Source organism: Schistocerca nitens, chromosome 12 (genome assembly GCF_023898315.1).
Source record: "Schistocerca nitens isolate TAMUIC-IGC-003100 chromosome 12, iqSchNite1.1, whole genome shotgun sequence".
NCBI classification, from domain to species: domain Eukaryota; kingdom Metazoa; phylum Arthropoda; class Insecta; order Orthoptera; family Acrididae; genus Schistocerca; species Schistocerca nitens.
In genome coordinates this window covers 135915354-136059532 of record NC_064625.1, presented here as the reverse complement: position 1 = coordinate 136059532, position 144179 = coordinate 135915354, and the positions used below count along the sequence as shown (strand labels likewise).

The 144179-nt window shown below is 45.2% G+C and overlaps 1 protein-coding gene across 1 annotated transcript; it reads right to left on the bottom strand.

The window, feature by feature from the left end:
• Nucleotides 1-24945: 24945 nt before the first annotated feature.
• LOC126214962 (uncharacterized) lies at nucleotides 24946-143422 on the bottom strand. The gene is made up of 7 exons (XM_049941597.1): nucleotides 136030-143422; nucleotides 126762-126896; nucleotides 103495-104874; nucleotides 94232-94441; nucleotides 87794-87962; nucleotides 77802-77977; nucleotides 24946-25990 (listed from the first exon to the last, which is right to left on the bottom strand). Exons 1-7 carry the CDS (start codon nucleotides 143420-143422, stop codon nucleotides 25641-25643), a joined length of 9813 nt encoding a protein of 3270 aa, XP_049797554.1. The 3' UTR covers nucleotides 24946-25640.
• Nucleotides 143423-144179: the final 757 nt, after the last annotated feature.

The following is a 144179-nucleotide window of genomic DNA, read 5'->3' as shown; positions in this document are numbered from 1 at the left end:
AGTGGTAGGCAAGTTCAGTTCCATATCTCCTTAAGCTGGCTTCTCCAACCCCAGGGCCGGTCGGTGTGGCCGAGCGGTTCTAGGTGCTACAGTCTGGAACCGCGCGACCGCTACGGTCGCAGGTTCGAATCCTGCCTCGCGCATGGATGTGTGTAATATCCTTAGGCTAGTTAGGTTTAAGTAGTTCTAAGTTCTAGGGGACTGATGACCTCAGATGTCCCATAGTGATCAGAGCCATTTGAACCATTTGAACCAACCCCAGGTATACCGAGCAAGGTGGCGCAGTGGCTAGCACACTGGACTCGCATTCGGGAGGACGATGGTTCAATCCCGCGTCCGGCCATCTGGTTTTCCATGATTTCCATAAATCGCTCCAGGCAAATGCCGGGATGGTTCCATTCAAAGCGCACGGCCGACTTCCTTCCCTGTCCTTCCCTAATCCGACGAGACCGATGAGCTCGCTGTCTGGTCTCCTCCCCCAAACAACCGAACTCCCCCTCCCCCTCACCCCCATCCCTAGGGTCCGCATCTCGCGGTCTAGTGGAACCGGCACGGTAGCTCAGCGTGTTCGGTCAGAGAGCTGCCCGCTGTAATAAAGAAAAAAAAACTGAGTGAAAAGATCAACAACGAGCTTCGATGGATGTCATGTGACGTCCGCTACGACGAAATACAACGGACCATAACGAACAAAATGAAAAAAAAGTGGCTAGCGTTGCCTCTGGATCACGGGGTCCCGTGTTCGATTCCCGCCCAGGTTGGAGATTTTCTCTGCCCAGAGACTGGGTTTTTGTGTAGTCCTCATCATTTCATCATCATCATTCGTAGCAGTGGCTCGATTGGACTGTGAAAAAATCGGACTGTGTAAATATTGGGACTTCGTACGGGCACTGATGACCACGCTGTTGAGCGCCCCACAAACCAAACATCATCATCATCATCATCATCATCATCATCATCCGACCCCAGTTGCCCAACCTCAAATTGTCCAGTGGCGCATTCTCTATGTCCTGTTACATTTTTACACGCTCTTATGGAAACACCCTGTATACAACGTTTAAAAACGCTTGTAACGTTTAAAAATCCCCGAAGCGACGTAGATGACACCCTGAGACAAGTGCTCGTAATTTAATATGAGACAAATGGGGCTGCAACTGTCGGGAAATGCTCCAAAAGAGGTTGACAGGTATTCAACATGTGACGTCACCAGAAGTAACCAAACAAAAGTCGTTCCTTATTAGATTTTTCTGCTTTTGCTCTTTTTTTTGTTTAGAGACTTTATTTAGTAAAGAAGACGTAGGTTATTTACTGGCAACGGTGCAATTCGGAAGAGTATACTCATTTGCTTTTGAAACAATACGGTAGGTTTCTATTGTGGGGCACTTTGTAATAAACCAGCGGAGACCGCGAAACCGGTAAATAAACAAAAAAAATTTATCTCAATCTAAACGCATACCTGTCTAACGAAATGCAAAAGAGTACTGCCTACTAGACGCAAGACTCGAATCCTGAACACCACGCTCGAAAGTCGTACCTTTAGTCCAGAGCCAACCGACCAGAGTACACGAATTGAGTTAGGTAGGTTACGTGCTACAGACCGATAAGTTCCACCGCTGCACGGGGCACAGCGAGGTACGACATCTGGTGACGTCACATGTTCAACATTTGTCACCCACTTTTGGCGAGACCCACGAAATTTGCGGCCCCACGCGTCTTACATTAAATAATTCGTTTCAGCGTCCGCCCCTGGTAGCTGAGTGGTCAGCACGACGGAATGTCATACCTAACCGCCTGGGTTCGATTCCCGGCTGGGTCGGAGATTTACTCCGCTCAGAGACTGAGTTTTGTGTTGTCCTTATCATCGTCATTTCATCCCCATCGACACGCAAGTCGCCGAAGTGGTGTCAGCTCGAAAGACTTGCACCAGGCGAACGGTCTACCCGACGGGAGGCCCTAGCCACACGGCATTTCCATTTCCACTTGTTTCACGTCGTCTACATCGCTTCGGGGGTTTTAAACATGAAGAAATTTCACCGTATATGCACACTGACGGAAAGAAAATCGCAACAAGAAGAAGGATATGTGCGACGTAAACGAAAATTGATAGGCGTTTTCCTCTGACGTCGATCTGTTGTAGAATTTTAGAACATGTTTTTTGCTCGAGTATCATGTCGTTTTTGGAAACCCAGAATCTACTATGTAGGAATCAACATGGATTCCGGAAACAGCGATCGTGTGAGACCCAACTCGCGTTATTTGTTCATGAGACCCAGAAAATATTAGATACAGGCTCCCAGGTAGATGCTATTTTTCTTGACTTCCGGAAGGCGTTCGATACAGTTCCGCACTGTCGCCTGATAAACAAAGTAAGAGCCTACAGAATATCAGACCAGCTGTGTGGCTGGATTAAAGAGTTTTTAGCAAACAGAACACAGCATGTTGTTATCAATGGAGAGACATCTACAGACGTTAAAATAACCTCTGGCGTGCCACAGGGGAGTGTCATGGGACCATTGCTTTTCACAATATATATAAATGACCTAGTAGATAGTGTCGGAAGTTCCATGCGGCTTTTCGCGGATGATGCTGTAGTATACAGAGAAGTTGCAGCATTAGAAAATTGTAGCGAAATGCAGGAAGATCTGCAGCGGATAGGCACTTGGTGCAGGGAGTGGCAACTGTCCCTTAACATAGACAAAAGTAATGTATTGCGAATACATAGAAAGAAGGATCCTTTATTGTATGATTATATGATAGCGGAACAAACACTGGTAGCAGTTACTTCTGTAAAATATCTGGGAGTATGCGTGCGGAACGATTTGAAGTGGAATGGTCATATAAAATTAATTGTTGGTAAGGCGGGTGCCAGGTTGAGATTCATTGGGAGAGTGCTTAGAAAATGTTGTCCATCAACAAAGGAGGTGGCTTACAAAACACTCGTTCGACCTATACTTGAGTATTGCTCATCAGTGTGGGATCCGTACCAGATCGGGTTGACGGAGGAGATAGAGAAGATCCAAAGAAGAGCGGCGCGTTTCGTCACAGCGTTATTTGGTAACCGTGATAGCGTTACGGAGATGTTTAATAAACTCAAGTGGCAGACTCTGCAAGAGAGGCGCTCTGCATCGCGGTGTAGCTTGCTCGCCAGGTTTCGAGAGGGTGCGTTTCTGGATGAGGTATCGAATATATTGCTTCCCCCTACTTATACCTCCCGAGGAGATCATGAATGTAAAATTAGAGAGATTCGAGCGCGCACGGAGGCTTTCAGACAGTCGTTCTTCCCGCGAACCATACGCGACTGGAACAGGAAAGGGAGGTAATGACAGTGGCATGTAAAGTGCCCTCCGCCACACACCGTTGGGTGGCTTGCGGAGTATGAATGTAGATGTAGATGTAGATTAAAAAAAACGATGTCTATTCAAATTTCGTGCCTGTCTCGTAAGAAGTCACCTGTTGTTAAGTCAGATTAGAATACAATTGAAGGAGAAACATGCTGCAAGATGGAAAGACGAAAATAAGCTGGTTGCTTTAAATTTATTATATTACAGCACTCAGGCATACAGGTTTTGTCAGAATGTTTGATGCCTTCATCAATGCGTACATTACAGGGGGATGTGGAAGGCATGGAAATAAAGTGCGGGATAAGTGACAATATATTCCACCTTTTAAAGGATAAGGTAGAGAGCATTTCTCTCATACTGATAAACTATTGAATGTGTCACTGCATAAAATTTCTGTAATAGCAAATTTGGCATATGACAACAATTCTGACTGTGTTTTTGGCTTTGAGGATGGTTCAAATAGTTATGAGCTCTATGAGCACTGAGGTCATCAGTCCCCTAGAACTTAGAACTACTTAAACCTAACTAACCTAAGGATAACACACTCATCCATGCCCGAGGCAGGATTCGAACCTGCGACCGTAGCTGTACGCGGTTCCAGTCTGAAGCGCCCAGAACCGCTCGGCTGGCGGCTGTGAGGACTTGAGGTTTACACGCACAGGATATTCCTCTCACTACTTGGCAGTTCCTTGTCCCACTTAGAATAATATAAAGATGAATGTTGAACTTTTGGCAACAGCCGACAATGACTAAAACACAGTAGGCCTACGGAACGACAAATACGGAGTCGATCTCTTTTGTACATAGGGTACATGTCTGTGCTCCTTGATTCTGTGTGTTAATATTCTTTTGATATCAGTGTGGTAGCTAAAGTTCTATCCAACGTCACAAGTATTTCTTCACGAATGTGTTGTAGCTTGCCACTCGATTCATGATTTTTATTTCTACTTGCGTTTACTGTAAAATCATTTTTAGAAACATCTGTGTCTTCTGTTATTACACAACCTCTTGGAGCCAAAAAACATAATTCAGATATTTCGTAAATTACGTAGGAAATGAATGCAAAACAGACATTATGCTTACGTCGCATCTGACGTTTTCCTTTCTCGTCGCTTGGAGCGCTATTGTCGCTCCAGGTGTCAAAAAGTAACAACTTCTAAAGCAGGGAGTGTCGCGACTGTTATGTTAGACTGTGACCGTGTATGAAACTTTCTGGCACATTAAAACTCGGGACCTTTGCCTTTCGCTGCAAGTGCTCTACCGACTTTTTTTTTAATCTCATTTTGTTCTATATTTTTCGTTGACTTTGTTTGTAGCGGACGTCCGATGACACTCGTTCAGGTTGTTCGTTGTTCCGTTTACTCAGTTTTTTTATTACAGAGGGTAGCTAAACCCTCTGACCGAACACACTGATCTACCCAAGCACGACTAACGACCCCTCCTCACAGCTTCAATTCTGCCAGTACCTCGTCTCCTACCTTCCAAACTTCACAGAAGTGAGGAGCGGTGATAAAAGCTCTCTGGAAATCCAGAAATATGGAATAAATGTGAGACTCGCTGTCGATAGCAGTCATTACTTCGATCGAGTAAATAGTTGTATTTCACAAGACCAATATTTTCTGATCCTATGCTGGTTATTAGCCATTAGAATGTTTTCTTCGAGGTATTTCATAATGGTGGAACGCTGTATGCTGTCAAAAATCCTGCTGCAAATTGACGTCACTAATATGGGTCTGTAATTCACCATATTATTTCTGTTTACTTTGTTGAGTATTAATGTGACCTGTGCAACTTTCTGGTTAAAATGTACACATCAATGGTTGTATACGATTGTTAAGTATGGAACAGTTGTATCAGAATTCTCTTAAATGATTTAACTTGCTTTGGCAGGTGTTCTTGACTCGAATTCTGGAATATTTACTGCTTCTTCTTTGGCGAAAGAAGTTCGTAATATCGTGTTGAATAGCTCCGCTTTTGTGTCGTAGGTAATATAGCTACTTGTATCGCACAGTGAACGTATGAGTTGTGTCTTGCCACTGGCATACTTTATGTATGAGTGGAATCTCTTTGATTTTCCAGCCAGATTTCGATACTGAGCTTCGTTGCGGAAACTAGGAAAACTGTAACGTGTAATAATGGCATCTAGATCCCTCGAAGCATCTTCGTGGTCTTATCTTGGAAGATAACTGACGTAGAAAGATAAGTCAGAAAGACGGAAATCTTGGCAGACTCAACTATCCACACATCAGACACAATAAACGACAAAGAAGGGAAACATGTATTCCAGGAAGCAGGAAACCGCTGAAGAACATTATACCATTAAGTAGCCTTAGGAAATCGTCCAGCAATCTGTAACCTGTAGTATGTCATTTATAACACATGAATGAAGTTTTTCCTTTCCAATGTGATGTCAAAACATGGCATATGCGTGACGGAGCTGTACAGCCATTAAATAGGGACGGTTCTCCTTCAGCCATGCGTCATTTTTCGGCCGGTAGACGAAAGTAATTAGCAAGCAATTAGTGTGTGTGGCGTCTCTCTCTCTCCATCTGATCACACATGATGCTATACACTGAGTGAAAAGAATATGAACATCTCATTAGCAGCGTAACAATATTATGGAAAGGGTAATTACTTCTCACCATATAGCGGAGATACTGAGTCGCAGATAGACACAACAAAAAGGCTGTCACAAAATAAGCTTTCGGCCATAAAGGTCTTTGTCAAATATAGACGACAGACAGACAGACACATACACACACACACACACACACACACACACACACACACACGCAAGCGCAACTCACATTATACATTCAAGGGCATCGATGACATCACGCGCTCAGTCGATGGAAAACAGTGTGATCTTGATAATCACGTGATCGTTTTGAGGGCCAAATGAAAGTGAAAGGGGAAAGTACCCATACTACTTACACCATCAATTATTCGATAGTGTAATGTATATTACAGCAACTTCTAAACTTGTGTGCAGACAAGATGTTTGCCTTCGAATGCCTACTCATGGTTGTTGGTTCCTGGCGTTGCTCGCTGAACAACTAACTGGATAGTACCGCTTAAACTAATTTACGAAGAAGGCATTTCACACACACACGCACATACACACAAACACTACTGGCCATTAAAATTGCTACGCCAAGAAGAAATGCAGATGATAAACGGGTATTCATTGGACTAATATATTATACTAGAACTGTTATGTGATTACATTTTCATGCAATTTGGGTGCATAGATCCTGAGAAATCAGTACCCAGAACAACCACCTCTGGCCGTTATAACGGCCTTGATACGCCTGGGCATTGAGTCAATCAGACCTTGGATGGCGTGTACAGGTACAGCTGCCTATGCAGCTTCAACACGATACCACAGTTCATCAAGAGTAGTGACTTGCGTATTCTGACGAGCCAGTTGCTCGGCCACCATTGACCAGACGTTTTCAATTGGTGAGAGATCTGGATAACGTGCTGGCCAGGGCAGCAGTCGAACATTTTCTGTATCCAGAAAGGCCCGTACAGGACCTGAAACATGCGGTCGTGCATTACCCTTCTAAAATGTAGGGATCGAATGAAGGGTAGAGCCACGGGTCGTAACACATCTGAAATGTAACGTCCACTGTTCAAAGTGCCGTCAATGCGAGCAAGAGGTGACTGAAACGTGTAACCAATGGCACCCCATACCATCACGCTGGGTGATACGCCAGTATGACGATGACGGATACACGCTTCCAATGTGCGTTCACCGCGATGTCGCCAAACACGGATGCGACCATCATGATGCTGTAAACAGAACCTGGATACATCCGAAAAAATGACGTTTTGCCATTCGTGCACACAGGTTCGTCGTCGAGTACACCATCGCAGCTGCTCCTGTCTGTGATGCAGCGTCAAGGGTAACCGCAGCCGTGGTCTCCGAGCTGATAGTCCATGCTGCTGCAAACGTCGTCGAACTGTTCGTGCAGATGGTTGTTGTCTTGCAAACGTCCCCATCTGTTGACTCAGGGATCGAGACGTGGCTGCACGATCCGTTACAGCCATGCGGATAAGATGCCTGTCATTTCGACTGTTAGTGATACGAAGCTGTTGGAATCCAGCACGGCGTTCCGTATTACCCTCATGAACTCACCGATTCCATATTCTACCAACAGTCATTGGATCTCGGCCAACGCGAGCAGCAGTGTCGCGATACGATAAACCGCAATCGCGATAGGCTACAATCCGACCTTTATCAAAGTCGGAAACGTGATGGTACGCATTTCTCCTCCTTACACATCACAACAACGTTCCAGCAGGCAACGCCGGTCGACTGCTGTTTGCGTATGAGAAATCGGTTGGAAACTTTCCTCATGTCAGCACGTTGTAGGTGTCGCCACCGGCGCCAACCTTGTGTGAATGCTCTGAAAAGCTAATCATTTGCATATCACAGCATCTTCTTCCTGTCAGTTAAATTTCGCGTCTGTAGCACGTCATCTTCGTGGTGTAGCATATTTAATGGCCAGTAGTATATATATATATATATATATATATATATATATATATATATATATATATATATATGCCTTCAACTTTGCTTCCACCGTTTTTTCTTGAAGTTCGGTGCTTTATTGTGAAAAACGTACAAAAAAATTATGATTCAGAGTATTGCCCATCGCTTGCCACTACATTCTCCCATCTTTCGGATAGCATACAAATCCCGTGGCTGAAGAACTGGGCGTCTTCTCTGGGGATCCATGAGTCGATTCAATTTTGCACTTGTTCATGTGATCGGCAGTTCTGGTCAGCCAGACTGTATGACACTGATCGAAAAAGGTGGAAGTCAGAGTGAGCAACGTATGGAGAATACGGCGGGAGGGATAGGACTTCTCATTTCGACGTTTCCATGTACATTTTGACGGGTTTTGCGACATGGAGTCGAGCACTGACCTGCTGCAAAATTACCTTTACGTGTCTATCGCTGTATTGTGGGCGTTTGTGTTTCAGTGCTAGCCTCTAACGCATCAGTTGCTTTCGATAATGATGTCCTGTGACTGTCTTCGTGTGTTTCAGTAGCTACGGAAACCTTCTGTATTCCCCCGCGAGCCGGCCGTTGTGGCCGTGCGGTTCTAGGCGCTTCAGTCTGGAACCGCGCGACCGCTACCGTCGCAGGTTCGAATCCTGCCTCGGGCATGGATGTGTGTGATGTCCTTAGGTTACTTAGGTTTAAGTAGTTCTAAGTTCTAGCGGACTGATGACCATAGATGTTAAGTCCCATTGTGCTCAGAGCCCTTTGAACCATTTTTATTCCCCCGCCATGCCGGTCTTCGACATCAAAATCTCCGTTCTTAAGGCGCTGAAAACATTCTCTGCACGTTCTTCCACTAATAGTTCCCTCACCATTGGTCTTACCCGGCATTTTAAGAGCCACAGACGCAGATTTCTTCATGTTTAAGCAGAAAATTAAAACTCCCCGCAAATGGCGAGAAATCGGTACGTAAGTTGAAGTACTTCATCAAGAATAACATTAGGATGCAATCACAAATCAACAAATATTTTTATGGCATTATGTTTACAAATGCCTAAGCTTATTGTATGACACATAGACCAACCACCTGAACCCCACATGCCGCTACTACCGTCTATTGCGAAACGGCGGAAGCAAAGTTGTAGACCTAATATATATATATATATATATATATATATATATATATATATATATATATATATATATATATATATATATATATACTCCTGGAAATGAAAAAAAGAACACATTGACACCGGTGTGTCAGACCCACCATACTTGCTCCGGACACTGCGAGAGGGCTGTACAAGCAATGATCACACGCACGGCACAGCGGACACACCAGGAACCGCGGTGTTAGCCGTCGAATGGCGCTAGCTGCGCAGCATTTGTGCACCGCCGCCGTCAGTGTCAGCCAGTTTGCCGTGGCATACGGAGTTCCATCGCAGTCTTTAACACTGGTAGCATGCCGCGACAGCGTGGACGTGAACCGTATGTGCAGTTGACGGACTTTGAGCGAGGGCGTATAGTGGGCATGCGGGAGGCCGGGTGGACGTACCGCCGAATTTCTCAACACGTGGGGCGTGAGGTCTCCACAGTACATCGATGTTGTCGCCAGCGGTCGGCGGAAGGTGCACGTGCCCGTCGACCTGGGACCGGACCGCAGCGACGCACGGATGCACGCCAAGACCGTAGGATCCTACGCAGTGCCGTAGGGGACCGCACCGCCACTTCCCAGCAAATTAGGGACACTGTTGCTCCTGGGGTATCGGCGAGGACCATTCGCAACCGTCTCCATGAAGCTGGGCTACGGTCCCGCACACCGTTAGGCCGTCTTCCGCTCACGCCCCAACATCGTGCAGCCCGCCTACAGTGGTGTCGCGACAGGCGTGAATGGAGGGACGAATGGAGACGTGTCGTCTTCAGCGATGAGAGTCGCTTCTGCCTTGGTGCCAATGATGGTCGTATGCGTGTTTGGCGCCGTGCAGGTGAGCGCCACAATCAGGACTGCATACGACCGAGGCACACAGGGCCAACACCCGGCATCATGGTGTGGGGAGCGATCTCCTACACTGGCCGTACACCACTGGTGATCGTCGAGGGGACACTGAATAGTGCACGGTACATCCAAACCGTCATCGAACCCATCGTTCTACCATTCCTAGACCGGCAAGGGAACTCGCTGTTCCAACAGGACAATGCACGTCCGCATGTATCCCGTGCCACCCAACGTGCTCTAGAAGGTGTAAGTCAACTACCCTGGCCAGCAAGATCTCCGGATCTGTCCCCCATTGAGCATGTTTGGGACTGGATGAAGCGTCGTCTCACGCGGTCTGCACGTCCAGCACGAACGCTGGTCCAACTGAGGCGCCAGGTGGAAATGGCATAGCAAGCCGTTCCACAGGACTACATCCAGCATCTCTACGATCGTCTCCATGGGAGAATAGCAGCCTGCATTGCTACGAAAGGTGGATATACACTGTACTAGTGCCGACATTGTGCATGCTCTGTTGCCTGTGTCTATGTGCCTGTGGTTCTGTCAATGTGATCATGTGATGTATCTGACCCCAGGAATGTGTCAATAAAGTTTCCCCTTCCTGGGACAATGAATTCACGGTGTTCTTATTTCAATTTCCAGGAGTATATATATATATATATATATATATATATATATATATATATATATATATATATATATATATAACTGAATGTTGAGGGACGCTCTGGAAATAAATGTGAAGTAATTCCATATATCTTACATCAGTATAAGGTAGCTGCCATAGCCCTGCAAGACACTTGCCGACGATGAAAGCGAGATCGTATACCTGGTTACCAAATGGTATTAATATGGGATTCTTCGCAACGACGTGAAGGAGTTCTCGAAGAGAAAGTGGATGAAGTAAACGTGTTGGCGGCGATGATTCAGACTGGCAAGATAAAGACACCAAACCTCTACAAACCGCCAAGCTACTCTCGGTCCAAACGACTTACAGTACCAAAACATACCGAAATATATGTAAGCGACTCTAATGGGCAACATTATGAATGTGGCAATGCTGAAGAGAATGACAGTAGTAGCAATCTCGCAGAAGCGGCGGAAGCAGAAAACTTAAAGCTCCATTATGAACTCTAAACGAAAGAGCTCATTTTTGTCTGGAAGGTGGGTACAGAGCGCATTTCTGACCTCTGCCTTTTAGCTGTGGACGCTTATGAACGAAACGGACCTTCACGCCTTCTCGAAAGTGAACATCGCTCCATTCTCATCTCCTACGACCTACATATTCCTCCAGTATCCCGTTGGAACTTTCAAAACGACTGTTGGAATAAATTCTCAAAACGGATGGATGAGTCGAAGTAATTCCTATCTGACCAAAGTCACACTCAAAGTCTCTGAGAGGTGTCATATCTACTGGCTAAAAGAGCATACTCAGAAGGTGTCTTAAAAACACATAACTGAATGGAACCAAGAGATCAACTACCTACTTAATAAATTCGAGGAAAGTGGAGACCAAAAAATAGCTACGAATTTGAATTCCTCGGATGAACAAAGGAGAGAAAACTGGCACAAGATACCAAGGAGCTTGGCTTGACAGAATCCAGCATAAAAACTTGGACTCTGATTCGCAAGCTGTCAGAAGACCCCACCCCCAATCCAAAGAAGCCAAAAGTCTCATGTGGCGCAATCGACAGTCACTTAGTATGAGTTTCCAAGGCTCTAGCATAGAAAGAGCTTACTGAAATCGAGAAATGTCTACAATTTAACCCAGAACTCTCTTCTCCATTTACGATCACTGAACTGGAGACAGCTCATAAACAAACAAGACGTGTAGCTGCGCTCTGCTCTGAATTTTTGGTGTGCTGTAGACCTACAACGCGAATCTGGCTAGCTAGACCTTTTAACGAAATTCTTTTCACGGGAACATTATCAGAAGAATTTAAAAGAGCAAAATTGTTGTCACAAAGAAACCAGGGACCGAAGGAATAGTTGCAGTCGCCCAATGTCTCTACTTAGCCTGGAATACTCTCTTCCAGATTCTAAAGGCGGCAGGGGTAAAAAACAGGGAGCGAAAGGCTGTTTACAATTTGTACAAAAACCAGACTGCAGTTATAAGAGTCGAAGGGCATGAAAGGGAAACAGTGGTTGAGAAGGGAGTAAGACAGGGTTGTAGCCTATCCCTGATGTTATTCAGTCTGCATAATGATCAAGCAGTAAAGTAAACAAAAAAATATTTGAAGTATGAATTTAAATCCATGCAGAAGAAATAAAAACTTGTAATTCAGTCAGAGACAGCAAAGGACTAGGATGACCAATTGAGCGGAATGGACAGTGTCTTGAAAGGAGGATATAAGATGAACAACAACAAAAGCAAAACAAGAACAATGTAGTCAGATTAAATCAGGTGATGCTGAGGGAATTAGATTAGTAAATAAGAGACTTAAAGTGGTAGATGAGTTTTGATATTTGGGCAGCATAATAACTGATGATGGTCGAAGTAGAGGATATAAAAAGGGGACTGGCCATGGTAAGAATAGCGTTTCTGAAGAAGAGACATTTGTTAACATCGAGTATAGATTTAAGTGTCAGGAAATCCTTTCTGAAATTATTAATAAGGAGTGTAGCCATATACGAAAGTGAAACATGGACAATAAATGGTTTAGATAAGAAGAGAATACAAGCTTTCGAAATGTGGTGCTACAGAAGAATGCTGAAGATTAGATGGATAGATCACGTAACTAACGAGAAGGTACTGAATAGAATTGGAGAGAAGAGGAATTTGTGGCACAACCTGACTAAAAGAAAGGATCGGTTGGTAGGACACGTTCTGAGGCATCAAGGGATCACCAGTTTAGTGTTGGAGGGTAAAAATCATAGAGGGAGACCAAGAGATGAATACACTAAGCTGATTCAGCAGGATGTAGGTTGCAGTAGTTACTCAGACATGAAGAGACTTGAATAGGATAGAGTAGCATGGAGCGCTGTGTGAAACCAGTCTCTGGAATGAAGACCATAACAACAACTATATAAAGAATGATCATAAACCGAACTCACGGCCAAATCAATTCTGTGGCGTCATCTCAACAAAACTGGACTTAGATCTCGTAGAAGCTGCTGTGAGCAATTGTTCTCCTTCATTACACACGTAGGAAATGGCTGCCAGAAGAAACACCAGACCACAGTAGCTTTTGTGTCACAAGGCTCTGTTCTTGCTTCGGTGTTATTCGGTCTCTATACAGCAGGCCTGCTGAATTTGAACTGCTGTAAATTCCAATATACAAATGACATTGCAATTTCATGTCGAGTTAAAGTCTCTCTGAAACGAAGAAAACCTCACAAACAACTTCACTAAAAACTATGAATATTTTAAGACCTAGAGAGTCCGGATGTAGCATCCAACAAGACGCTCCACTGACTTGTGTCTTCTGACATCCGTGTCTAGTGAGGGTGTGCTGGCGTATGCCTTCGTCAGCCCACCGGCCGGCACTAGGAAACATTGCATAGCAGGCGCTGAAGTAAGCATGCCTATGGCAAGAGAAGACCAAGACACGTCCCCAAGCTAGGCGTCGATAACGACCCCTGGGCAGCATGCATATAGGCCGCCGCTGCCAATCGAACTCTCAACCTCTCAATCTCAGTACCTCAGTACCTCGAATCGGGACTCAGTTTGCATAGCACCTCAATACACTGCCCTGCGCTCTAGTCTTCCACAGCACCAGTCATTGCCTCGCACCTTAGCCAGTTGTGAGGGAACGTTAGTCATTGTATATAGTTGTTATATTAATATGGACAAGATTCAAGAATTAGCACATGTTATTTGATTGCTGTTAAGCACAAATTGGACATCATTGAACTTAAATACTCATTTGGTTCCTGTAATAAAGTGTATTTTAACCATGTTCAAACAAATTTCGGTCTTGCAGCCAGTCATCGTCCAATATCTCGCACGATATTTGAACTGGGCACCTGCCAGTCATCTGCAAGTCAGCCGTCGCAGACTGGCGAAAACATTTTTTTTTCTTTATTGTTAATTTCACACCCGATACAGGTAGGCCAGCAGCGGCACATTATGCCGCTCTTCGGCCACAGATAAAACTAATGACACAATAGAAGACAATCGCAGAACAGACAGGGTGGATATACAAACGTAGACATACAAAATGAAAACATTCGGAGCCATTCGTGGGTGCAGAGTCCAAAATAAAAATGTTGAGACACGTGGACACGCACAGAGATGACAGATGGCACACATGAACATTGGACGCACAAACAAGTAACACTGGAACACTTGAACACAAACATGACGGCACACACAAACACTAGGCGATGATCTCTGGAGCGCGAAAGTTCACAATACGTGTACGAGACTGGGGACCTACCAAGAGGGGAAGAAAGGGTGGGAGGAGGGAGAGAGGAGTGTGTAGATGCCAGTAGCAGAGGAGATGGGAGGGAGAGGAAAGGAAGTAGGGGGGTTAAAGGAAGCCTGGGGGAGGAGGGAGGGAGGAAGGGAGGAGGGAGAGAAGGGAGAGAGGGTGCCGTTGGGAGAAAACACAGGGTGCAGTAGAGGAGGATCAAAGTTGGTAGGAGGGTTAGATGGAGGGGATGAGGGCATCAGGGAGGGGGAGTTGGTGGAAGCCACCTTGGGTGAGGGTGTGGAGAGTGGAGAGATGGAGAGCAGGTGGGATGTGGGAATGCAGGTGCGGGGTGGGAGAGGATGGGAGAAACAAGCGGGTGAGGGGGTTGGCGAAAACATCCTTTTTTTTTCCTTTATTGATTTTCAATTCCCCCTGAACGGGGTGGCCTGGCAGCAGCTTAGTACGCTGCTCTACAGCCTACAGACTTTTATTTTAAAAAATGGAAGAAGAAAAGAAACAAGACAAACAGGCGATAAAACGGTGACATAAAGTGTAAAATGGCGGAAAAATGCGGAAAGTTAAAACAGAAAGCAAAAGGGGTTGGCAATGTTAATAAAAGACACAGGAATCAGACAAGTAACATAGTACACACACACAATTAAAAAACACGGCGAAAGTCTGGTTTCTGCTCGCAAGAGATAAAAAGCACACCCAGCGACAGTATGATGGCCGTTCGCAACACTTCCCCAAAAAAAAAAAAACACAACACGGAACACTCACCGTAAAACACTCACTGTAAAACACTGCACGAAAAGGGCGGCACAAAGATGACACTCCCGAGCCAAAGGCAGGTGGGGGGGGGGGACCTGGAGGAGGGGGAAGAACAAGGAGGGAGGAAGGGAAAAAAACGAAAAGGGGGGGGAACCAAGGAGGGAGAGGACTGATAAAGGGGTGGAGGGGCAGGGCAGACGCGAGAGGGGATGAGAGGAGGCAGAGGAGGGAAATGCAGAAGGACTCGGGGAAGAGAAGGGGGCAGAGAGAGGGGAGGTGGGGAAAAAATAGGATGGAAGGGGGGGAGAGGGAGCCCGGGAAACGAAAACTTCATCCGTTACTCAATATATAGCTCGCTGTAACTATTCTGCGCATGCGTCGAAAACTTGATAGATGGACCACACTGCCCGCCGGCAGCGCCCTCGTTGGTGGAATAGCGGAACTCTGTCGCCCTCTGCGTTGCTGTTTGTCGCTGCCGTCGGCGCACTCTGTCGTCTTCGATTAGAGCATCATCTCCACGATGGCGCTGCCGGCGGGCAGTGTGGTCCATCTACCAAGTTTTCGACGCATGCGCAGAATAGTTACAGCGCGCTATATATTCCGGAACGGAGGACGTTTCCGCCAGTCTGCGACGGTTCACCTGAAGACGACTGGCAGGTGCCCAGTTGTACTATCGTGCGAGGTATTGAGTGATAACCGTCTGCAAGCCCGAAAATTCTTTGAATAGTCAATTCCCCGGCAAAATTTTATAATTCACGTGCATTTTAACCATGTTTGCATTCTGTGTTGTAGTGAGAGGAAACCGGCCACGCACCTATCATAACATCTTCTCCTCATCCAGCCAGGAACCATAAAATAATACAAGAGGGCAGAGCCACAACAGTGGGCCACTGAATGTTTGTATCGTGTAAACAGTTGCACTCGTTTTATTTTCTTTGTTTGTGTGCGTACCGGTATTGAATTTGTTGTTATAATTGATGTGTATGATGATAATAATAATAATATAACAATAACTAAAAACACAGATTACCTCTGTTTCTCACAGTCATGCTATCAGATGCGGCCACCTACAGAGAAATGATAATAAATGATGTGCAGGAAACACATGGTGTGAAACATATGGTACTGTCAATCATAGCGAGCTTAGTTTATCCCTGAGCTAAAGAGAAGTGAGAATTGGAAGTTTATAGATGGTGTTAATTGGAAGTTTATAGAGGGTGTTTCAAAATTACACCGACAATCTTCGAGGGGATGTGGAAAGTGTTTTGAGGAACAAAATGAGAATAGAAACCAGTGTTGGGAAATGCCATCCAATTAGGGTACGCAGCGTCGAAGGTACAGCACCAGAGTGTATAGACGTGGTGTACTGAAGTTCCAGTGCAGCACTCGTGGATGCCGCATCGCAGTCGCGAAGTGGGGCTGAGGCAGTTCCAGATACGTTTTATAGTCTGACGATAATTTATGGATTTGTAGCTTTAGCTTGACGATGTCCACTATGGACAAACGGTAGACACTGTTATTCTGAAGAAGGTTGGGCTATCTCGAGTGAAACCTAGGTAATTTCTAGGTAAACGGTGCAACTGAGGCTGTTAATTATTAAAATTAAAACAAACAGGATACATTAATGAGAGTTGCTGCCTACCATCATTGTCAGTACTGCAGATCTTGTCCTCTGTAGATACAGAGACTAAGCTGAGCAAGTTGCATCCCATAAAAAAAAACACACACAATCACAGGTTCAAGTTAACAGAGTAGCAGCATCCGCTGAAGAAGATCCCACGACCGACGAGCTGTCTTCTGCGCTGGAGACACAACTTTAGAAGATGACAGGTCGGTGGAAAGAACGGTCAGAGACACTTATTCAATCTCTCCAGATCTCTCCACTTTCCAGATCTCACTTCCAAAGGGACACATAATTTATGCAGTTCAACAGTCAGGGACTTCGACATTGAACCACCGTCATACAAAGAGATGCCGTTGGGAAGGAGCTTCAACTTGTTGTCAAAGAAATTTCTCAGGTTCGCCTTCTGCTTGGGGAAAGAGCCATTCTTGCAATGTATTCAGATTAGCCATCGCTGTAACGGTAGCTTCGGCGAAAAACATTGGCCCATTGACATTGGGACACAGTGCAGAAAACTTTTAATTTTGGGGAATCTGATTGATATTGTACAGGTTAATCAGGAAATTCTGACAGCCAGAGATGAACATCACGTATATTTACCTTCCCATACAGATGAAAAGTTGCTCCATCCCTGGATACCACTCTATCTAGAAAGTTATTCCCACTGCAAGAACTCACTTGCAGAATTATAACGTACACCATTGTCATCTGGCTTGAAAGCACGTACCAACTATAGCCTTTATGGATGCATATGTCAACGTTTTCTTAAAACCTTCCACATTGTCGGCTTTAGCAACTGGAGTTCTAGACTTACCTTCCGAACAGACTTCTTACAAGGGAACCTCCCCATCGCACCCCCCTACAGATTTAATTATACGTTGGCACAGTGGATAGGCCTTGAAAAACTGAACACAGATCAATCGAGAAAACAGGAAGAAGTTGTGTGGAACTATGAAAAAAATTAGTAAAATATACAAACTGAGTAGTCCATGCGAAGATAAGCAACATCAAGGACACTCGCAGTCAAGCAGCGCCGTGGTCTCGTGGTTAGCGAGAGCAGCTGCGGAACGAAAGGTCCTAGGTTCGAGTCTTCCTTCGAGTAAAGAGTTTAATTTTTTATTTTCAGTTAATGTGACAAACTCTTAAGTTTTCATCACTTTTTTGGGAGTGATTATCACATCCACAAGAAAACCTAAATCGGGCAAGGTAGAAGAATCTTTTTACCCATTCGCCAAATGTACAAGTTAGGTGGGTCGACAACATATTCCTGTCATGTGACGCACATGCCGTCACCAGTCTCGTATAGAATATATCAGACGTGTTTTCCCGTGGAGGAATCGGTTGACCTATGACCTTGCGATCAAATGTTTTCGGTTCCCATTGGAGAGGCACGTCCTTTCGTCTACTAAACGCACGGTTTTGCGGTGCGGTCGCAAAACACAGACACTAAACTTATTACACTGAACAGAGACGTCAATGAACGAACGGACAGATCATAACTTTGCGAAAATAAAGGAAGTAAAATTTTCAGTTGAGGGAATACTTGAACCCAAGACCTCTCAGTCCACAGCTACTCACGCTAACCACGGGACCACGGCGCTCCTGACTTCGCATTCACCTTGATATTGCTTATCTTCCACATGGACTACTCAGTTTGTATTTTTACTAATTTTTTTCACGGTTCCACACAACTTCTTCTTGTTTTCTCGATTGATCTGTGTTCAGTTTTTCAAGGCATATCCACTGTGCGAACTTATAACTAAATCTGAGGGGGGTGCGATGGGGAGGTTCCCTTGTTAGGACTACGGCCACAAGATGCTCTGACAGTGTCAACATCTTCTTCAGGCACTTTTGGTCGTCCTGTGCTTTTTCCCTTTGCACACAAATACGGTCGTTTGTAATTAACTCTACCATTGGCGGATGTTTTTGCCACATGGGGGTCACAATTAGACTTTAAAGGAAACGACTGTTGAATTGAAATTGCAGATTGACTCTTACCAAACGGCAGAACACAAAATGTTTTACACTCGGGAGGCGCCATTTTGCGATTGTGGCGCTGCAAGCGAGGAAACAGCAAACCAGTACTGACGCATGCGCTTATCTAAAACTGTTCGAGTTACTCTTTCATTATGGCCTTGAACCTACACTCTACAACGCTTACAGCTGATACTACTGAAATCACAAATGGGACATTCTTTTATGGACATCTTGTAGAGTGAAATAACAAAAGACCTTATATGTAAAATTATTATCCTGCTTTTGGATCGTGTTCTTGATACTAAACACAGCTTCCTTGGCTGTTGCTGTGAAACTGTTCAAAAAGTTCTAGTTCTGCAGAACCAATTTCTTCCCGATGACGGCGATATCATGCAGATAATAAACTTACGTGAGATTACAAAATGCTGGGTTTTGTATCAAAATAAACACAGGCAACATTTAGTGATTTCTACAAACACGGCAAAAGTGGCGGTAACCGTTGGTTCAAAAATGGTTCAAATGGCTCTGAGCACTATGGGACTTAACACCTGAGGTCATCAGTCCCCTAGAACTTAGAACTACTTAAGCCTAACTAACCTAAGGACATCACACACATCTGTGCCTGAGGCATGATTCGAACCGGCGACCGTAGCAGTCGCGCGATTCCAGACTGAAGCGCCTAGAACCGCTCGGCCATACTGGCCGGCGTAACCATTGGTAAAAATAATATCTGATCCATCACACAACTGGACTTCAGAACATGAAACTTGGAAATGCCGATTTAAGATGTGTACATTCATTCACTTTAACTTCCAGTGAGGGGATGGTAGGTGAAAACTAAATTTACAGTCTCTCTGAACAGACAGTATTGAGTACAAAACACAGCCAGGAACTCACACATGGTGTTGTGTACATAGTTCCGCGTAGTCAGCGCGTACACAACTTTCCCACTAGAGCGCGCCCCACTAAGCACAACAGCGCAGGCGCAGCGCTCGTCTGTCTCCGCACTACGAGATGGCGCTGTCTTAGACACGGAGCAAATTCTGCTTCCGCCGATCCGCGTATGAATATGTCACGCAGTCAATGAGATTGCTGGTAACATAGAACCTTTTCTCCTCGTATATCACACTCGCGCAGTGATACCTGAAGGTATTATAACGAGTGTACAGACCTCCGATTAGTCAGTATACATTTGCCTGCATTAGTCCGTACCAGTCTACATTAGTCTGTACCAGTCTATAGTCAAGTTTCAGTCTGCACCTAATAAGATTACCATATTCCTGTACATAGTCATGAAGATAAATGTATAGACACTTTGTCAAGCATCAGAGATATGTGACAATAAGATTAACGTACCAAGACCAAAGGAACTTCAGATTGTCAATTGTGAATAGCATCTAGAATCAAGTTAAGAAAAGTTTATGATTGTTATTTTTTTAATAAATGTGTGTGAAAATTAATCAAGTTCTGTTTGAAAGTTGGTCACCGTCAATCCGCTACTCTAAGCGTGCAAGTGGCATTTCTATCGTCTGACCTAACGGCAGAAGATACACACGCCACGATAAGACCACGAGACATATTGCTGACACTCGCCTACTTTGTTAGAGCGACAAGTCAAATAATCTGATGGTGTGTGTAGCGAAGGTCTTACAGTGCGCACACCACACATTTGCAGAGCTGCTAATGTTTTGACTGGTACAACTCTTGTGCTCTGGAATAAGGAGAGGTTCTGAGATTCGGTTCTGGTGTGGACACAGGAGGACGGCAAATGTAACGCAACTTACAAAGCAACCACTCGCGGAAATTGTGTCTTCGAGAAAAAACACACACACATTTTTTACAAAGTTTAGCCACTGCACTTACCTGCCAGTCCGTCGTAGCTGCTGTCAACTGAGGTAACTCTGAACCACTTTCCTCTATTTTTTGAGAAAACTGGATACAAATTACATGTCAGGACAGACATTGTAGCATTTATCACCTATAGGTATTGCGTGCTTTGTAAAGTGATAATAGATACTAATTATGTCCTTTTAGAGTAAAATTTTAATTTTTCTGATGGTAAAAAGTTACACTGTCATTCAGGTTAACTTTGGACCTGTGCAAAAAAAAAAAAACAAAAAAAAAAAAGAAACAGTATTTTTCCTATACCTAACGCTCTGAGTAGCTTGAGACATTGCCAAAAGACGGTCAAGTCTCAAGACGAAGTAAAAACAAAGAGGATTAATTCAGTATTGCAGGTGTACATTGAAATATTTGTATAGGCCTGGATTTCTTCAGTTTAAATCATTATCTTTAGAAGCTCTACTCACACCCAGCGCAGTCAAAGAATAATCACCAGCCTGAGTGATTGTAGACAAATGAAATACGAACTAGAAATCACACAGCAAACAAAAATAATACTTTTAGTACTAAATAATGCAAGTAGGTTGAACATTGGCCACTTGCAACAAATGTAGTAAGTAGTACAAAGATATCCTGGCTGCTAAAAAGCTACCCTTATTGAATGTCGTTACTCAAATTTGATTTGTGGTTCTGTGACCTCATCTTCGAATAAGAATGTCAACGTATGACAGAGGAAAAACTGTAGTAGTTGAAACTTTCCTGGCAGATTAAACCTGTGTGCCGGGCCGAGACTCGAACTCGGGACTTCTGCCTTTCGCGGGCAAGTGCTCTACCAACTGCCGGGAAAGTTTCATATCAGCGCACACTCCGCTGCAGAGTGAAAATCTCATTCTGGAAACATCCCCCAGGCTGTGGCTAAGCCATGTCTCCGCAATATCCTTTCTTCCAGGAGTGCTAGTTCTGAAAGTTTCGAAGGAGACGGGCTGGCTGTTGTGTGTTCTTCATCATCATTTCTAGCCGGCACAGTAACTCAGCGTGTTCGGTCAAGAGGGTTAGCTGCCCTCTGTAATAAAAAAACTTCGTTAATGGACCAACAACGAACTGAAAGGGGCGTCCGAACGAAAACGAACAAAATGAGACTAAAAAAAAAATGTTGGTAGAGCACTTGCCCGCGAAAGGCAAAGGCCCTGAGTTGGAGTCTCGGCACGACACACAGTTTTAATCTGGCAGAAAAAGTTTCATATAAGCGCACACTTCGCTGCAGAGCGGAAATTTCTTTCTGGAGACTCTAGTAGTTCTTCGTAACCGTTTGTGTGTTTTTTTATCATCAAGTGACAAACTGAAAGTCAAGTCCGTAGGATTGGTCACCTGGGCGTTAGCTACTAGAGAGACATCATGGTGTGGAATGTACGCGAGGGAAAGCACAGAGTGGGTTGTGGACGACGAATGGAAGTCGGTTGTACTGTTTGACTAAATTAGACGAATGGAGAAATTGAACTGTAGATTCCGTGAAACTCATACTCCATTGAAGTGACTGCACAGAAAAAAAGGGTATTAGTTTGCCACAAATGGTTCAAATGGCTCTGAGCACTATGGGACTTAACATCTGAGGTCATCAGTCCCCTAGACTTAGAACTACTTAAACCTAACTGACCTAAGGACAGCACACACATTCATACCCGAGGCAGGATTCGAACCTGTGACCGTACCAGCCGCGTGGTTCCGGACTGAAGCGCCTAGAACCGCTCGGCCACAGTGGCCGGCAGTTTGCCACACAATTGAAGGTTAAATAGATATTTTTGATTACAGACATATAAAATTCAATTATGTAATAAAGTCAAATAAACAAATTGTTTGAAAAGTGTCAAGAAGTCTAACATTATGGTAAGGAAGACCAGTAGCGCTGTTACGTTTTTGAAGTTCCTCACAGCTGCGTCAACATTTAATGGACCGTCGAATAATATTAGCTTCAAGAGCAAGAAGCTGTACGTAAAAATCTATATACTCGAGTATTGCCCTAGATGGCCTAGAGAAAGAGAAACAGATGTGTTGCAGTGTGGAGTCAGAGAAAACTCCTAAATACTCGTATTTCATGGGGAGATTGAAATACGCATGTAGAAGTCGTCAGTGAGAAATTAAGGAAGTCGGAGTTGTGGAGGAGTATCAAGGGACAAATGGTTCAAATGGCTCTGAGCACTATGGGACTCAACTGCTGAGGTCATTAGTCCCCTAGAACTTAGAACTAGTTAAACCTAACTAACCTAAGGACATCACAAACATCCATGCCCGAGGCAGGATTCGAACCTGCGACCGTAGCGGTCTTGTGGTTCCAGACTGCAGCGCCTTTAACCGCACGGCCACTTCGGCCGGCTATCAAGGGACACAGTGTAATTGCTCTTTCATATCGGAAAGAAAAATTCCTGTAAAATGTGCGAGGAAGGCCGAATAGAACTACATGATTAATAACTGTAACGAAAATGAAAAGATGTTTCGGTGAAAGAGACAATTGAAGACAGTGAATTAATGCTGCTCAACTACAGGCTGAGAATTCAAGAAAGCGAAGTACATGTAATCTGGTATGAGCACCGTATTTGGTGTTTGAGTCATATAATGGAGACAGCTCACTTTGTTTCTGATAGGCTCAAAATGGAAGTGTAACATGGTTTGAGTTGAACAAAGACCGTACAGCCCATTTTCTTTGCAAAAAGAAGGAGAGTCATTAGACTAGGTGCAGTAGTTTGCTTCCGCCAGAAAATATTTTTCATATCACTGCATTTCAGCTGGAACTCTCCATTTGCTTAACGAACAGTTTCCCGATAGCGGGTTGGCAAATGTGTGTATATCTTAAAAATCTCTTGTTTTTATTTCTCGCCCATATAAAAGATTGTCTATTTCGAGAAAGATCATTATTTTAAGCTATTTCTGTTAAATAAAAGTAGATCTGTTTTTGTGATAATGACAAACATAATCCACCAAAAACGAACTATAGATTTGTGTAACATTGGGAAAAACGGTAATAAACAAATTTATTAAATTATAAACAATGGTAATATCCAAGTTTATTAAAAAAAAAGCTTCCAACAGTTACATAAAGGCTTCTGGTTGTCCTTAGATACAACAACAAGCTGAAGCTACACCATACAAGATCATTCTTCTTCGTGAACCCTGCTGTCCTGCCAAGTTTCTCTTCCATGAGCAGTTCACTATTGAAGTGTCATTTCATCTGAAGCATTTACCAGTTCTCTTCCAGGGAATCACTCCACCCTGAGCATTTCTTCAGTCCTCGCAGATCTCAGTTTCACAGTCACTATGTCTTGAGCGGTGGTCTAACGGACTATCACTCTATCTTAAGGAGTTCTACATGCCTTAACAGTCCACCTTGAGCACTTCTGGGAAGTCACTTGGTATCAAGCAGTTCCGTTTTGCACACCCACACTGTCTTCAACAGTTCTCTATTGGACAGTCGTCTTACCTTGAGGAGCTCACTGACACACAATCATTCCACCTTGAGAAGTTCATTCAATAACAGTTGTCTCTCTAGCCACTCACTAATGGAAAGTTACACTATTTTGAATAGTTCACCATTGGAAAGTCACAGTGTGTTGGGGAGTTATCTCTCGGAGAATCACTCCATTTTCAACAGTTCTTTGCTGAGCTGTCACTTTTTCTTGAGCAGTTCCCTGTTGGACAATTATTCTATTTTCTGCAATCACTTCATCATTTCCAAATTCTTAACAGACTGCCGCTCCATCTTGGTCAGTTTTCTAACTCCAGGCTAGTATGTCTTTGGCTGTTTTCTGTATAACATGAATATGGTACGTGCTATGGCTGGTCTGCTCCATTATTGGTGTACCGACATTTCTAAAAGTTGCCCAGTGGTGGCTAACTATGTGCTGAGTTTGCTAGGATAGGTTTCCCTTGTCTTGAAAAAAAATCGCTGTTGGACAGAGACTCCACCTCGAGCATTTTTCCATTGGTCAGATACTCCACCTTGCACTGCTGCCAATGGTCAATCGTACTGCCTCTACCAGTTTCCCAGTGGATAATCGTCCCATATGGAGGAGATCCACAGGAGAGGGCTGTTCTATGTTGAGGGATTTCTCTAGAGGAAGGCAGTCCAGTGTTGAAAGAGTTCCTCAGTGGACAGTCACTCAGTCTTCAACAGATCTCTAGTGGACAATCTCTCTGCCTCAAGCAGATTCCTGGTGGAACACTATCCAGAATTGAGCAGTTCTCCTAGTGGAAGACTGTTTCCTGTTGCAGACTGTTCTATGTTGAGGGGATCCTGTAGTGCATGGCTGTCACATGTTGAGGAGTTCCCCAGTGGAAGACAGCTCTATAGAATTAGAAGGAAAATCAGCATTGGCCGTACTTTTGTTGTTTTATTGTCAGAAAAATCGATTTTCGGTCACTTAGTGACCATCCTCAGTGCTGTAATATACAATAAAAATTGGTAGGCACTGGTATTAAGCTATAACCAAAAACTGAGCACTTTATGTGATCGCTCTAAGCTTGTGGTTATATCCTGATACCAGTGCCTACCAATCTTAATTGTATATTACAGCACTGAGGATGGTCACTAAGTGACCAAAAATCGATTTTGCTGACAATAAAACAACAAAAGTACGGCCAATGCTGATTTTCCTTCCAATTCTATCCACTATTTGGTCGTGGTGCACACAACACGCCATGGAGTAGCCAGCTCTATGTTGAAGAGGTCCTCTGAGGGATAGTTGTACCATGTTAAGGAGAACCTCTAGTGGATCCCTGTTGAGTACCCCAGTAGAGGGCTGCTATATGTTGAGGAGATCCTCTAGTGGACAGTTGTCCCATGTGGAGGAGATCCCTAGTGGAAAGTTGTCCATGTTGAGGGGTTCTCCACTGGAGGACTGCTTTATGTTGAGTAGATCCTCCAGTGGATGGCTGTCCCACGTTCAGGAGTTCCCCAGTGAAGGACTGCTCCATGTTGAGGAGAGATCCTCTAGTGGATAATTGTCTAATGTTGGTCCTCTAGTGGACAGTTGTCCCATGTGGAGGAGATGCTCTGGTGGATAGTTGTCCCATGTTGAGGGGTGTCCCAGTGGAGGACTGCCCTATGTTGAGGAGATCTCATACTGGATTGCTGTCCCGAGTCGAGGAGCCCCCATTGGGTGGATGTTCCATGTTGAGGAGTTCCCATAGTGAACAACTGTCCAATGCTGAGGAGTCCCGTGCCGGTGGAGAGTCACTCCGTCTTGAGCAGCTCCCTGCGTGGTATGAGCGTGGGCTGGAGCAGGGCTGGTCTCGGTCGGAACTGACGGGTCGGCGTCTTGGGCAGGTACGGGTACTCGGATAGGTACGCCTGCGGCTCCGGAGAGCTGCAGCCCCGCCGGCAGTCCAACTCCGGCACTGGCTCTGGATCTGGATCTGGATCTGAGTCTGCATCTGGGTATGGGTCCGGATCGGGGCTGCTGATGCCCCCACTGGCTGCCAGCTCCTCGTAGGGGGAGACGGGTCGGCTGCCGTCGCTCTCGACACTGCGCAGGGCTGCCAACACTGCCTGCTGGTGCGGGATGCCGCGCACGCCGCCCTCACCTGCACAACGCCCGAGAATGAGGTGGCACCCCTGAGGGGACACTGAACATTAATGTTAATAAGGTTAGGTACTCCTGACGTCAATCCTGCAGGGATCGATAGATGGTAAGATGAATGCATTTTATGACAGGTGGGAATGTTGTTCACATTAACGTGGAAGAACGAGGGTCACTCCAAAAGAAATGCACACTGTTTTTGTAAAAATACAGTTTTCATTCTGCATGCGTGAAAGTTTTACAGTGTGTAGATACATCCTTCCCACTTGTTTTCAAACATAGTTCAACCTGTTCCCGTGAGTGGCGCCGTCACAGCACATCTTCAAGATGGCTGCTACACTTGACGATCGTCAGAAGCAACGTGTTGTCATAGAATCCTGTGCTGTGAAAACGAGACAGTGAGCAACATCCACAAGAGGTTGAAAAGGGTGTACGGAGATGCTGCTGTCGATCGCAGTACAGTTAGTCGGTGGGCAAGCGGGTTACGTGATGAAAGCGGGCACGGCAATATTGAGGATTGTCCTCGGAGCGGCAGGCCTCGTACTGCACACACTCCAGACAATGTGCAGAGAGTTAACGAATTGGTGACTGCTGACAGACGCATCTCAGTGAACGAATTGTCACGCTACGTTGGGATAGGGGAAGGAAGAGTTTGCAGAATACTGAAAGTGTTGGCGTTAAAAAAAGGTTTGTGCCAGGTAGGTTCCCAGGATGTTGACAGTGGCTCACAAAGAAACAAGAAAAATGGCATGCAGCGAACTTTTGGAACAGTACGAGAATGGTGGAGATGAATTTCTTGGAAGAATTGTGACAGGTGATGAATTATGGCTCCATCATTTTTCACCAGAGACGAAGAGGCAATCAATGGAGTGGCACCTGTAAATTCACCTAAGAAAAAAAATTCAAAAACACACCTTCTGCTGGAAAAGTTATGGTTACGGAGTTTTTCGATTCCGAAGTACTCTTGCTTGTGGACATCATGCCTCGTGGAACCAGCATAAATTCTGATGCATATGTGTCGACACTGAAGAAACTTCAAGCTCGACTGAGTCGTGTTCGACCACATCGGCAAAAGCAGGATGTTTTGCTGTTGCACGACAATGCACGGCCACATGTCAGTCAAAAAACCATGGAAGAGATCACAAAACTTGGATGTACAACACTGAAACACCCGCCTTTCAGTCCTGACTTGGCTCCGTGTGACTATCATCTCTTTGGGAAACTGAAAGACTCTCTTCGTGGAACAAGGTTTGAAGATGATGACTCCCTTGTGCACGCTGCCAAACAGTGGCTCCAACAGGTTGGTCCACAATTTTACCGTGCGGGTATACAGGTGCTGGTTCCAAGATGGCGTAAGGCAGTTGAGAGGGATGGAGATTATGTGGAGAAATGAAAATATTGTTCCTAAAGGATGTATCTATGTAAAACTTTCAAACATGTAGAATAAAAGATGGATTTAAAAAAAAACAGTGTGCATTTCTTTTGGAGTGATCCTCGTGTGTGCTGCATGTGATGCTCTGTTCACCTGTTTGTGGAATGGAAACTATATTTGAATACAATATTCTCAGTGTGATTGTCATCTTAAAATTTCAGTAGAAACTCGACATTTCAAGAGGTTCATCTTTCTTTGTACTGGGCTGCAGTTTACTATTTTCCTGCTAATTTGGTGGCTCGAATAAGTTATTGACAGACAGGAAATGGAGACACATGAGAAGGGAATTGTATGTCAGCGAGAAAAAATAAAAGCAACTTTGATGTTTGCTGATGATACTGTACTGTTAGAGATAACAGGCAACTATAAACATGGAACATAAATTTAAGGGAATGGATAGTCTCTTAGAAAGAGGTTATTAAGTGAATATTGGCAAAAGTAAAGCAAAGGCAATGTTGTTGTTGTTGTGGTCTTCAGTCCTGAGACTGGTTTGATGCAGCTCTCCATGCTACTCTATCCTGTGCAAGCTCCTTCATCTCCCAGTACCTACTGCAGCCTACATCCTTCCGAATCTGCTTAGTGTATTCATCTCTTGGCCTCCCTCTACGATTTGTACCCTCCATGCTGCCCTCCAGTACTAAATTGGTGATCCCTTGATGCCTCAGAACATGTCCTACCAACCGATCCCTTCTTCTAGTCAAATTGTGCCTCAAATTCCTCTTCTCCCCAATTCTATTCAATACCTCCTCATTAGTTATGTGATCTACCCATCTATTCTTCAGCATTCTTCTGTTGCACCACATTTCAAAAGCTTCTATTCTCTTCTTGTCTAAGCTATTTATCATCCACGTTTCACTTTCATACATGGCTACACTCCATACAAATACTTCCAGAAACGACTTCCTAACACTTAAATCAATACTCGATGTTAGCAAATTTCTCTTCTTCAGAAACGATTTCCTTGCCATTGCCAGTCTACGTTTTATATCCTCTCTACTTCGACCATCATCAGTTATTTTTCTCCCCAAATAGCAAAACTCCTTCACTACGTTAAGTATCTCATTTCCTAATCTAGTTCCCTCAGCATCACCCGACTTAATTCCACTACATTCCATTATCTTTGTTTTACGTTTGTTGATGTTCATCTTATACCCACCTTTCAAGACACTGTCCATTCCGTTCAACTGCTCTTCCAAGTCCTTTACTGTCTCTGACAGAATTACAATGTCATCGGCAAACCTCAAAGTTTTTATTTCTTCTCCATGGATTTTAATACCTACTCCGAACTTTTCTTTTGTTTCCTTTACTGCTTGCTCAATATACAGATTGAATAGCATCGGGGAGAGGCTACAACCCTGTCTCACTCCCTTCCCAACCACTGCTTCCCTTTCATGTCCCTCGACTCTTATAACTGCCCTCTGGTTTCTGTACAAATTGTAAATAGCCTTTCGCTCCCTGTATTTTACCCCTGCCACCTTCAGAATTTGAAAGAGAGTATTCCAGTCAACATTGTCAAAAGCTTTCTCTAAGTTTACAAAAGCTAGAAACGTAGGTTTGCCTTTCCTTAATCTTTCTTCTAAGATAAGTCGTAGAGTCAGTATTGCCTCACGTGTTACAACATTTCTACGGAATACAAACTGATCTTTCCCGACGTCGGCTTCTACCAGTTTTTCCATTCGTCTGTAAAGAATTCGCGTTAGTATTTTGCAGCTGTGACTTATTAAACTGATAGTTCGGTAATTTTCACATCTGTCAACACCTGCTTTCTTTGGGATTGGAATTATTATATTCTTCTTGAAGTCTGATGGTATTTCGCCTGTCTCATACATCTTGCTCACTAGATGGTAGAGTTTTGTCAGGACCGGTTCTCCCAAGGCTGTCAGTAGTTCTAATGGAATGTTGTCAACTCCCGAAGCCTTGTTTCGACTCAGGTCTTTCAGTGCTCTGTCAAACTCTTCACGCAGTATCATATCTCCCATTTCATCTTCATCTACATCCTCTTCCATTTCCATAGTATTGTCCTCAAGTACATCGCCCTTGTATAGACACTCTATATACTCCTTCCACCTTTCTGCTTTCCCTTCTTTGCTTAGAACTGGGTTTCCTTCTGAGCTCTTGATATTCATGGAAGTGGTTCTCTTTTCTCCAAATGTCTCTTTAATTTTCCTGTAGGCAGTATCTATCTTTGCCATCCCATGTAAACAACCTTATTGCATATTTCATTGTTTATACAGTATCAGTGTATACTCGTGAGATAAGACTCTACATCCTTACATTTGTCCTCTAGCCATCCCTGGTTAGCCATTTTGCACTTCCTGTCGATCTCATTTTTGAGACGTTTGTATTCCTTTTTGCCTGCTTCACTTACTGCATTTTTGTATTTTCTGCTTTCATAAATTAAATTCCGTATCTCTTCTGTTACCCAAGGATTTCTACTAGCCCTCGTCTTTTTACCTACTTGATCCTCTGCTGCCCTCACTATTTCATTCCTCAAAGCTACCCATTCTTCTTCTACTGTATTTCTTTCCCCCATTCCTGTCAATTGTTCCCTTATGCTCTCCCTGAAACTCTCTACAACCTCTGGTTCTTTCAGTTTATCCAGGTCCCATCTCCTTAAATTCTCATCTTTGTGAGATGCAACGTAATATCAGAAAACTTTTCCGTAGCTTGGGGCCTGGGGCCACAGTCATATAATACACAACAGGCCATTAAAATTGCTACACAACGAAGATGACGTGCTACAGACGCGATATATAACCGACAGGAAGAAGATGCTGTGATATGCAAATGATTAGCTTTTCACAGCATTCCCACAAGGTTGGCGCCGGTGGCGACACCTACAACGTGCTGACATGACGAAAGTTTCCAAGCGATTTGTCATACACAAACAGCAGCTGACCGGCGTTGCCTGGCGAAACTATGTTGTGATGCCTCGAGTAAGGAGGAAAAATGTGTACCATTACGTTTCCGACTTTGATAAGGTCGGAGTGTAGCATATCGCGATTGCGGTTTATTGTATCGCGACATTGCTGCTCGTGTTGGTCGAGATCCAATGACTGTTAGCAGAATATGGAGTCGGTGGGTTCAGGAGGGTAATACGGAACGCCGTGCTGGATCCCAACGGCCTCGTATCACTAGCGGTCGAGATGACAGGCATCTTATCGGCATGGCTGTAATGGATCGAGCAGCCACGTCTCAATCCCTGAGTCAACAGATGGGGACGTTTGCAAGACAACAACCATCTGCTCGAACAGTTCGACGACGTTTGCAGCAGCACGGACTATCAGCTCGAAGACCACGGCTGCAGTTACCCTTGACGCTGCATCACAGACAGGAACGCCTGCGATGGTGTACTCAATGACGACCTGGATGCACGAATGGCGAAACGTCATTATTTCGGATGAATCCAGGTTCTGTTTACCGCATCATGATGGTCGCATCCGAGTTTGGCGACATCGCGGAGAACGCACATTGGAAGCGTGTATTCGTCATCGCCGTACTGGCGTACCACCCGGCGTGATGGTATGGGGTGCCATCGGTTACACGTCCCGGTCACCTCTTGTTCGCTTTGCGTCACTTTGAACAGTGGACGTCACATTTCAGATGTGTTACGACCCGTGGCTCTACCCTTCATTCGATCCCTGCGGAAACCTACATTTCAGCCGGATGATGCACGACCGCATGTTGCAGGTTTTTGGATACAGAAAATGTTCGACTGCTGCCCTGGCCAACACATTCTCCAGATTCTCACCAACTGAAAACGTCTGGTCAATGGTGGCCGAGCAACTGGCTCATCACAATACGCCAGTCACTACTCTTGATGAACTGTGGTATCATGTTGAAGCTGCATAGGCAGCTGTACCTGTACACGCCATCCAAGCTCTGTTTGACTCAATGCCCAGGTGTATCAAGGCCGTTTTACTGCCAGAGGTGGTTGTTCTGGGTACTGATTTCTCAGGATCTATGCACCCAAATTGCGTGAAAATGTAATCACATGTCAGTTCTAGTATAATATATTTGTCCAACCAATACTCGTTTATCATCTGCATTTCTTCTAGGTGTAGCAGTTTTAATGGCTAGTAGTGTACTTTTTAAATGGAAGTTACGCATTTTGTGTAGATCGTTATGTGTTACTGTCACAATTTCGGTCTTTGGTCATTTCCAAGTACCACAGTGTTAAGCATGATCAGACATCGGTAAAGAAAGTTATCGTCGAAATGTATTAATTACGTTTTCCTAGAGGCTGTACTTATCGAAGAATGTTAATACCCATAAGGTGTCTGGTGGAAGTAAACACGTCACATTTAGTAAAAAAATGGTTCAAATGGCTCTGAGCGCTATGCGACTTAACTTCTGAGGTCATCAGTCGCCTAGAACTTAGAACTAATTAAACCTAACTAACCTAAGGATATCATACACATCCATGCCCGAGGCAGGATTCGAACCTGCGACCGTGGCGGTCGCTCGGCTCCAGACTGTAGCGCCTAGAACCGCACGTCACATTTAGTAACTGTGCTATAAAAAAACACATGCAGCTATACATGTAATGACTGTTTTTGGCGACCGTTTTATGGCACAGTTATTGAATGTAGATTACACATGTTTGTTTTACTTCTGCCAGAGACTTTGTGAACATGTTCTCATTTATATGCTGTGACACTGTATTATACAGGGTGTTTCTCAATTCATGTTACACACTTCTAGAGGTTGTATGAGGGACGTATTAGAGTAAGTTTTACACAGGAACGTGCGTCCGGAAACGTCATCTAACGACGCTGCAGATCGTGAAAGTTATAGACGCTGACTCTGATAAATGTATGTGTATACAGGGTGCCCCATTTCTCTTGACCACCCTGAATAACTGTTTGTCCAGATACAAGTTACAAAATGTTTCAAGCTAATGTTCTTTAGCCGTCAGGGGGTCATCAAACAGCATGATTGCCTTCGTTGTAGCTTTGTTTTTTACAAAGATATGAACAGCGCTATGACTTATTTTTTATTCGGTAATTCATTTCCTCTCCTAAAGACCTATTCACAAGTATATCACAGTGTACCACTCACTGAAACACAACATTATTAACTACATAACACACCACTGACGTTGACGCTCCCAGCGCTTAGTGCAGGTACTCGGTGTAATGGAACACATCCACGTGCTGTCGTTGACAGAGGACAAATGTAAACATAAGGTGAATGCACACCCGTCATTCCGTCAACCATCGTCAGTTGAAGAGCTGTGTCAGTAGATCGTACACCAACCAAGAAAAGGTAGAAATGCTACTCATCTATGGGGAATGTAAGTTAGCAGAATTGCAATATTGTTTTCTTATGTACGGGTACGTTTAGTACAGTAGTTTAGTCCTTTTAAATACTGTTGTATAGAGCAGGCAAACAGTAAAGGCTGTCTTTCCTACGAACTGTATGACATAACATTTTTTTATTGTTGCTGTTGTTGAAGGTAGGCGAAATGTTACGCAGGCAGCGGAACTGTAGAGAGAGCGATATCCTGACAAGAACCCACCTTCCCGACGGATGTTTTCTCACCTTACTGCGACGTTTCAGGAAACGGGAAGTTGCAACCCACGACAACGCAATCGTCGTACCACTCGCACAGACGAAGTTTCCGAAGTTACTTTTCTCGCTTCCGTTGCTAGGAATCCACATGTGACCTCACGACAGCTTGAACACGAAATTGGCATTCCTCAAACCAGTGTACATCGTATTCTTACACGTCACCGGTTCCATCCTTACCTTATACACCTACATCGATAATTGCTTGGGAATGATTTCCAGAATCGTGTTCAGTTCTGTCAGTGGGCACAGCAGCAAATTCTCGCTGACCCGAACTTCTTCTCCAATGTTCTGTTTAGCCATTAGTGTTCCTTCTCAAACAAAGGACAGGTAAATACGAGGAACGTGCATTATTTGTCCAGCGACAACCCACGATGGATTAGACAGGTGGAACATCAACATCAATGGAGAGTTAACGTCTAGTGTGGGATGCCTGGAACTACAATTATTGGCCTTATTTCGTCAATGTTAGTCTAAAGGGCATGGTGTATTCCAACTTCCTCAGACGAATTCTTCTCTTTTGGATGAAGGGCTGCTATGAACCAGAATGCTTATGTGGTATCAAAAAAATGGTTCAAATGGCTCTGAGCACTATGGGACTTAACATCTGAGGTCATCAGTCCCCTAGAACTAACCTAAGGACATCACACACATCCATGCCCGAGGCAGGATTCGAACCTGGGACCGTAGCAGTCGCGCGGTTCCGGACTGCGCGCCTAGAACCGCGAGACCACCTCGGCCGGCACTTATGTGGTATCAACACGATGGATGTCCAGCGCATAATGCCTTGTGTGCACGTCGTGTTCTGAACCGAAGGTATCCTGCCACATGGACTGGTAGAGGAGGAACAGCTACTTGGCCTGCTTGGTTTCCTGATTTAAATCCTCTGGACGTTTTTCTTTGAGGATGCATTAAAGACGTTGTCTATCGCGATATTCCATCTCCAGAGGACATGCAGGAACGTATTGTGCTTGCTTGTAATTCTCTTCAGCAGGCAACACTGGAAGCAGTAAATAATTCTTTCGTTCAACGAGTGCACCAGTGTATCGGTGTCCAGGGTCACCACTTTGAGCACCTTTGAATGTTCTACTCCTGGGCAATGGTACAGGAGGGTGAAAGTCAATTTTGTGTTATGTTTTTACTTGGTTTTCATTTGTTTTCTGACAACTCCAGCAACTGGACCAGTTTGTGATCCCAGGCTGAAAGTCAATGTTACGTTATGTAATTAATAACGTTGTGTTTCAGTGAATGGTACACTACCATACATTTTTGAATAGGTCTTTAGGAAAGGAAATGAATTACCGAATAAAAACGCAGAGTGCCGTTTAAAAAATTCATACCGCTGTTCATATCTTTGAAAAAAGCAAAGCTAAAACGAAGGAAGTCATGCTGATTGATGACCCCCTAATGGCCAAAGAACATTTGAAACATTTTTAAGTTTGCATCTGGACAAAGTTATTTAGGGTGGTTGAGATAAATGGGACACCCTGTATATACAGGGTGATTTCGTGATGGCGTCATAGACTTTTAGGGATGATGGAGACGGATAATTGTATCAATTTCAGGTAATGGTCCCTTTTTCGGAAACGAAAGAGTCGAAAGTTACAAGCGAAAATCATTCAGATACCTCTGACAGAATACATGTTCTAGTACTGTTGCTAAGATTGCAGGGTAGGCAACTTTCAGAGGTGATAGTATGGACAAAGCCAAGATAAAACGTAAACATGGGCTCTAAAAGCATACCTGAGGAACTATTGGCACTTGTTCATCATCAATAGTGCGAAACACGTCTCCTCTATTGAACAACTGCTCATAGCTTCTCAGGTACGCATTTTAGAGCACATATATACCGGAGATTTTTTCCTTGTTTCGGTCCAGATTACCTCCTCTGAAAGTTGCCTACCCTGCAACCTTAGCAACAACAGAGGTGGTACATTTATTGCACTGTCAGATGTATCACAACGGTTTTCGCTTATATCTTTCAACTCGTTCATTTCCGAACCAGGAACCCTTGTCTCAAGTGGATACATTTATCCGTCTTCATCATCCTTGAAAGTTTGTAACATTATCACGGAATTGATATGTATTATTGGTGTTTTGCCCTTAAAGAGCGAAGTTGGACTAAACTACATGGCCAGTTCCTTTTGCTTCCTCCCTTGTTTCCGGTCCTCTGTCCATGTTTCTTGTCGTCTTCGTGTCTTCGGCTTCATCTTGATTGCCTTTTTGGTTGCCCATATATGAACCATGGACCTTGCCGTTGGTGGGGAGGCTTGCGTGCCTCAGCGATACAGATGGCCGTACCGTAGGTGCTACCACAACGGAGGGGTATCTGTTGAGAGGCCAGACAAACATGTGGTTCCTGAAGAGGGGCAGCAGCCTTTTCAGTAGTTGCAGGGGCAACAGTCTGGATTATTGACTGATCTGGCCTTGTAACATTAACCAAAACGGCCTTGCTGTGCTGGTACTGCGAACGGCTGAAAGCAAGGGGAAACTACAGCCGTAATTTTTCCCGAGGACATGCAGCTTTACTGTATGATTAAATGATGATGGCGTCCTCTTGGGTAAAATATTCCGGAGGTAAAATAGTCCCCCATTCGGATCTCCGGGCGGGGACTACTCAGGAGGACGTCGTTATCAGGAGAAAGAAAACTGGCATTCTACGGATCGGAGCGTGGAATGTCAGATCCCTTAATCGGGCAGGTAGGTTAGAAAATTTAAAAAAGGAAATGGATAGGTTAAAGTTAGATATAGTGGGAATTAGTGAAGTTCGGTGGCAGGAGGAACAAGACTTTTGGTCAGGTGATTACAGGGTTATAAATACAAAATCAAATAGGGGTAATGCAGGAGTAGGTTTAATAATGAATAAAAAAATAGGAGTGCGGGTTAGCTACTACAAACAGCATAGTGAACGCAATATTGTGGCCAAGATAGACACAAAGCCCATGCCTACTACAGTAGTACAAGTTTATATGCCAACTAGCTCTGCAGATGATGAAGAAATTGATGAAATGTATGACGAGATAAAAGAAATTATTCAGGTAGTGAAGGGAGATGAAAATTTAATAGTCATGGGTGACTGGAATTCGTCAGTAGGAAAAGGGAGAGAAGGAAACATAGTAGGTGAATATGGATTGGGGAGAAGAAATGAAAGAGGAAGCCGCCTTGTAGAATTTTGCACAGAGCATAACTTAATCATAGCTAACACTTGGTTCAAGAATCATAAAAGAAGGTTGTATACCTGGAAGAATCCTGGAGATACTAATAGGTATCAGATAGATTATATAATGGTAAGACAGAGATTTAGGAACCAGGTTTTAAATTGTAAGACATTTCCAGGGGCAGATGTGGATTCTGACCACAATCTATTGGTTATGAACTGCAGATTGAAACTGAATAAACTGCAAAAAGGTGTGAATTTAAGGAGATGGGACCTGGATAAACTGAAAGAACCAGAGGTTGTACAGAGTTTCAGGGAGAGCATAAGGGAACAATTGACAGGAATGGGGGAAAGAAATACAGTAGAAGAAGAATGGGTAGCTCTGAGGGATGAAGTAGTGAAGGCAGCAGAGGATCAAGTAGGTAAAAAGACGAGGGCTAATAGAAATCCTTGGGTAACAGAAGAAATATTGAATTTAATTGATGAAAGGAGAAAATATAAAAATGCAGTAAATGAAGCAGGCAAAAGGGAATACAAACGTCTCAAAAATGAGATCGACAGAAAGTGCAAAATGGCTAAGCAGGGATGGCTAGAGGACAAATGTAAGGATGTAGAGGCTTGTCTCACTAGGGGTAAGATAGATACTGCCTACAGGAAAATTAAAGAGACCTTAGGAGAGAAGAGAACCACTTGTATGAATATCAAGAGCTCAGATGGCAACCCAGTTCTAAGCAAAGAAGGGAAGGCAGAAAGGTGGAAGGAGTATATAGAGGGTTTATACAAGGGCGAAGTACTTGAGGACAATATTATGGAAATGGAAGAGGATGTAGATGAAGATGAAATGGGAGATAAGATACTGCGTGAAGAGTTTGACAGAGCACTGAAAGACCTGAGTCGAAACAAGGCCCCGGGAGTAGACAACATTCCATTAGAACTACTGATGGCCTTGGGAGAGCCAGTCATGACAAAACTCTACAATCTGGTGAGCAAGATGTATGAGACAGGCGAAATACCCACAGACTTCAAGAAGAATATAATAATTCCAATACCAAAGAAAGCAGGTGTTGACAGATGTGAAAACTACCGAACTATCAGTTTAATAAGTCACAGCTGCAAAATACTAACGCGAATTCTTTACAGACGAATGGAAAAACTGGTAGAAGCGGACCTCGGGGAAGATCAGTTTGGATTCCGTAGAAATGTTGGAACACGTGAGGCAATACTAACCTTACGACTTATCTTAGAAGAAAGATTAAGAAAAGGCAAACCTACGTTTCTAGCATTTGTAGACTTAGAGAAAGCTTTTGACAACGTTAACTGGAATACTCTCTTTCAAATTCTGAAGGTGGCAGGGGTAAAATACAGGGAGCGAAAGGCTATTTACAATCTGTACAGAAACCAGATGGCAGTTATAAGAGTCGAGGGACATGAAGGGGAAGCAGTGGTTGGGAAGGGAGTAAGACAGGGTTGTAGCCTCTCCCCGATGTTATTCAATCTGTATATTGAGCAAGCAGTAAAGGAAACAAAAGAAAAATTCGGAGTAGGTATTAAAATCCATGGAGAAGAAATAAAAACTTTGAGGTACGCCGATGACATTGTAATTCTGTCAGAGACAGCAAAGGACTTGGAAGAGCAGTTGAACGGAATGGACAGTGTCTTGAAAGGAGGATATAAGATGAACATCAACAAAAGCAAAACGAGGATAATGGAATGTAGTCTAATTAAATCGGGTGACGCTGAGGGGATTAGATTAGGAAGTGAGACACTTAAAGTAGTAAAGGAGTTTTGCTATTTAGGGAGTAAAATAACTGATGATGGTCGAAGTAGAGAGGATATAAAATGTAGACTGGCAATGGCAAGGAAATCGTTTCTGAAGAAGAGAAATTTGTTAACATCGAGTATAGATTTAAGTGTCAGGAAGTCGTTTCTGAAAGTATTTGTATGGAGTGTAGCCATGTATGGAAGTGAAACATGGACGATAACCAGTTTGGACAAGAAGAGAATAGAAGCTTTCGAAATGTGGTGCTACAGAAGAATGCTGAAGATAAGGTGGGTAGATCACGTAACTAATGAGGAGGTATTGAATAGGATCGGGGAGAAGAGAAGTTTGTGGCACAACTTGACTAGAAGAAGGGATCGGTTGGTAGGACATGTTTTGAGGCATCAAGGGATCACAAATTTAGCATTGGAGGGCAGCGTGGAGGGTAAAAATCGTAGAGGGAGACCAAGAGATGAATACACAAAGCAGATTCAGAAGGATGTAGGTTGCAGTAGGTACTGGGAGATGAAGAAGCTTGCACAGGATAGAGTAGCATGGAGAGCTGCATCAAACCAGTCTCAGGACTGAAGACTACAACAACAACATATTTCTTTCATCTTCCGGCTGTGATCTTGCCTGCGTTCTTCGGTCCAGTTTACGCCTGTTCGTTTGTCACAGTGTATCTCATGTAGTTTACTGCTCTTAATGATGTTTCTGAATTTTATTCTGTCGTTTATTGTGTCTGCTGTTACGTTGCGTTGGTTCAGGTCGTTTTTTACCTCAGCCACCCATTTGTTGTCTCTGGTGGTTACCCAGTCAAAGATCTGTTTGGTCAGTCTGTGTGATGGCGTTCTGTATAGGTGTCCATAGAATTGTAGTCTGCATTTTCTAATCTTTTCTGTGATTGTCTCCGTATGTTTGTATAGTTCCTCTGTAGGTTTCTTGATCCATATTCCACTGTTGTTAGCAAATATTTTCCTAAGTATTTTCCGTTCTACTTTTTCTAGTTGTCTGATACGTGTATGCCCTAGGATTAGTGTGGTCTCTGCTGCATATAGTGCCTCGGGGAGCACCACCGTGTCGTAATGGCGTAATTTGGCTTTTTGTGAGATAGACTTCTTGTTGTAATGATTCCACACTACTTTGTATGCCTTGTCCAGTTTAGTCTTTCTTTCTTCGTTTGAGTCTCTGTTATGTCCACTCATTTGTAGTGTTTCACCGAGGTACATCTACATCTACATCTACATCTATACTCCGCGAGCCACCTTACGGTGTGTGGCGGAGGGTACTTATTGTACCACTATCTGATCCCCCCTTCCCTGTTCCATTCACGAATTGTGCGTGGGAAGAACGACTGCTTGTAAGTCTCCGTATTTGCTCTAATTTCTCGGATCTTTTCGTTGTGATCATTACGCGAGATATATGTGGGCGGTAGTAATATGTTGCCCATCTCTTCCCGGAATGTGCTCTCTCGTAATTTCGATAATAAACCTCTCCGTATTGCGTAACGCCTTTCTTGAAGTGTCCGCCACTGGAGCTTGTTCAGCATCTCCGTAACGCTCTCGCGCTGACTAAATGTCCCCATGACGAATCGCGCTGCTTTTCGCTGGATCATGTCTATCTCTTCTATTAATCCAACCTGGTAAGGGTCCCATACTGATGAGCAATACTCAAGAATCGGACGAACAAGCGTTTTGTAAGCTACTTCTTTCGTCGATGAGTCACATTTTCTTAGAATTCTTCCTATGAATCTCAACCTGGCGCCTGGCCGTTTTGTAAATCGTGCCGTACTTTGTGTTCAGAGATGAGAGTTTGTTTGTGCTCATAAACTGTGTCTTTCTACTAACATCCCCATACAATTTCTAGAAGTACGTAACATGAATTGTGACCAAGTTTAACCTAGGCAATACCTACACATTTTCCATAAAGCGCATTACCACTCCTGTTACATTTTGCCCACCTTAAAAAATTGAGAAAACGAACAAAATTCATTAATTATTGTTGACTTTTATCAACAACTTGCTTTATTAAGAGATGTTTATGTGTAAAAATGGTTCACAATCTGAAAATATCTTTTAGCACACTCTTATATCAATGCACTTTCACTGACGTGTACTACAAGAGGGAAGATACTTTACGGCTACAACAAAAAATTTAAAAATGGTAATTTCGTTAATTGATCTTGACATTTACTCATAACATACAACTTAAAGGGATATTGATATGTAAGTTAACATACTGAACCTGAAAACATTGAATATAACATTCATGTGGAAAGCGACATGTACAACTAAGATTAAATTTTTTTGGTTAATTTTAACAATAGGAAGGAAAGAAGGACGATTGAGTTTGACGTTCCGTCCACTTCGAGATCATTAGAGAAGCACAAGCTCGGATTGTGTCAAAGATGGGGAACGAAATCGGCCGTGCACTTTCAAAGGAACCATTCCGACATTAGCTTGGAACTATTTAACGGAATCGCGGAAAACCTAAATCTGGATGGCCGGACGCGTGTTTGAACCGTTGTCGTCCCGAATACCAAAAGAATGAATACTTCTTTCAAAATTTTAAAATATGTAGTAAGTGACTAGATTACGATATTATCAAAAGCAGCGCATAAAGTACCCTCCACCCTCTCTCACCCTCGGCACTGAGTGGGTTAATACATTTCGACAATGACTCAGTTATCAGAAGTCTCATCATGCTTAACACTGTGGTACATGAAAATGACAAATCGTGATCGTACTAGATAGTAAACAATATAGACAAATCGCAGAATTTCATTTAAGCATCAGACAGTTCGTCGTTACAGATAACCGCATCATCAACGAAACATCTAACGTCAATGTTAATATACTGTCAGGTCATCCACGTACAACGTACACAGCAAGGACCCCATCACAATTCCGTGGGTCCGCCTGGATCACTCTTCCTATAAACTGCCAAAGAAACTGATACACCTGCCTAATACACTGCCCCGAGAGGCCCCCGAACTGCCGCAACACGACGTAGCATAGACTGGACTAATGTCTGAAGTAGTGCTGAAGGGAACTGACACCATGAATCGTGCAGGGCTGGCCATAAATTCGTAAGAGGGGGTGGAGATCTCATCTGAACAGCACGTTGCAAGGCATCCCACACATATGAAACTTCCTGGCAGATTAAAAGTGCGTGCCGGACCGATACTCGATCCGGCACACAGTTTTAATCTGCCAGGAAGTTTCATATCAGCGCACACTCCGCTGCACAGTGAAAATCTCATTCATCCCACACATGCTCAATTACGTTCATGACAGGGAAGTCTGGTGGCCAGCGGAAGTGTTTAAACTCAGAAGAGTGTTTCTGGAGCCACTCTGTAGCAGTACTGGACGTGTGGGGTGTCGCATTGTCCTGCTGGAAAACCCCTAATCTGTCTGAATGCACGATGGACATGAATGGATGCAGCTGATCAGACGGATGCTTAAATATGTTGCACCTGCCATTGTCGTATCTAGACGTATCAGGAGTCCCATATCGCTCCAACTCCACACGCCGCTTACCATTAGAGAGCCTCCACCTGCATGCATAAGCTTGAACAGTCCATTGTTGACACGCAGGGTTCATGGATTCATGAGAATGTCTCCATACCCGTACACGTCCATCCTGTCAATGCAATTTGAAACGAGAATCGTCTGACCAGACAACATGTTTCCAGTCGTCAAAAAATGATTCAGATGGCTCTGAGCACCATGGGACTTAACATCTGAGGTCATCAGTCCGCTAGACTTAGAACTACTTAAACCTAACTAACCTAAGGTCATCACACACATCCATGCCCGAGGCAGGATTCGAACCAGCGACCGTAGCAGCAGCGCGGTTCCGGACTAAGCGCCTAGAACCGCTCGGCCATAGCGGCCGGCTTTTCCAGTCATCAACAGTCCAATGTAGGTGTTGACGGGCCCAGGCGAGGTATAAAGCTTTGTGTCGTCCAGTTATCAAGGGTACACGAGAGGGCCGTTGGCTAAGAAAGCTCATAGCGATGACGTTTCGTTGGATGGTTCGCATCCTGAGACAGCATTGAAATCTGCAGTAACTTGCGGAAGAATTGCGCTTCTGTCACTTTGAACGATTCTCTTCAGTCGTCGTTGGTCCCGCTCTTGCAGGATCTTTTTCCGGCCGGAGAGACGTCGGCGATTTGATATTTTACCGGATTTCTAATATTCATGGTATACTCGCGAAATGGTTGTACAGGAAAATCCCCACTTCATCGCTACCTCGGAGATGTTGTGTCCCATCACTCGTGCGCCGACTATAACACCTCGTTCAAACTCACTTAAATCTTATTAAGATTTACTGTAGTAGCAGTAACCGATCTAACAACTGCACCACTTGTTGTTTTATACAGGCGTTGCAGACCGCAGCGCCGTATTCTGTCTGTTTTCATATCTCTGTATTTGAATACTCAAGCCTGCACCAGTTTCTTTGGCGCTTCAGTGTAGAATAATACGCCGTATATTCTCTCCAATGAAGCCCTCAATTCAGTCACAGACCTCGTCTGATGTCCAATTTGAACGTACTTTTTAAAATAAATAGTTTGCTACCGAGTAAAGTTCTTTTCGGAAATCGAGAGATACTACATGCATTTGAGTGTTTCGATCCATTTATTTCAGGTTGCTATGTGAGAAAAGCGCAAATTGACTTTCAGATGACATACTGGTTGGAATGGAGAAGGTTCTTCTGTGGGAGATATTCCATTACGTTTAAGCTCAGAGGATGTTACAGGGTTATGCAAGAGGCGGACATCAATGAGACTGCACGATAGTTGCCCGGACTATTTCCGTAGGCAGTGTGACTTGTACGGTCTTCCACTCACCGAGCATATTTTTTTGTTTAGGGGTCTATGATACATTTATTGCTGAAATGGGAGTTTGGATCATGGATCCATGTTCTACTGATTTCAGCTTTTTCTCAACAGCACTAACACTAATATCTATAGCACTAGTCATTGCAGTTATGGTGCAAGGAAAAATTGGGCACTAGTACCTTCCTTAGTAAAAGAATATACACTGAAGCGCCGAAGAAACTGGTATAGGCATGCGTATTCAAATACAGACTTAGGTAAATAGGCGTTGCTGACGGCAACGCCTGTATAAGACAACAAGTGTCTGGCGCAGTTGTTAGATCGGTTACTGCTGCTACAATGGCAGGTTATGAAGTTTTAAGTGAGTTTCAACGTCGTGTCATAGTCGGTAAGCAAGCGATGGGCTACAGCACCTTCGAGGTACCGACGAAGCGGAGATTTTCCAGTACGACCATTTGTCGAGTGTACTGCGAATATCAGGAATCCGCTAAAACACCAAATCTCCGACATTGCTGTGGCCGGAAAATAAACCCTTGCGAACGGGACCAACGACGACCGAAGAGAATCATTCAACGTGACAGAAGCGCAACCCTTCCGCAAATTGCTCCAGATTTAAATGTTGGGTCATCAATAAGTGTCAGCGTGCGAACCATTCAACGAAACATCATCGATATTGGCTTTCGGAGCCGAAGGCCCACTCGTGAACTCTTGATCACTGCACGACACTAAGCTTTACGCCTCGCCTAAGCCCCGTCAACACCGACATTGGACCGTTGATGAGTGGAAACATGTTGCCTGGTCTGACGAGCCTCGTTTCAAATTATACTGATTGGATGGACGTGTAAGGGTATGGAGATAACCTCATGAATCCATGGGCCCTGCATGTCACCAGGGGACTGTTCAAGCTGGTGGAAGCTCTGTAATGGTGTGGGGCGAGTGCAGTTGGAAATACATGGGACTCCTGATAGCTCTAGATTTCGAGTCTGACAGGTGACACGTACGTAAGCATCGTGTCTGATGACCTGCATCCATTTATGTCCATTCTGCATTCCGGCGGACTTGGAACATTCAAGCAGGACAATGCGTCACCCCACACGTCCAGAATTGCTCCAGGAACACTGTTATGAGTTTGGATACTACCGCTACTCTCCAAACAAGAATATTATTGAGCGTGTATTACAAAGTCCTTGTTCAGAAGAGATCTCCACCACCTCGTACCCTTACGAATTTATGGACAGCCCTGCAGGATTCATGGTGTCAGTTCCCTCCAGCACTACTTCAGACATTAGTCGAGTCTATGCCACGTCGTGTTGCGGCACTTCTGCGTGCTCGCGGGTGGCCTACACAATATTAGGCAGGTATACCAATTTGTTTGGGACGGCCGAAGTGGCCGTGCGGTTAAAGGCGCTGCAGTCTGGAACCGCAAGACCGCTACGGTCGCAGATTCGAATCCTGCCTCGGGCGTGGATGTTTGTGGTGTCCTTAGGTTAGTTAGGTTTAACTAGTTCTAAGTTCTAGGGGACTAATGACCTCAGCAGTTGAGTCCTATAGTGCTCAGAGCCATTTGAACCATTTTTTTGAACCAATTTGTTTGGACAGTTTGAAAGCGGAGTTGAGCATTCCTGATTTCATTTTCTGTGTCATGTTACTCGACACTAATTTTCGTGCTACGGACAGGAATTACAAACCTCTTCAATTACAGCTAATACTGATCTCAGAATTCTCCCTTCTACTGCTACTATTATTTTTTTAATATTTTTCCATAATGTTTTGCTGGTCTGTACGATTGCATATCGTGACTTCCTGTTATATCATATTGCCAAGGCAATATGTCAGGAACAGAGGAACGTGTGGAACACCAGAAATATTAACGCACAGTCTCATATCTATAATAGACCATACTCCGGAATTACCACGCAGGAAGAAAGTTGGAGTGGCTACTCAAATCTCGCATGCCAAGGAGAGGAGAACGTTTTATCCAAAGGATCATTCTGTCGTTTGCCTGAACCTCGTGTTGGGATCACCTATTATTAAAGTAAACAGACTTATTGGTGAGACTAATGACCTCGCTGTCTGGTCTCCTTCCCCAGTAACAACAACAACAACAACTTACTGTTGACAGTGCAGCCCTTCTCTAAAGAGACGACACTACTTTCTAACAAAAAACTTAAGAGCCTAGCAACATCACAATCTACATCTCCATATAACTCCGCAGTATAGTATGTGTGGTGTAAGGTACTTCAGGTACGTAAGGTACTTCCATAATTTCCCCCCTTGGATGGTCCATGTACCATTGACTGGCAGGTGGGTTAACGACTATCGGTAGACCTCCCAATGAGGTCTCATTTTCCTGCTTTTTACGTTGGGGTCACTTAGCGAGAAGTATCTGCGAGAAAGTAATATGTTGACCGACTCTTCCCGGAAAGTCCGCAGCTCGTGGTCTCGCTTCGATTCCCGGGAGGGGGGGGGGGGGGGATCAGGGATTTTCACTTGCCTCGAGATGACTGGGTGTTTGTGTCGACCTCTTCATTTCATCATCATTCACGAAAGTGGCGAGATTGGACTGAGCAAAGGTTGGGATTTTGTACGGGCGCCGATAACCGCGCAGTTGAGCGCCCCACAAACCAAACCAAACATCATCATTATCATCATCTTCCCGGAAAGTGCCTGCTCGAAATTTGTTGGTGTCTCTACATCGTTCCCGTGCCTGCTAAACGAGCCAGTGAAGAGGGTGTATCACTGAACAGATTTTCTCGAGAGCTACATTTTAAAATTTGAATGCCGGCCGGGGTGGCCGAGCGGTTCTAGGCGCTACAGTCTGGAACCGGGCGACCGCTACGGTCGCAGGTTCGAATCCTGCCTCGGGCTTGGATGTGTGTGATGTCCTTAGGTTAGTTAGGTTTAAGTAGTTCTAGGGGACTGATGACCTCAGAAGTTAAGTCCCATGGTGCTCAGAGCCATTTGAACCATTTTGAAAATTTGAATAGAATATTTATTCCTAGATAAATGACCATGACCATGTTGTACCTTGAAACAGTTTCCCACATTTCGAAAACACTTACTGTCAGCGAGTAACTTTTGTGCTCTGAGAAAATGATAACAGCGCACATTAAGCGAATGGTATCATTTCGAAATGGAGTAAGAAAAGATGTCACACTTCCGTTACACTTTTTTTTTTTTTTTTTTTTTTTTGGCTAGACGACAGTGCGAAACTGCATCGAATGCGTTGCAGACGTGAAATAACACAACGTCAACCTGTCCTGCAGTAACTGGCTAGCGAGTGACTTTTTGATGCCCAGTTTACAACTGATCTCACTTTCTGAGTTTGTTTAGAATGCTCGGTCTCTCTGCCGTTACCAACCGATCCGGAACTTCCTCGTCGGTTTGACTTCATTCACTTGTTTCCTCCACTAGCTGCTCTCGCGAAGAATCGATTTAGAGATAGCTGCAGTGTTTGAGGGGAGCTGTCTCTGTCGGTGAGGTGAATGGAACTGCTGGATAGTCACGTGACTCCGTTGCCGCCACACCTGGAGCCGTGCGCTATCGTGGGAAAGCAAGGCGCGGCACTATTAGGTTATCAGCCAGTGTGTGTAAGGTCAGCCGTCGTCAACGTGCGAGACGGGGGTGGGGGTGGGGGCGGATTACGCCACTGTCGAGAAGCTCTCCTCACAAGGGTACGTACGAACTTCCCCTCACCGATAGATTTGCACTGACAGAGTCTGTAGGGCACGACTAAGAGGACATAAACATACGAAAACAAGGGAGACACAGCCTTCAAACTTTGTCCAGAAAACCGAGTTTGATAATTTTAGGTGTACTTATAATATACAATGTATCACAAAGAATCATCCGATTTGGCACGTCTCTATTTCTGAAACTAATGAACGTATACAGTGGCTCCACAAAGTATTTGTCCGACCGTGGCGCACATACTATAATACGCACAGTCATACAAATATACACTCCTGGAAATTGAAATAAGTACACCGTGAATTCATTGTCCCAGGAAGGGGAAACTTTATTGACACATTCCTGGGGTCAGATACATCACATGATCACACTGACAGAACCACAGGCACATAGACACAGGCAACAGAGCATGCACAATGTCGGCACTAGTACAGTGTATATCCACCTTTCGCAGCAATGCAGGCTGCTATTCTCCCATGGAGACGATCGTAGAGATGCTGGATGTAGTCCTGTGGAACGGCTTGCCATGCCATTTCCACCTGGCGCCTCAGTTGGACCAGCGTTCGTGCTGGACGTGCAGACCGCGTGAGACGACGCTTCATCCAGTCCCAAACATGCTCAATGGGGGACAGATCCGGAGATCTTGCTGGCCAGGGTAGTTGACTTACACCTTCTAGAGCACGTTGGGTGGCACGGGATACATGCGGACGTGCATTGTCCTGTTGGAACAGCAAGTTCCCTTGCCGGTCTAGGAATGGTAGAACGATGGGTTCGATGACGGTTTGGATGTACCGTGCACTATTCAGTGTCCCCTCGACGATCACCAGTGGTGTACGGCCAGTGTAGGAGATCGCTCCCCACACCATGATGCCGGGTGTTGGCCCTGTGTGCCTCGGTCGTATGCAGTCCTGATTGTGGCGCTAAACCTACACGGCGCCAAACACGCATACGACCATCATTGGCACCAAGGCAGAAGCGACTCTCATCGCTGAAGACGACACGTCTCCATTCGTCCCTCCATTCACGCCTGTCGCGACACCACTGGAGGCGGGCTGCACGATGTTGGGGCGTGAGCGGAAGACGGCCTAACGGTGTGCGGGACCGTAGCCCAGCTTCATGGAGACGATTGCGAATGGTCCTCGCCGATACCCCAGGAGCAACAGTGTCCCTAATTTGCTGGGAAGTGGCGGTGCGGTCCCCTACGGCACTGCGTAGGATCCTACGGTCTTGGCGTGCATCCGTGCGTCGCTGCGGTCTGGTCCCAGGTCGACGGGCACGTGCACCTTCCGCCGACCACTGGCGACAACATCGATGTACTGTGGAGACCTCACGCCCCACGTGTTGAGCAATTCGGCGGTACGTCCACCCGGCCTCCCGCATGCCCACTATACGCCCTCGCTCAAAGTCCGTCAACTGCACATACGGTTCACGTCCACGCTGTCGCGGCATGCTACCAGTGTTAAAGACTGCGATGGAGCTCCGTATGCCACGGCAAACTGGCTGACACTGAAGGCGGCGGTGCACAAATGCTGCGCAGCTAGCGCCATTCGACGGCCAACACCGCGGTTTCTGGTGTGTCCGCTGTGCCGTGCGTGTGATCATTGCTTGTACAGCCCTCTCGCAGTGTCCGGAGCAAGTATGGTGGGTCTGACACACCGGTGTCAATGTGTTCTTTTTTCCATTTCCAGGTGTGTAGCTGCGAAATGAATAATAACTATTTCTTTACATTGGTTGATTTCTACACTTGGAAATAAAACGCTCTTTATGGTTCATTCGTCGCTTACTTTGTGACCAAATGCACGCTATGTAAAATCACGCCGCAATGGACGCCAAACAAGTATTCGTGTAGTAAGCAATATCTGTGGTATTGGGCTTCACTGACACACGATCCTCTCGCGTTCGTTATGCAGTTGTGTTCCATCCGCCACAGTGAATTGTTGTCTCTCCGGTCTGAAAGCCGTTGAGTGGTATTTACGTAATATGGGTCGAAAACGTTGAGAAACTACAAAGGAAGAGAGAGAAATCTGCGCCAGGTTGTTTCGACAGGGAAAATGTTTTCAAGAAATCGGGGAAACCGTCAGTATAAAATGGTGCAAATGGCTCTGAGCACTATGGGACTTAACTTCTGAGGTCATCAGTCCTCTAGAACTTAATAATACTTAAACCCAACTAACCTAAGGACATCACACACATCCATGCCCGAGGCAGGATTCGAACTTGCGACCGTAGCGGTTGCGCGGTTCCAGACTAAAGCGCCTAGAAAAGCTCGGCCACCCCGGCCGGCACCGTCAGTATACCTAGAAGTACAGTGAAGAGTATCATATACACGTTTAATCAGAGCAAAAACTACGAAAACAAATCACGAAGCCGCGCGGGATTAGCCTAGCGGTCTCCGGTGCTGCAGTCATGGACTGTGCGGCTGGTCCCGGCGGAGTTTCGAGTCCTCCCTCGGGCATGGGTGTGTGTGTTTGTCCTTAGGATAATTTAGGTTAAGTAGCGTGTAAGCTTAGGGACTGATGACCTTAGCAGTTAAGTCCCATAAGATTTCACACACAGTTGAACATTTTTTGAACATATCACGAAGCGGTCGTCCCGAAGTTCTGTCCAAGATGGAGAAACGACAGCTTCTTCTAGAACGAAATGATAATGAAACCAAGACCCTACGCTGTCGACAGGCGTTGATATACGAGGGCCGTTCAGAAAGTAACCTCCGGTTGATTTAAAAAAATACACCAAGTTAAATAAAAATATTTTAATATATACATCTTACAACTACATCTTTGCACTATTTTTCTACATAGTCTCCATAGCGATTGAGGCACTTATCGTATCTCTTCACAAGCTTTGAAATTCCTTCTGCATAAAAATCACCCGCTTGTGCCTGGAGCCAGCCTGTGACCGCATCTTTGAGCTCTTCGTCGTCATCAAACCGCTGTGACCCGAGCCATTTCTTCAAATGCATGAAGAGGTGATAATCACTTGGCGCCAGGTCTGGGCTGTAAGGTGGATGGTTGATAACGTCCCACTTGAAGGACTCAAGAAGGGCCAATGATGGTCTACCACTCCTCTCTTCATCATGAACGTTTTCTCGTCCACTTTTAAATAAACGTACCCATTCACGGACAACTCCTTCACTCATAACTCTTGGTCCGTACACGGCACAAAGCTCACGATGAATAGATGCTGCAGAATATCCTTTGGCTGTAAAAAACATTATGACAGCACGCACTTCACATTTGGCGGGGTTTTCTATTGCAGCACACATTTCAAACTGCCACAAAAACTAAACTAGCGCAGGTACGACGTTCACTCGACCACGGCTTGATGCCGACTGACCTGTTGAGTGCGTGAACGCACAGATGGCGTCGCTACTCCCCCCACAACCCGCACTGTGACCAATCGGAGGTTACTTTCTGAACCGCCCTCGTACATCAACGGGGACAGTTGAAAATGTGTGCCCCGACCGAGACTCTAAACCAGGATCTCCTGCTTACATGGCAGACGCTCTATCCATTTTTTTTCCCGATATAGTTCGTTGCGTTTGGTCTGGGCGGACGTCACAAGACATCCGTTCAAATTGATTGTTGATTACTTTACTCAGTTTTTTGTTTGCAGAGGGCGAGCAGCCCACTGATCGAACATGCTGAACTACCGTGCCGGCGTCCATCTGAGCCAGCGAGGACACAGAGGATGGTGCGACTGCAGGGACTTATCCCTTGCACGCTCCCCGTGAGACCCACACTCCCAACTTAATGTCCACATAGTACATTCGTAGTGCCCCTGCCCATTACACTCATTACTCGCGGCAGACAATCTTACTGAGTCCCGGAAGAGTTTGGGCAATGGGTGTGCATCCAGCACAGAAGAAGAAGGTCAATGGCCGGTTAGCCTTAACTATATGAAGATCGTATCTGAGTGCTACTTCGAGAAGTCATCAAAAATCCGAAACTGAGCGCTCCACACCTTGCTACTGTTTTTCATATGCGTACAGGAAAGTCTGTTTCAGCACAGACTGTAAGAAATATGCATCATGAAGCTGGGTATGAAGGCCGGACAGCCCGTAGAAAACCGTACATCAGTAAAATCAACAGAAGCAATCGACTTGCATTCGCGAGGGAACATAAATCAGATGAGTTTGATTTGTGGATGAAGGTTGTATCTAGAGGCTGTTTAAATCTAAAGGGCACGTAACTGTACGAAGAAAAAAGAATTGTGAACTTGAAGAGAGAAATATAACAGACTCAGTTAAACACGGAGATGGCTCAGTACTTATGTGGGGGTGCATGAGTGCAAATGGAGAGGGCGATTTGTGTTTTGTTGATGGCATTGTGGACCACAAGATCTACATAAATATCCTGAAAACACGTATGTCCAATAGTGCGAATCATACAGGTCTTAATGGGGATTATATTTTCACGCTGTTGTATAATACGCCCCACTCGATGCAGACGCCACTACAATCCTCAGACATCAATCCTGTCGAGAATTCGTGGCATTTACTCGGCAAAAACATCAGGAATCGTCAGATATATGGTAGCAATGATCTACAGACCGCTCTACAAGAGGAATGGCGTAAAATTACAGTGCAAAAACAGAATATCCGGTGATGTGTGAAATCTTATGCGACTTAACTGCAACGGTCATCAGTCCCTAAGCTTACACAGTACTTAACCTAAATTATCCTAAGGACAAACACACACACCCATGCCCGAGGGAGGACTCGAACCTCCGCCGGGACCAGCCGCACAGTCCACGACTGCAGCGCCTTAGACCGCTCGGCTAATCCCACGCGGCGAATATCCGGTGACATCCATGCCAGAAATAGAGACGTGACAAATCGAATGATTCTTTTTGATACATTATATATTGTAAGTACGCCTAAAATTTTCAAACTCGGTTTTCTCGATAGAGTTTGAAGGCTGTGTCTCCCTTGTTTACGTACGTTGATGTCCTCTTAATCGTGCCCTACAGACCCTGTCAGTGCAAATCATATCGGTGAGGGGAAGTTCGTACGGTACGCTTGTGAGCAGAGTTTCATGCAAGTCGTAAACGTACGCTAAGCACGCTAGCCTCTGTCACTGAAGAAGTAGAAGGCGGAGCAAAGCACAGAAACAGAAGAGGGTCGCATTGGGGATGAATTTTTAAAAACTTGAGAAAGAACTGACATATACAAAATTGTATTGTATTGTATTGTATGTTAACTGGGGGCCTAGAAACGACGGAGAGGCTCCGTCCCCGCCGCAGCCGCAGTGGTCCACAAACCTACGACGACTACCGCAGTCCACTTCACCCCTCCGCCGCCCCACACCGAACCACTCTTTCAGGGTTACTGTGCGGTCCGGCCCCCGGTGGACCCCCCAGGGAACGTCTCACGCCAGACGAATATAACCCCTGTGTTTGCCTGGTAGAGTAATGGTGGTGTACGCGTACGTGGAGAACATGTCTGCGCAGCAATCGCCGACGTAGTGTAACTGAGGTGGAATACGGGGAACCAGCCCGCATTCGCTGAGGCAGATGGAAAACCGCCTAAAAACCATCCACCGACTGGCCGGTTCACCGGACCTCGACACGATTCCGTCGGGCGGATTCGTGCCGGGGACCAGGCGCTCCTTCAAGCCGTGGGTTAGACCGCACGGCCACCCGGGCGGGCCTATACAAAATTACTAGAAGTTTACTTATTTTTGACATATTGGGACTCAAAGGGTTAACTGTGGTGTCACCGCCAGACACCACACTTGCTAGATGGCAGCCTTTAAATCGGCCGCGGTCCGTTAGTATACGTCGGACCCGCGTGTCACCACTATCAGTGATTGCAGACCGAGCGCCGCCACACGACAGGTCTAGTCTAGAGAGACTCCCTAGCACTCGCCCCAGTTGTACAGCCGACTTTGGTAACGATGGTTCACTGACTGCATCCGCTCTCATTTGCAGAGACGACAGTTTAGCATAGCCTTCAGCTACGTCATTTGCTACGACCTAGCCAGGCGCCATATTTAATTACTATGTCATCTGAACAGATAATATTGTCACTCATGTACCGTAAAGAGCGACGTTCATCATCGATAGATTAAAGTTAAGTATCAAACTAATTACGTCCGCTTTCTGAATTCTCATTCCTTGTCATGTTCCAGACCTCACGTCAGTATAGTCCTTCCCTCCTCACGCCAGCCTGCGTGAGCTAAAACGCGTGCATTTCGGCCTCCTCTCGTAACACGGTGTTGGCTCTTCTGCCAACACGACAGTAACATCTGCGAAATCTGTGAATAGATGGTTCAGATGGCTCTAAGCACTATGATACTTAACATCTGAGGTCATCAGTCCCCTAGACTTAGAACTACTTAAACCTAAGTAACCTAAGGACATCACACACATCCGTGCCCGAGGCAGGATTCGAACCTGCGACCGTAGCAGCAGGGCGGATCCGGACTGAAGCGCCTACAACCTCTCGGCCACTGTGAGTAGAACTGTAAGTTATTATTACACCATACAAAAAGAAAAAGTGCTGGAACTGTTTATATGCTTTAGGTACAACGTCCTAAATGTAAAGTAAACAATATAAACAAGACTACGTAGATATTATAGGCCACTGAAGATGCCTTTCAGAGAAGAAAGACGAAACGCGTATCAGTTGCGATTAGACGGCCCCGAAATGAACTCTGTCAACAGACCGTAACTGAACTGGCACTTGGCAGCCATTCTACGGCCGTACTTTTCAATACGTAACCATCCCTTAATCGGGCAGGTAGGTTAGAAAATTTAAAAAGGGAAATGGATAGGTTTAAGTTAGATATAGTGGGAATTAGTGAAGTTCGGTGGCAGGAGGAACAAGACTTCTGGTCAGGTGACTACAGGGTTATAAACAAAAAATCAAATAGGGGTAATGCAGGAGTAGGTTTAATAATGAATAGCAAAATAGGAGTGCGGGTAAGCTACTGCAAACAGCATAGTGAACGCATTATTGTGGCCAAGATAGATACGAAGCCCACACCTACTACAGTATTACAAATTTATATGCCAACTAGCTCCGCAGATGACGAAGAAATTGAAGAAATGTATGATGAAATAAAAGAAATTATTCAGATTGTGAAGGGAGACGAAAATTTAATAGTCATGGGTGACTGGAATTCGAGTGTAGGAAAAGGGAGAGAAGGAAACATAGTAGGTGAATATGGATTGGGGCTAAGAAATGAAAGAGGAAGCCGCCTGGTAGAATTTTGCACAGAGCACAACATAATCATAGCTAACACTTGGTTTAAGAATCATGAAAGAAGGTTGTATACATGGAAGAACCCTGGAGATACTAAAAGGTATCAGATACATTATATAATGGTAAGACAGAGATTTAGGAACCAGGTTTTAAATTGTAAGACATTTCCAGGGGCAGATGTGGACTCTGACCACAATCTATTGGTTATGACCTGTTGATTAAAACTGAAGAAACTGCAAAAAGGTGGGAATTTAAGGAGATGGGACCTGGATAAACTGAAAGAACGAGAGGTTGTACAGAGTTTCAGGGAGAGCATAAGGGAACAATTGACAGGAATGGGGGAAAGAAATACAGTAGAAGAAGAATGGGTAGCTTTGAGGGATGAAGTAGCGAAGGCAGCAGAGGATCAAGTAGGTAAAAAGACGAGGGCTAGTAGAAATCCTTGGGTAACAGAAGAAATATTGAATTTAATTGATGAAAGGAGAAAATATAAAAATGCAGTAAATGAAGCAGGCCAAAAGGAATACAAACGTCTCAAAAATGAGATCGACAGGAAGTGCAAAATGGCTAAGCAGGGATGGCTAGAGGACAAATGTAAGGATGTAGAGGCCTATCTCACTAGGGGTAAGATAGATACTGCCTACAGGAAAATTAAAGAGACCTTTGGAGATAAGAGAACTACTTGTATGAATATCAAGAGCTCAGATGGAAACCCAGTTGTAAGCAAAGAAGGGAAAGCAGAAAGGTGGAAGGAGTATATAGAGGGTCTATACAAGGGCGATGTACTTGAGGACAATTTTATGGAAATGGAAGAGGATGTAGATGAAGATGAAATGGGAGATATGATACTGCGTGAAGAGTTTGACAGAGCACTGAAAGACCTGAGTCGAAACAAGGGCCCCGGAGTAGACAACATTCCATTGGAACTACTGACGGCCTTGGGAGAGCCAGTCCTGACAAAACTCTACCATCTGGTGAGCAAGATGTATGAAACAGGCGAAATACCCTCAGACTTCAAGAAGAATATAATAATTCCAATCCCAAAGAAAGCAGGTGTTGACAGATGTGAAAATTACCGAACTATCAGTTTAATAAGTCACAGCTGCAAAATACTAACACGAATTCTTTACAGACGAATGGAAAAACTAGTAGAAGCCAACCTCGGGGAAGATCAGTTTGGATTCCGTAGAAACACTGGAACACGTGAGGCAATACTGACCTTACGACTTATCTTAGAAGAAAGATTAAGGAAAGGCAAACCTATGTTTCTAGCATTTGTAGACTTAGAGAAAGCTTTTGACAATGTTGACTGGAATACTCTCTTTCAAACTCTAAAGGTGGCAGGGGTAAAATACAAGGAGCGAAAGGCTATTTACAATTTGTACAGAAACCAGATGGCAGTTATAAGAGTCGAGGGACATGAAAGGGAAGCAGTGATTGGGAAGGGAGTAAGACAGGGTTGTAGCCTCTCCCCGATGTTGTTCAATCTGTATATTGAGCAAGCAGTAAAGGAAACAAAAGAAAAATTCGGAGTAGGTATTAAAATTTATGGAGAAGAAATAAAAACTTTGAGGTTCGCCGATGACATTGTAATTCTGTCAGAGACAGCAAAGGACTTGGAACAGCAGTTGAACGGAATGGACAGTGTCTTGAAAGGAGGATATAAGATGAACATCAACAAAAGAAAAACAAGGATAATGGAATGTAGTCTAATTAAGTCGGGTGATGCTGAGGGAATTAGATTAGGAAATGAGACACTTAAAGTAGTAAAGGAGTTTTGCTATTTGGGGAGCAAAATAACTGATGATGGTCGAAGTCGAGAGGATATAAAATGTAGACTGGCAATGGCAAGGAAAGCGTTTCTGAAGAAGAGAAATTTGTTAACATCGAGTATAGATTTAAGTGTCAGGAAGTCGTTTCTGAAAGTATTTGTATGGAGTGTAGCCATGTATGGAAGTGAAACATGGACGATAAATAGTTTGGACAAGAAGAGAATAGAAGCTTTCGAAATGTGGTGCTACAGAAGGTTGCTGAAGATTAGATGGGTAGATCACATAACTAATGAGGAAGTATTGAATAGGATCGGGGAGAAGAGAAGTTTGTGGCACAACTTGACCAGAAGAAGGGATCGGTTGGTAGGACATGTTCTGAGGCATCAAGGGATCACCAATTTAGTATTGGAGGGCAGCGTGGAGGGTAAAAATCGTAGAGGGAGACCAAGAGATGAATACACTAAGCAGATTCAGAAGGATGTAGGTTGCAGTAGGTACTGTGAGATGAAGAAGCTTGCACAGGATAGAGTAGCATGGAGAGCTGCATCAAACCAGTCTCAGGAGTGAAGACCACAACAACAACAACAACAACCTTTAGCTACATGTTTGATGCGTTCTATGGTTATCAAATGATATTCTCACATCGAAGGCAGCATCCCGTATTGCAAACGTTACAAATTCCTTTTCTATACCTTTCGTTAACGGTAAAAAACGTTATTATGGCGCTGATGGAACTTGGACAGGCGCTGTACGTGCTTCTAGAAAGGTGTGTGTGTTCACTGCTTCATACTGTTATTTCACTATAATAGTGACAAATCGCGGTTTACACGCCCCTTGCTCCGTGACCGGCTACTGGTCCAGTTGCTGAAACACATTTACCATTTCCGGAGTATTAGAGAGGATTTTCCGTGTTTATTTCTGCTCAGGTTTCTGTTGTTATGCCCGCCAGCTACCGCTGCACTGTTAATGAAAGAGTGGAAAGTTCAGATAACTTTCATTTCTGACGCTGTAGTCGCAGTCCGTTCCTAAGTCACTTATGTGGCTCATAACTATGTCTACGGCAGGGTACACCTTTACAAATCACGACATTTTACGATTTACTTGGACCAGCAATCCCGTTCTAAACAAACCATTCCGCTTACAAGATATGACATCTGTAAACACATCGTAGGAATGAAAATTTTCTGTCCAGCCGGAGTGGCCGAGCGGTTCTAGGCGCTACAGTCTGGAACCGCTACGGTCGCAGGTTCGAATCCTGCCTCGGGCGTGGATGTGTGTGATGTCCTTAGGTTGGATAGGTTTAAGTAGTTCTAAGTTCTAGGGGACTGATGACTTCAGAAGTTAAGTCCCATAGTGCTCAGAGCCATTTTTTTGAAATTTTTCTAGCAGTGGGTGTGGAAACATCGTACTCTGTCTTCCTGAATTGTTCTGCGGTTCGTCTCAGACAATATTATTATGAACGAAATCTTACAGTCGGTAATAATAAAGAACGCAAAGCTACGCAACAGGAAAAGCAATATCTGCGATATCTACACGTAATCAGAGTAGATAATGAAGTCTTGGCAACCTTTATCTTAAATCTCTGATGGTACCAAGCGAATCAGCCCGATACCACACCTAAGCTTACCTTCTCATTTGAGTGTCGTATGCTATTCTCGTAATGACAACTGTTTATTTAACTTCGAAGGGACAGAACTTCACTCAACATGTTTCGGAACGCGACACTAGCTCATATCTGATAACGCTGACAGGAAGTGGCTGCGAGATGACCGACAAAACAGCCAACGAAATCTCAAAAGAGGGCTGCCTAATCTGTGACCAGAACTCTAACGTCCTTAACACAGCAAAAAATCATATTCCGACATGTGGATGCTAGGTTGTGATTGGTGGAACATACAGGTCATCGCAAGTATATTTATTGTCTTCGGTACCAATAGGAGCTCTTGTTAACTTGCCTACACGTCTCGTCTCTCGTGGGCTGAATTAAATATGAGAAATTTTGTAGTGTTGCAAGCAACAGCATGACAGTGTTTCGCCGGCCGCTGGGGCCGAGCGGTTCTAGGCGCTTCAATTCCGGAACCGCGCGACCGCTACGGTCGCAGGTTCGAATCCTGCCTGGGGCGTGGATGTGTGTGATGTCCTTAGGTTAGTTAGGTTTAAGTAGTTCTAAGTTCTAGGGGACTGATGACCTCAGATGTTAGGTCCCATAGTGCTTAGAGCAATTTTTTTTGACAGTGTTTCAGCTTGGCTAGTGTGTGTCTGTGTTTCGTCGTGTAGTACAAGTAAATGATAGTTGTATGCGTAAATTATTTCATACTACTGTTGGTCGTTCTCCGCAGACGTACACACTAATGAACCAAAATATTATATCTTTTCTAAAAGATATTTTTGGCATTTGGCTGTAATTACTATTCTTTTTTTTCACACAATCTTGATTTCTGCTGTATAGTCATTCTCAAAGGCAAGTTGAGAAATCGCAAAACGACCAACAGGTTATCAAGATTTAAGTGAGTTAGAACGTGGTGTTATAGTGGGCGCACGAGCGGGGAACACAATATCTCCAAGGTAGCGATGAACTGCCGGTTTTCCCGTACGACCATTTAACGAGTGTGCCGCGAATATTAGGGATCTGGTAAAACATCAAATCTCCGACACCGCTGCGCCCGCGAAAAGATCCTACAAGAACGGGACCAACGACGACTGTAGAGAATCTTTCAGTCTGACAGAAGTGAAACCTTCCTGCAAATCGCTGCAGATTTCAGTGTTGGACCATTCAACGGAATAGCATCGATATGGGCTTTCGGAGCCGAAGGCCTATTCGTGTATCCTCGATGACAGCGCGACACAAACCTTTATGCCTCGCCTGGGCCCGTCGACACCGACATTGGACTGTTGACGACTGGAGACATGCCTGGTCGGACGAGTCTCAAATTTTATCAAACGGAAAGACGTGGATGGATATGAACCTTATGAATCCATGGACTCAGCATGTCATCAGGGGACTGTTCAAGCTGGTGGAGGCTCTGTAATGGTGTGGGGCGAGTGCAGTTGGAATGATATGGGACCCCTGATACGTCCAGATACGACAGGTGACGCGTACGCAAGCATCCTGTCTGATCACCTGCTTTCAGTCATGTCCACTATCCATTCCGACAAATCCAGCAGGACAATGCGACACCCCACACGTCCAGAATTGCTACAGAGTGGCTCCAGGAACACTCTTCTGAGTTTAAACACCACCACGGGACGCCAAACTCCTCAGAGATCAACATTATTGAGCATATCTGGGATGCCTTGCAATCTACTGTTCAGTCTCTCGTATTCTTACGAATTTAGCCGGCCTCTGTGGCCGAGCGGTTCTAGGCGCTTCAGTCTGGAACCGCGCGTCCGCTACGGTCGCAGGTTCGAATCCTGCCGGGGCATGGGTGTGTGTGATGTCCTTAGGTTAGTTAGGTTTAAGTAGTTCTAAGTTCTAGGGGATTGATGACCTCAGATGTTAAGTCCCATAGCGTTCAGGGCCATATGAACCATCTTAAGAATTTATGGACAGCCCTACAGGATTCGTGGTGTCAGTTCCCCCCAGCACTACTTCAGACATTAGTCGAGTCCATGCCACGTCGTGCTGAGGCACTTCTGCGTGCTCGCGGGGGCTCTACACGGTATTAAGCAGGTGTACCAGTTTATTCGGCTCTTCAGTGTATTACAGAAATAACTTAGGTCTCCCCTATCACATGATGCCACAGATCCAACCTTTCAAAATTCTCAGAGATCTCCCACGACTCTGCCTCGAAGATTCTTCACCGGATGGCTGTCCTATAGGTCTGACTTCCTTTTGTAGTCTCTCTACAATAAACCGGCGTTATGATGTTGGAGTTGTTGTGGCGTAACGAGCTCGCTACGCCACACTGAGAAGGAAGCCGAAAGGCACGCGTACACACACGCCGACTGGCGTCAAGTCTGGAACAGGATAAGTTATGACTGCTATAAAGAAAATACGTATCTTTGGAATATACTTAACTTTTAATCAATCCTTGTGATACATTTCTCTTGACTATACAAATGAGACTCGTAAGATACATGCACTGTGACAATTGGCGCCTTGCTAAGTCGTAGCCATTAACTTAGCTGAAGGCTAACTGTCTCTCGGCAAATGAGAGCAAAGGCTTCGTCAGTATAGTCGCTAGCAACGTCGTCGTACAACTGGGGCGAGTTCTCGTACGTCTCTCGAGACCTGCCGTGTGGTGGCGCTCGGTCTACGATCACACAGTGGCGACACGCGGGTCCGACATGTACTAATGGACCGCGGCCGATTTAAGCTACCACCTAGCAAGTGTGGTGTCTGGCAGTGACACCACAGGAGTAACAGTACATGTAACTTTCTTATATGGAAACAGGTCCGTTGCATTGGGAAAAAGCACAGAGCATTCCCGTTTTCTGAAAAGACACACTCCAAACGGTGGTCCTGTATCTCTGACGTTGGTCTGTTGCAGAATTTTGTGACAAGTTTTCTGTTCGCGTATTATGACATTTCTGGAACCAATATGGATTCCGAAAACAACCATCGTATGCAACCCATTTCGTTCTGTTCGTCCACGAGACCCACCGAGCAGTAGGTACAGGCGACCAGGTGCACACTGCATTCCTTGACTTCGGGAAGGCGTCACATACAGTCCAATACCGCCACGCAACCGACAAAGTACAAGCTATGCAATGTCAGGCCGGCTGTATTAATTGACCGAAAATTTTCTAGGTAGCAGAACAGAGCACGTCATTCTAAACGGAGAGAAGTCTCCAGCCTTGAAAGTAAGAGCCAAAGAACACCTGCCTAATGTCATGCAGGGCCGCAGCGAGCACGCAGAGGTGCCGCAACATGACGTGGCGTGGACTCGACTAATGTCTGAAGTAGACCTGGAGCGAACTGACACCATGAATCCTGCAAGGCTGTCCATAAATCCGTAAGTGGGGTTGGAGATCTGTTCTGAACAGCACATTGCAAGGCATCTCAGAATGCTCAATAATGTTCATGTCTGGGGATTTTGGTGGCTAGTGGAAGTGTTAAAACTCGGAAGAGTGTTCCTGGAGCCATGCTGTAGCAATTCTGGATGTGCAGAGAGTCGCATTGTCATACTGGAATTGCCCAAGTCCGTCGGAATGCAGAATGGACATGAATGGGTGCAGGTGATCAGAGAGGATGCTTGCGTGACACCTGTCAGAGTCGTATCTAGACGTATCAGCGGTCCCATATCATCACTCCAACTGCACATGCCTCACAGAGCCATCACCAGCTTGAAAAGTCCCCTGCCATCATGCAGGGTCCACGGATTCATGAGGTTGTCTTCATAGTCGTACACATCCATCCGCTCGATACAATTTGAGACGAAACTCGTCCGACCAGGCAACATGTTTCCAGTCATCAACAGTTCAATGTCGGTGTTGACGCGCCCAAGGGAGGCGTAAAGCTTTGTGTCGTGCAGTCATCAAGGGTACACGATGCGACTTCCGCTCCGAAAGCCCATATCGATGATGTTCCGTTGAATGGTTCTCACGCTGACACTTTTTGATGGCCCAGCATTGAAATCCACAGTAATTTGCGTAAGGGTTGCACCTCCGCCACGTTGAACGGTGCTCTTCAATCGTCGTTGGTCGTGTTCTTGCAGGATCTCTTTCAGAACGCAGCGATGTCGGAGATTTCCAGAATGAGATTTTCACTCTGCAGCGGAGTGTGCGCTGATATGAAACTTCCTGGCAGATTAAAACTGTGCAAGGTTCGCAGGAGAGCTTCTGTAAAGTTTGGAAGGTAGGAGACGAGATACTGGCAGAAGTAAAGCTGTGAGACCGGGCGTGAGTCGTGCTTCGGTAGCTCAGTTGGCAGTTCCGTTTCAGCCGCGCTCGCGAGTGGCCGCTGTTAACTGTTGCGCTGCACTTCAGTGTTTACATTGCTGTACTTGTGCTTCGCCGAGTGCCGTCCGTCCGTTAATCTCCGTGTTCGTTCCTGTTCCTTGTGATCTGATCGCTCTTTCTGGTCTTGCTGCTGCTACTTGGAATTTCGGTTGTTTAACCGAAATTGCTTCGCTGGATTAACCATGGCTACAAACCTCAGGAAGAATACTCTGGTATTTGCTTTTGACAAAGAATCCCGTCCTGTTCAGCCGACATCCCTGGAAATAGATGACTGGATTACACAGGTAATTGGTCTAAATTCTGAAACCGTTCATACCTGGCAACTGGATCAGGAAAAATACTGTGTTTTTGTCAAGTTAATCAGTGCTTCGACTGTTGATAAAGTGTTACGAAAGTGGGGCTATGAAGTAGATTTTGTGCATAGAAATGGTTACAAAAGTAAGGTTTCCATCTATAGAGCGGACATTCATTACAAAACCGTTCGTGTCTTGAATCTCCCCATTGAAACTGAAAATGATAAGATTAAGGAAGCTCTTTTAAACTACGGAGACGTTAAATCAATTGCAAATGAAAGATGGTCGCCTCGCTTTAAACTGCAGTGTTTTAACGGGGTCCGCTGTGTAGAGATGGACGTTAAGACGAATATTCCGTCTCACATAACTGTTTGTGGGTATAAGGCACAAATTGTTTATACAGGTCAGGAAGCTACATGTCATATATGTAACGAAACCGGCCACTTCAGACAGGAATGTCCGCGGCGAACTGTTGTGCTTAAAAGTAATTTGATACAGCGTCAGAAGCTTACTTTAAATGATCTGTTGCCAAAGAATAGCCCGGAACAACTGGTTGACGATGTTAACGCAGCGGGACAAGCTGATGTCTCCCTTCACGATAACAGTCAATTTCCCCCGTTAACAACAAAAGGAAACCCCGTTGCCACTACTCGTGAAACTGAAATGCAACCGAAAAAACGACCTCTGGACATAACTGATAGTTGTTCAGAGGACGAGCTGTCTTGTCCCTCTCCCTCACTTCGCAAGCAAAAACAGTGCGATGAGGAGGCAGAGGAACCTGAAGGCAAAATGCGAATGGAAACTAATGAACAGAAAGATAATACACATACGGTACCAGAAAATGAAAGGGGTGTAAGCAGCATTAATTTGCAAGAAACAACAGGTGCAGTACCCGATTGCAAAGATCAGAATCTATCTGTTAATAAACAAATTCAGGGAGAGGATGCAAAACTGCAGTCTCCATTTGTTTCCCTCGATCAGAAAGTGAGTGAAATTAATAAAGAACGAGGAAGTGGTGGCCAAACTGAAATCACGGTCAACACCTCAGGGCAGGCGCCGGCAACCGAAATTGCTAAAGCGTCTGCTGCTGCTCCAGATAAGCCGCGAAGTAAAATACCGACGCAACCAAATGAGAATGTAGCTCGTAACCAAGGGAAGGGAAAATCCAATAGGGGCGACCCAAGCCCAAAGAATGTTCAGTCCGAAACGGTCGTACACGAATCACTGGAGGAAAAATCAGAAAGTTTACCGGGAAATCAGTCTGCTTGCGGTACAAGAGAAAACATCAGAAGTAGAAAAAAACGGGACAGTAACTAATAAACTGATTGAAGTGTTATTCCATGTTCAGCCTTCCGAGAAAACTGTTACAGCTTAACTGAACCCTGAACCACAGTAAACTAAATTAGTTCAACAAAACAACTACATAGTGACAGCACAATGACGCAATCTTATTCTGTCACCACTATAAACATAAATAAAATCACGACCGGTTTGAAATTATCGGCCCTTAAGGAATTTTTGTACGAATCCGCGACTGATATTGCCCTGTTACAAGAAGTTCTAATTTCGGATTTGGTAATTCCCGGTTTTGTCAGTTACATAAATGTGTCTCCCGAAACAAGTGTTGGAACAGCTATTTTGGTAAGGGAAGGGATTACAGTAAGCGAGGTGGAACGACTGGAATCCGGAAGGGGAATAGGACTAAATATCTATGATGTGACTATCATCAACTTGTACGCCCCTTCAGGAAGTTCTCATCGAGCTGACAGGGCACGTTTCTTCAAGGATGACTTGATATACTTGTTAAGGAAATCACCAAGACAGTTATTACTTGGAGGTGATTTTAATTGTGTTTTAAATCGAAAAGATCAGTTACCTAATTTTAATTTCTCAAGTGAACTAAAACAATTAGTTACTGGTTTAGAATTAAAGGATATATGGGAAATCAAATACCCCTCCACTGTTGAGTTCACTTATGTCACGGCAACATCACGTAGCAGGATTGATAGACTATATATTTCTAAAAATCTTGTAACTTCCGTGACAAAAGTAGAAACCATTCCTACGTACTTTTCAGACCATTCAAGTGTCTTAGCTTGCATAAATCTAACAAGACAGCCGGTTCGCCGATTCAAGAATCAGTGGAATTTGAACACTTCCTTGTTAGTTAATCATGATTTAGGAGATCTGATTAAAGAAACATGGGCAATATGCCTGCGAGCCCGTAGTAGATATGCCACTGCTATTGACTGGTGGGCTAAAATGGCAAAGCCAAAGTTGAGGAAAGTTCTTATTCAATACAGTGCACAGAGCGCAAGGGAAATGAAATGCACTATAGAGTATTACTATTCCGTTTTGAGAGATCTGTATGATCAAGTCTCAGCAGGTTCCTCACTTCGGATAGCAGACATAAAAAAAGTTAAAGCCAAGTTACTTAATATCAAGAGAAGTCAAATGGAAGGGTTGAAAATAAAATCGAAGGCAAATTCGGTGTCAGCAGATGAAACTACTTCCCTATATCATTTAGTGAAGCATATGAAAAACGGGAGAAGGACTTTTATTGAAGAAATTCGAACAAAACACGGCACGATTCTCAGAACCCAGCAGGATATCATGGACGAGATTTATCGCTATTATTGCGAGCTATATTCTGTACATCAAAGTAGTGATGCTTCCTTGGAAGAATTCCTTGACATCCTAGCCCCACAGCTGACAGAAGATGACAACGAAAATTTTCTCGAGGTTGTCAGTGAAGAAGACGTGTATGAGACTCTGTGCGCCTCGCCACCAAAAAAATCCCCAGGACCGGATGGTCTGCCAGCGGAGTTTTACATCCGTTACTGGCCAATAGTAGGTGCGAAAATCACGGACATTGTAAATGAGGTTATTCAGGGTAAAATGATTCCGGCTGAGTTTAAGGAGAGTAAAATTGTTCTGGTGCCAAAAAATAATGGAAACAAAGATTTAAATAATTTTCGTCCAATTTCACTGCTGAATTCTGATTATAAATTAATAGCTAGAGTAATAAACAAGAGAATTTCATGCCTTACAGATAAAATTATTAGTCAACATCAGAACTGTGCGCAAGGCAGAACCATTTTTCAAAATCTAGCGGAATTCAGGGATATCATTGCAATAACTTCTGTAACAAACATAAAGTGTGCTTTATTGTTTTTAGATTTTTATAAGGCGTTCGATGTAGTAAACCATGAATATCTTCTACGGACATTGAAGAAAATAGGTTTCAACGATAGGGTTATACAGTTGATTAAGAACATAGCAACTGGAATAAATGCTAAAATAGCGGTGAATTGTCAACAATCCAGGCCGATGCAAATACAACGAGGTGTTCCTCAAGGAAGTCCTCTGTCCATGTCGCTCTTCGCAATTTCGCTAGAACCTTTCCTCCGACATGTCCATGCTACATTAAAAGGCTTAACATTATCAGGAAACAAAACAGTTATAAGAGCCTATGCTGACGATATAGGGGTCATTATAAGGAATAATGACGAGGTAACCACGCTAGCAACAGTGATTGATTCGTACTGTAGAGCATCTGGAGCCAATGCAAACGGAAAAAAAGTAAGATGTTAAATCTCAGAGGTTTTGATAATATCAACGTCGAGTGGGCAAAATTAGTCCGACAACATAAAACACTTGGGATCACCCTGACAGCGTGCCCTATGAAAATGACGGCTTTAAATTGGAAAGTTGCAGCAGATAAAGTGCAAGGAGCCATTGTAGAGAATTTAACTCGATATATGAACCAAGTTCAAAGAACACAGTATATCAACTCATGCATCCTTGCTAAGGCTTATTATACTGCCCAGCTGTTTCCAATACCGAGAATGATAGCGAGAAGAATAATGTCCAAAATCACAAAATTTTTGTGGAGAGGTGAAGTGTTCAGAGTACCTGCTAAAGTAGCCACTTTGGATCCTAAAAATGGTGGACTAGGATTAACTGATATAACGGATAAAGCCTCTGCTCTTTTTATCAAAAGGCAAGTTAATTTAATAAGAGACTCGCGAGAAAGCATCACCAGCCAACTTTTCGAGATCATTAAACCTCCAAGCCTGCTTCCCCCGATTGACGTGCAGAATATCAATAGTCGCTTACAGCACGTGAGGATTTTCTATGTTGAGTTTAGTTATGTCAGTGTCGAACTCAGGCAGTCCCGACACTTAACATCGAGAGCCATAATGCGGGAACGAAAGAAAAGCGAAGAAAGAAACAAAATAGAACGACAGTTTCCAAACATTGAGTGGACTGAGATTTGGAAAAACATTAGTTCCAATGTGCTCACGTCTAATATAAAAACGTCATGGTACAAGACAGTTAACAACATAGTTAGCACCAATGAAAGACTGCACGCAATCGGACTCTGTGAAACAAATTTATGTCAACAATGCCATCTAGTTGACACAGTAATTCATCGATATACTTGCAGTGGTCACATGAATAGTTGGAAGTGGATCCGGGAGCAAATAGCTCTGATTACAAGAACATCCCCTGAGTATATATCGATGTCATTGATACACAGGCCTGAAGCACGCTATTTCCCAGAAGCAAAAAATAACGCTGTGTACTGGTTGCTGGGAAATTTCGTTAACTACGTCCTTAACAAATTAGGATCCGATAGCATCATAGAGTTCAAGGTACACATGCTGTGCGAGTTCCACAAAATTAGAAGCTATTCGAATCACAAGAAAAAATTCGGTAATATGCTAAAAATTGTATTTGAAAGAATGGGCATTGGTTAATATAAACAAGAAGACTGTGTTGACAGTGATGTATTGTAGTTACCCTAAGGATACTATTTAAGATTTTACAGTATATTTATGATGTGTGCTTTCTCTACTGCAGAGAGTAGTTTTTTGAAATTTACAAGCTAATGTACAGAACTTATGTGCCATTGATATTGTGTGTCTAATAGTGCCAAACACAAAACATGAAAGGTGCATTATTGGCTTATACTAGAAATTTGGAAATAGACAGTTTTTATAGAAATCTCCTTATCGATTGGTTAAAACCATAAGATTCTATCCGATAAATGTAATATTCAATGGCTGGCGCATTGCCCTGTTCATTTTTGCAGTGAAAGACTGATTATATAGATCTGATCAGTTCAAATACTTAGATCCAATTAATGTCCAGAAAGTGTAGTTGGAAGGCTAGTCAACTTTAGTATATATCTCCTTTCCGCCATTCTCAAGTATTTATGTTTAATTTAATTCTTTCTGGTGATTTAGTCAGTAACACAACCTTCTGTTGTCTTTCCTTAATGTCAGCGCAATTGAAATGATCAAACCGCTTTGTTTAAATAACTTCATGTATGTATAACTTAGTATGTATTTGCAATGTGTAACATTGTTTTTTTAATAAAGGTTTTATTAAAAAACAAGAAAAAAAAAGTTGGTAGAGCACTTGCCCGCGAAAGGCATAGGTCCCGAGTTCCAGTCTCGGTCGGGCACACAGTTTTAATCTGCCAGGAAGTTTCATATCAGCGCACACTCCGCTGCAGAGTGAAAATCTCATTCTGGAAACATCCCCCAGGCTGTGGCTAAGCCATGTCTCCGCAATATCCTTTCTTTCAGGAGTGCTAGTTCTGCAAGGTTCGCAGGAGAGCTTCTGTAAAGTTTGGAAGGTAGGAGACGAGATACTGGCAGAAGTAAAGCTGTGAGACCGGGCGTGAGTCGTGCTTCGGTAGCTCAGTTGGTAGAGCACTTGCCCGCGAAAGGCAAAGGTCCCGAATTCGAGTCTCGGTCGGGCACACAGTTTTAATCTGCCAGGAAGTTTCATATCAGCGCACACTCCGCTGCAGAGTGAAAATCTCATTCTGGAAACATCCCCCAGGCTGAGGCTAAGCCATGTCTCCGCAATATCCTTTCTTTCAGGAGTGCTAGTTCTGCAAGGTTCGCAGGAGAGCTTCTGTAAAGTTTGGAAGGTAGGAGACGAGATACTGGCAGAAGTAAAGCTGTGAGACCGGGCGTGAGTCGTGCTTCGGTAGCTCAGTTGGTAGAGCACTTGCCCGCGAAAGGCAAAGGTCCCGAATTCGAGTCTCGGTCGGGCACACAGTTTTAATCTGCCAGGAAGTTTCATATCAGCGCACACTCCGCTGCAGAGTGAAAATCTCATTCTGGAAACATCCCCCAGGCTGTGGCTAAGCCATGTCTCCGCAATATCCTTTCTTTCAGGAGTGCTAGTTCTGCAAGGTTCGCAGGAGAGCTTCTGTAAAGTTTGGAAGGTAGGAGATGAGATACTGGCAGAAGTAAAGCTGTGAGACCGGGCGTGAGTCGTGCTTCGGTAGCTCAGTTGGTAGAGCACTTGCCCGCGAAAGGCAAAGGTCCCGAATTCGAGTCTCGGTCGGGCACACAGTTTTAATCTGCCAGGAAGTTTCATATCAGCGCACACTCCGCTGCAGAGTGAAAATCTCATTCTGGAAACATCCCCCAGGCTGTGGCTAAGCCATGTCTCCGCAATATCCTTTCTTTCAGGAGTGCTAGTTCTGCAAGGTTCGCAGGAGAGCTTCTGTAAAGTTTGGAAGGTAGGAGACGAGATACTGGCAGAAGTAAAGCTGTGAGACCGGGCGTGAGTCGTGCTTCGGTAGCTCAGTTGGTAGAGCACTTGCCCGCGAAAGGGAAAGGTCCCGAGTTCGAGTCTCGGTCAGGCACACAGTTTTAATCTGCCAGGAAGTTTCATATCAGCGCACACCCCGCTGCAGAGTGAAAATCTCATTCTGGAAACATCCCCCAGGCTGTGGCTAAGCCATGTCTCCGCAATATCCTTTCTTTCAGGAGTGCTAGTTCTGCAAGGTTCGCAGGAGAGTTTCTGTAAAGTTTGGAAGGTAGGAGATGAGATACTGGCAGAAGTAAAGCTGTGAGACCGGGCGTGAGTCGTGCTTCGGTAGCTCAGTTGGTAGAGCACTTGCCCGCGAAAGGCAAAGGTCCCGAATTCGAGTCTCGGTCGGGCACACAGTTTTAATCTGCCAGGAAGTTTCATATCAGCGCACACCCCGCTGCAGAGTGAAAATCTCATTCTGGAAACATCCCCCAGGCTGTGGCTAAGCCATGTCTCCGCAATATCCTTTCTTTCAGGAGTGCTAGTTCTGCAAGGTTCGCAGGAGAGCTTCTGTAAAGTTTGGAAGGTAGGAGATGAGATACTGGCAGAAGTAAAGCTGTGAGACCGGGCGTGAGTCGTGCTTCGGTAGCTCAGTTGGTAGAGCACTTGCCCGCGAAAGGCAAAGGTCCCGAATTCGAGTCTCGGTCGGGCACACAGTTTTAATCTGCCAGGAAGTTTCATATCAGCGCACACCCCGCTGCAGAGTGAAAATCTCATTCTGGAAACATCCCCCAGGCTGTGGCTAAGCCATGTCTCCGCAATATCCTTTCTTTCAGGAGTGCTAGTTCTGCAAGGTTCGCAGGAGAGCTTCTGTAAAGTTTGGAAGGTAGGAGACGAGATACTGGCAGAAGTAAAGCTGTGAGACCGGGCGTGAGTCGTGCTTGGGTAGCTCAGTTGGTAGAGCACTTGCCCGCGAAAGGCAAAGGTCCCGAGTTCGAGTCTCGGTCGGGCACACAGTTTTAATCTGCCAGGAAGTTTCATATTAGCGCACACTCCGCTGCAGAGTGAAAATCTCATTCTGGAAACATCCCCCAGGCTGTGGCTAAGCCATGTCTCCGCAATATCCTTTCTTTCAGGAGTGCTAGTTCTGCAAGGTTCGCAGGAGAGCTTCTGTAAAGTTTGGAAGGTAGGAGACGAGATACTGGCAGAAGTAAAGCTGTGAGACCGGGCGTGAGTCGTGCTTCGGTAGCTCAGTTGGTAGAGCACTTGCCCGCGAAAGGCAAAGGTCCCGAGTTCGAGTCTCGGTCGGGCACACAGTTTTAATCTGCCAGGAAGTTTCATATCAGCGCACACTCCGCTGCAGAGTGAAAATCTCATTCTGGAAACATCCCCCAGGCTGTGGCTAAGCCATGTCTCCGCAATATCCTTTCTTTCAGGAGTGCTAGTTCTGCAAGGTTCGCAGGAGAGCTTCTGTAAAGTTTGGAAGGTAGGAGACGAGATACTGGCAGAAGTAAAGCTGTGAGACCGGGCGTGAGTCGTGCTTGGGTAGCTCAGTTGGTAGAGCACTTGCCCGCGAAAGGCAAAGGTCCCGAGTTCGAGTCTCGGTCGGGCACACAGTTTTAATCTGCCAGGAAGTTTCATGTCGGAGATTTGATTGTTTACCGGATTTCTTATATTCACAGTATTGTCGTGAAATGGTCGTATGGGAAAATCCCAATCTCATCGCCACCTCTGAGACGCTGTGTTCCAACGCTCGTGCGCCGACTATAACCCCACATTTCAAACTTAAATCTTGATAACCTGGCATTGTAGCGGCAGTAACCGATCTAACAACTGCGCCGAACACCTGCTGTCTTATATAGGTGTTGATGGCCGCAGTGCCGTATTTTGCCTCTTTACGTATCTCTGTATTTGAATACGCATGCCTATGACCAGTTTCTTTGGCACTTCAGTGTAGGACCTTTGCTTTCCGCAATACATGTAAATGACATAGTACATATCCTCGGAAGTTCCATGAGGCTTTTCGCGGATGACGCTAGAAAATTGTGGGGAAATGCTGGAAGAAGTGTGTAAGATTGAGGCTTGGTGCACGGAGTGGCAATTCATCTTCAACATTAGCAAATGTTTACTTACTGTAGTGGACTGACAAGGCAGCCAGTCCACAGTGAAGTAGCCGAAAGGGCACGCGTCAACTCACGCCGTCTGGCGTCAAGTCTGGAACAGGATTCGTAATGAATGTGATAAAGAAAAGAACGTAGCTACTAGAACACTTAACTTTTATATCGTCCTTTGGTATAGAGCATTCTTGATGATACAAGTGAGACTATCTTGAGATACATGTAATGGTACAAATGGCGCCTTGCTAGGTCGTAGCCATTAACTTAGCTGAAGGCTATTCTAACTGTCTCTCGGCAAATGAGAGCAAAGGCTTCGTCATTGTAGTCGCTAGCAACGTCGTCGTACAACTGGGGCGAGTGCTAGTACGTCTCTCTAGACCTGCCGTGTGATGGCGCTCGGTCTACGATCACACAGTGGCGACACGCGGGTCCGACATGTACTAATGGACCGCGGCCGATTTAAAGCTACCACCTAGCAAGTGTGGTGTCTGGCGGTGACACCACACTTACTTCCTGTATGCTGGATGGCTCTGGGCAGAATTCATTAAAAATTACAAAATCGTCAGAGTTCCACAGAAGCTTGTCTTCATCTTCTGATGACTTTATTAGCGATAAAGACAGCGTCATCTGCAAACAACCTAAGACGGCTGCTCAGATCGTCTCCCAAATCGTTTATATAGATAAGGAACGGCAAAAGGCCCATAACACTGCCTTGGGGAACGCCAGAAATCACTTCTGTTTTACTCGATGACTTTCCGTCAGTTATTACCAACTGTGAGCTCTCTGACAGGAAATCTTGAATCCAGTCACATAACTGAGAAGATATTCCATAAGCACGCAATTTCACTACAAGCCGCTTGTGTGGTACAGTGTCAAAAGACTTTCGGAAATCCAGAAATATGGAATGAATCTAAAATTCCTTGTCAATAGCACTCAACACTTTGTGCGAGTAAAGAGCTATTTGTGTTTCACAAATCCGTGTTGACTGTGTCAATAGACCGTTTTCTTCGAGGTAATTCATAACGTTCGAACACAATATACAGGGTGTTTCAAAAATGACCGGTATATTTGAAACGGCAATAAAAACTAAACGAGCAGCGATAGAAGTACACCGTTTGTTGCAATATGCTTGGGACAACAGTACATTTTCAGGCGGACAAACTTTCGAAATTACAGTGGTTACAATTTTCAACAACAGATTGCGCTGCAAGTGATGTGAAAGATATAGAAGACAACGCAGTCTGTGGGTGCGCCATTCTGTACGTCGTCTTTCTGCTGTAAGCGTGTGCTGTTCACAACGTGCAAGTGTGCTGTAGACAACATGTTTTATTCCTTAGAACAGAGGATTTTTCTGGTGTTGGAATTCCACCGCCTAGAACACAGTGTTGTTGCAACAAGACGAAGTTTTCAACGGAGGTTTAATGTAACCAAAGGACCGAAAAGCGATACAATAAAGGATCTGTTTGAAAAATTTCAACTGACTGGGAACGTGACCGATGAACGTGCTGGAAAGGTAGGGCGACCGCGTACGGCAACCACAGAGGGCAACGCGCAGCTAGTGCAGCAGGTGATCCGACAGCGGCCTCGGGTTTCCGTTCGCCGTGTTGCAGCTGCGGTCCAAATGACGCCAACGTCCACGTATCGTCTCATGCGCCAGAGTTTACACCTCTAACCATACAAAATTCAAACGCGGCAACCCCTCAGCGCCGCTACCATTGCTGCACGAGAGACGATATAGTGCACAGGATTGATGACGGCGATATGCATGTGGGCAGCATTTGGTTTACTGACGAAGCTTATTTTTACCTGGACGGCTTCGTCAATAAACAGAACTGGCGCATATGGGGAACCGAAAAGCCCCATGTTGCAGTCCCATCGTCCCTGCATCCTCAAAAAGTACTGGTCTGGGCCGCCATTTCTTCCAAAGGAATCATTGGCCCATTTTTCAGATCCGAAACGATTACTGCATCACGCTATCTGGACATTCTTCGTGAATTTGTGGCGGTACAAACTGCCTTAGACGACACTGCGAACACCTCGTGGTTTATGCAAGATGGTGCCCGGCCACATCGCACGGCCGACGTCTTTAATTTCCTGAATGAATATTTCGATGATCGTGTGATTGCTTTGGGCTATCCGAAACATACAGGAGGCGGCGTGGATTGGCCTCCCTATTCGCCAGACATGAACGCCTGTGACTTCTTTCTGTGGGGACACTTGAAAGACCAGGTGTACCGCCAGAATCCAGAAACAACTGAACAGCTGAAGCAGTACATCTCATCTGCATGTGAAGCCATTCCGCCAGACACGTTGTCAAAGGTTTCGGGTAATTTCATTCAGAGACTACGCCATATTATTGCTACACATGGTGGATATGTGGAAAATATCGTACTATAGAGTTTCCCAGACCGCAGCGCCATCTGTTGTTGAAAATTGTAACTACTGTAATTTCGAAAGTTTGTCTGCCTGAAAATGTACCGTTGTCCCAAGCATATTGCAACAAACGGTGTATTTCTATCGCTGCTCGTTTAGTTTTTATTGCCGTTTCAAATATACCGGTCATTTTTGAAACACCCTGTATCTTCCAAAATCCTGCTGCATGTCGACGTTAATGATATGGACGTGTAATTTAGTGGATTACTCCTACTACGTTACTTGAATATTGGTGTGACCTGTGCAACTTTCCAGTCTTTGGGTACGGATCCTTCGTCGAGCGAACGATTGTATATGATTGTTAACTATGAAGCTATTGCATCAGCATACTATGAAAGGAACTTAATTGGTACACAGTCTGGACCAGAAGACTTGCTTTTATTAAGTGATTTGAGTTGCTTCACTACTCCGAAGATATTTACTTCTACTTTATTCATGTTCTTGATTCGAATTCTGGAATATTTACTTCGTCTTCCTTTGTGAAGGCATTTCGGAAGGCTGTGTTTAGTAACTCTGCTTTCGCATTTATTGTGTCTTGCCGTTAGCATACTTCACATAGAACCAGAATCTCTTTGGATTTTCTGGCCGGTGTTGAGAAAAAGTTTCGTGCTGGAAACTGTTACAAGCATCTCTCATTATCTATGCTTCACCCTCCCAGATGGCGCTCGTGAGTGGTTTGTTTCTTAGTCATTCTAGAGTGTACCTGTGGTGTCACCGCCAGACACCACACTTTGTTGGACGGTAGCCTTTAAATCGGCCGCGGTCCGGTAGTATACGTCGGACCCGCGTGTCGCCACTATCAGTGATTGCAGGCCGAGCGCCGCCACACGGCAGGTCTAGTCTAGAGAGACTCCCTAGCACTCGCCGCAGTTGTACAGCCGACTTTGCTAGCGATGGTTCACTGACAAATTACGCTCTCATTTGCCGAGACGATAGTTAGCATAGCCTTCAGCTACGTCATTTGCTACGACCTAGCAAGGCGCCATTATCATTTGCTATTTGTCTTGTGATGCATGTACCGTAAGACCGATGTTCACCAATTATGGATTAAAGTTAAGTATTCCAGAAGCTACGTACCTATTTTGCTAGTCTCTATTCCTTTAACTGTTCCCGACCTCACGCCAGCCTGCGTGAGCTTAAACGCGTGCCTTTCGGCTTCCTCTCATAGTGGCTTGGCTGTCTTGCCAAGTCACAACAGTACCAGTGCTGTAAAACAGTGACATGCGGTATGACTGACCCAGCACATCCGATATCAGGTCACTGAAACGGAACTTTTTGAACACTGTGTGGCGTCTGCTATTACAGGCTGCAGCCCCCTCGATTAGTGCTTTGTCACAGATCTTGTTTGTTTTGTAGCCACTCTGGAGTGTACTGTTATAGAGGGATAAGGACGTTATGACGAAAACATCCATGAACATCCATAAACATGGGGTATGACTGACCCAGTCCGTCTGATATCAGGTCACTGAAACGGAACTTTTTGAACACCGTGTGGCGTCTGCTGTTACAGTCTGCAGCCCCCTCCATTGGTGGTTTGTCACAGATCTTGTATCTTTTGTAGCCACTCTGGAGTGTACTGTTGTACAAGGATAAGGATATGATGACGAAAAGATCCATGAAGTTGGAACTTTCCGACAGATTGTACAGCAGTTGCTTCGGTACCATCATGCATTTCCTCCTGGCAGCTGCCCTACAGATGACATTTGCTTGGTTCAAATGGTTCAAATGGCTCTGAGCACTATGGGACTCAACTGCTGAGGTCATTAGTCCCCTAGAACTTAGAACTAGTTAAACCTAACTAACCTAAGGACATCACAAACATCCATGCCCGAGGCAGGAGTCGAACCTGCGACCGTAGCGGTCTTGCGGTTCCAGACTGCAGCGCCTTTAACCGCACGGCCACTTCGGCCGGCCATTTGCTTGGTAACAGATCTACAGTCTACTAGTGTAGTGCTACTAGGGTAGGGTTGCGACTGATCCAGCTCATCATGGAACAGGTCAATGAAGTGGAGCCATTCAGACAAAGCGTATAACAGGTGCTAAAATGGTTCAAATGGCTCTGAGCACTATGGGACTTAACAGCTGAGGTCATCAGTCCCCTAGAACTTAGAACTACTTAAACGTAACTAACCTAAGGACATCACACTCATCTATGCCCGAGGCAGGATTTTAACCTCGGACTGTAGCGGTCGCGCGGTTCCAGACTCAAGTGCCTAGAACTGCTCGGCCACACTAGCCGGCTGCTATCTACTACTACACAGCATCTCCTTCTGAGGGATCCATTACAAATGTGCTGTACTTTGAAGCCCCTTTACAGTGTACTGGTGCTGAGCAATAAGAATATGGGTGTGACTATCCATGCACATCGTAGAACAGGGTTCAGAGGTGGATCCTCTTGAACACCCAGTGGGGATTGCTTTCACTCCCTCTACACCCTTCCAACAGGTGAAATCGCTAGAGCTACAGTGTATTGGTGTTGTGCAACAGGACAATGGGTGTGGCTTAAGTCCCAAAGCAGATATCTGAAGGGGAACCTGTCAACATGTTCTACTGCAGGTGCTCACTGATCCCAAACATTTTTGCCTGGGCTCCACTACAGATCTCATAAATTTGACAGCCACTCTGCAAGGTACTGGTCTTGTGCTATAGGTGTAGGCCTGTAAATGAACAAGTACGCTCTGAAACAGATTTCTGAAGTGGAACCTTCCAGACACATTGTACAACAGGTGTACGAGGGTGGATTGATAGATCTGGTAAATGTCCATCAAATCATGGAACACTTTTGTTGCGCCTTCATGGTTGGTAAACTTAATTATTCCAAGGATCGTATATAAAATTTGGATAATGTACAGTGTTCAGTTCATTGTTGACAGCCATTGTTGGTCAGTGTGTCGACTGCAATGGAGAAAACAGAGCTTCCTGCTATTATCAAACATTTTAATTTGAAGGATTAGACTGCCGCAGCAATAAAAACAGAATTAGATGAAGTTCACGCAGATTCTGAGCGACCTTTGAACACCATTTGTTTTTGGATTAATGAATTTAAACGTGGTCGGTCAAGCACAGAAGGCGAAGTGCTCTCCTGCCGTCCGACATTGACGAGCTCCATGATATGGTAATGCAAGATCGCCGAATTCGTGAGACTGATGAAACTGTAGGCGTATCAACTGAGCGAGTGGGTGGTGTTCTGCTTGGAGAACTAGCTATGAAGAGACTGAGTGCGAGGTGACTGTCACGATTGCTCACAGTCGACCAATGCGCAGCTGGCACAAGATTGCAACAGGACAGTCTCTGTATGTCCATCTTTTTAACGATGGTTGCAGGACTCGGCTGTTCGGTAGAGGATGTCAAATTGAACACCTTTCAGCCATCAATTTTCAGCCCTATTTATTGTGCAACCAGTTTCAGCATTTTACTGCAACATCTTCATGCCTCTGACAGGCACAGGTGATGGTTGACGTGGTCACTGTAACAAATATCTACTAACACCACTATTGCTGAACCCTGTTTTTGATACCACACGTCTGTCAGGGGCCTGAAGATGGTGTAGTAAAACGCTGAAACTGGTTGCCCAATAAAATAGGATAGAAAATTTGGCAGCTGAAAGGTGTTTAATTTGACATCCTTTTCCAGCAGAATGTCTGGTGCTGTCTGCGAAATATTTTGGGACGATCTGTGACTGGTGATGAAGCCCAGATCCATAGTTACACACCAGAGCCAAAACGACAGCCAGAACAATGGATAAAGGCTGGTGAAAGTGCATTGAAAAAGGCAGAGGCCATTTTGTCCGCTGGTGAGGTGATGGAAACACTTTTTTTTTAAGATTCCAAAGGAATAGCCCTCATACACTAATTGGAAAAAAAGGCAGAACCATAACTGTACTCTGGCCAAGAGCCTTGCCACAGTGGTAACATTGGTTCACGTCAGATCACCGAAGACAAGCTGTCGGGCTGGGCTAGCACTTGGATGGGTGACCATCCGGTCTGCCGAGCGCTGTTGGCAAGTGGGGTGCACTCAGCCTGTGTGAGGCAAACTGAGGAGCTACTTGATCGAGAAGTAGAGGCTCCAGTCTCGTAAACTGACAATGGCTGGGAGAGCAGTGTGCTGACCGCATGCTCCTCCGTATCCGCATCGAGTAACGTCCCTGGGCTGAGAGAATGACACGACGGCCGGTCGGTACTGTTGGGCCTTCGAAGGCCTGTTCCGACGGAGAGAGTTATAACTATATTATGCTACATTGTTGGATCGTTTGAAACTTTCGTTGCCCGGAAAAAGACCAAGGCCGACTCGCAATAAGCTGTAAAAAGACGAAATCGCGTGAACTGGGCTTTGAACTGGTTCCTCATCCACCTCCTCACCAAATGTAGACCCAAGTGACCTCTCCGTGTTTCCCAACTTGGAACTCTTGTTTGCTGCGGAGAAATTTTCATCAAATGAGGAAATTATAGTATTTTGCAGAGTATGGCGGAAACTCTGGGATCAGAACGCTGGAGGATCGCTGGACCAAGTGTGTATCTCTAAAAGCAGATTATGTAAGTAAGGTGAGTTGTTATAACTGTATTATGTTTCATTGTTGGATCGTTTGAAACTTTCGTTGCCCGGAAAAATACCAAAGCCGGCTCGCAATAAGTGCTCTTTCATCAGGATAATTCACCATACCACACAAGCTGTAAAAAGACGAAATCGCGTGAACTGGGCTTTGAACTGGTTCCTCATCCACCTCTTCACCAAATGTACACCCAAGTGACCTCTCTGTGTTTCCCAACTTGAAACTCTTGTTTGCTGGGGGAAATTTTCATCAAATGAGGAAATTATAGTATTTTGCAGAGTATGGCGGAAACTCTGGGATCAGAACGCTGGAGGATCACTGGACCAAGTGTGTATCTTTAAAAGCAGATAATGTAAGTAAGGTGAGTTGTTAAACATTTTTTCCCTTGCTTTTTTACCAGACTTATCAAACCACCCTCGTATACTACCAGACAGTATGTCTTCCTGAGGGATCCACTGCAGATCTGGGTCGGTTGGGAGCCACTCTACAGTCTACTGGGGGTACGCTACAGGGTTTTTAGGGCGGTGACTGACCCAGCACATCGCGGAACAGGTCCCGGACGTGGAACCTTTCGGACACCTTTCGCGGCAGCCGTTCGCTGCCTCCGGGCCTCTCCCCCAGGCGGCTCTGCCAGCGCGGTCCACCCGTCTCCCATTGGACGCCCCCACCAGGCGTCACGGAGCCTCCGTCGCCGCTGCGCCGCCGTCGTCTGCACACAGGAGCGGCATGAGCGGCCCTGCGGGAGCTCGTGTGTAGTCGAGCTCTCGACCTCTCCTTCTGTTAATCACTCACAGACGCGTTCACACTGCACGAATGTCGAGAGAAATTGGCTGACGTATAGTTGCTTGTAAACCAACTCCAGAACTAAGTCTATGGTGAAACAACAGGTGTCAAGTGGGGGACCGCAACTTGGTGTTTAAGAGTGACTGCTTCGACTTTGATCACGCTGGTACACTGAAGAGCCAAAGAAACTGGTTCACCATCCTAATACCGTGTAGGGCTCCCGCGGGAACGCGAAGTGCCGCAACACGACGCGGCATGGACTCCAATTATGTCTGAATTACTGCTGGAGGGAACTGACACCATGAATCCTGTAGGGCTGTCCATAAATCCGTAAGAGTACGAGGAGGCAGAGATCTCTTCTGAACAGCAGGTTGCAAGGCGTCCCAGATATGCTCAATAATGTCCGTGTCAGGGGAGGTCGGTGGCCAGCGGAAGTGTTTAAACTCAAAAGAGTGTTCCTGGAGCCACTCTATAGTACTTCTGGACGTGTGGGGTGTCGCATTGGCCTGTTGGAACTGCCCAAGACCGTCGGAATGCACAATGCACACGAATGGATGAAGGTTATCAGACTTACGTACGTGTCACCTGTCAAGTCGTACCTAGACGTATCAGGGGTCCCATATCACCCCTACTGCACACGCCCCAAGGAGTGTGTGCATTATAAAATGGTTGTTAGTTACCAAACTTTTTAAAGGGATCATATGAGTTTTCCTAGTTCTGAGGCTCGAGATAATTCTTTATAAAATCTGCAGCAGTTTTCGAAGGTTTGCACTTCTGTCGCGTTGAGAGATTCTTTTTAGTCGTCGTCGTTCCCTTTCTTGCAGGATTCTTCTTTCGGCTGCAGTGACGTTGCAGATTTGATCTTTCACCGGATTCCTGATATTCACGGTACTCTCGTGAAATGGTCGCACGGGCAAATCCGCACTTCATTGCTACCTCGGAGATACTGTGGTACCCCATCGTACTTGGGCCGGCTATAACATCACGTTCACACTCACTTAAATTACAGAGCCTCCACCAGCTTGAAGAGTCCCCTGCTGACGTGCAGAGTCCATGGATTCATGAGGTTTTCGCCATACCCATACACGTCCATCCTCTCTACATCTACATCTACATATATACTCCGCTAGCCACCAAACGGTGTGTGGCGGAGGGCACAATTCGCGCAAAAATCATATTCCCCCCCCCCCCCCCCCCCCTCTGTTCCACTCGCGGATCGCGCGGGGGAAAAACGACCGTCTGAAAGCCTCAGTACGGGATCTTATCTCTCTTATCTTTGAATGATGACTATTACGCAATTTGAAAGTTGGTGGTAATAATATATGTTCTACATCCTCGGTGAAGATTGGATTTCGGAATTTAGTGAGCAGCCCCTTCTGTTTAGCGCGTTGTCTATCTGCAAGTGTGTCCCACTTCAAACTTTCAATGACATTTGTAACGCTCTCGCGATGGCTAAATTTACCAGTCACGAATCTTGCCGCTCTTCTTTGGACCTTCTCAATCTCTTGACCCAGCTGGTAAGGGTCCCATACAGACGAACAATACTCTAAGACTGGACGAACTAACGTATTCTAAGCTATTTCCTTTGTTGAAGGACTGCATCGCTTAAGGATTCTATCAATAAACCGCAATCTAGAGTTCGTCTTAACCGTTACTTGTGTAATCTGATCATTCTATTTGAGATCATTTCGAATAGTCACACCCAGATACTTGACTGATGTTACCGCTTCCAAAGACTGATCATGTATTTTGTACTCATACATTAAAGGGGATATTGGCCTTGTTATACGCAATAGGTTACACTTACTACTATTGAGAGATAACTGCCAGTCATTACATCACGCATTTATTTTCTGCAAATCCTCATTGATTTGTTCACAACTTTCGTGTGATACTGCTTTCCTGTCCTCGTCCGACGAGGCAACATGTTTCCAGTCATCAACAGTCCAATGTCGGTGTTGACGGGCCCAGGTCAGGTTTAAAGCTTAGTGCCGTGTGGTCATCAAGGGTACACGAATAGGTTTTCGGTTCCGAAAGCCGATATCGATGATGTTCCGTTGAATGGTTCGCAGACTGACACCTGTTGATGGCCCAGCATTGAAATCTGCAGCAATTTGCAGAAGGGTTGTACTTCTGTCACGTTGAACGATTCTCTTCAGTCGTCGTTGGTCCTGTTCTTGAGGATCTTTTCCAGCCGCAGCGATGTCGGAGATTTGATGTTTTATCGGATTCGTGATAGTCATGGTACACTCTTGAAATGGTCGTACGGGAGATGTGTCCCATCACTCGTGCGCCGATTGTAACATCAAGTTCAAACTCAGTTAAATCTTAATAACCAGGGATTGCAGCAGCAGTAACCGATCTAACAAATGTGCCAGTCACTTGTCTTACATGGGCGTTGCCGACCGCAGCGCCGTATTCTGCCTGTTTACATATCTCTGTATCTGAATACGCATGCCTATACCAGTATCTTTGGCACTTCATTGTATCTCTACTTCACCAGTGTGTTATACGCGTGGAGCGTGGAGCAATGGCCCAGTTCTACAGCAGCTTGAAGACTAGCAACTAGGTAGAAGCGTCAAAGCTCATTACTTTCCTTGTAGATTCTATGTAGCGCAAACTTGGAATTGTTATACTGAAGAGATTTCTTACTTTGTCTGTCACCCTCTGCTTGCGACACATCTGTTTAACATAAAGGTAAGTATTGTATTTTGTCCTTTTCGTAGTAAAACTCAATACGATTTGCTTGAATTGTTGTCTAGCGATCCGAGAAAGCAGGTTTCCTAGACACGCCACATTTGACGACTACATAGGATTCAAGTATAGCCCACAATGCTCGCAGTGTTTTCGGCCCAACTACTTTTCTCACTCACCACATATTCTATGGATCACATCAATAGGTGTCTATGGTTTGTGGAAAGAAGAATGAAATGCCCATTTCAGTAAAGTGTAATATAGCGCAATGATATACATGTTGAAATATTTTGAAAATGAGGTGGTAATACGAACTGTGTTACAACCAATACGGAAATTTTGAGAACTCGTATGTAGATATGGCTGAACAAAGAGTTGGCCAAGACATGATGTTCTGCAAGTCACTTCACTTAACTCTGAACACAATGTATACAAATACTTTCCACAAGGTAACACAATATAACACTTTTCGTGATATCTTGATTACGTCACACAATAATATTTTATTTGGGGTAAGTTTAATAAATGTAGTGAATGAAAGGAATGAGAAAAACTTTATAAGCTTGACACGACAGAAGCTTCACATCTCATACATTGAATGAAATTATACAATCTTCTTTGATTTACTTTAAACTCCACTATATGACCCAAAACTGTCCCATACTACTGAGTGCATATCTACCCACGTATATGACTTATTTTTGTACTAATGTTACAATCTTGTAGTTTTTCACGATATTGTATTTTAGTCTTGGTGCTTTGAACAATTCTCCACAGAAATATAAACACTGACAACTAACAATGAACTTCAAGGAGTGTGTGCATTATAAAATGGTTGTTAGTTACCAAATGTTTTGAAGGGATCATATGAGTTTTCCTAGTTCTGAGGCTCGAGATAATTCTTATAAAATGACTCTGCATTTTGAAAATTTTAAACGTTCATGTCGAGCTCCTCCAAATACTAATTCTGTAGCACATTTCAGAATACCTAGAATATTCTAGAATGTGCATCTCTAACCATCACCTAACACTGTTGTAATCATCCATAATACAACTGTAGCTGAAGTAAGAAACTTCATTCCTTCTAGGAAGCGAGCATCCCAGTTCTACTTGTGATCTATTTGTGGTCTATTTGAGTCATTCAAAACTTGAGCCAGGGATTGAAATTTTCATATATTTCATTAGCAGCCATTTCACCATTTTTTTATTCTTACACTTGTGCACAAATTGTTAATTTTGTGTTTTGTGATATTACAGGAGTAAGACTAACAAGCTATCTGTATTAGGAAAAGCAAAGGACCTATGATAGAACCCTGTGGTACACTGCATTACATAATTTCCAGTCCAGAATGTATTAACTTCATGTGATGAAATTAAAACTGATATACACTTTTCGCTATCATATAGCAGCACTCCGTCTACAGGCCACAAGTGGCCCATCGGGACCATCCGACCGCCGTGTCATCCTGAGCTGACGATGCAGATAGGAGGGGCATGTGGCCAGCACACCACTCTCCCTGTCGTTATGATGGTTTTCTTTGACCAGAGCCGCTACTATTCGGTCGAGTTTTGCTATCATATAGATAAGAGAAAAATCATGAGCCTGCTTTGTTTACTGTAACGTATTACTTGAAATTTTTCCTGAGAATAGCAAATTTTATGCAGTTAACACCCCTCCAGCTACAGCTAAATTTTTTCCGTTCATACAACTTTCTGATTTCATCGTAGACATCATTATCATCATCGTAACCTTCTACAGTTTCGTATCACAGCCGTTCTTTCCTTGGAGTCCTAGACTCTTTATCTTTTCTAGTCTCCCAGCCACCGTCTCTGTTTGTACTCCAGCCCTGTCTTCTCTCATCTTGCGAATGTTTACTGAAACTGCTTTTATCCACTTCACCTTTGTCATTACCCTTGGTATTTTGCTTTCCTTCTTCATCTCATGTACAGTCATAAGTGTCCTCTTTTACTCCATAATCTTCACATGATCACCCAGATTCTCCTAAGGTTCTGTCAGCGGCCTAGTACTTACATTGCTCATCATTTCAATGTTTGTTACTTCATCGCACCTAATTTTTTTTCATTTTCTTTCGTGACCCATGTTTCTGCAACATACAACGGAATTGGTGTTAAGGAACTGCCAGTAAGCATGAAGCGCCGCATGACCGCTACGCTAGCTGTGAAGGGCCATAGGAATCCTTGAAACCCCCAGAAAATCAGGGCTCTGTTGCAACTGTGGTAGTCCTAGCAAGCCGACAGTGGATAACTAAGGAGCTTCGATATAGGAAATTTCTGATTTATTCATACTACACTGAAGAGCCAATGATACTGGTACACCTGCCTAATATCGTGTTGGGCCCTCACGAGCAGGCGCAAGTGCTGCAACACGACCCGGCATGGCCTCGACTAATGTCTGAAGTAGTGCTGGAGGGAAATGGCACCATGAACCATGCAAGACGGTCCATAAATCCGTAAGAGTACGAGGGGATGTAGATCTCTTTTGAACAGTACGTTGCAACGCATTCCAGATATGCTCAATAATGCTCATGCGTGAGGAGTTCGGTGGCCAGCGAAAGTTTTTAAACTGAGAAGAGTCTAACTGGAGACCACTCTGTAGCAATTGTGGACGTGTGGGGTGTCGCATTGTCCTGCTGGAATTGCCCAAGTCCGTCGAAATGTACAATGAACGTGAACGGATGCAGGTGATCAGACAGGATGCTTACGTACGTGTCACCTGTCGGAGTCGTATCTACACGTGTCAGGGGTTCCTATCACTCGTACTGCACACGACCCATATCATAAGAGAGCCTCCACCACCTTGAATAGTCCCCTTCTTGCATGCAGGGTCCATGGACTCATGAGGTTGTCTCAGCACCTGTACACGTCCACACACTCGATACAATTTGAAACGACACTCGCCCGACCAGGCGTCATGTTTCCAGTCATCGACAGTCCGATGTCGGTGTTGACCGGTCCAGACGAAGCGTAAACCTCTGCGTCGTTTAGTCATCAAGGTTACAGGAGTTAGACTTCGGCTCCGAAAAGCCCATATCGATGATATTTTGTCAAATGGTTCGTACGGCCAACATTGAAATCTTAAGCAGTTTTCGAAGGTTTGCACTTCTGCCACATTGAGAGATTCTTTTTAGTCGTCACTGTTCCCTTTCTTGCAGGATTTTTCTTTCGGCTGCAGTGATGTTGCAGATTTGATCTTTCACCGGATTCCTGATATTCACGGTACTCTCGTGAAATGGTCGCACGGGCAAATCCGCACTTCATTGCTACCTCGGAGATACTGTGGTGCCCCATCGCACTTGGGCCGACAATAACATCACGTTCACACTCACTTAAATCTTGATAACCAGCCACCGTAGGAACAGCAACCGATCTAAGAACCGCACCGGACACTTGTTGACTTCCAAAGGCTTTGCCGACCGCAGTGTCGTATTCTGCCTGTTTACATACTCGGAATATCCAAAGAAACTGGTATAGGGATGCGTATTCAAACACAGAGGTATGTACAGGGTGTTTTAAAAATGACCGGTATATTTGAAACGGCAATAAAAACTAAACTAGCAGCGATAGAAATACACCGTTTGTTGCAATATGCTTGGGACAACAGTACATTTTCAGGCAGACAAACTTTCGAAATTACAGTAGTTACTATTTTCAACAACAGATGGCGCTGCGGTCTGGGAAACTCTATAGTACGATATTTTCCACATATCCACCATGCGTAGCAATATTATGGCGTAGTCTCTGAATGAAATTACCCGAAACCTTTGACAACGTGTCTGGCGGAATGGCTTCACATGCAGATGAGATGTACTGCTTCAGCTGTTCAATTGTTTCTGGATTCTGGCGGTACACCTGGTCTTTCAAGTGTCCCCACAGAAAGAAGTCACAGGGGTTCATGTCTGGCGAATAGGGAGGCCAATCCACGCCGCCTCCTGTATGTTTCGGATAGCCCAAAGCAATCTCACGATCATCGAAATATTCATTCAGGAAATTAAAGACGTCGGCCGTGAGATGTGGCCGGGCACCATCTTGCATAAACCACGAGGTGTTCGCAGTGTCGTCTAAGGCAGTTTGTACCGCCACAAATTCACGAAGAATGTCCAGATAGCGTGATGCAGTAATCGTTTCGGATCTGAAAAATGGGCCAATGATTCCTTTGGAAGAAATGGCGGCCCAGACCAGTACTTTTTGAGGATGCAGGGACGATGGGACTGCAACATGGGGCTTTTCGGTTCCCCATATGCGCCAGTTCTGTTTATTGACGAAGCCGTCCAGGTAAAAATAAGCTTCGTCAGTAAACCAAATGCTGCCCACATGCATATCGCCGTCATCAATCCTGTGCACTATATCGTTAGCGAATGTCTCTCGTGCAGCAATGGCGGCCCAGACCAGTACTTTTTGAGGATGCAGGGACGATGGGACTGCAACATGGGGCTTTTCGGTTCCCCATATGCGCCAGTTCTGTTTATTGACGAAGCCGTCCAGGTAAAAATAAGCTTCGTCAGTAAACCAAATGCTGCCCACATGCATATCGCCGTCATCAATCCTGTGCACTATATCGTTAGCGAATGTCTCTCGTGCAGCAATGGTAGCGGCGCTGAGGGGTTGCCGCGTTTGAATTTTGTATGGATAGAGGTGTAAACTCTGGCGCATGAGACGATACGTGGACGTTGGCGTCATTTGGACCGCAGCTGCAACACGGCGAACGGAAACCCGAGGCCGCTGTCGGATCACCTGCTGCACTAGCTGCGCGTTGCCCTCTGTGGTTGCCGTACGCGGTCGCCCTACCTTTCCAGCACGTTCATCCGTCACGTTCCCAGTCCGTTGAAATTTTTCAAACAGATCCTTTATTCTATCGCTTTTCGGTCCTTTGGTTACATTAAACCTCCGTTGAATACTTCGTCTTGTTGCAACAACACTGTGTTCTAGGCGGTGGAATTCCAACACCAGAAAAATCCTCTGTTCTAAGGAATAAACCATGTTGTCTACAGCACACTTGCACGTTGTGAACAGCACACGCTTACAGCAGAAAGACGACGTACAGAATGGCGCACCCACAGACTGCGTTGTCTTCTATATCTTTCACATCACTTGCAGCGCCATCTGTTGTTGAAAATTGTAACTACTGTAATTTCGAAAGTTTGTCCGCCTGAAAATGTACTGTTGTCCCAAGCATATTGCAACAAACGGTGTATTTCTATCGCTGCTCGTTTAGTTTTTATTGCCGTTTCAAATATACCGGTCATTTTTGAAACACCCTGTAAACAGACAGAGTACGGCGGTGCGGTCGGCAACGCCTATGTAAGACAACAAGTGTCTGGCGCAGTTTTTAGATCGGTGACTGCTGCTACAATTGCAGGTTATCAAGATTTAAGTGAATTTGAAAGTGGTGTTGTAGTCGCCGCTCGCGCGATGGGACACAGCATCTCCGAGGTAGCGATGAAGTGGGAATTTTCTCATAGGACCGTTTCACGAGTGTACAGTGAGTATCAGGAATCCGGTAATACATCGAATCTTCGACATCGCTGCGGCCGGATTAAGGATCCTGTGAGCACGGGAGCAACGACGACTGAAAAGAATCGTTGAACGTGACAGAAGTGCAAGCCTTCCAAAACTGCTGCAGATTTCAATGTTGGGTTATCAACAAGTGTCAGCGTGCGAACCATACAACGAAACGTCATCGATTTGAGCTTTTGGAGTCGAAGGCCCAGTCGTGTTGACTGCACGACACAAAGCTTTACGCTACGCCTGGGCAACTTCATTGGACTGCTGATGACTGGAAACATGTTGCCTGGTCGGACGAGTCTCGTTTCGAATTCTATCGAGTGGATGGACGTGTACGGGTATGGAGACAGCATGATGAATTCATGGACCCTGCATGTCATCAACCTGGTGGAGGCTCTGTAATGGTGTGGAGCGTGTGCTGTTGGAGTGAAATGTGACCCCTGATACGTCTAGATACGACTCTGACAGGTGACACGTACGTAAGCACCCTGTCGGAGCACCTGCATCCATTCATGTCCATTGTGCGTTCCGACGGAAGTGGACAATTGCAGCAGTAGAATTGTGACACGCCAGACGTCCAGATTCCACAGTGGTTCCAGCAACACTCTTCTGAGGCTCAAGACCTCCGCTGGCCACCAAACTCCCGAGACACGAATATTATTGAGTATATCTGGGATGAGGCAACGGCCTTGCCGCAGTGGATACATCGCTTCCCGTCAGATCACTGCAGTTAAGCGCTGTCGGGAGTGGACGGCACTTTGGTGGGTGACCATCCGGGCCGCCGTGCGCTGTTGCCATTTTTCTGGGTTCACTCAGCTTCGTGATACCAATTGAGGAGCTACTCGACCGAATAGTAGCGGCTTTGGTCAAAGAAAACCATCATAACGACTGGGAGAGCGGTGTGCTGACCCCACGCCCCTCCTATCCGCGTCCTCAGCTGAGGATGACACGGCGGTCGGATGGTCCCGATGGGCCACTTGTGGCCTGAAGACGGAGTGCATATGTCTGCGATGACTTGTAACGTGCTGTTCAGAAGAGATCTCCACCCCCCGTGGTTACCGATTCATGGTACCAGTTCGCTCCAGCACTACTTCAGACATTAGTCGAGTCCATGCCACGTCGTGTTGCGGCACTTCTGCATCCGCGCGAGGGCTCTACATGATATCCCACAGGTGCACCAGTTTCTTTGGCTCTTCAGAGTAACTCTGTATTTGAATAGGCATAGCTATACCAATTTCTTTCACGTTTTTGTGTAATATCATATCTACAATGGAGAGAGAGTTGCATCTTCAGTTAACAGTGCGTTCAGAAATTCGAATTGTGTATGACGGATCAGTTTTTTTATGTGGTAAGTCTCTATACATTTGTTGAACATAACGATTTTAATAACATTTAAACATGCTGGCGATGCTGACGTTCGCTACTATAGTTTTACTTTGCTTTTGATAAAGTAGATTGACAGCAGTACACATACCGGCATGTTACAGAGGTTACTCACGTACTGGAATGAGAGTTAGGTATGTACCCGTTATGTCCTTTGGTCCTTTGGCTGGAGAGGTTATCTTCGGCCTCCGCGAATGGGGGAGCCGAGTCCAGGGAGCCCGACCTGCTGCTGGAGCCCTGCGACTTCTCCAGCGACTGGAAGAACATGCGCGCCCGCTCGAACCGGTTGCGGCTCTCAGCATCTTCTGCTCCTGCGGAAAACACAGCATCGTGACGTACCGTCGTGCAACGCGAGGGCGCCGTAACCTTCGTCATACACTACTGGCCATTAAAATTGCTACGCCAAGAAGAAATGCAGATGATAAACGGGTATTCATTGGACAAATATATTATACTAGAACTGACATATGATTACATTTGCACGCAATTTAGGTGCATAGATCCTGAGAAATCAATACCCAGACCAACCACCTCTGGCCGTAATAACGGTCTTGACACGCCTGGGTATTGAGTCAAACAGAGCTAGGATGGCGTGTACAGGTACAGCTGCCCATGCAGCTTCAACACGATACCACAGTTCATCAAGAGTAGTGACTGGCGTATTGTGACGAGCTAGTTGCTCGGCCACCATTGACCAGACGTTTTCAATAGGTGAGAGATCTGGAGAATGTGCTGGCCAGGGCAGCAGTCGAACATTTTTTGTATCCAGAAAGTCCCGTACAGGACCTGCAACATGCGGTCGTGCATTATCCTGCTGAAATGTAAGGTTTCGCAGGGATCGAATGAAGGGTAGAGCCACGAGTCGTAACACATCTGAAATGTAACGTCCACTGTTCAAAGTGTCGTCAATGCGAACAAGAGGTAACCAAGGCGTGTAACCAATGGCATCTCATACCATCACGCCGGGTGATAAGGCAGTATGGCGATGACGAATACACGCTTCCAATGTGCGTTCACCGCGATGTCGCCAAACACGGATGCGACCATCATGATGCTGTAAACAGAACCTGGATTCATCCGAAAAAATGAAGTTTTGCCATTTGTGCACCCAGGTTCGTAGTCGAGTACACCATCGCAGGCGCTCCTGTCTGTGATGCAGCGTCAAGGGTAACCGCAGACACGGTCTCCGAGCTGATAGTCCATGCTGCTGGAAACGTCGTCGAACTGTTCGTGCAGATGGTTGTCGTCTTGCAAACGTCCCCATCTGTTGACTCAGGGATCGAGACGTGGTTGCAAGATCTGTTACAGCCATGCGGATAAGATGCCTGTCATCTCGACTGCTAGTGATACGAGGCCGTTGGGATCCAGCACGGCGTTCCGTATTAGCCTCCTGAACCTACCGATTCCATATTCTGCTAACAGTCATTGGATCTCGACGAACGCGAGCAGCAATGTCGCGATACGATAAACCGCAATCGCGATAGGCTACAATCCGACCTTTATCAAAGTCGGAAACGTGATGTTACGCATTTCTCCTCCTTACAAGAGGCATCACAACAACGTTTCACCAGGCAACGTCGGTCAACTGCTGTTTGTGTATGAGAAATCGGTTGGAAACTTTCCTCATGTAGCACGTTGTAGGTGTGAATGCTCTGAGAAGCTAATCATTTGCATATCACAGCATCTTCTTCCTGTCGGTTAAATTTCGCGTCTGTAGCACGTCTTCTTCGTGGTGTAGCAGTTTTAATGGCCAGTAGTGTGCATGTGTCTGGGAGTAAATACCAGTGCACATATGAGGGATCAGACGCGCGTCCGCGTTAGCGTGTCTGTAACAAGGCAGTCTCTAAAATTATTAATAATTTGTCTTCGTCTTGTCAGGGTTCATTCAGTTTTCTTTTGACCTCGTGTATTTCGTAACGTGATGGGAATATCGTAAAATGTTATAAGTATCTGAAGTTATGTCTTTTCCTTGATGTTTTAAGTAGTTGGGCATAGATTGTCGAAAGATACTTTTTACTAGACGATGGAGCTGTGCTGTAAGAACAGTGTGACAAAACAGCAAGGGCGAGTATCTGATAATAATTGCCAGCAGAGAGCAGCGACGGAACAAGAGAAAGTAATAATTGATACTGGGAGCGAAGTTTTCGATTTTTTTCAGAACTACGACTGTCTCTGGGAATTTACCTAAAGGAGTGAGATTTATTTTTTCCGGGTCAACAATGCACTTTATACCTATAAGTGATTTTTAAATGAACTCACCGGCATTTGACTGTATTGTTGTTTATTTAATTACGATCCAATTTTCGGCCTCTTATGCCATTTTCAAGTGATTGAGCTTATGTCATTAACTTGTATAGCGGGACATCAAGCTCAAAATTGGTCATAAATTAAGAAAAATATTGGCAGCCCACGAAATGCCAGATTTTGAGCTTGATGTCCTGCAATATACGTTAATGACATAAAGTCAGTCACTTGACAATGGCACAAAAGGCCGAAACCTGGGTCATAATTAAATAAACAACAATACAGTCAAATAGCGGTGCATTCATTTAAAAATTACTGTATGAATGTTGCTCAGCAACATCAAAAACTATTTACATATAAATGAAGTGTAGAAAATAGGAGAAAGTTAACTGACAATGTGTTGTAAAATATAAAACTTGTATGGTAGCATTAATTTTTTCTTACATGTGACAAATTTTAGGAATTTGTATTTCTAGTGAGTAATGAATGATACATGATATGCATTCACTTTTATTCTGAGTGTATTTTTGTTCTGCCATTACAACTACATGAAAATGTCTGTTTTTCTTACCAGATGTGTTTCGATTTATTGTAGAATAGCATCATCAGTGGTCTTTAATTAAAGATATATACTGTTTGACTCGTTTCCTAGATCAAAAACAGCTCGTTAGCAAATTGATTTTTTTTTTTTACAGAAATTCTCTCGGCTACTGTAAAGCAACTACCGACAATACGCCACAGTCATATTTTTTTTCAACACAGATCTACATAGTCATTCAGGTATCAGTTAACTGAAATTTTATACTTCTTTTATTACACGTAGGATCTTCGAAACTTATAGGTAACTCATCTCGTCCTGACGCCTTTCTAATACTAAGCGATTGTGGCTGCTTTTCAATTCCGTAATCAGATATGTCAATATCTGCCATTTCGACGTTCGTACAACGATTGAAAGGAGGGGCAACTTCCAAAGACCGAATTCATTATTTCGGCCTTCATTCTGTTATCTTCCGTTTCGGTGCCGGTGTGGTCGCTGAGCGAATAAATAACGATTTTGACCGACTTACTGATTTTACCTACGACCAAAATCTCTTAGGGTTTTTACTCAGGTCGGTTGACAACGTCTTACTTTCAAATACATTGAACGCTTGTCTCATTACTCTCCTTACGCTCATTTTCGCTTCGTTCAGCTTTTGTTTGTCAGCTAGGTTTTTACTTCTCTTGAATCTGAGATGAAGTGCTCTTTGTTTACGTAGCGCTTTTATAACACGGCTATTAAACCATGGTGGCCTCTGGAACTGAGTGCCTGGCGTGATTGTCCGGCTTCGAAAGCTTCGGTCTGCGAGAAAAAGTCTACGTGGCTACTGACATGCGTCTACGTGAACAAAGGAGTCACACACATTTTCAGTTGGTAACAAGCGCTTCAAGCAAACACAGAAAACATTTTGAGTTCCCATACTTGCAGCACTAGGCAACGGCCTTGCCGCAGTGCATACACCGGTTCCCGTGAGATCACCGAAGTTAAGCGCTGTCGGCCGTGGTCGGCACTTGGATGGGTGACCATCCATGCCATGATGCGCTGTTGCGTTTTCGGGGTGCACTCAGCCTCGTGAGGCCAATTGAGGAGCTACTCAACCGAATAGTAGTAGCTTCGGTCAAGAATACCATCACAACGACCGGGAGAGCGGTGTGCTGACCCCACACCCCTCCTATCTGCATCCCTCACTGAGGATGACACGGCGGTCGGATGGTCCCGGTAGGCCACTCGTGGCCTGAAGACGGAGTGCTATACTTGCAGCAGTGAACCGCCAATAAATATCTGTTACGTCGCAGGCTGTTACTTTTATATTATTATATGTTTAACCTAGACGCCCTTGATGTACAAGCCCAGATCACATAACAAACAGATTGACCGTCCTTACGGCGGAACAGGCAACCGTAAAAATAGTTTTCCCGTCGGTCAACAGATGTCGCAGGCGACGCTACAATGCTAACTGACCTGTCCAAGTCGCGGAATTGGCAACGCTGTATCTTCGGTGACGTGAATGACGCTGATTTGTGTTCGGCTAGAGCGCAGCGCGCGAAATGCATTCGTCACACAGCTGACTGTAACTCATGATCGGCTGTGGTTTTTCCCGAGTTTTCAATCGAAGAATGTAGATTAGCTCCTGTAATTCTACAAACCAAGTTTATTTCTACTGTAGGGATACTTCTCACAATCATATGCGAAATGAAATAAATGAAAAGTAACGCACAAACATTTCTCGCGAGTTACTGTTGAAATGCAGACTGTATTACAGTCGCATAGGTTTTACACTCTCCTTCTATGCCGTCTATTTCTTCTTTGTTATACAGCTTTTCTGATACGGATTATGGTGGTAAAAGAGATCTCCATGTGTAGGTTAACACTATAAAGCTTTCAAAATCTTCTCAACGTCTTTGAAATATAATCAGTTAATTTACTGACAAATACTGCACCGAGCAGTGGGTTTCGCGTCCTGACATTACCGACAGAATTATTTATTTTGCATAGAGTATGTATAGGGATTAGGTGAGTTATAACGACAATATATTTTTCACATTGAGACTGTAAATAAGTTTAAGAAACAGATTTTCTACATCTACATCCATACTCCGCAAGCCACCCGACGGTGTGTGGCGGAGGGTACCCTGAGTACCTCTATCGGTTCTCTCTTCTATTCCAGTCTCGTATTGTTCGTGGAAAGGATTGTCGGTATGCTTCTGTGTGGGCTCTAATCTCTCTGATTTTATCCTCATGGTCCCTTCGCAAGATATACGTAGGAGGGAGCAAAATACTGCTTGACTCTTCGGTGAAGGTATGTTCTCGAAACTTTAACAAAAGCCCGTACCGAGCTACTGAGCATCTCTCTTGCAGAGTCTTCCACTGGAGTTTATCTATCATCTCCGTAACGCTTTCGCGATTACTAAATGATCCTGTAACGAAGCGCGCTGCTCTCCATTGGATCTTCTCTATCTCTTCTATGAACCCTATCTGGTATGGATCCCACACTGCTGAGCAGTATTCAAGAAGTGGGCGAACAAGCGTACTGTAACCTACTTCCTTTGTTTCTGGATTGCATTTCCTTAAGGATTCTTCCAATGAATCTCAGTCTGGCATCTGCTTTACCGATGATCAACTTTATATGATCATTCCATTTTAAATCACTCCTAATGTGTACTCCCAGATAATTTATGGAATTAACTGCTTCCAGTTGCTGACCTGCTATTTTGTAGCTAAATGATAAGGGATTTATCTTTCTATGTATACGCAGCACATTACACTTGTCTACATTGAGATTGAATTGCCCTTCCCTGCTGCATGCGTAAATTCGCTGCAGATCCTCCTGCATTCCAGTACAATTTTCCATTGTTACAACCTCTCGATACACCACAGCATCATCCGCAAAAAGCCTCAGTGAACTTCCGATGTCATCCACAAGGTCATTTATGTATTATGTGAATAGCAACGGTCCTATGACACTCCCCTGTGGCACACCTGAAATCACTCTTACTTCAGATGACTTCTCTCCATACAGAATGACATGCTGCATTCTGTTATCTAGGAACTCTTCAATCCAATCACACAATTGGTCTGATAGTCCATATGCTCTTACTTTGTTCATTAAACGATTGATTCCTTTCTAAGTATTTCTGTAAGCGTTCTTAAGTATAACCACATTTTGCATTTGATTGCTGTTAGTTGTAAACGAATATAATTTCATGTACGAAAAATAAAGGAAGGGCTGCCACATTATATCAGAATATAAGGTCGACAAAATTTAGATAGGATCAAATGCTTAGGGCTCTATTAATTCTTACTCGTAACTAATTCATTGATTTAAAATCCACTTCCATAACCTTTCTTTATCTTTGACGGGAAATCTGAACGTTTTTAGTTCAGGATTTGCCCATCTACTCCTTCCACAGTTGATGCAGGCAATCGGCATGACGACTCGATCCACTACCGCCGGTATGTCAGAAACAGCTGTTCTTCACAGATGCCAGACAGTGAAAGCTGCACGCGTTCGGACGATGTTGCCACATATTTCACAGAACGGAGTGCCATCTAGTGGTTGGTGCCACAAGTGAGGGCGTGATGCTGTCGCTGCCCGGTGGCCATTCCCTGACAATGGTTGCCTGCTAGACCAAGCGATCGGGCAATCTGTTTCTTGCGTGATCTGGGGTACAACGTCGGAGAGCAACAGCCAGTGACTTCTCTGCAGGAAGCAACCCCTAGAAAGTGGTGACTGTAGAGCTTTTTGTGATGGCGACCCTGCCAGGACAGGCTCGGAGTGGTTCCTTTCCTAATACAGACCTTGGTCCACTGCGGCAGCAGCAGACGGCTGAGGTGTGGGTGACCACGGCCTCGGAGCTGCCACTGCGGGCGCTGTCGGCCTGCTCCGGAGTTCTCCAGAAAAGGACGCCCTCCTGGAGGGTGACGGTGAGGGAGGCTGCTGCTTCTTCACCTCCTCCACCACCACTACCCGTACCACTGGCACTTTCACCTCTGGCAAATGCTGCACCTCTGTAGGAAGAAGAAGGATTATTCAATGTCCCACAAAGTCATTACAGATGAAGGCATGATGAGGAAGGAGATCAGCTGTGCCCTTTATAGCGGAACCATCTGTGCATTTGGCTTAGGAGACTTAAGGGGGGTAGGACGTCAAACGGGCCGACTTCGAGAAGGAAAGGCACCACAGGACATTTTAATTTGCACTGTCTATACTTTTACAAATAAATTCATAAGACTTTGTCAGCATGACCAGGAAGAATTCAGGATTCACACTCATAGCAGAGGAATTCAAAAACATAACAAAATAAATTTTTTTAAATGTGAAATTTCATCATTTTTTCACTTGGTATTGGCTGCATTTGTTGCTGTAGGTACACCTTCCAAACTTTACAGAAGCTCTCCTGCGAACTTTGCAGCTCTCCTGAAAGAAAAAAGTTTGGAAAGTAGAGGACGAGGTACTTGCAGAAGTAAAGTTGTGAGGATGGGGCATGAGTCGTGCTTGGGTAGCTCCGATGGTAGAGCACTTGCCCACGACAGGCAAAGGTCCCGAGTTCGAGTCTCGGTCCGGCACACAGTTTTAATCTGCCATGAAGTTTCATATCAGCACACACTCCGCTGCAGAGTGAAAATCTCATTCTGGATCCTGTCTGATATTTACTATCAAATTATTTATTCTGGTGATCGGTTTCGACCACAACTGTGGTCATCTTGAGATCAATGAGCAACAACCTCCTTCTACTCATTCTTGCTCATCGGTCTGAAGATGACCACATTTGTGGTCAAAACCGATCACCGGAATAAGTGATTTGTGTAAGACTGTTTTTGATAGTAAATATTAGTAATATAATTGATCGCTGTTTGCTCCCACAATGCATTCAAAAGTAATCTTGTCTGGTCAACTGTATCCATTCAAACCCACTGTGCGTACTGACGCACTTGGGCAATTTCAGCAGGACAATGCGGCACCCCACACATCCAGAATTGCTACAGAGTGGCCTCAGGAAAACACTTCTGAGTTTAAACACTTCCGCTGGCCATTAAAACTTAGCCGTTTTGGACATGCTTCTATCCTTGGCACAAAGCCCTTTTGGACGTCGCATTACGACAACGACTGCTTCCCCTCAACGCTGTTTATGTCCCCTCCACTGCTAGTGCTGCCACCTATATTCTGAGAGTAGTTACTGCACGGGTACGTCGAAAACTTGTGGTCACATTAATGCAACTGGACTGTGTGTAGTATTTGTTCGACAGTCGTGACGTTGTGTTCCAAGAAGACGGGGCCCCCGTTCACACAGCTCGCATCGACCAGGACTGGTTTAGTGAGCACGAGGATCAAGTATTTAAGTCTGAAGGTTTTTGTGGACGTTGTCACCGAAGTTAAAATGTTCTGTGTTATTAGGCCGCCTCATACACCACTGGCCATTAAAATTGCTACACCACGAAGATGACGTGCAACAGACGCGAATTTAACCAACAGGACGAAGATGCTGTGATATGCAAATGATTAGCTTTCCAGAGCATTCACACAAGGTTGGCGCCGGTAGCGACACCTACAACGTGCTGACATGAGGAAAGTTTCCAACCGATTTTTCATACAACCGGCCAGGGTGGCCGAGCGGTTCTAGGCGCTTCAGTCTGGAACCGCGCGACCGCTTAGGTCGCAGGTTGGAATCCTGCTTCGGGCATGGATGTGTGTGATGTCCTTAGGTTAGTTAGGTTTAAGTAGTTCTAAGTTCTAGGGGACTGATGGCCTCAGATGTTGAGTCCCACAGTGCTCAGAGCCATTTTTTTTGCCATACACAAATAGCAGTTGACCGGCGTTGCCTGGTGAAACGTTGTTGTGATGCCTCGTGTAAGGAGGAGAAATGCGTACCATCACGTTTCCGACTTTGATATCGAATCGGTGGGTTCAAGAGGGTAATACGGAACGCCGTGCTGGATCCCAGCGGCCTCGTATCACTAGCAGTCGAGATGACAGGTATCTTATCCGCATGACTGTAACGGATCGTGTAGCCACGTCTCCATCCCCGTGTCAACAGATGGGGTCGTTTGCAAGACAACAACCATCTTCACGAACAGTTCGACGACGTTTGCAGCAACATGGACTATCGGCTGGGAGACCATGGCTGCAGTTACCCTTGACGCTGCATCACAGACAGGAGCGCCTGCGATGGTGTACTCAACGACGAACCTGGGTGCACGAATGGCAAAACGTCATTTTTTCGGATGAATCCAGGTTCTGTTTACAGCATCACGATGGTCACATCCGTGGTTGGTGACATCACGGTGAACGCACATTGGAAGCGTGTATTCGTCATCGCCATACTGGCGTATCACCCGGCATGATGGTATGGGGTGCCATTGGTTACACGTCTCGGTCACCTCTTGTTAGCATTTACGGCACTTTGAACAGTTGACGTTACATTTCAGATGTGTTACGACCCGTGACTCTACCCTTCATTCGATCCCTGCGAAACCCTACATGGCAGCAGGATAATGCACGACCGCACGTTGCATGTCCTGTACGGTCCTTTCTGGACGCAGAAAATGTTCGACTGCTGCCCTGGCCAGCACATTCACCAGATCTCTCACCAATTGAAAACGTCTGGTTCATGGTGGCCGAGTAACTGGCTCGTCACAATACGCCAGTCACTACTCTTGATGAACTGTGGTATCGTGTTGAAGCTGCATGGGCAGCTGTACCTGTACACGACATCCAAGCTCTGTTTGAATCAATGCCCAGGTGTATCAAGGCCGTTATTACGGCCACAGGTGGTTGTTCTGGGTACTGATTTATCCAGTTCTATGCACCGAAATTGCGTGTAAATGTAATCACATGTCAGTTCTAGTATAATATATCTGTCCAATGAATACCCGTTTATCACCTGTATTTCTTGTTGGTGTAGCAATTTTAGTGGCCAGCAGTGCATTTCCGCTAAAATAATCGACGTTTCGACCCCTGTGTGGGATCTTCTTCAGGATCTTCCGGTATCAACTACTGCTAGAATACTATCACAGACCTGTGTCACGTTCAGTTATGAAGGGGAGTTTTCGCCCGTTTGCGCTGGAGAAGTGGTAGTATTGGTTAAAATTCTTATGGCTGCCATTGGTGGGCCATCGTCATAGGCTAATATTCTCGCACTGATGCAGAAGAAGGGGCTTCATTTGCTGAGCTGTTGCGGATACTATTGCTGGCCCATTGTCATCAGATAGAAAGGCGCCATTCGACACTTATGCCGGAGAAGGGTTATTGGTTGAAATTGCTCCTGCTGCTATTGGTTGGCCGTCATCAGTGACAAGCTGTGAAAAGGATAGAGAAAGAGAGAGGGAATAGCCGGCCGGGGTGGCCGAGGGGTTGTAGGCGCTACAGTCTGGAACCGCGCGACCGCTACGGTCGCAGGTTCGAATCCTGCCTCAGGCATGGATGTTTGTGATGTCCGTAGGTTAGTTAGGTTTGAGTAGTTCTAAGTTCTAGGGGACTGATGACCACAGAAGCCATTTGAAAGAGAGGGGGAATGTTTACGCAAAATATTATTGTCCGGCGAGGTGACTTGCAGCGCGTTAGCCGCGCTGGATTAGCCGAGCGGTCTCAAGCGCTGCAGTCATGGACTGTGAGGCTGGTCCCGGCGGAGGTTCGAGTCCTCCCTCGGGCATGGGTGTGCGTGTTTCTCCTTAGGATAATTTAGGTTAAGTAGTGTGTAGGCTTAGGGACTGGTGACCTTAGCAGTTAAGTCCCATAAGATTTCACACACATTTGCAGCGCGTTGTTTATGTTGCTCGCACCCCGCGGTCGCATACTCACTTCCCTAATGGCGGGGAGCCTCGATACCTATAGCCTATAGCCGTCCTCTATTGAAATTAGATGCATTCTTGGAAATTTCAACCGCTTCTCGGACCATCCTTCTGCAAATGTTTGTTTCCTTAGCCAACACTCGTAATTATTAAAATCCATGTCAGAGCCTCAGTTCTCGTGATGTTCCGCTACTGCCGATTTTGTACTTTGTTTCAGCCGCTTGTGACGTTCGTGTTCCTTAATGCATTGTTTAACAGTTCTTACCGTTTCGCCTATATACACTTTGCCGCAGCCACATGACACTTGATAGACGCCTGCATTGTGGAGGCAGTGAAGTGCGTACCTTTTCGTTGGAAAAAAATATTTTATTTTGTTTTGATTAAAGAAAGGTGTCTGAATACCATTTTTTTTTTAGAATGGTGCTTATGCGGTCAGTGACCCCAGAAACGAACGGTAACCTAACGGAGTGAGAAGGCGGTTCCTCGTCAGTCTTCTTAGCGTGATTAATATTCCGCCTAAAAGTCCTGTCGATTGAATAATTATCATACCCATTTTCCTTCAATGTCCACTTTTAAAAATTCGATTCCAAGTTGTCATTGCTGATACGGAAGGCACGTGAAGACAGAGTGTCGAGTAATGCTTGCTTGTGGGCTGGGTGGTGGTGCGAAGTGGCATCTAAATATCTCTATGTGTTGGTCGGCTTTCTGTACACTCTGTGACCTAGAGTGTTATCAGATCTTCTGTATACCATCACATCTAGGAACGGGAGACCGACCTCACTCTCAACCTCCAAGGTAAATTTTATTTTGGGGTGAAGTGGATTTAAGAAATTGTGGAACGCATGAGTTCTTCTTCGCTGTGTGGCTATATAATAAGTGTATCGTCCACATAGCGGAGCCAACAAGAAGGCTTCAAAGGAGCACTATTTAACGTCTGTTGCTCAAAATGTTCTATAATAAAAATGTCACCTGCATCTGGCGAAATGGGTCAGCCCATAGCAAGGCCGTCAGCCTGTTGATAGAATTCACCATTCTACACTCCTGGAAACGGACAAAAGAACACATTGACACCGGTGTGTCAGACCCACCATACTTGCTCCGGACACTGCGAGAGGGCTGTACAAGCAATGATCACACGCACGGCACAGCGGACACACCAGGAACCGCGGTGTTGGCCGTCGAATGGCGCTAGCTGCGCAGCATTTGTGCACCGCCGCCGTCAGTGTCAGCCAGTTTGCCGTGGCATACGGAGCTCCATCGCAGTCTTTAACACTGGTAGCATGCCGCGACAGCGTGGACGTGAACCGTATGTGCAGTTGACGGACTTTGAGCGAGGGCGTATAGTGGGCATGCGGGAGGCCGGGTGGACGTACCGCCGAATTGCTCAACACGTGGGGCGTGAGGTCTCCACAGTACATCGATGTTGTCGCCAGTGGTCGGCGGAAGGTGCACGTGCCCGTCGACCTGAGACCGGACCGCAGCGACGCACGGATGCACGCCAAGACCGTAGGATCCTACGCAGTGCCGTAGGGGACCGCACCGCCACTTCCCAGCAAATTAGGGACACTGTTGCTCCTGGGGTATCGGCGAGGACCATTCGCAACCGTCTCCATGAAGCTGGGCTACGGTCCCGCACACCGTTAGGCCGTCTTCCGCTCACGCCCCAACATCGTGCAGCCCGCCTCCAGTGGTGTCGCGACAGGCGTGAATGGAGGGACGAATGGAGACGTGTCGTCTTCAGCGATGAGAGTCGCTTCTGCCTTGGTGCCAATGATGGTCGTATGCGTGTTTGGCGCCGTGCAGGTGAGCGCCACAATCAGGACTGCATACGACCGAGGCACACAGGGCCAACACCCGGCATCATGGTGTGGGGAGCGATCTCCTACACTGGCCGTACACCACTGGTGATCGTCGAGGGGACACTGAATAGTGCACGGTACATCCAAACCGTCATCGAACCCATCGTTCTACCATTCCTAGTCTGGCAAGGGAAGTTGCTGTTCCAACAGGACAATGCACGTCCGCATGTATCCCGTGCCACCCAACGTGCTCTAGAAGGTGTACGTCAACTACCCTGGCCAGCAAGATCTCCGGATCTGTCCCCCAATGAGCATGTTTGGGACTGGATGAAGCGTCGTCTCACGCGGTCTGCACGTCCAGCACGAACGCTGGTCCAACTGAGGCGCCAGGTGGAAATGGCATGGCAAGCCGTTCCACAGGACTACATCCAGCATCTCTACGATCGTCTCCATGGGAGAATAGCAGCCTGCATTGCTGCGAAAGGTGGATATACACTGTACTAGTGGCGACATTGTGCATGCTCTGTTGCCTGTGTCTATGTGCCTGTGGTTCTGTCAGTGTGATCATGTGATGTATCTGACTCCAGGAATGTGTCAATAAAGTTTCCCCTTCCTGGGACAATGAATTCACGGTGTTCTTATTTCAATTTCCAGGAGTGTATTTAAAATAGCTCGAACGAAAACATCTTGAGCAACTTCCTCCCTTTTGATCTCCATTGTATCTGATACTGGGACGTTAGTAAATAACGATGTCACATCGAAGCTAACAAGAATGTGTCCTGCAGATAGCATTAGTGTGCGTATAATTTCTAAAAAATGTTTCGAATCTTTGACAAAAGTATTTGTCTTAGGCCGGCCGGTGTGACCTAGTGGTTCTAGGCGCTTCAGTCTGGAACCGCGCGACCGCTACGGTCGCAGGTTCGAATCCTGCCTTGGGCATGGATGTGTGTGATGCTCTTAGGTTAGTTAGGTTTAAGTAGTTCTAAGTTCTAGGGGACTGATGACCTGTGATGTTAAGTCCCATAGTGCTCAGACACATTTGAAGCAATTTTGTTTCTTTTACCAACTAGATGTATCACTTTACCAGATAAATGACGCGCTAAAAAATAAGTCGGCGAGTTGAGCCCACTGTCGATAGACCTCAAAGGGACCGATTCTTTTGAATTTTGGGTAATTCATATATTCTGGGGACGACAGGTATTTGAGGTGAGATTGTTTGTAATTTGCCTATAGTCCACCAATGGTAGCCACAAGAATTTTAACCAATGCCACCACTTCTGAAGCAAAAACGCGGGAAAACTCCCCTTTATAAGAGAACGCGACACCGGTTTCTGACAGTGTTCTACCAGTAATGGCCACTGGAAGATTGTGAAGAAGATCCCAGCAGAGGGGTCGAAACGTCGATTACTTTAGAGGAAATACACAACTGGCCATTAAAATTGCTACACCACGAAGATGACGTGCTACAGACGCGAAATTTAACCGACAGGAAGAAGATGCTGTGATATTCAAATGATTAGCTTTTCAGAGCATTCACACAAGGTTGGCGCCGGTGGCGACACCTACAACGTGCTGACATGAGGAAAGTTTCCAACCGATTTCTCATGCTCAAACAGCAGTTGACCGGCGTTGCCTGGTGAAACGTTGTTGTGGTGCCTCGTGTAAGGAGCAGAAATGCGTAGCATCACGTTTCCGACATTGATAAAGGTCGGATTGTAGCCTATCGCGATTCCGGTTTATCGTATCGCGACATTGCTGCTCGCGTTGGTTGATATCCAATGACTGTTGGTAGAATATGGAATACGGAACGCCGTGCTGGGTCCCAACGGCCTCGTATCACTAGCAGTCGAGATGACAGGCATCTTATCCGCACGGCTGTAACGGATCGTGCAGCCACGTCTCCATCCTTGAGTCAACAGATGGGGACGTTTGAAGACAACAACCATCTGCACGAACAGTTCGACGACGGTTGCAGCAGCACGGACTATCAGCTCGGAGACCGTGGCTGCGGTTACCCTTGACGGTGCATCACAGACAGGAACGCCAGCGATGGTGTACTCAACGACGAACCTGCGTGCACGAATGGCAAAACGTCATTTTTTCGGATGAATCCAGGTTCTGCTTACAGCGTCATGATGGTCGCATCCGTGTTAGGCGACATCGCGGTAAACGCACATTGGAAGCGTGTATTCGTCATCGCCATACTGGCGTATCACCCGGCGTGATGCTATGGGGTGCCATTGTTTACACGTCTCGGTCACCTCTTGTTCGCATTGACGACACTTTCAACACTGGATGTTACATTTCAGATGTGTTACGACCCGTGGCTCTACGCTTCATTCGATCCCTGCGAAGCCCTACATTTCAGCAGGATAATGCAGGACCGCATGTTGCAGGTCGTGTACGGGCCTTTCTGGATACAGAAAATGTTCGACTGCTGCCCTGGCCAGCACATTCTCCAGATCTCTCACCAATTGAAAACGTCTGGTCAATGGTGGCCGAGCAACTGGCTCGTCACAATACGCCAGTCACTACTCTTGATGAACTGTGGTATCGTGTTGAAGCTGAATGGGCAGCTGTACCTGTACACGCCATCCAAGCTCTGTTTGACTCAATCCCCAGGCGTATCAAGGCCGTTATTACAGTCAGAGCTGGTTGTTCTGGGTACTGATTTCTCAGGATCTGTGCACCCAAATTGCGTGAAAATGTAATCACTTGTCAGTTCTAGTATAATATATTCGTCCAATGAATACCCGTTTATCATCTGCATTTCTTCTTGGTGTAGCAATTTTAATGGCCAGTAGTGTATGACGCGGCCTAACAACCCAGAAGATTTTAACTTCACGAGGATCAGTCTGCCCTGTTCATCACAGTCACCAGATCTCAGTATTATTGTGCCGATGTGGTCTGTTTTACAGAGAAGGGCGAGCACTGAGACGATATGGTCAGAGAAGGTTTCGTAATCGCTATCCATCATCTGAACTTGCATCTATTTTTCAGGAAGACTGGTGCAAAATTGCTTTCAAAACCATACAGGACCTGTGTTTATCCATTACGAGACGACTGAAGGCTGTTTTGATTACCTAAGATTTTCCTATACTGTATTTTGCATTGCAATGCGATGTGTTTTTGATGTTTCTATATTTTACTCCACCCCTGCTTTCTCTCCAAATGACAAGAACGAGGCATAAGAGAAATTAAATCGTATTCACAGGAATACCGAAAGCCTTTCGCGAATGGAACAAGGAAGCGTGGAGATGGGGTTGAGGGGTGGGGGGTGAGGGGAAGTAAATGTTAGTGCTATAGATAGTACTCTCCACCACAAATCTGGGAGTTGCTTTGGGAGTATAAGATGCAGACGCAGAATAGGAATGAGAGTGCTATGTAATGTACAGTGCCTTGTGGAGTTGCACGAGAATGTAGTAACAATCTGTCATCATCAATATTTGCAAGTAAAGGACGTCGTGAACGCACCTGAGTCCCTGGAATCACCGATGCTGGCAGTGACGGGAGCTGGTCGTACCACTGGCTTCCTCGTGGGCGACCTCGGAGGCGTCTGAGTCTTTGACGGAGTGGCCGGCCTGGCCTTCTTTTCGTCAAACAGACCCGACAGCTTCTGGACGCTGGCCAGGTCCTCACTGTCGAAGTCCTGCGCCTCCAGGGCAAGGAACTCCGCCAGGGACACCTTGTCCTTCTCCTTCTGTCGCCGGTCACCACCACTCGGTCTAGAAGTCACTGCTGCCTCTGTCACTGCAGGAGAGGCCAAATTGCCAGAGGCTTCTCCAACTGTTTGTTCCCAAGCTACTAAGGTGGGTGTTTCTCTTCTGGGCTCCTGTTCCTTGCTTAAATCTTGAGAGCTCTCCATCTTTGATCCGAAACTGTTAGCATTCACTTCGACCCTCTCCGTTTTGCCAGTTCTGTACATTGACCTCTCAGTGCTGTACACAGATGTGTAAGAGGTATCGTCCATGGCGGTCCGTGGTATGATAACAACGTTCTTGACTGGCCCTACATTCCTTACTAAATCTCTGACTGGTATGTCTGTGACCTCTTCCAACTGGGCCCTTTTTTTGTTAGTCATATGTACCACTTTGGAAGTCTTTGGACGTGTGCTTGTTATGGACTCTTCCTTGGCTCCAATAGCTGAAATATATCTACTTGATATATGGGGTTTCTTAGTTTCTAAGATACGGGGTTCAGGTTCAGGCGTCGCAACCTCTTCTCTGAGTTCCACAATGGGTTTCTCGCGCGTGTCCTGTGAAGGTGTCAGTATGTTATCTGGTGACTGCACAACTCTTACTCCGGCCCCCTCACTGACACTGATGCTGGAAATGGAGTACCTGTTCACTCGCTCAGGAGTCACACCTTCCGAGGCTGTGCACTTCTGCTGACCTGCACCTATCACACCCATTTTTTGATCTTCCACAGGTGGATCTTGCTCAGCAGATGGAACGACAGTCGTGAGTGTTTTTGTATTGAGCGCTGCCATTTCCTGTAGTGGCCCGCTAGTAGTGGGGAGGTCGTGAGAAGAAGGGTCCTCGACATTACTACGGACTGCAGCGGTCGAATGCATAGGTACAAGAGGAGGAGCCCTCTGGACGTGTGCCCGATGGTGCTTCTTGCGTGGTGCCGGAGGTTGTGGAGGCTTGATGACTCCGGAAAGCACCAACTCCTGGTAGGACGGTGGAGGTGTCGGGGACTGGAACTTCCAGCTGGACACTGCTGGAAGGTCGCTGTCACTCTGCTGGTGGGCTGAAGGAGCACACTCGTCTGGAGTCCCCAGGTCGTCCCGTTGGCTGCGGTCGAACAGTGCGACAGCAGATGGTGGCAGTTTGGACAGTTTACGTGTGGCACCTGTGTACACATCAGTAGGCTGTTAATGGTATACACCGTATTTTAGATAAAAAATTGCAGGCAACTGATCTGTCTGTGTAAATCACAATTTCCTTTTACATAAATTAGAATATTATAGTGTAACAGGAAATGCTGCAAAATGGTTCAAATCTTATATCTCTGGCAGGAAACAAAGGGTGTTATTAGGAAAGAGACCTGTATCAAGCTATCAGGCATCATACAACTCGTAAATAATTACATCTGGGTCCCACAAGGTTCCATTTTAGGGCCCTTACTTTTTCTTGTGTATATCAATGACCTTTCATCAGTAACATTACCAGATACCAAGTTCGTTTTGTTTGCCGATGATACAAACATTGCAATAAATAGAAAATCAAGTGTTGTCTTAGAAAGATCAGCTAATAAAATATTTTTGGACATTAATCACTGGTTCCTAGCCAGTTCCTTGTCAATAAACTTTGAAAAAACACACTACATGCAGTTCAGAACTTGTAAGGGGTGTCCCACGAGTATATGCCTAACATATGATAAGTAGATAGAAGAAATGGACAGTGTTAAATTCATGGGATTACAGCGTGATAATAAATTCAACTGGGAAAAACACACCGCAGAACTGTTGAAGCGTCTTAACAAATTTCTATTTGCAATGCGAATTGTGTCAGACATAGGGGATATAAAAATGAAAAAGCTGGCATACTATGCTTACTTTCATTCCATAATGTCATATGGGATTATTTTTTGGAGTAATTCATCAAGCCAAGCTAAAGCTTTCCGGGCACAAAAACGTACACTAAGTGTTATATGTTGTGTGAACTCAAGACTATCCTGCAGAAGCCTGTTTAAGGAACTAGGGATACTAACTATGGCTTCCTAATATATTTATTCATTAATGAAATTTGTCATTAAAAATATATCACTGTTTCAAACCAACAGCTCAGTTCATGGAATCAGTACTAGAAATAAGAATAATCTTCACAAGGATTTAAAGTCACTTAGTCTTGTACAAAAAGGTGTGCATTATTCAGGAACACATATTTACAATAACTTGCCAGCAGCCATAAAAAACATAACAACCAATGAAACTCAGTTTAAGAGAAGCCTAACTCCTTCTACTCTAGTGATGAATTTCTCAGTAGAACCAACTGCTTTGTGTGTGTATACATATAAGTACAATATAACTTCTGCACAATTTCAGTGCAGTAATGTGTTCATTGTAAATAAGTGTGTGTGTGTGTGTGTGTGTGTATGTGTGTGTGTAAGTACAATCTAACTTCTGCACCATTTCAGTGCAGTAATGTGTTCATTGTAAATAAGTATTGTAGTAGCTGTATTACACGTCTATTACCTTAGAAATAAATAAAAAAACCTTTTTATTTTAAATTAAGTGCATTAATATTTGTAAAATAATTCTTTCATATAGTGTTCATTAAAAAATGACTATCATTCCACTTGAGTTGTAAATCTTTGTCGCGTATTGTTGTTTTTCTGATATGTTCTACATCCTGGAGGACCTCTTCACTGCGGATCAATTGGAATGAAAGTAAACCTAATCTAAAAAAAACAAAAAAAACACTAATTTGATGTAACTCGTGCTGAAGGGTTTTTGCAAGCTGAGAAGAAGCCAAGGGCTTACATTATTTTAATGCAACACACTGAAATGACTTCTCATTTTCAAACTGCATTATACAGCTGATTATTGGACAATGTAAAACATTAATTTTAAGAATACCTGCGGAGGTATCTCTAGTGGAACAGAGAGAGTTGTCCATCAGAAAAATTCCTTAACTGATTTACTACTGTATATTACCTACAAGTCATTCAATATGTTCTGGTAGGTTGATAAAACTCTGTGCACACATGTGTCTCAAATCACTGTTTTAACATCAAATATTTCTAGAGGATGTTATTGGTCCTAGAGTTATATTTATAAGGAACGTTAATGAATATAGAAGGTTTTAAAAGAAAAGTATCCCATACTTTGACACATGTTAACATGGACCAAAACGAAAATGTTCAGTAAACATGCGCTCTAAAATGTATACCTTAAGAGATATGTGTGCTTGATCATTTTCGCTGTCTTCCACTGCAAGTTCCTTGCTAATTACGAACGATCTACAGAGTGCAGTAAGCAAGTAACGACTCATTCTTCTTCTGTCAGCCATGGTTATACAGGACGCTTCACGAAGATATGCAAATACTTTAATATGTTGTTCTACAAGTAAACCTAAGAAAAAATTCCATATAAACATAGGTCCGCAAGTATTTAGCTACGGCTAATAAAAGATTTTGCCTGAAATTTAGCAACTTCCCTAACATGAAGTCATCACAAAACTGTACGTGGTTAAAGTACGATTTCCATTTATTTTGTTGTTACTGGTCTGATGAATCTAATAAAACATGTCCCAGACATGTATCTGCAGTAGTTTTCCGGGACATCCCGAGAAACAAAGAAGTAATTTCGTAATATTTTTGATTTATTAACTACCTGGCCCAGTTTGTTTTTTAAATTCCAGACAACTGCACAAAGTTTTCAACAGGAGTTGTAGAGGATTTAATTTGGGAAAAATGATAGTAATAACAACTACAACTGTATGAATGTGTCAGATAATTGAGAACAACCCTGTGAAACAACATGAAACGCAACAAACGCAAGGATGGCTGACATAGTGTTTAGTGTATCTGGGATTGTATAACAGTTAAGATCCTTAGACGCCAGGAAGGCATCTGGCCCAGACGGTATCCCCGTAAGATTTTATGTTGATTATGCTACAAATATAGCACCATTCTTATCCATCATCTATCAGAGATCATTGGCACAGCGGAAAGTTCCACGGGACTGGAAGAAGGCCCAGGTCATAGCAATCTATAAAAAGGATAGAAAATCGGATGCTCATAATTACCGGCCAATTTCACTGACGTCGATTTGTTGTAGAATCATGAGACATATTTTGTGTTCAGACATAATGACCTTTCTAGACACTGAGAAGCTCATCTGCAGAAACCAGCACGGTTTTAGGAAACAGCGGTCATGCGAGACACAGCTGGCCCTCTTTGTGCATGATATACAACAGGCTCTCGATACCGGCTCCCAGGTTGATGCCATATTTCTCGACTTTCGAAAGTCGTTCAACTCAGTTCCGCACTGTCGTTTGCTACAAAAAGTGCGCGCTTACGGTCTATTCAGTGACATATGCGGTTGGATAGAAAGTTTTCTAACAGACAGGGAGCAGTATGTCGTCCTGAACGGGGTAACTTCAACAGAAACAAGAGTGACTTCAGGTGTGCCCCAGGGCAGCGTATTAGGTCCTCTGCTTTTTACGATTTACATAATCGATCTGGTTGATGGTATTGACAGCAGCATTAGACTGTTTGCCGATGATGCTGTAGTCTATAGGAAAGTAGTATCACACGAAAGTTGTGAACAAATAAATGAGGATTTGCAGAAAATAAATGGGTGTTGTAATGACTGGCAGTTATCTCTCAATATTACTGTCTAACCTACTGCGTATAACAAGGCGGAAATCCCCATTAATGTACGAATACAAAATAAATGATCAGTCTTTAGACGCGGTAACTTCAGTCACGTATCTGGGTGTGACTATTCGAAATGATCTCAAATAGAATGATCAGATTACACAAGTAACGGGTAAGACGAACTCTAGATTGCGGTTTATTGATAAAATCCTTAAGCGATGCAGTCCTTCAACAAAGGAAATAGCTTAGAATACGTTAGTTCGTCCAGTCTTATTGTTCGTCTGTATGGGACCCTTACCAGTTGGGTCTGATTCAAGAGACTGAGGAGGTCCAAAGAAGAGCGGCAAGATTCGTCACTGGTATATTTAGCCATCGCGAGAGCGTTGCAAATCTCATAGGAAATTTGAAGTGGGACACACTTGCAGATAGGAGGCGCACTAAACAGAGGGGGCTGCTCACTAAATTCCGAAATCCGATCTTCGCCGAGGATGTAGAGCTAGCCGGCCGAAGTGGCCGTGCGGTTAAAGGCGCTGCAGTCTGGAACCGCAAGACCGCTACGGTCGCAGGTTCGAATCCTGCCTCGGGCATGGATGTTTGTGATGTCCTTAGGTTAGTTAGGTTTAACTAGTTCTAAGTTCTAGGGGACTAATGACCTCAGCAGTTGAGTCCCATAGTGCTCAGAGCCATTTGAACCATTTTTGATGTAGAGCATATATTATTACCACCAACTTTGAAATCGCACAGTGATCACCATTCAGAGGTAAGGGAAATTATAGCTCGTACTGAGGCATTCAGACAGTCGTTTTTCCCTCACGCGATCCGCTTGTGGAACAGAGGGGGGGGGGGGAATATGACTTTGGAGTAAATTGTGCCCTCCGCCACACACCGCTTGGTGGCTAGCGGAGTATATATGTTGATGTATGTGGATGTAGAGGAACAAAATCTGTTCATACACGTGCAGCTAAATGCACTGAAGTCGGTGGAGACATTTTTGAACATTTATTGTGAATGTATTGTGGAACTGTATGTGCACTGTACAACTTCTTTAACACTGGAATTTAAAAAACAAACTGGGCCAAGTAGTTAACAAATTAAAAATTTTCCGAAATTACATCTTTGTTTCTCTGGATGTTCCGGGAAACTACTGCAGATACACGTGTGGGACATGAATGAGATTTTCACTCCGCAGCGGAGTGTGCGCTGATATGAAACTTCCTGGCAGATTAAAACTGTGCGCCCGACCGAGACACGAACTCGGGACCTTTGCCTTTCGCGGGCAAGTGCTCTACCAACTGAGCTACCGAAGCACGACTCACGCCCGGTACTCACAGCTTTACTTCTGCCAGTACCTCGTCTCCTACCTTCCAAACTTTACAGAAGCTCTCCTGCGAACTTTGCAGAACTAGCAGTCCTGAAAGAAAGGATATTGCGGAGACATGGCTTAGCCACAGCCTGAGGGATGTTTCCAGAATGAGATTTTCACTCTGCAGGGGAGTGTGCGCTGATATGAAACTTCCTGGCAGATTAAAACTGTGTGCCCGACCGAGACTCGAACTCGGGACCTTTGCCTTTCGCGGGCAAGTGCTCGGTCGGGCACACAGTTTTAATCTGCCAGGAAGTTTCGTATCAGCGCACACTCCGCTGCAGAGTGAAAATCTCATCCTGGAAACATCCCCCAGGCTGTAGCTAAGCCATGTCTCCGCAATATCCTTTCTTTCAGGAGTGCTAGCTCTGCAAGGTGCACAGGAGAGCTTCTGTAAAGTTTGGAAGGTAGGAGACGATGTACTGCTAGAAGTAAAGCTGTGAGTACCGCGCGTGAGTCGTGCTTCGGTAGCTCAGTTGGTAGAGCACTTGCCCGCGAAAGGCAAAGGTCCCGAGTTCGAGTCTCGGTCGGGCACACAGTTTTAATCTGCCAGGAAGTTTCACGTGTGGGACATGTTTTATTAGATCCACCAGGTCAATAACAACAAATCGTGCTTTACTTTAACCGCGTACAGTTTTGCAATGGCTTCATGTTAATGAAGTTGGTAAATTTCAGGCAAAATCTTTTATTAGCCGTAGCTAAATACTTGCGGACCTATGTGTAATGAACTTTTTTCTTTAATTTTACTTGTAGAATAACATATTAAAATATTTGCATATCTTCGTGAATGACCCGGTAGTATGCAGTAAACATCTTTTGGAGTTGTTACTGTAAACCGCAATCACAGTTCTGGATATGAGCAATGCATGTCTTTAAAATGCTTTTCGCTGTAGTGTTATCTTTGCATTTACTGGCAAAACGGAAGCCTATCATTGCACATCGGAAATCGCAGTAAGGAGATGATGTGTACTCTCACAAATAGAAGCTACCGTCTAAGCAAGCAGATTATATTACGAGCTCTATTGTTTCACATTAACAGTATAATGCGAACTCATTTGTTTACTGCATTCAGTACGGCGTTCGTAACTGCAAAAAGCTTGAAGTAAAAGAGACACCAGCGAAGAAGAGCAAGTGCTTACAGCTCGTAAGGTGCATGTTTACCTAACAGCTTTTTCTTCTTTCGATCCATACAACCACCTATCAAAATATAGAATACTTTTATTAACCCCTGGGTATTAAGAAGGAGATTTTTTTGAAAGAAATCTGCACGATATTGAGCAGATAAAAAACACTTCTTACAATGGATTTCTATATTGTACCAGTAGGTACAATACTAACCTTACGACTTATCTTAGAAGAAAGATTAAGAAAAGGCAAACCTACGTTTCTAGCATTTGTAGACTTAGAGAAAGCTTTTGACAACGTTAACTGGAATACTCTCTTTCAAATTCTGAAGGTGGCAGGGGTAAAATACAAGGAGCGAAAGGCTATTTACAATTTGTACAGAAACCAGATGGCAGTTATAAGAGTCGAGGGGCATGAAAGGGAAGCAGTGGTTGGGAAAGGAGTGAGACAGGGTTGTAGCCTCTCCCCGATGTTATTCAATCTGTATATTGAGCAAGCAGTAAAGGAAACAAAAGAAAAATTCGGAGTAGGTATTAAAATTCATGCAGATGAAGTAAAAACTTTGAGGTTCGCCGATGACATTGTAATTCTGTCACAGACAGCAAAGGACTTGGAAGAGCAGTTGAACGGAATGGACAGTGTCTTGAAAGGAGGATATAAGATGAACATCAACAAAAGCAAAACGAGGATAATGGAATGTAGTCAAATTAAATCGGGTGATGCTGAGGGGATTAGATTAGGAAATGAGACACTTAAAGTAGTAAAGGAGTTTTGCTATTTAGGGAGTAAAATAACTGATGATGGTCGAAGTAGAGAGGATATAAAATGTCGACTGGCAATGGCAAGGAAATCGTTTCTGAAGAAGAGAAATTTGTTCTAGTATAGATTTAAGTGTCAGGAAGTCATTTCTGAAAGTATTTGTATGAAGTGTAGCCATGTATGGAAGTGAAACATGGACGATAACCAGTTTGGACAAGAAGAGAATAGAAACTTTCAAAATGTGGTGCTACAGAAGAATGCTGAAGATAAGGTGGGTAGATCACGTAACTAATGAGGACGTATTGAATAGGATTGGGGAGAAGAGAAGTTTGTGGCACAACTTGACTAGAAGAAGGGATAGGTTGGTGGGACATGTTTTGAGGCATCAAGGGATCACAAATTTAGCATTGGAGGGCAGCGTGGAGGGTAAAAATCGTAGAGGGAGACCAAGAGATGAATACACTAAGCAGATTCAGAAGGATGTAGGTTGCAGTAGGTACTGGGAGATGAAGAAGCTTGCACAGGATAGAGCAGCATGGAGAGCTGCATCAAACCAGTCTCAGGACTGAAGACCACAACAACAACAACAACCAGTAGGTTGAAGTTTAAGGAAAAAGTAAGTCATTAGTGAAAGCAAATAAGCATAATAAACTAGTTCATTCGTTTTTTAATCATGAATACTGCGTATGTAGCTGAACTTGGGCGTTTGATTAATACTGGAGTGTAGGTTTTTCAAATAATATAATTAGTGTAAACAAATTAACGATTTCTGCGTCCAGTAATGTTTTATTGAGTAGACTGCTTTCATAGCTTGCATAGTTATGTGCTAAGTGCTGTATTGTATGTACAAAGAAAGCAGGCTCATAATTTAATGCCAATGATTCATTTGTCTTGAACCATCTATTCATGTTTTCAAATAATTCATTTGCCACCTTTCAATAAGACAACGGAATATACTTTGCATTCCTATACTTGTATCATCAGCAAGAAGGGCAAAATTATGTATCTTCTGACAATGCAAGTGGAAGAAAATTTACGTATATCGAAAACGATAGAGGATCCAAAGTAGTAACTAGTGGTAAAATGTGTCCCATTGCTTGAAATTCTGTGTAGTTGCTCATATGCGACTGCGATTAATTTCATGGTGAATGTGAGAAGCCAACTGGCGTGATAACTTCATCACGGTCGCAGTGTAGACGTAACAGGACGTGTTCATAAAACGATGGAAAAGTGAAACGTTTCCAGTTGCAGAAAAGGACTGTTGATCAAATCAGACTTACTTTTCTACCGTACTCTCTATTGGATTTATGGATTATTTTCCATGTTTTACCACTGGCAAAACTCGCGTAAGAAGTGCGAATCTAGATGGTTTTGAGAATATACATTCAAGTTGTTATTGTGGGCTTCAGCCTGAAGACTGGTTTGATGCAGGTCTCCACGCTGCTCTATCCTGTGCAAACCCCTTCAACTCTCAATAACTGCTGCAGCCTACATCCTTTTGAGTGTAATTACTGTACTCATCTCTTGGTTGAAACGGTTCAAATGGCTCTGAGCACTATGGGACTTAACATCTGAGGTCATCAATCCCCTAGACTTAGAACTACCTAAACCTAACTAACCTAAGGTCAGCACACACATCCACGCCCGAGCCAGGATTCGAACATGAAACCATAGCAGCAGCGTGGATCCGGACTGAAGCGCTTAGAACAGATCGGCCACAACGGCCGGCCATCTCTTGGTCTCCCTATACGATTTTTACCAGGCCACTTCCCCCCAGTATTACGTTGAAGAGCCAAAGAAATTGGTTCACGTGTCTAACATCGTGTGAAGCCCCCGCGATCACGCAGAAGTGCCGCAACACGACGTGGCATGCACTCGGCTAATGTCAGAAGTAGTGCTGGAGGGAACTGACAACATGAATCCTGCAGTCCATAAATCCTGCGGTCCAAATCCGTAAATGTACGAGGGGATGAAGATCTCTTTTGAACAGCACATTCCAACTCATTCTAGATATGCCCAATAATGTTCACCTCTGGGGAGTCTGGTGGCCAGCGGAAGCTTTTAAACTCAGAAGAGTGTTCCTGGAGCCCAATCTGTAGCAATTCTGCAGGTGTTGGGTGTCGCATTGTCCTGCTGGAATTGCCCAAGTCCGTCGGAATGCACAATGGACATGAATGGATGCAGGTGATCAGACAGGATGCTTACGTGCGTGTCACATGTCAGAGTCGTACCTAGACGTATCAGGGGCCCCATATCACTCTAGCTGCACACGTCCCACACCATTACAGAGCCTCCACCAACTTGAACACTTCCCTGCCTACATGCACGGTCCATGGATTCATGAGGTTGTCTCCATACCCTTACACGTCCATCCGCCCGATACAATTTGAAACGAGACCAGTCTGACCAGACAACATGTTTCCAGTCATCTACAGCCTAATGCCGGTGTCGAGGGGCGCTGGCGAGAGTAAAGCTTTATGTTGCGCAGTCATCAATGATTCACGAGTAGGCCTTCGGCTCCGAAAGCCCATACGGATGATGTTTCGTTGAATGGCTCGCTGAGACTTGTTGACGATCCAGCATTGAAATCTGCGACAATTAGCCGAAGAGCTGCACTTCTGTCACGTTTAACGATTCTCTTCAGTCGTCTTGCAGGATCTTTTTCAGATTCCTGCCATTCACGGTACACTCGTGAAATGGTCGTACGGGAAAATCCCCACTTCGTCGCTAGATCGGAGATGCTGTGTCCCATCACTCATGCGCCGACTATAACACCTCGTTCAAACTCACTTAAATCTTGATAACCTACCACTGTAGCAGCAGTAACCGATCTAGCAACTGCGCCAGACACTTGTTGTCTTAGGTAGGCGTTGCCGGCAGTAGCGCCATATTCTGCCTGTTTACATATCTGTGTATTTGAATACGGATGCCTACACCAGTTTCTCTGGCGCTTCAGTGTAAATTGATGATGCCTTGATGTCTCAGAATGTGCCCTAATGTGGTATCCACCGCTATTAAATCTCCGCAGCGAGCAGCGGCGCGCTCCACTACGCGCGGCCTAGGAATGCATCGTTGTTAGCTCTTCTAGGTGCGCGGCCCGCTGCTAACATCGCAGCTAACCTTCGCGCGCGCGCGTCTCAAAGCAGAGAGATTGGCCACTCATAACAATCAGCGATTGCTGCCCAGAATATACAGCGACCCCAGCCGCCATCTCCATTAACTATCTGTCTATCTACACTCCTGGAAATGGAAAAAAGAACACATTGACACCGGTGTGTCAGACCCACCATACTTGCTCCGGACACCGCGAGAGGGCTGTACAAGCAATGATCACACGCACGGCACAGCGGACACACCAGGAACCGCGGTGTTGGCCGTCGAATGGCGCTAGCTGCGCAGCATTTGTGCACCGCCGCCGTCAGTGTCAGCCAGTTTGCCGTGGCATACGGAGCTCCATCGCAGTCTTTAACACTGGTAGCATGCCGCGACAGCGTGGACGTGAACCGTATGTGCAGTTGACGGACTTTGAGCGAGGGCGTATAGTGGGCATGCGGGAGGCCGGGTGGACGTACCGCCGAATTGCTCAACACGTGGGGCATGAGGTCTCCACAGTACATCGATGTTGTCGCCAGTGGTCGGCGGAAGGTGCACGTGCCCGTCGACCTGGGACCGGACCGCAGCGACGCACGGATGCACGCCAAGACCGTAGGATCCTACGCAGTGCCGTAGGGGACCGCACCGCCACTTCCCAGCAAATTAGGGACACTGTTGCTCCTGGCGTATCGGCGAGGACCATTCGCAACCGTCTCCATGAAGCTGGGCTACGGTCCCGCACACCGTTAGGCCGTCTTCCGCTCACGCCCAAACATCGTGCAGCCCGCCTCCAGTGGTGTCGCGACAGGCGTGAATGGAGGGACGAATGGAGACGTGTCGTCTTCAGCGATGAGAGTCGCTTCTGCCTTGGTGCCAATGATGGTCGTATGCGTGTTTGGCGCCGTGCAGGTGAGCGCCACAATCAGGACTGCATACGACCGAGGCACACAGGGCCAACACCCGGCATCATGGTGTGGGGAGCGATCTCCTACACTGGCCGTACACCACTGGTGATCGTCGAGGGGACACTGAATAGTGCACGGTACATCCAAACCGTCATCGAACCCATCGTTCTACCATTCCTAGACCGGCAAGGGAACTTGCTGTTCCAACAGGACAATGCACGTCCGCATGTATCCCGTGCCACCCAACGTGCTCTAGAAGGTGTAAGTCAACTACCCTGGCCAGCACGATCTCCGGATCTGTCCCCCATTGAGCATGTTTGGGACTGGATGAAGCGTCGTCTCACGCGGTCTGCACGTCCAGCACGAACGCTGGTCCAACTGAGGCGCCAGGTGGAAATGGCATGGCAAGCCGTTCCACAGGACTACATCCAGCATCTCTGCGATCGTCTCCATGGGAGAATATCAGCCTGCATTGCTGCGAAAGGTGGATATACACTGTACTAGTGCCGACATTGTGCATGCTCTGTTGCCTGTGTCTATGTGCCTGTGGTTCTGTCAGTGTGATCATGTGATGTATCTGACCCCAGGAATGTGTCAATAAAGTTTCCCCTTCCTGGGACAATGAATTCACGGTGTTCTTATTTCAATTTCCAGGAGTGTATATTCGGATCCCGCTCCAGTTACTGCCAGGTCTGGGTGCTGACGAGTCCTCTCCATTTGGCTCGGTCCTCCCACCACTTTTCTTACTCCACTTCCTGCCAGGTCACACCTCTTCTTTCCACAGATATTCTCACTCCCATTTTCCACCGCGTTCTAGGCCACCCTCTAGGTCTTTTTCCATACATCTTTAGTTCTGCCATAATTTTGGGGAGTCTCTGTCCATGCATCCTCTTAACATGGCCATACCATCTTAATCTCTTTTTTTTTCAATTTCTTCTCTCATACTTCTGAGTGGTTCGTTCCGAGGCTCGTCTGTGTTTTGAAAGCAATATATGAAGACTTTCCTACTGACTTGCTAGGCCTAACGCAAGAAAGGATTTTCTGTTGGGGTTGTCTCCCTTAGCCTTTGGAGTTTCTCCTCCACCACAAGGCAGTTCCATTTAATCCTCAGAAAGGAGGGTTGTCTCATCTGCCATCTGCCAAAGTCTTCCTTCTCCGCCGTCACTGCCATTAAGGTTTTCGCTCGTAACCCTGGGCATGGGTTCCGTGTTATACCCCACGGGATTGAGTCCCTGCCTGAACTCAGCCATCCTAGCACTCCGGCCTACTGAAGTGTAGGATGCTCACGCCCGCAACGTGGACGCTCCATTAACTATGGAGCCTTACTAACGCCTCTACTAAAGTCTACAAGGCAGTTTCGATAGTACTACGTTTCTATTCCACAACTCTGAAGGGTTACCCTGTGTTGGACCTTCTGTTCGATGTTGATTCAGCTGCGCTTTGAATTAAGAATATGACTGCTACACTGGAACTTCAACGTTCATTAGGCTTAGTGTGTCAACGGACTTGTGATTTCCACCGGAATTCTGCATTTCTCTTGCAGCTCCTATACATTCATATACTCAACAATAGTTTACATAATTTTCCGTAAAGTGTTCATCTACAACTTGGCGCTTGCTAACGGAATTATTTGCCTCGGTGTTGTGTCAATAAACCGTAGAACGGTGAAATATTTATTGTGTTATTCCTAGTTATAACACATAACACCCGATCGCTTCTTTTACTTGTGGCACAAATCAATTTTCTCCCTAATTCTATTCAGTACCTCCTTACTAATTACATGTGGTAGTCCCCAAGGTTCCATACTAGGTCCACTACTGTTTCTTGTGTATATTTATGACCTGTCATCTGTTACATTACTAGATGCCAAATTTATCTTATTTGCAGATGATACAAACATTGCAATAAATAGTAAATCAAATATAAATTTAGAAAGGGCAGCTAATCAAATTTTTACTGAAATTAATAAGTGGTTCATAGCCAATGCTTGGTAATGCTTCCACTCTTCACCAAAATGCTAAGGAGGTCATGCCCTTTTGAACGTCCGATGAATCGCTCCGTTTCTGCGCTACAACAACTGGACTGCCTCCCACACCTCCTCCACTTTGTATGTCCTCCACTGCTATTGTTGCCATCTGCCGTCTATGAGTCCTTATAACTCACTGACATCGAACATAGGCAGTAGTCACATGACTGGACCGTGTATTTCCCTTACCGCAACATATGCTGTGACACCACCACTGAGCAATCAATTCGCAATGGCAGTGGTCACACATAAATCTTTTGGCTTATTGCGCATTCTTAATAAGAAAGAACTGGTTGCAATATCGAGTTTGGTGGCATTACAATTAAAAAGCAACACACAATTGTATATGTTATATTTACAGTGGAGTCTGCTCCTGTTTCCAGTTCATACGTCTGTTATTGAAGGTGGAGCGTTGCAGGAAGATGCTGCGTGTATGCTCCAGCATGATGTAGGGCATGGAACCAAATGTGAATGTGCAGAAGAAGAGTTCAAGGCAAGTATTAGCATAACTGGAAGAAAGCTATCGTCATTGACAGAAACTTTGGAGAAAGAGGGGTGTTTGTGTTTCAAAGTGGGAAGTACCATGACCAGCCAGAATATATTGACCATCTACCAAATTGCTGGTATGTCAACCTTTGGGACGGATAACAGCGGCGACGCATCGTAGCATGGAAGCTGTGAGGCTGTGATAGATCGCTGGAAGGAGTGCGCACCACGTCTGCACACACAAGTCACCTACTTCTTTAAATTCTAGGAAGGGGGGTGATGAGCTCTAATGCTACATTCAGTCACACCCCAGATGTGCTCTGTTGGGTTCAGATCTGGCGAGTTGGTGGGCCAGTTCAACTGGAACACACCTCTGTGCTCCTCTAAACACTCCATCATATTCCTCGCCTTTTGACATGGTCCATTATCTTGTTGAAAAATGCCACTGCTGTCAGGAAACATGATCGTCATGAAGGGGTGCACGTGGTCTGCAACCAGTGTACGATACTCCTTGACCGTCATGGTGCCTTGCACAAGCTCCACTGGACCCACGGGTTTCCACGTAAGCGTGTCCTAGAGCATAATGAAGCCGTCGCCAGCTTGTCTCCGCCCCGCAGTCAGGGAGCTGATCCCCTAGATGCTTTCTCCCATCGACGTTATGAAAAAGGTATCGGGTTTCATCAGACCGTGCAATGCTCTGCCACTGCCCCAACGTCCAGTGCCGATGGCCACCTACCCATTTCAGTCATAGTCGCCGATGCTGTGGTGTTAACATTGACACATGACAGGTCATCAGCTGTGGAGGCCCATCGTTAGGAGTGTTAGGTGCAATGTGTGTTCAGACGCCCTTGTACAGGGTGAGGCAGTGAAACGGCACGATTTCGATAGTGGTTGTCGGGTGCGGAGGGGGGTTGCGAGAGTGGGGGAAGTGACCTTGGGCGTCTAGAGTGGTGGAAGTTTCAGTAGCCATGGAGCGTTGGTCGAGTGCGCAACGTGCATATGCCGTAAAGGCATATTACAAAAACGCGGATAGTGTGGTTGGTGCTCAACGCGCCTTTCGTCGTGAATTCAACCTGCCGCCACGGGCTCCCGTGCCATCAAGGAAAGCCATTCTCCTTTGGGTTACAACCTTTGAAGCTACTGCTAGCACAACAAAGAAAAGAGGCGGCAGCACAAAAACAATCCGGACACCCGAGAACATTAATCGTGTGCGCGAAGCGTTGGGACGAAGTCCGCGAAAATCCGCGAGACGGCACAGCGCAGAACTTGGTCTCAGCAATCGATCAGTAAGACGGATTTTGAAGAGTGACCTTCACTATCATCCATACAAAATTCAGGTAGTGCAAGCCCTTAAACCTAATGACTACAATAACCGTATACACTTTTGCCAGTCAATGCTTAACGTTATTGAACGAAATGAAGAAAGAGTGCATAACTTATGGATGAGTGATGAAGCCCACTTTCATCTTAGTGGGTACGTAAATAAGCAAAACTTCAGATATTGGTCCTCAGATAACCCGCACGAACTTCATGAAAAACCTCTCCATTCTGAAAAAGTAACAGTCTGGTGCGCAATGTCATCTCGTGGAATCGTGGGGCCCTATTTTTTTGAAGATGAAGATGGCAACACAGTGACGGTAAACTCTGGACGTTATGCTGACATGTTGACCATTTTTGGTCTGCCTGGAATTGATCGACATGATCCAGATGCTGAAACACTCTTCCAGCAAGATGGTGCAACAAGCCATACTGCTAATGTCTCAATGGAATTGCTCAGACTTGCATTTCCAGGACGTCTAATCAGCAGGAATGGCGATTTCCCCTGGCCTGCCCGTTCACCAGATCTGACGGCACCAGACTTTTTTCTTTGGGGCTACCTCAAGTGCAAAGTCTTCCAGGAAAATCCACCAAGAACAAAAGAAGACCTGAAGGAGCGAATTCGACAGGAAATTAACAACATTCCAGTACAGATGCTACGAAACGTCATGGGACAATTTCATCTCAGGCTTAGACAATGTGTGCAAAACCAAGGACGACACCTCACTGACACCATATTTAAAAAATGATTGTTTTTAAGTTAAATCTTTAATTTCCACTCTTGTACTTGAGATCCATGTTCAACTATTATGATTTTACTTGTAAATAAATCTTTGGTGGTTTTACAAAATTGTGCCGTTTCACTGCCTCACCCTGTACCTTGCCCAACATTTAAGTCTGATCTTAGTTCCGCCACAGGTCGCCGCCTGTCTTGTTCTACTAGTCTGCCCAGACTACAACATCCGACATCTATAATGATGGACAGTCGCCCAACCCCATGACGTCTGCACGTGGTTTCACTTTGGTTTCGTCACCACTGCATTCCTGGAACACCCGACAAGTTGTGTGGTTTCCGAAATGCTCATGCCGAGCCTCTGGGCCATCACAATCTGCCCATAGGTCAAACTCAGATAGATCGCGCGCCTTCGCCATTCTACACATGGACAGAACAGTGCTTGTTTATGACTAGCAGTCATTCCTCGCCTATCGCCTGTGCCGGTTTATATCGGTAGCAGGTCGGCGGTCTTAATGTTCTGGTTTATCAACGTAGTTACGCTCCTGTCATAACAAACATGTGCAAACAATGGGGCCTAATAATTTTGAGCTCGCCCTTCAGCTCTGGCAGTGGATTTTGCTGCAATTCACGGACTGACACTCACACATCGTCGTCGATAGCTACTGTTTTGGGCTTCAGCTTTTGCTACCTCTTGTTGTGTATTATTTTTCCAAAAAATTCTCTGAATATGGACTATAGGTGGGGGTCATATGTGTCAGATCCGATGGCCAGAGTAAATGTCCCAATGATTCATACTTCTATTCTTCCAGGTCCTTTGCAGCAATCTACAATCCCCGATTAGACAAGATTTGGTCCCAATTTTTTAAATTGCAGTCTCTTTCCGTGTAATCTTATCATTTAGTAGGTCCAGGAGGCTTGCACATTATTGCCCAAATTACTGTTAACCCCCCCCCCCCTGCCGGATGATTTTTTGCACTTTGGCCAAATTATTGTAGAACTCCGCTGTGACGTTATATAATTCGTTAACGGTCTACACCTACCCTCACCACATACTTAAAGAACTGACTGAGTTGTCTAACACAGCTAACTTTGAAAAATTTACAAAAAGTGCTTTCAGCACTCCGAAATACATAAAATGTCTCCACTTACAGGCATATGAAGTAACAAGTTTTATAATGTGGTATGAGTGTGCGATAGTGAATACGTTTCATGGCAGAAATGCATACAACAATACATACACTCCTGGAAATGGAAAAAAGAACACATTGACACCGGTGTGTCAGACCCACCATACTTGCTCCGGACACTGCGAGAGGCCTGTACAAGCAATGATCACACGCACGGCACAGCGGACACACCAGGAACCGCGGTGTTGGCCGTCGAATGGCGCTAGCTGCGCAGCATTTGTGCACCGCCGCCGTCAGTGTCAGCCAGTTTGCCGTGGCATACGGAGCTCCATCGCAGTCTTTAACACTGGTAGCATGCCGCGACAGCGTGGACGTGAACCGTATGTGCAGTTGACGGACTTTGAGCGAGGGCGTATAGTGGGCATGCGGGAGGCCGGGTGGACGTACCGCCGAATTGCTCAACACGTGGGGCGTGAGGTCTCCACAGTACATCGATGTTGTCGCCAGTGGTCGGCGGAAGGTGCACGTGCCCGTCGACCTGGGACCGGACCGCAGCGACGCACGGATGCACGCCAAGACCGTAGGATCCTACGCAGTGCCGTAGGGGACCGCACCGCCACTTCCCAGCAAATTAGGGACACTGTTGCTCCTGGGGTATCGGCGAGGACCATTCGCAACCGTCTCCATGAAGCTGGGCTATGGTCCCGCACACCGTTAGGCCGTCTTCCGCTCACGCCCCAACATCGTGCAGCCCGCCTCCAGTGGTGTCGCGACAGGCGTGAATGGAGGGACGAATGGAGACGTGTCGTCTTCAGCGATGAGAGTCGCTTCTGCCTTGGTGCCAATGATGGTCGTATGCGTGTTTGGCGCCGTGCAGGTGAGCGCTACAATCAGGACTGCATACGACCGAGGCACACAGGGCCAACACCCGGCATCATGGTGTGGGGAGCGATCTCCTACACTGGCCGTACACCACTGGTGATCGTCGAGGGGACACTGAATAGTGCACGGTACATCCAAACCGTCATCGAACCCATCGTTCTACCATTCCTAGACCGGCAAGGGAACTTGCTGTTCCAACAGGACAATGCACGTCCGCATGTATCCCGTGCCACCCAACGTGCTCTAGAAGGTGTAAGTCAACTACCCTGGCCAGCAAGATCTCCGGATCTGCCCCCATTGAGCATGTTTGGTACTGGATGAAGCGTCGTCTCACGCGGTCTGCACGTCCAGCACGAACGCTGGTCCAACTGAGGCGCCAGGTGGAAATGGCATGGCAAGCCGTTCCACAGGACTACATCCAGCATCTCTACGATCGTCTCCATGGGAGAATAGCAGCCTGCATTGCTGCGAAAGGTGGATATACACTGTACTAGTGCCGACATTGTGCATGCTCTGTTGCCTGTGTCTATGTGCCTGTGGTTCTGTCAGTGTGATCATGTGATGTATCTGACCCCAGGAATGTGTCAATAAAGTTTCCCCTTCCTGGGACAATGAATTCACGGTGTTCTTATTTCAATTTCCAGGAGTGTATTATAAAATGGATGGAGGAGTGTATGTATGTGTGCCCCACATCTGCTCATAAACCACCAAATCGATTTCGACCAAAGTTGGCAGATATATCCCTAACTGTCAGGCAACAATCATTGTGACATTAAGAACCACCTAGCTGCCATAGTTCAGGAGATTTGAGGTCATAAACACTGAGACGCGTGGAAAAGTTTTAATACGTTTTAATGTGTTTATATATTTTGGTACATGTTAATGCAGTTATTCTTTACTACTGACACACTCCTAGAGTCGAGTTAACAGGAAATCCCTGACAGCTTGCTGCCAGCGCTTTTGACAGCTTTCAACTGCGGAGCACAGACGTCTGTAGGTGGAAGCAACAGCGATCTATAGGGCTATGAAGAAGCGTCGCCATGGAGACGTTTACAAAATAGCGTTGTAAACTTGCGAAGCGGCTGAGCCAAGCGTACAAAAACTGTCCGGCATCTTTGTAAGACTGTTTCATAATTTCTGATGTTTATCACGGAAACGTGGAAATGAATTCTTTACGGTATTACACTACAGATACAGTTTTTTTTTGTTTTCTTTTCTAATAGACAATTGTCAGAATGAATCCCTGTGCAAAGTCTGGTTCGCCAGCTACTTTTCAATGCAGTAAAGGATAAATAGGTTTGGTTTTATGCTGCCGTTCCAAATAAACAATTCATTCATTTTGATTTTATCCATACTGGATGAGAGGTCGTGGTTGTGATTGTCAATGTTAAAAAATGTATCGGCTCAACCACTTGTTTATAGTGTAAAACTCTAAGATTGACTCGTTTCGGAAGTCAAGCTTCCGTCATCAGAATAATAAAAAGTAAAAGAACCTGTTAAAACTCGCTAAAATGGAACATGCACCAGGCACAATAAAATTGATAGTAAAATTAAAACATCGTGGCTACTTCGCTTGTTGCAGCCGTGTCTTCCAAGGTGCATCACCACATAGCCGTCAAAATATAAAAAAAACTCTAAAATGGTGTCGCCTATGGTGTTCCACATCTAACCACATGGCTCTCTCCTCTATCGTCGTAAAAAGCCCGTGCGTCTTCGTTGATACGACACACCACGTAGCCAAACACGACACTGAAACGCGAGTGAGCTCACGCGCGAGTAAACAAGGAAGTCACAGAGATGTCCATACAAACAGATAAGGTATACATGTTCCAAGGACCTCATGAAATGGTGGTATCCTGCCAATTGCTAAAAATGTAGTTACTAAAAGAAGCCAGTGAAATGTTTGAAAAAGTTATTTGTATCACCAGTTAGCTGTTCGTTCAGTGTGTTCTGATTATCCACGCTATGTATCGTAATTTCCAGCTGTTCTAGTAGATCCAGCTTTTTGCCTTTGTCCTGTCTCTGTAAAATAACGATACCCTGATCTATTCCCAACATGGGGTGTCCCGTTTCCCAAATATACGTGGCTACAGCTGACTTTTCGAAATTATTAAGCTGGAAAGCATCGCAATGTCCTTTGTAACTTACTTTAAAGAACCTACCAGTTTGGCCTACATAGCTTCCCTTGCACGTGTTACACTGAATTTTATAGACCCCAGCTCTCTCATATTTATCGCTTTCCTCCTGTAAATTATTTCTTAGTTTAAATCACAGCGTATTATTGGTCTCAAAAGCGGCATCAACTTTAAAAGGTTTTTGCGAAATATCACCGAAGTATGGTATTGTGAAAGGATGTAGAGGATTACCTCACTAGGGGTAAGATAGATACTGCCTACAGGAAAATTAAAGAGACTTTTGGAGAAAGGAGAACCACTTGCATGAATATCAAGAGCTTTGATGGAAACCCAGTTCTAAGCAAAGAAGAGAAAGCAGAAAGGTGGAAGGAGTATATAGAGGGTCTGTACAAGGGCGATGTACTTGAGGACAATATTATGCAAATGGAAGAGGATGTAGATGAAGATGAAATGGGAGATATGATACTGCGCGAAGAGTTTGATAGAGCACTGAAAGACCTGAGTCGAAACAAGGCCCCCGGAGTAGACAACATTCCATTAGAACTACTGACAGCCTTGGGAGAGCCAGTCCTGACAAAACGCTACCATCTGGTGAGCAAGAAGTATGAGACAGGCGAAATACCCTCAGACTTCAAGAAGAATATAATAATTCCATCCCAAAAAAGCAGGTGTTGACAGATGTGAAAATTACCGAACTATCAGTTTAATAAGTCACAACTCCAAAATACTAACGCGAATTCTTTACACACGAATGGAAAAACTGGCAGAAGCCGACCTCGGGGAAGATCAGTTTGGGTTCCGTAGAAATGTTGGAACACGTGAGGCAATACTGACCCTACGACTTATCTTAGAAGAAAGATTGAGGAAAGGCAAACCTACGTTTCTAGCATTTGTAGACTTAGAGAAAGCTTTTGACAATGTTGATTGGAACACTCTATTTCAAGTTCTAAAGGTGGCAGTGGTAAAATACAGGGAGCGAAAGGCTATTTACAGTTTGTAAAGAAAGCAGATAGCAGTTATAAGAGTCGAGGGGCACGAAATGGAAGCAGTGGGTGGGAAGGGAGTGAGACAGGGTTGTAGCCTGTCCCCAATGTTATTCAATCTGTATATTGAGCAAGCAGTAAAGGAAACAAAAGAAAAGTTCGGAGTAGGTATTAAAATCCATGGAGAAGAAATAAAAACTTTGAGGTTCGCCGCCGGCCGAAGTGGCCGTGCGGTTAAAGGCGCTGCAGTCTGGAGCCGCAAGACCGCTACGGTCGCAGGTTCGAATCCTGCCTCGGGCATGGCTGTTTGTGATGTCCTTAGGTTAGTTAGGTTTAACTAATTCTAAGTTCTAGGGGACTAATGACCTCAGCAGTTGAGTCCCATAGTGCTCAGAGCCATTTGAACCATTTATTTTGAGGTTCGCCGATGACATTGTAATTCTGTCAGAGACAGCAAAGGACCTGGAAGAGCAACTGTACGGAATGGACAGTGGCTTGAAAGGAGGGTATAAGATGAACATCAACAATAGCAAAACGAGAATAATAGAATGTAGTCGAATTAAGTCGGGTGATGCTGAGGTAATTAGGAAATGATACACTTAAAGTAGTAAAGGAGTTTTGCTATTTGGGGAGCAAAATAACTGATGATGGTCGAAGTAGAGAGGATATAAAATGTAGACTGGCAATGGCAAGGAAAGCGTTTCTGAAGAAGAAAAATTTGTTAACATCGAGTATAGATTTAAATGTCAGGAAGTCGTTTCTGGAAGTATTTGTATGGAGTGTAGCCATGTATGGAAGTGAAACGGGGACGATAAATAGTTTAGAGAAGAAGAGAATAGAAGCTTTCGAAATGTGGTTCTACAGAAGAATGCTGAAGATTAGATGGGTAGATCACATAACTAATGAGGAGGTATTGAATAGAATTGGGCAGAAGAGGAGTTTGTGGCACAACTTGACTAGAAGAAGGGATCAGTTGGTAGGACATGTTCTGAGGCATCAAGGGGTCACAAATTTAGTATTGGAGGGCAGCGTGGAGGGTAAAAATCGTAGACGGAGACCAAGAGATGAATACACTAAGCAGATTCAGAAGGATGTAGGGTGCAGTAGGTACTGGGAGATGAAGAAGCTTGCACAGGATAGGGTTGCATGGAGAGCTGCATCAAACCAGTCTCAGGAGTGAAGACCACAACAACAACAATTCCTTTTCGTATTTTGTATGCATCGTATTCTGGAATGGTTTTGTGACTCTCGTAATATTATTTACGGTATTATTCCTTGCATTCGCGCGCTGTTTCTGTCGTATTAATGTATTTATTATATTTTGGTGATATCCGTTAGCTCTGGCTAGTTCTTTCACGATGTTCAGCTCAGTCATTTTCTTCATTCGTGCTTTTTCATATAAGAGAGCAGTGATGTGGTGATGCTAACATGGCTTGGCAACAAACTGTGAGCTTGCTCGGTGGAGAACCTGCTCACCTGTGTCGCGGTGTGCTTGGGCGGCCTCTGCACTCGCCAGCCCGTCCCAGTACTGGCGCCACTGGCGGATGCGGCTGGCGCGCGTCATGCCGCTGGCGCCAGCGACGCAGCTGGACGCTCCGGCCCCACCCTGGCCTGCAAACCGAAAAAGTACGACAGCTGCGGTGAGCGTGTGTTGCAGCGCAGTCCAATGGTAACTACCAATAGCGAGATGCTCTGTGTAAGGGCTCATAATGTGCATGACGTCGTGTGTAAGGGAGAGTTGGGTGGATGTGTGCAGTGGGTACTCGTGTAGGCTCAATAGTTGAACCCTCCAACGGACGTGACGAATTCGGTCTACCAGTACCCTTTTCCGTTTGCTATAAGTAAAAAACAGTAAGAAGGAGACAAGTGCCATTTGAGCTGTGGAATGTGTATGACACAAATAAAAAAGGCTACCTTCTGGGTATTTTGAGCGACAGCAAATGAGAAGTTGTGGTGTGCGTACTGTAAGACCTTCCGTACACACACCATCAGATTATTTGACTTGTCGCTCTAACGAAGTAGGCGAGTGTCAGCAATATGTCTCGTGGTCTTATCGTGGCGTGTGTATCTTATGCCGTTAGGTCAGATGATAGAAATGCCAGTTGCACGCTTTGAGTAGCAGATTGACGGTGACCAACTTTAAACAGAACTTGATTAATTTTCACACACATTTATTAAAATAATAAAAAGCATAGACATTACGTAACTTGATTCTCGATGCTGTTTACAATTGACAATCTGAAGTTCCTTTGGTCTTGGTACGTTAATCTTATTCTCACATACCTCTGATACTTGACAAAGTGTCTATTCATTTATCTTCATTGGCTATGTACAGGAATATGGTAATCTTATTAGGCGCAGACTGAAACTTGAATATAGACTGGTACAGACTAATGCAGACTCTTACAGACTAATGCAGACTGACTAATCGGAGGTCTGTACACTTGTTATAATACCTCACACGTTGAGGTATCACTGCGCGAGTGTGATCCGTGAGGAGAAAAGGTTCTACGTTAGCAGCAATCTCATTGGCTGCGTTACATATTAATACGCAGATCGGCGGAAGCAGAATTTGGTCCGTCTCTAAGGCAGCGCCATCTCGTAGTGCGGAGACGGACGAGCGCTGCGCCTGCGCTGTTGTGCTTAGCGGGGCGCGCTCTAGTGGGAAAGTTGTGTACGCGCTGACTACGCGGAACTATGTACACAACAGAAGCTAGGCTTAAAGTTATTGCTGGTTTACTTTTATATGAATATGTTATTAAAACGTCTGATTCATTGTGTCATTGTGTCACAACACCGATTTTTTTCTAAACACAACACTTTACTCAAATTTATTTGCAGTTGAGAAATTTTTCTGACTTTAGCTGCATTATGTATAGTGTGCGCAAGATGCTGTGGCCGCTAGATGCTGGGGAAGCCTGGTGAGAGCGGCAGTGGTGGTGGAGGGGGGGGGGCGGGGGTCGCTTAGAGCGCAGTAGGGGAAATGCCGAGTGCTGGAGGGGAAGTGCCATCCTAAACTGAAGCCTACGCTCACATTTTTTGTAAATTAAATTGCTACACCACGAAGATGACGTGCTACAGACGCGAAATTTAGCCGACAGGAAGAAGATGCTGTGATATGCAAGTGATTAGCTTTCCAGAGCATTCACACAAGGTTGGCGCCGGTGGCGACACCTACAACGTGCTGACATGAGGAAAGTTTCCAACCGACTTCTCATACACAAACAGCAGTTGACCGGCGTTGCCTGGTGAAACGTTGTTGTGATGCCTCGTGTAAGGAGGAGAAATGTGTACCATCACGTTTCCGACTTTGATAAATGGCGGATTGTAACCTGTCGTGATTGCGTTTTATCGTATCGCGATATTGCTGCTCGCGTTGGTCGAGGTCCAATGACTGTTAGCAGAATATGGGATCGGTGGATTCAGGAGAGTAATATGGAACGCCGTGCTGGATCCCAACTGCCTCATATCACTAGCAGTCGAGATGACAGGCATCTTATCCGGATGGCTGTAACGGATCGTGCAGCCACGTCTCGATCCCTGAGTCAACAGATGGGGACGTTTGCAAGACAACAACCATCTGCACGAACAGTTCGACGACGTTTGCAGTAGCACGGACAATCAGCTCGGAGACTGTTGCTGCAGTTACCCTTGACGCTGCATCACAGACAGGAGTGCCTGCGATTGTGTACTCAACGACGAACCTGGGTGCACGAATGGCAAAACGTGATGAATCCAGGTTCTGTTTACAGCATCGTGATGGTCGCATCCGTGTTTGGCGATATCGTGGTGAACGCGTATATTCGTCATCGCCATACTGGCGTATCACCTGTCGTGATGGTATGGGGTGCCATCGGTTACTCGTCTCAGTCACCTCTTGTTAGCATTGACGGCACTTCGAACAGTGGAAGTTAGATTTCAGATGTGTTACGACCCGTGGCTCTACGCTTCATTCGATCCCTGCGAAACCCTAAATTTCAGCAGGATAATGCACGACTGCATGTTGCAGGTCCTGTACGGACCTTTCTGGATACAGAAAATGTTCGACTGCTGCCCTGCCCAGCACTTTCTCCAGATCGCTCACCAATTGAAAACGTCTGGTCAATGGTGGCCGAGCAACTGGCTCGTCACAATACGCCAGTCACTACTCTTGATGAACTGTGGTATCGTTTTGAAACTGCATGGGCAGCTGTACCTGTACACGCCGTCCAGTCTCTGAGTCAATGCCCAGGCGTATCAAGGCCGTTATTACGGCCAGAGGCGGTTGTTCTGGGTACTGAATTCTCAGGATCTATGCACCCAAATTGCATGAAAATGTAATCACATGTCAGTTCTAGTACAATATTTTTGTCCAATGAATACCAGTTTATCATCTGCATTTCTTCTTGGTGTAGCAATTTTAATGGCCAGTAGTGTGTTACACGGGGCCCCTCCACGACCTCACTTGCACGGTGACCATTCAAAATGATCTACTGTCACCTCTACTTTCCTTAGTATCTAAAAAGAATTCCCCTGTAAATACAGCGATTTATATTCGTCTGGCTTACTAACCATTTTTATCTTTCAGAGACGCCTCATGAGTGGCTAATATTGACTGAAACCTACATATTTCTGTGGTAGTCAAGCCAAAATTTGCTTTTCTTGCCAAAGACAGCTGAGCTCACACTGCCTCACTTCACTAACACGTTGTTGAGACACAACTGCGTGAGAATTCTGGAGCAGTGGTTTAATAAGTTTATTAATTGAGGAAATGAGCAAAAGTAACTTCAGTACCTTTTAAAAAAGCACATACTTGGTACAAAAGAAATGTGTAATGCTTTCACTTATGTTGTTCCAAAACCCATAACATTTCTTGTTTCAGTAGCTTTCGACGGCCCTTAAAATTTACATTCTTTCACCAAAATAGTCCGTAGTTATTGGAATAACATTGCTATGGTCGCAGATTCGAATCCTGCCTGAGGCATGGATGTGTGTGATGTCCTTAGGTTAGTTAGGTTTAGGTAGTTCTAAGTCTAGGGGACTGATGACCTCAGATGTTAAGTCCCATAGGGCTTAAGGCGATTTGAACCATACTTTCCTCTTTGTGTGCTATCATTTAACAAAATCTCTTTTCTGAAACTGTTTAACTGATGACAGATACCTGTACTCAAGTTTAAAGAAAAAATCAATCTGTTAGCTAAATTTCATACGGAACAGCGTATTATGTAACACGCACCAAACGCAAAATCATAGCGACCTCTATTTATCATTGCACACTTTTGCGAATTTCGCGCAGTGTGTTACTTTCATGTAAGTATCACAATAACTATGACCATTTACGAAATGATGGGCACATCATCAGCTTCCCGACATTCTATTCTATCGCTTGAGCCTTTTCCCGCAGGGCAGCCATCGTTAACCGGATTTGGCATGTTAATGTTTAAGGGGTGGTCGGATGCCCTTCCTGCCGCCACCCCGTATCCCCTGGGATGGAAGTAGTGCACCCCAACTGTCTGTGTCCAGTGTAATCCATGGAATAGTGCGAATGTGTTCAGATGTCTGCGAGCCGTGTAACTGAGGTGGAACATGGGGACCAGCTCGGTATTCACTTAGCAGGATGTGGAAAACCGCCTAAAAACTACATCCCGGCTGGCCGGCACATCGGCCCTCTTCGTTAATCCACCAGGTGGATTCGATCCGGGGCCAGTGCAAGTCTGGGAAGCAGCGTGTTAGCGCTCTTGGCTACCCTGGTGTGTCATCATGTTCCCGACATATAAAGCTGTAAATAAAACAAAACTGACTTTTTTTTACCGAATAGTACCTGTAAAACCGTTTGAGAAAAACTGCACAGTATGCGCCTTATTCTGACATCGTCGATCGGCTGAAAGGTGGACAACACTTGTCGGCTTCCCTTTCTGAACAAACGGATGAACTCGCCCAGCGCTTTGGACGAAACCTGGTCACTGTGCGGCGGCCACTGTATGAAGATATTACCTACTGGTGACAACTGAAAATTTGTGCTAGACTAGGAATCGATCCCATAGCTCCCATTTGTCATGAGTGGTTGCCTTAACCACTTTGACTGTCTGAGCAAGCTCACAAGACTGACCCAGACTTCCATATTTCACACTTTCGACGGCCCCATCGCTGCCTCGACCCAAAAAGGGACGAATGCAATACTAGTGTTAAATCTCCTATATACCCTGTGGCGGGAATCTAGGAAAAGTTGCGAGCGACGGGGTTGTAGACAGGATGACATGTGGAAGTTTCGATGAGTGCTGGAAGTGTGATCAGATTGCCGAAGAGTACAGTATTGTCACCAATATTGTTTCTTCAGCCACTGCCAGAAATAATGACAGTTTAACGTACAGAATCTGATGGCATTCGTATGCAGTGACGGGCTGCTGTAAGTTTGTAAGACAGAATCAGAAAATTAGTGAGTGGCCATATGAGCATGTCGGATTCCTCGTCGTCAACTGGCTCTTGAACAACGCTGACATTCCTACCGTTACAGGTGACAAGAAATGGTGTCTTTATTCGCATGTAAGGAAAAGAAAGGAGCGTTTAAGCCTAGGCGTAGCAGCAACTCTCAGTAGCTGCTCGCATCCACAAATGATAAAACATCCGGTGGAACAGCCACGGTGTGATGTACCACGAATTGCTTCCCCAAGGTGTAACCACCACTGCTGAGATTTATTGTCAACAACCGAGACGTCTTGCAAACGGAATCGCAGAACATGACTAGAAGACCGCGTGAAGTGATGCAACTCCACGAGAACGCTCGCCCACATCCTGCTAGAGTGACAGAGGACGCGCGGTGTATCCGCGTGGTCTTAGGCGCCTTGCCACGGTTCGCGCAGCTCCCCCCGTCGGCGGTTCGAGTGCTCCCTCGTGCATGGGTGTGTGTGTAGTCCTTCAAATGCTTCAAATGGCTCCAAGCACTATGGGACATAACATCTGAGGTCATCAGTCCCCTAGAACTTACAAGGGAACCTCCCCATCGCACCCCCCTCAGATTTAGTTATAAATTGACGCAGTGGATAGGACTTGAAAAACTGAACACAGATCAATCGAGAAAACAGGAAGAAGTTGTGTGAAACTATGAAAAAATAAGCAAAATATACAAACTGAGTAGTCCATGTGTAAGATAGGCAACATCAAGGACAGTGTGAGCTTAGGAGCGCCGTGGTCCCGTGGTTAGCGTGAGCAGCTGCGGATCGAGAGGTCCTTGGTTCGAGTCCTCTCTCTAGTGAAAATTTTACTTTTTTTATTTTCGCAAAGTTACGATCTGTCCGTTGATTCATTGACGTCTCTGTTCACTGTAATAAGTTTAGTGTCTGTGTTTTGCGAGCGCACCTCAAAACCGTGCGATTAGTAGACGAAAGGACGTGCCTCTCCAATAGGAACCGAAAACATTTGATCGCAAGGTCATAGGTCAACCGATTCCTCCACAGGAAAACACGTCTGATATATTCTACACGACACTGGTGACGGCATGTGCGTCACATGACAGGAATATGTTGTCGACCCACCTAACTTGCACCTAGCCCGATTTAGGTTTTCTTGTGGATGTGATAATCACTCCCAAAAAAGTGATGAAAACATAAGAGTTTGTCACATAAACTGCAACAAATGAATGCAACAGTTTCACAGTCGCACAGTTTTCCCTGTGCTCTGTCAAAACATATGTTTTTTATGTTTTCAAATGTTTCCGTGTGTAGACCGTCAAATCCTGCATATGTCCAAGCAAATCTAAACATGTCGTGGAATTTTGAAGAGCGAAGTTGATTATGTGTGAGTGCCTGAACTTTAATAATTGTCTGAAAATAAAAAATTAAACTTTTCACTCGAAAGAAGATTTGAACTGAAGACCTCTCGTTCCGCAGTTGCTCACGCTAAGCACGGGACCATGGCGGTCGCAAGCTCACTCTCTCCTAGATGTTGCCAACCTTGCGCATGGCCTACTCAGTTTGTATATTTTGCTCATTTTTTTCATAGTTCCACACAACTTCTTCCTGTTTTCTCGATTGATCTGTGTTCAGTTTTTCAAGGCCTATCCCTGTGCCAACTTATAACTAAATCTGAGGGGGGTGCGATGGGGAGGTTCCCTTGTTAGAACTACTTAAACCTAACTAACCTAAAGACATCACACACATCCATGCCCGAGACAGGATTCGAACCTGCGACGGTATCAGCAGCGCGGTTCCGGACTGAAGCGCCTACAACCGCTCGGCCACAGCAGGCGGCTGTTGTCCTTAGCGTAAGTTACATTAAGCAGTGTGTAAGGCTAGGGACCGATGACCTCAGCAGTTTGGTCCCATACGAACAAATCACAAATTTCCAAAAATTTCCTGACCAAAAAACACTGTACAGGAGTTGGGTTAGGAAGTCATTTCGCATCCACGCCCCCCAGATTTTCACCTTTTCGGTTCTCTATCGGACAACCTTCAAAAATTTTCTTTCAGGATGAAAATGTGCTCTGAACATGGTTTAGTGAGTTCTTTACTCAAAATCACGTCATTTCTACAGTCGTCGAAACCAAAAGTTACCCATCGTTGGCAGACTGTTGTAAATAATGAAGGAGAATATGTTATTGATGACTAAAGTCTTTGTTATGTGTGTCTGTTATGTTTATCAAAGACTATGAACTTGTGCACCAATCTAATACATGTTGGATGTACTCCAATCTTTGTTTTCCCCTGTAGTTTTTATTCTCTATGGCTCGCTCTAATGCCGTGGAAATTATTCCCTGATGTCTTAACGCATGTGCTGCCAACTTGTCTCTTCTTCTTGTCAATCTTTTACACGTCTTCCTCTCCTTGTCAGTTCTGTAGAGAAAATCCTTATTGCTTACCTTATCAACCCTCCTTGTATGGTACCACATCTCAAACGTTTCGATTCTCTTATCTTCCAGTTTTCCCACAGTCCGTGGTTCACTGCCACACAATGCTATGCTCCAAACGTACGTTCTCAGAAATCTCATTCCTAAATTAAGCTCCAAGTTCATTACTAGTAAACTTGTGTAAGCCAGGAGCGCCATCTTTGCCTGTGTGCTAGTCTGCTTTTTTAAATCTTCCTTGCTTCGTCCATAACGTGTTATTTGTCTTCTAAGATAGCACAACACCGTAATGTCTACTTCGTGGCCACCAATTTTGACGTTAAGTTTATCGCTAATGCTGTGCTGATTACATTGCTCTTTCCAGTCGACATGTTCTGTAATTCTAATTTTCACCACATCCGCTTTCGTATCACTGATGTCCTTGTACTCTTATTTTAATCCCAGTCTTAAACCTTCCTTTTATTTCCGTCATTGTTTGTCTGATGTATAGAGTAATCACTTTTGGCTAAATACTACATTCCTGACTTACACCCTTTTTATCAGGGCACTTCGTTATTCATATACAATTATAATTGTTCCCTCTTCGTTCTTGTACATATCGTATATTACCTGTCTTCGCTTGTAATTTGTTGCTATTTTTCTCAGAATTTTGAAACATCTTGCAATATTTTACGCGGCCGATGGATGCTACGAGGATGTCTTTATTTTTCTTAACTCTTGCTTCCGTTATCAATTGGAACGCCAGAATTGCTTATCTGGTGCCTATAACTTCCCAAAACCTATAAATGGCCTACCGGTTGAGTAATTATTTCAATAAAAATCAATTTTTAATATGACCTTTATCGGGCTAAAAGCATAAAATAATTTCTCCTACCTCGTACAGCTTCTTAACACCACGCACTGTGAATTTTTAATAGCTGTGGAAACACCTGTAACATTTATAATGAAAAGCGGAGGAGCATGCAGTATTAATAGTAAGGAGGTTAATTATTCGTGCATCACTTATGTATTGCATTCACGTGTGAAAGTTTTCAGTCGATTCCAAACACTCTCATTAGATGATAACAGAGGGGTTTGGTAAAATTCAGGTTTACTCTTTTCATGTGAATCAAACAATACATTGCTTCCTCCCAGGTGTATCTTGCAATAATTCCTTGAAGGTAAGAATTTGAGATCACATGGAGGATTACAACCAATCTTTCTTGCCCCAAACCATTCCTGACTGGAACAAGAAAAAATGGGGAATTGGCAGTGGTAAACAGAGTACCCTCCGCCACACACCAGACAAGGAGGCAGGTTAATATTGTATTGCCATCCAGTTCTGAGCTATGTTGAAGAGGGAAGTGTCAAACAAAGTACCCTCCGCCAGACACCTGAGAAGAAAAAGGATAAATATTCATCTTTTTTATTTGCAGCTCCTTGTATTGGCCGTGTTTGCAGTTAAAAATTTTTTGGATGTGAGGTCCACCAGTTATGCAAAACACCATTTTTCTCAGTACATGTTTCGGCATCACTGTGCCATCATCAGTGGGTTTTCGTTTTTATTTATTCTTTACTCCAAATATAAGGAATAAATAAAAACGAAAAACCCACTGATGATGGCGCAGTGGTGCCGAAACATGTTTAGGTTCTGAGAAAAACGATGTTTTGCATAACTGGCGGACCTCACATCAAAGAAAAAAAAGGGGGGTTAATATTGCTTCGTCAACCATTTGTGATCTATGGTGAAAGTTCCAAGTATCTAGTTCATTGGGAAGATGGTTAAAAACAATTGAAAATTTGTGCAAAAGGCTCACAGACGACCTAGTAACAGAAAAAAAGTCTTGAGAACTGGGGGCCACAGAGGAAATCGTTGTGGCGAGTCGCATCAGACCATTCAGAAGATTGGTGACCATTAGACAAAAGAAAAGATGTCAAACTCCTCACCTGAAATGCCTGCTGAAGAGGCTGATCCAGCTGAGGCCTCAAAACTCTTCCTCCACCTGCTGACGATGCCTGGGATGCGAATTGATGGGGACTTCCTCTTCCTCCGGACTCCACCGTCCCGGTCTCTCTTCTTCTGGAAGCTGCAGCGCACGTCCCACAGTTGCTTCCAATGGGACACCCTCTTCTGTGCCGCCGATGGAGGTACCTTGCTGGGTACCGGGACAGCAGCGAGGCAGCTGGCTGCACTGCTGTGGTCAATTGGCGGTTCCATACCAGCTAAGTCTGCTGGGTGCTGACCTACTCCAGTGATAACTCCATCTGTTGATCCCGGCGTTTCCTTGACTTCAGAAATGGGTACCAGTTCATTCGTATGCATCATTTTTATTGCAGGTTCAGACGCAGTGGCATTTTCCATACTCTCATCCATGTCCTTGGCATCTGGAATGGTGACCTCGCTATCCTGTGGTGCTCGAACTTCTGCTTCCCCATTGACATCCAAAATATCTGGTGTCGGAGTGGCACCAATGACACAAATGGTGACATTGCTAGTTCTAACCATGGGGGTAGTATCTTCATCTTTCACAGGTACATCACCTGGAATGGATGCATCCGATGTAACAGCCACAACAGCTTCTTTGCCCTCTGTATTTACACAACTCTGGCTTCCTCCAACGTCAGTGTCTGGAAACTGAGTGCTATCAGTTACTAGCAAATTATTTCGTATTACAATATCTTGTACAGGAATTACAGTTTCATCTATATCATTCCCAGAAGTAGCAGTGAGTACTTCCTCAGTTTCATCATTGAAAACGTTTGCAGGAGTTTCATTGCCTATACCTTTGGAACTGGCCAGCTTGACAGACTCCAGATTGCAATTCCCATCGGCAGAAGTCGTGACGCTGAATTTCTCATTAGAACGAGACGTCCCATCTGCACTCTCTGACAGAATGCTCGATGACACGTCGCCGTCAGTGTCCAGCATCGCTTGGCTGTTAGAGGGACTCCCATCGCTGCTAGCGCCACTCTTGTCCTCTCTGGACCTCATCCCGTGCTTCCTGCCGGATGTCTTTGTCCGTGACTCAGGTCGAGGCCTTCCAGATGCGTCACTCGCAGCCACAGCCTTCGTCACGTCTAAGTCAGTGTCGTCGTAGTAAATAAGCCTCCTCCTGCGCGGTCGAGTTTTAACTTGGGTCTCGCCGGACACCTCCGAATCGCTGAAGACCTGTCGGTCTATCTGTGGTGGGAACGCTGTATACAGATTGTCTACGAGGTCCGCGTCCTCTATGACTATTATAGGAACGCTTAATTCCCTTTCGAGATGACTTCTCACTGACTCTACAGCAGAGTTGCCGACACTGGAAATACCTTTTTCTGGTGGACTCGTGGCACACGGATCACCTTCACCAGTACCTCGACACCCCTGCGGCGACATATCACGAGAATCGTCACTGGGAGTAGCTGACCTCTCATTGTCAGCTAGAGACGCATTGTCAGAACTCTTGTTATCTGAATCGTCAAACGAGTCTGGGCTTTTGTTTGAGGATGAGAAAGTGGACTTTGATGCTTGGGTGATGGATGGACTCGCTTTCTTCTCCTCTTGCAAGCCTTCAGCTTTCACAGCAGATTGTCCTCCCGTGGCAGGAGCCACTGTCTTATTCCCATCGTGTCCTCCATCTTCTCCCTCCTCAGCAATTGGTCCCATCGGAGGTGGTCCCGGTGACAGCACCCTGGGGTAGTACCTAACAGGCGTGCTCTCACCCTCTCTCCACTCTGACTCATCGTCGCTGTCGTCCTGATAGCCCCAGATTTCCCTCTCAGCTGGCCCCATGAAGCCACTTTCTCCAGTGTGTCCCTTGTCGTCGCTGGTGAACTTCTGAAAGGGCTTGCACCTCCCTGGCAGGTCAGATTTGACCCCATTATGTGCTGGAGACGATTTGTTTCTCGGAACACCACTGATGCTGCTTACGTCAGGGCTGCGGTGCAGTGAATTGTGCAAGTCGTCTGTGCTCATGTAGCCAGAGTCACCAGTATCGCCAGCTCTCTGTTCCTCGCCTGAGTTGTACTGCCCTTCGGGTGTCGACTGGTAGTCATTTGCGTCCTCCGATGAAGCTCTTCCTGCAGCACTTCCAGTGTTATCGTACTGACCCGATGCGCTGTCGGAGTTCTCCTGGGCTGCCCGTTCGTTTTGGAGACGTGCCCGCTCCAGTCCATCCTCAAACTGGCGCAGGGCTTCCTCTAGGCTGGGGGCGGAGATAACCGAGTCAAAGTCAACCAATGAGTCGTCAAACGCGTTGACAGGACTGCAGACGCCACTCCTACCTGATGGTGGACCCAAAGGCACGTCTGATGGCCACAGATGGAACTCTGCATCATCCTCATCTGCAAGAAGCAATGGTTTAGGCGTGGGCTGGGAATCGATCGAATCAGGTAACTGTGGATTATCACCAGAAACTGCACCTTCCCCATCTTTCTCCTTTCCAGCTATCTCATTAGCTTTCTCAGATTTTTTCACATTTTCTTTGGACTCTTTCATCACCAGTTTATCTTCCTTGCCTGTCATCCTCTGTTCACCTTTTCTCCCTTTGTCTTCTTCCGGTCCCTCTCTGAGTTCATTCTCTTCCTCAGACTTCTTCTTCTCAATTTCCACCTCTTCCATCTCTTCGATCACTAGCTTATTTTCTTCACTTGTCACCCACTCCTCCCCCTTCTCCTCTTTCTCACTTTTCACTCTCTTTACTTCTCTAATCTCAGTCTCATCTTTAGAATTCTTATTCTCATTTTCTGCCTGCTCCACCTCTTTTGTCACTAACTTATCTCTCTCACATGTCACTCTTTCTTTCCCTTTAAATTCATTCTCTTCTATTTCTTCCCCTTTTATCTCATTCTCTCCTTTAGAATTTTTCTTCCCATTTTCTAATTCTTCTACCTTTTCTGTCACCATTTTCTTATATTCCTCACCTTCCTCCTTGTCATTCTCAGTCACTATTTTCCCTTTCTCCACTAGATCTGTGGTCTCATATATTCCCTTAGAATTATTGCTTCTATTTTCTGACTCGTCCATATCCGATTGCTCTGTCTCCTTACATTCCTCAGCCTTTTCTACTACCTCCATTTCTATATTTCCCATCTGTTTCTCATTGACAATTACTTTTTGCTCTTCCATATTTACATTCTCTATTCCTGTTTGAGCCATTACACCGGCTGTGGTCTCCTCTCCCACTACCTCTTTTTCATCTATTTCCTTCTGAGCCAATTCTTTTTCTGTTGTCTGTTTCTCGCCCTCCTGTTGACCATTTACTTCTTCACTGGCCAATTCATTCACGCCTATACCTTTCTGAGACGAGTATTGAGTGTCTCTGGAAACCTGAACTTGCTTACTTTCGGTTTCTTCTTTCTCTTCAGTTTGTAGAACTGGAGGTACTTTATGTGGATTACCATCTTCAGCGTTGCCCTGTTGCTCAAGAGCTGGTATAACGTTCTGTTTTAACATGCTATCATGCTGTTGATCCATATCAGTCGTTACTTCTGATTCCCCAGTGTGTATTTTATCTTCCGCTAACTTTGCCTCCTGAGAACCACGTGCCAATATCAGAGGCTGCTCTCTTTCTGCAGCAATTTCAGAGGAACCAGTATAACTTCCAGTAAGTTCAACGCTTTGTTTAGTGGAACGTTCTTTGTCTTCGCCATTGTCAGGAATTCCACCAACAACGTCTGTTTTTCTGTCATCAACATGCGGGGCCTCTGGTGCAACTGATTCAGAACATGTCATTAGTTTATCATCTCGTCTTGACAGTAGCAGATCTTTGTTGGTTCCTGAATGTTCCACCACTTTTTCAGCTAGAAAACAGTCGAACTGGCTATCGAAGAAGTTAGTGCCAGGCTGCATCAAGCTTCCCGCAGGTAATGTGAAGTTCAGAATGTCGTCGGACGCACCTCCACTAGCATTGTTTTCGTTTTCTTCACTTACCAGAAAAGGGACGCTATTTTCAAACGAGTCTTTGGGCCCATAGTTTTGTCTCTGACATAAAGAATTATCTTGGCTCTCACTGGTATCAATGCCAAAATCGATTAACACTCCACACGTTTCGTTATTTTCTTGCGCGGCACTGCTGTACTCCCCATTCTCTGTCTCAAGTTTGGAGGGTAGTACAGCAGCATTGTTGTTGAAGGAAGAGCTGATAGGGTGTGCCATGAAAGGATGGGCACCTCCACTGGACAATGTTTCAGCGTGTGTAATTCCTTCGCTGAAACTTTCTGTTACGAGCTCATCCATCAATACATCAGACGTTGCGACCTGAGCAGTTTGAGTGTCATCTGATGTCGTTTCTCCATGCTGTTCTTCTGCGATAGTATCGCCAACATTTGTATCCCTTGTCTGAATAATCTGATCAGATGGCGATTCAGGTCGCTCCATTTTACTGCTGTGTACTTCCACTTCGTCTACAACCCTATTATTGGTTGTATTCGTAGCCTGTGCAGATGGTAATTCGAGCATTGTCGTTTCGCCATCAATTGCTTTAGAAACTGATTTATATGTCGATTCTTCACTATGCTTTTCCACATGCACGACTTCTAGACGCACATCATATGATCTTCCAGCTGCCTCTTGCTCGCTTTCTTCTCCCGCCTCCCGCTCGACCACGTAGTCTTTTGGAACTTCAGCCACTGGATATGCACACGGTGCAGTTAATGGAGACAAGCTTAAGTCCGCATCATCAGCGACATTTCCTTCGTTCATGTTTCCAGCAAGAGGCTGTTCTCCACCTGTTTCTCGAACAATATCAATAGTTATGGACGAGGCTTCTGATTTTATAGTTTCGCCCACAGAACCTGCAATAGCCATTACTGTATCCGTTACCATTTCTCCAGAGCTCTGGATCTTCTCGTGACTATAGCACTCTGACACCTCTTCTACAACGTTTGATGCTTTCTCAGTAGAAGAGGCCTCAGTGTCTTCGCTTTCTCCACTGTAGGCCGATTCATCAGCAAGCCCCAACGTATCCTTACAGTATAGGTCTTTGTCTTCAGGTTGTGATGACTTCTTTTCTGCTCCAGCATATGCAAAGTTGGGACTGAAAACGCAGCCCTGACTATGAGGACCATTTTGTTGACTATTTAAGTAACTTTCTTCTCTCGCCATCTCAGTAGATGGCTCAAATGGGTCTGATACCGAAGCACGAAGTACTACAACGACTTTTTCTGCTGTACCCAGTAACCCAGATACTTCTACTTCATTATCTGCTTCGCTTCGTTGAACGTCATCTGCCTGCGTGCTAACAGTGTCATGAAACTTCAGTTCGCTTCCCATCGTCCAATCATTCCTGTGCTCACTCTGATCACTGGAAATGGACAGTTTACCCCCCAATGCTTCCAGATCGCAGTTCTCAGAATTTTCTTCATGTCGTTCACTGCTGAATTTTTCATCAGTCGTTTCACAAGCATCTTTAAAAGTCTGAACTGCAGTTAGTTTTTCCGCTCTGAATTCTTGTGGTGACTCAGTAGAAGCAGCGGTGGGAGCTGAAAGGTAGCTCTCATCACCACATTCGACGTTGAACGGAGGTGCTGGTTGTGGTTGCGATTCCCCATTGGGCTTAGTGACAGGGGCCAGTACAGTAATTTCCTTATGATGTTCACCATTTTGGTCCTCTACAGTTGTCGTCATAAATGCATCCAAACATTGTCGTCCAATCTCCGTCTCCTCATTACTGCTTGTCTCGTGTGCACTATTATTTTCTTCTATATCATCCTCAGTTTCTGTGCTTCTCAGGTGTGCTTCTTGCAAATGGGGTAAACCAGACGCACTGTCATCATTAGAGAATTCATTTAGTGCTGTCGGTTCCATGTCAGCCTGCGATGGACCACACTCAGATGAGGAGGTGACAGTTTGAGGCAGCGACTCGTTGACGGGTGCAGTTCGCGACTTCCTGCTTTCATTCAACTGCTCTACAGATTCTGCTTCGTCATCAGTGTGGAGGCTTTCGTACAGTTCCTCGAACAGCTCATCAGCACTCGTCTGTACAACCGTGTCCGCCAGAACAGACGACTGGTAAATCAGATCGATGTCGTCGTCCGTCAGAACTTCTACACGTGACTCCTCATCTGGGTTCTTGATCGCCGAGTCCTGTATGCTGGAGGACTGTACTTCATCTTCCAGTCTCACTGGATACTGAGATGCGATATTTCTGCTACCACTTGATCCTGGCTCACTGGACAGATTTTGGGACCCTGATACTATGTCGAGCGAAACAAGGTGGTGAACATCGGGATCGAGGTCTCCAGAGTCATCCCCTGCCATTTTCGTTTGGAACTGATGTGCTACGTCTTTGCTGACACTCGAACCCAAAGTTGTGCAAGCTGCAGTTTTGTCCCATTCGCTGGACTTCTTTTGAGACTCCAGTATAGTTTGGGACCCTTGTACATCCAGTGAAACAGATTGGTGGACACTGGATGTGAGGTCTGCCACACCAGAGTGTGCATCAACTGGAAGACTCACAGGAAGGTCTGAATGATCTGGTTGTTCCGCAGTAGCATGCCTTCCCAGTTGCGAATGAGATATAAAGTCGTCGATGGATTCTACTGAATCTTCTGAGAAGATCCTGAAAACTTCGTCAATAAGCTTCTCCTCGTCTATCTGTGACAGAGAACCACTGTGGTGGAACTCTGGTCGGCATGTGTCTCCCACAGGATTGTCTTGCTCTAGACTCATAGTTGATGGGTCTTCTCGGTCAACTGTGTTAATCTCTTTAAATATTGATCGTTGTAATCCTTCTGTTGACTGTGGCGTATCAGGATGGACAGTATTTTGACCCAGTTTATCGTTTGGTGGAGAGCTGTTGTACTCGGTATCAGATCGTTGTGCAAATGCTGTCAACAAAGGGGTCTTCTTGGCTGTGTCACTATCTATACTGAACTCTGGAACATTCTCTCCATGTGTTTTTTCCAGCAATGTTCTGTCACAGTGGGCGCCGTCCAGTTGTTCCGACACTTTCTCAGGTTCATCTTCAGTACTGTCCTCAGTAGTCAAGAAGGTGCAGGGAGAATCAGGTCTACAGGACGACAAGTTGTTGTAAGCTTCTACTCCGTTTTTGGCTGTGTGTTCATCTGGCTTGATGTAATGGACGCATAAATGGATCTTCTTCGTGGTCGGCACTTCTTCTGATGAGAGTGGTGGTTGTTTTTCAAACACAGCAATTCTATTTCGTACGATACCAGGGATGACGTCAGTTTCTTCTGTGGGCGTCGGCAGATCTGGTTTTTGCACTAGAGGGACCTTTTTACTATCTGGTTGAGATGTGTCTGTAGGGGACAAGTTTCGTCGGCTTCTACATCTGGCATGCTTATCAGTCGCTGCTGATTCGTTGTTCAGGACTGGAACTGGGGTTGTGGTCTCCATCTGCAGGTGCTGTGTAACAGCTCTGTTCCCAACATACTGGTATGAAAATGGGCCAGTGGGCTCCGTGGGTGGGCTATACCCTTGCACCTCTTTCTGGATGCCATCATCTAGGCTGCTGTGCCCACTTCTGTAACTCTTGGACGCAATACTGATTTTGGCGTCTGGAACGCTCTCAGGAGTCCATTCAGCCCTGAGTGAGGCAGTTTTGGGGTCAACGCTAGGTATGTCATGCTTCTGGGCATCACGTTCTTCACCAACTCCTCCTTTCAGCCCTGGTAAGTCCCTCACGTGGTCGTCCACCTGCTTTCCCTGTTGCTCACTGTTGGAGGTTGGCCCTTCAGCAGTGCATTCTAAAGACTGCAGGGCGTGGTCTCCTTCCCTAGGGAGGGCTGTCCTATCCTTGCAGCGGCTGCGGGCAAAGTACGTCCTGCCCTTGCCAGCCAATCCTTCGTTGGGCTCCGCGTCCTCCAGCTCCGATATAGCGTTCAGCCCAGAGGCGTCTCCCGGGCAGCTGTCGATGCCATAGCGGACGCTGGATGGTGCTGAGGACGGACGCCTGCAAAAAGAGTGAATTCTCCATCAATTTCATGTAAAAGGAACCAGCAGAATGCGAAATTTCAGAATTTCAAATTGCATTATTTAGCAGTTGTTTGTATCGATTTTTGCTGTCTTCACGAATGTGTGAAATGATGACAGTTCTAAAATAACGTCGCCTTCACCTTTGTAGGAGATCAGTGATCTCGACGTGCAAATAAAT

Excerpts from the sequence above, each read along its gene's own strand:
- LOC126214962 (XM_049941597.1), bottom strand. The coding sequence starts at position 143,422 with ATGGAGACCACAACCCCAGTTCCAGTCCTGAACAACGAATCAGCAGCG. Across the intron at positions 77,978-87,793 it reads AGGACCAAAGGACATAACGG|ACGACGGCGGCGCAGCGGCG; the intron begins GTACATACCTAA and ends TCCTGTGTGCAG. Across the intron at positions 25,991-77,801 it reads CCTGTTCCGCGATGTGCTGG|GTGAGGGCGGCGTGCGCGGC; the intron begins GTCAGTCACCGC and ends GGCGTTGTGCAG.